This window comes from Xyrauchen texanus, chromosome 7, assembly GCF_025860055.1.
Source record: "Xyrauchen texanus isolate HMW12.3.18 chromosome 7, RBS_HiC_50CHRs, whole genome shotgun sequence".
Taxonomy (NCBI): domain Eukaryota; kingdom Metazoa; phylum Chordata; class Actinopteri; order Cypriniformes; family Catostomidae; genus Xyrauchen; species Xyrauchen texanus.
Window position 1 is genome coordinate 46,525,550 of NC_068282.1, and position 144,179 is coordinate 46,669,728.

At 39.2% G+C, this 144,179-nt stretch overlaps 4 protein-coding genes across 9 annotated transcripts in view; 2 read left to right on the forward strand and 2 right to left on the reverse strand.

The window, feature by feature from the left end:
* Positions 1 to 537, reverse strand: part of stradb (STE20 related adaptor beta) — a 16,419-nt gene extending 15,882 nt beyond the window's left edge. For all 4 annotated transcript variants that reach the window (XM_052131127.1, XM_052131123.1, XM_052131124.1 and 1 more), the window contains exon 1: positions 342 to 537. The gene's annotated coding sequence lies outside the window, so the exon portion shown is untranslated. The remainder of the gene's footprint in view (positions 1 to 341) is intronic.
* Positions 538 to 3,414: 2,877 nt separating this feature from the next.
* LOC127646535 (trafficking kinesin-binding protein 2-like) lies at positions 3,415 to 28,936 on the forward strand. 3 transcript variants are annotated; one of them, XM_052130286.1, is made up of 17 exons: positions 3,415 to 3,520; positions 7,234 to 7,427; positions 8,452 to 8,610; positions 14,387 to 14,428; positions 15,949 to 16,025; positions 16,110 to 16,226; positions 16,667 to 16,876; positions 18,120 to 18,198; positions 19,689 to 19,819; positions 20,260 to 20,334; positions 20,798 to 20,935; positions 22,209 to 22,288; positions 22,416 to 22,595; positions 23,567 to 23,862; positions 23,986 to 24,456; positions 24,536 to 24,635; positions 25,340 to 28,936. In XM_052130286.1, exons 2-17 carry the CDS (start codon positions 7,373 to 7,375, stop codon positions 26,145 to 26,147), a joined length of 3,018 nt encoding a protein of 1,005 aa, XP_051986246.1. In that variant the 5' UTR covers positions 3,415 to 3,520; positions 7,234 to 7,372; the 3' UTR covers positions 26,148 to 28,936. The 3 variants fall into 3 exon arrangements, with proteins under 3 accessions (XP_051986246.1, XP_051986247.1, XP_051986248.1); XM_052130287.1 differs by lacking the exon at positions 14,387 to 14,428; XM_052130288.1 differs by lacking the exons at positions 3,415 to 3,520; positions 7,234 to 7,427; positions 8,452 to 8,610 and adding an exon at positions 10,755 to 10,857.
* Positions 28,937 to 40,021: 11,085 nt separating this feature from the next.
* sema5bb (sema domain, seven thrombospondin repeats (type 1 and type 1-like), transmembrane domain (TM) and short cytoplasmic domain, (semaphorin) 5Bb) lies at positions 40,022 to 121,257 on the reverse strand. The gene is made up of 21 exons (XM_052130368.1): positions 121,216 to 121,257; positions 75,778 to 76,006; positions 75,228 to 75,327; positions 72,715 to 72,760; positions 66,502 to 66,564; positions 65,976 to 66,288; positions 64,176 to 64,461; positions 63,728 to 63,863; positions 61,278 to 61,485; positions 60,768 to 60,975; positions 56,115 to 56,232; positions 55,115 to 55,299; positions 51,986 to 52,129; positions 50,948 to 51,095; positions 50,625 to 50,853; positions 47,178 to 47,396; positions 46,833 to 47,003; positions 46,525 to 46,656; positions 44,799 to 44,834; positions 44,399 to 44,607; positions 40,022 to 42,030 (listed from the first exon to the last, which is right to left on the reverse strand). The coding sequence occupies exons 2-21, from the start codon at positions 75,959 to 75,961 to the stop codon at positions 41,869 to 41,871; spliced, it is 3,297 nt and encodes a 1,098-aa protein (XP_051986328.1). The 5' UTR covers positions 75,962 to 76,006; positions 121,216 to 121,257; the 3' UTR covers positions 40,022 to 41,868.
* A 21,521-nt stretch (positions 121,258 to 142,778) lies between these two features.
* unc50 (unc-50 homolog (C. elegans)) overlaps positions 142,779 to 144,179 on the forward strand; it is a 4,546-nt gene continuing 3,145 nt past the window's right edge. Inside the window, exons 1-2 of the mRNA XM_052130809.1 lie at positions 142,779 to 142,907; positions 143,665 to 143,939. Coding sequence (XP_051986769.1) covers positions 143,666 to 143,939 — 274 coding nt within the window. The 5' untranslated portion in view covers positions 142,779 to 142,907; position 143,665. The remainder of the gene's footprint in view (positions 142,908 to 143,664; positions 143,940 to 144,179) is intronic.

The window sequence follows — 144,179 nt, forward strand, 5'->3', positions numbered from 1 at the left end:
TATCTGGAAACACGTGCCCTTTCTAGTCCTTGACAGAGATTTAATGTAGGTTAATAGGGTAACGAAAAAGAAGATCTGCTACAAAGAGCCACTGAGCTCTAAAAAGGCTATAATAAGCAGCTATACACTCGCATTTATTTTTAAATCCACACTGTTCCATATGTATGTATTTAACGTTGCATTTAAGCATTTGAGGACTGCTTGTAAAACAGAATTTGACATTCGCTTGCACGATTTACATTATTTGCACAAGCTAAATACCTGGATCATATATTAATATTATTCGTGCCCAACATTTATGCTTGATGTAAATCTCTAAAGAAGAAATAGCAATAACTTACCATTGTTATGCATGTGGATGGGTGTTCATCTGTCAATGGATTTCGTACTATCGGTATTGACGGTGAGCGTCAGTTCCGGACATTTACAGTCACGTTGGTCATGTCACAGTTTCTTTACATGATACAAATCAAGCAGCGCCTCTCACATTTAATAACATTTTAAGTTGACTTGCCAAAGCTTTTCTTCACAGTACCAGCTGATCACACGTCATGAATGACGTATAGGATGTATTTACATGATAAAAGTCTCTCCTGCCTAGGATGGCTTACTAGAAATGTTTACATAATAAAAGTCCGACATCCATCGTTTGAACCTGCTTCTCCCTCATTTAAGGATAGTTCAATTTGAATACGACTAAATTCTTCATTCTAGGCTGGAAAGGAGACGACAGTCTGACGAAATTATTAAATTATTCCCGCTCCTGAAATAGACGCTCGTTGACGCCACAAAGCATGATTTGCCGCTCCCACTCAAGTGACAGGTCGTCTCTGATAGGCTGTGGCTCACGCCACTCAAACGTCGAAGGGGTTTACGACGCTCTGATTGGCCATGTAGAATAACTTCAGCCTTTTTGTGTCTGTTTCCAGTCAGTCGTTAATTGCTAGGCTGGAAATAAACTATTGGAGATATGCGATATGTTCAAACTTTACAAGCAAACAAATGTTCAATATACAACCTTGCTTTTTCATTCATAAGACAACAGCGTTTACATCAGGTATCAAAATACATGCAAAGACCCTGAAGTCGACTGGTTGGTGACTACACTTGACTACACGAAACATGATTAGTCACGCCCCCTCAAGTGATGGCTTGTCTCTGATAGGCTGGGGACTATGCCACTCATAAATCTAACATGCTTACTACGCTTTGATCGGCCACTCAAATAGTTAGATCTTCGGGCATTTCGCCTTATTTTTCAGGCATTTATTAAAGGTGCACTCAATAATTTTTTCCTCATTAAAAAAGTTTAACTTCTTAGACATTAATTGTTACTTTGTAATATATGTAGGAAATCATGAGCACTCACATTAAAATGAAGACTCCAGTTATATCAGTAACCTTATAAAAGCTGTTTTATTCTACATGGAGAGGGTCCACACATGGGGACTGCCATGTTAGAATCACATGGCCAGCCGAATACTACTCGCTTAATCTCAGTAACCATCCTGTTATTGGACTCTTTCACTCATTGATTGTGTAATCATGGCTGATTGTGAATAATATATTTCTACAATGAAATCTGAAGTCCAAAATGACACAAAGACAAAAATACATTTTTATAATTTTGTATTATTATATTTAACAGGGGAATACATAGCCATATAGCAAGAACAATTAAACGATCATGTTTACAAGATCTTATTCATCTAACATATTCCAACATAAATACAAACGCCATCTTCCTTAAAAAATATGTTTTTTCAAAAAAGAGATGTCTTATTAGCTTTGGTATAATTCTTTAGGGAAGCTAATGAATCATAAAATAGTCTAGTCAATGGAAAATAGTCTAATGTTTGGAATATTTTACATACATTTTTCTTTATGTATATGATATTTTCCAAACAAGGCTGGAATTTTAGTGTCAATTGCATTTGAACTGGTATCACAATCCAAAAACAAGAGCATAGCATCACTTGTTTTAATTATTGTTTTGAGATGTGAACTATCCCTTGAACTATCCCTATCCTTTTAACAAAATAAATGTGAAAAATGTCAACAAATATATTTTTAACTACTTTAATATCACTTATCATCTACACATTCATATATACAGGGTTGGGAGGGTTACTTTTGAAATGTATTCCACTACAGGTTACAGAATACATGTGTTAATGTAATTTGTAACGTATTTCTTTAGATTACTCAAGGTCAGTAACATATTCTAAATACTTTGGATTACTTCTTCAGCACTGGTAGATTTTTTTCACTTGTTTTGACTATAAAAACTCTGTCAGTACAGTAAGACAATATACACATGTTAAAAATACATTCTCTGAAAAACCTAAATATCTTATGCAGTGTTGTTTCTAAAACAAGATCAATCAAATAGATCTTGTTTTAAGGATTTTTAGATATTTTTACAGGAAAACAATACAAAAATTATTATCAGGAACATGATTTTTGCCCTAATATAAAATATTTTACTAGAAGATAATGAATTATGATCCAACGTGAATTTTCTTGATAAAAAAATATGATCATGTCTGGTAACATGTACATGTAAAATGGCTAGAATTAGCATTTTAGCTTAGCGTAAAGCTGACAATTTACACAAGGTTTATTTCTATTTCTTCTGCTCCAAACTTACTTCAATCTTACTTCTCTGTCTGCTCGTATGAATGTAACACATCATAAGAAAGTGTTTCACCGCTGTTCAAATGCACTTTGGATCGCATCATTTATATGTATGTTTTCCATCTGAAAGGACTAAATATTAAATTAAACAAAATGACAATAAAATGCAAAGTATTCTCTTCAGTAATCAAATACTTTTTGAATGTAGCTGTATTCTAATAACCAATTATTTAAATTGTAACTGCAGTGGAATACATTTACTTATATTTTGTATTTTAAATATGTAATCCCGTTACATGTATTACACTACTTAACACAAATATATATATATATATACACAGTATATACAAATTATTTGTGAAATATTATGGGGATTAACTGGAAGAAATTGAATCCCAAGACCTGTGATTTGTAGTAGGCCTACACAATAAAAGTCCCCATCTTCATCCCGTCCATTTTTCCATCTTTCCTGAATTTCAAACTTATAATTCAAGATTTATTTTTTTACTTTAAATTGATCATATAATGTGAGGGAATCGTACACTGGTACACTGTACACTGTATACATCCTAATGAACTTCAAGGCTTTTCACGTTTCCTCAAATATATAATTTTTATATTTATACAATTTAAAATGACTTTAATTTAGCTGCACAATATCTCATCATTTTAAATAGTGGCGTGAGATCCACTCATTGAGACTTTTATTAGTTTAAATGACGTCATTCAGGAACTCTGAAGCCACTGGCGCCCCAAACTCTGCCCCAAATACTCCTCCCTCCTCGCGCGCTTGAACGTTCCTCTTTATTGTCTCCAACGCTCGAAGTGACAGCAGACACATGCGCCAGTAGCGCTCAGAAAAACGGATTGAAGTGAAATGAAGGTAAAAAAGAGAGTGACTTCCACCTGTATGAGAACTCATGCTTTACCAGAGTGTGTTTGTGTGTGTATGTGAGTTTTGGGTGAATCTGACGGGTCAAAATCAAGGATGTGCGCGTGATTGTATGGCGATTAGCTCTTTTGCATGCTTCTGAAGGGAGGTGTAGGTGTGTTTATGATTCTATCTCATCGTTTAAAGAGCTGGGTGATCTGACATGACATTTCTGCTGCAGGGATTATGAAATCTGTTGTAATCAGACATCAAACGTGTTATTTCTTATCAGTGCATCGTACAGACCATCTCTGTGTTGCGTTTGGTTATGTATTTTTGTTCAGATGTCGATAGGAATGATTTATTTTCATCATATTCGTCTTTAACAGTGAGCAGCATTTGTGATAAAGCACAAATATCTTAATAAAGAAATTAATCTGCTCATCAGCATCAATGACATTAGACTGATTTATATATTTCGTCCGTTTTATGAACGGCACTGGTTGACTTTTCAATTTAGACCAGAAGTATTATTTACTGTCCTAATATTTGGTGTGGTTTTGAAAAAAAAATCCTAATACTGTTTATATCAGTTGATGCCAGTTGTAGTATATTGTACATATGTAATGTATATTGACATTGAAGTAATGGAGGTATATTGACAGTTCTACACCTCCCAACAGAAAGTGAGAGACTTTATGAATATAAAGAATATATGGGACAAGTATAACAATTTATATCAGTTGTTAGATAGAGCACATTGGGTTTGCTGGAGAATCACTTTGGTTTAATCTCAGTGCCAGCTGTCATGATTTCTGCATTAATGTCTGGAACAGAGATGATCTAGAATAAATGCTGCTTCAACTGTTTGGATTCATGCCATTTCAGAGGTAGAGAAACATTTGATCAACACAGCCACACCCTGACAATTATCAGTGTACTTTTAGGAAGTGTCTATTTTTTTGCTGTGCTTTAATTATGGAAATGCCATTGGTCTGGTCCTCTTACTGTCCTTTGTTGGTACTTGCGACTTCTGCACACAGGGTTTTGTATCATAGGCTGGTCAGAGTTTCTGGGCATACGTCCTGATATTACAAGAACAGAGATTGTCGTTACAAGCTTTGAACTTCCCAAAAATAATGAGAACTTCCTTAAGAAAGACAAAAAGAGGATGATTGTACATAACTGTGTATTGGTTGTCCATGGCAGATGGTCGTGTATTATGTGACAAATATGATGTAACCCTCCTGTGCTTCTGCATATCATTTGACAAGAACAATAATATAAGCATAAACTGTGTGCGAGTTGTGTCAATGTTTAATAACTAAAATAATAGTAATATGTCATGCTTGGATTGAAAATCCCTCAATGGAGTAATGGCTTCCCCAAAACTTGTGTAATTAAGTTCACTTGGTGTTCATATAGAATGAACTTTACTATTTAAGTTAATGTATCTAGATCCAAGTAGACTTAACTCATTACGAAACAACTATTTGCACCAAAATAACATAAATAATACTACAAAAGAGCTAAAGCCTCTATGACTTCTTAATAACAACTATTTAAATAATTTATTTTATCCTTATGTTTCAAAATTACTATTCATTTATTTAGTAGTAAAACGTATTTAATGAGTAAAAAATGACTTGAGTGCACCTTTAAGGCAACTTGATTATTCCAGTAATGGCAACATTAGGGTTTACAGTGTACCTTGATAAACATCACTTATCATAATGTATCGTCAATAATAAAACAGGTTTTTCAGCTTTGATGTTTAAACATATGAGTTGCAGTCCAAGGTTAAATTGTCCTTCTGAGTAACATTAAACACAAGCTAATGCAGGCTAATTTCACTTTCACTTTTGTTAGAGGTATTCAGAATGTTTCACAAGCATTTGCAAGGAATGATAAAACACCTTCATTGTGTTTCATAAGTGCAGTCAGTTTGCAAAATTGTTATAACCACAGTTTCCACCACAATACCACAGTTACAGTATCTGTGTAATTAATATAAAACTGTGGTAAGTTGGTATTAGCCACCACTTTCATCGCTAAAATATATTAAAATCAGGGCCTGGATACCTGAGCGACCACTGATGCTGACTACCACCCCTGGAGTCGCAAGTTGGAATCAAGGGCGTGATGAGTGACTCCAGCCAGGTCTCGTAAGCAACCACATTGGCCTGGTTGCTAGGGAGGGTACAGTCACATATGGTAACCTCCTCGTGGTCACGATTAGTGGTTCTCGCTCTCAATGGGGCGTGTGGTAAGTTGTGGGTGGATCACGGAGGGTAGCATGAGCCGCCACATGCTGTGAGTCTTCACTGTGTAATGCACGATGAGTCACATGATAAGATGCACGAATAGGATGCACGAATTGACAGTGCATTTTATCACGAAGTGGAGGCAAAAGAGACTTGTCCTCCGCCACCCGGACTGAGGTAACCGCACCACCACGAGGACCTACTAAGTAGTGGGAATTGGGCATGCCAAATTGGGAGATAAGGCGATACAAAATTCTATATACAGTATATTTAAATAAGAGAAAAATTCTGAAAGCTTTTTAAAGGAATATTCCGGGTTCAATACAATACAGCATTTGTGGCATAACGTTTATTACCACAAAAAACATTTTTTTGACTGATTTTTCTTTAAAAAAAAACAAAAGTTGAGGTTACAGTGAGGCACTTATAATGGAAGTGAATGGGGCCAATATTTGAGGGTTTAAAGGCAGAAATGTGAAGCTTATAATTTTATAAAAGTACTTGCATTAAGTCTTCTGTTAAACCTCACGTATTAGGTGAGCTGTTAAGTTATTTAATTTGATGTTTTTGCGGAAGGACAGGGTTTTAAATTGTAAAATTAGATATAATTTTTTAATGGATTATATGGATTTTCTCACTAAAAACATGTTAACACGTACATTGTTTACGTCTTGTGGTATACTTTGAAAATAATGAGGAATTAAATGTTTACAGATTGGCCCTTTTAACTTCCATTGTAAATTCTTCACTGTAACCCAGATTTTTGAATTTTTTTTAAAAAACATTTTTAAGTCAATGAATATGATATTTGCTGTTGTTTGCTGAAGTTACTGGAATACTTTGTTGTATCAAGGTACATTTTTGTAAGGGGCATTTCTGCACTCCGTTTTCATTCCATATTCAAGCCATTCCAAGATTCCCATCGTGTACAGTACTGTGGGATTTCCCCCCTGAAGACCTCAATAACAGGAAGTTCTATTCTGCTCATTTAAATCACACGAGAACCTTCAGTACAACAGGAAGTGCCCCTCATTCCCCACTCTCAAGACAACTGTTACATGGCCTGTCTAGAGGAAAATACACTTTAGCTTTACATACAGTGGCCCCAAGCATTTGGATGGTAAAGTCGCATGACACTGCATGATGTAATAAAATATCAAACATATGCAAACAAATGATATAGCACCTTATCAGAACTAATATCACAAATATCACCACACAGGATTAAAATGTTGTCCTTCACTCAAATACACACACACTTGCTTAAGCATACTCAAATGTTCAGTGGAGGATTAATCTGCCAAACAACTGGAGGAAAAACTGTCTGGCAGAGCTGGAACGTTAGAGAGAGAGAGGGATTGTAGGGGGAGGGATTATATACAGATGCATCATTTAAAAAATGGTCTTGGATGACACTCTCATAACTTTCTGTCAATATCACAGTGTATTTTGTGTCTTTAGATAGAAGCTGGAGTCTGTGCATCTCCGTGGTGTTTTGATGCAAAACAGGATGTGACATCAGCTGTTTTAAATCTTCTGCTCGTGCGGTTTGGGCATGAGTGAGGAGTCCCGCCCTCATTCGCCCAACTGACCAATCAGAATGTTCGAGGTGAAGCCCATGAGCGTGGAGAAGAAGGAAACAGCTGCGGGAACAGGTGTGTGTGTGTGTGTGTGTGCGTGCGAGAGATTCTCAGACAGTCAATTCATAGTTAGTTTATGACTGTAACCAGAAATAATAATAATTTTTTCACCTAAATAGAAAATATGTTACAGAGCAATCTGAGACAGAGTTATAATAGTTTTAAAGTTTTACAGTTTCATTCTCTCATCATTTACACACCCTCATGTCATCCTAGATGTGTATGAGTTTCTTTCATCTGCAGAACACAAATTAAGATTTTTAGAAGAATATCTCAACTCTGTAGGTCCATACAATGCAAGTAAATGGGGGTCAAAAACTTTGAAGCTATAAAAAGCACATTAATGCAGCATATAAGTAATCCAAACGACTAGTGGTTTAATCCATGTCTTCAGAAGCGATCTAATCGGTTTTGGGGGAGAACAGACCAAAATTCAAATCCTTGACATCAGCAGTCTCCTTGACGATCATGATTTTAAGCTTGATTACACTTCTGAGCTCCACCTAGAGCTCTGCGCATGCCTCAAGCACTAGGAAGTGTAATCGTTCATGTCTAGGGACTGCAACAGCAAGATGTACAGTGAAAAGGAGTAACATTTTTGTCTTTTCTTACCCAAAACCAAATAGATCGCATCTGAAGACCTGGATTAAACCACTGGAGTCTAATGTATTACTTTTATGCTGCCTTTTATGTGCTTTTTGGGGCTTTAAAGTTCTGGCCACCTTTCAATTGCATTTTGTGGACCTACAGAGCTGAGATATTCATCTAAAAATATAAATATTTGTTCTGTAGAAGAAAGAAAGTCATACACATCTGGGATGGCATGATAAGTAAATTATGAGAAATTTTCATTTTTGGGTGAACTATTGCTTTAAATGGACAGCAGATGGTGTTGCATGGCTGCATAATTGCAACGTGCAACCACAAATTGCCAGCATGTGGTTGTTACACAAAATGTTTTTTTTCCTGGCCTTTTCTGACCCACATTCAATGAAGTAAAATGTTCACCTTCTGGCTGAAATGTTTGTCTCTCCTGTAGATGAGGGCAGTAATGTGTGTGACAAGGCCATCAATGTGTGTGGAGGGGATTCGTTGTATCTGTACGAAGGTCAGGACTGGGTCATCTCACCCTCCTGCTCTCCAGAGGAACCCGGCGCCATCTCACCCGTGCTGGCAGAGGAAACTTTCCGCTATATGAGTAAGTTACCCTGTGTGCGTGTGTGTGTGTGTGTGTGTGTGTGTGTGTGTGTGTGTGTGTGTGTCTAGCAAAACATATGTGCATAACTGTAATGTTGCTATTTCTATCAAGATAACATGGTGTCAAGTATACAAACTGCACTATATTTCAAGTTTGTGTGTGCAAACACACATCCACATAAGTGCTCATCTAAAGGGATGCTCCTGAACTCTTAATATTTCTGTAATTTGTAGTCTAATCCATTCATTTCCAATGGCTGGTCATTTTTGACCGGGAACACAACAGATGTAACAAATTGAAATAAAACCAAAAACATTTTAAAGAAAATGTTCAAAAACATTCTGGTTTTCAGATACTATATGTGAACAAAGTCAAGGAATTTTATTCAAATTGGATTAAGTAGTTGGTTACATTTGAAGTCACTTATGATAATGATTTTAAGTTGATTTTAAACTCAACATGGCAAAAGCTGGTCCCTGACATGTAATCTGTCAGCCACTATTCCCGCTTTGTCTTAATATTTAAATTATTAGATTGTCCCTGTAATAGTTGCACTGTAAGTCGCTTTGGATAAAAGCGTCTGCCAAATGCATAAATGTAAATGTAAATTTCTTGCCTCTGTCGTTTGCTGATAAGCCGGTCTTACTGCCTCGCACTATGAGAGTTTTCTCATTGAAATCCTCCTCCTCCTCCTCAGCACCACCTGTTTAAACCTGCGTCAGCAGGATCTTATGTATATCTTTGGGGTTGTACACATCAAATGTGTTTTTATGTTCATCTGCGCTGTTTTTAAATTTTTTTAATTTTTTTTTTTTACATGTGCTCGATGGATGTCTTTGCACCGTGTCTCACAGATTTTTCAGTCTCTGTTTAGACGCCGTCAGGAACTTGCTCTGCAGCAGCAGCGTAAGAATATCTAGTATGCCAAAACTGAATCTACTAACTAGGGATGTTCCGATACCATTTTTTTGAGAGGAAGATCGAGTACCAATATTTTCTTTCAGTACTCGGCAATACAATACCTATTTTTATGTTTTATTTTTTCTGAATTACACATCAATAGTTTTTTTTTCCAAAACAGTTTCATTATCAAAATGGTGTCTAAATAAATGAATTCATTCAAATCGAACAATTAATTTTCAACATAATAGTCTAATATTTGTATCAAATGAAGTGCATTTATACAGAACCACACAGCACATCCAATATATAACATTAGAGTTATTTTTGTCAAATAAAATACTGCATAACAGAGCAGCACAGATTTGAGATGTATATAAATATAATACAGTTACTATTTATTATTATTATTATTAGTAGTAGTAGTTGTAGTACAGTGGCTATTACATATCTTTACAGTAGTGATGTATTTCTGTCATACTTTTTCCATTTTAAAGTGAGCTTTGATTTTGGCGTAAAGTTTTATTTTGAAGCCCTTTCCGTTTCTCTGTGTGTATGATTGTAGCTTCTAACTTCTGGAAAAGCAGGTCACTTCATGACCCATTGTGGTTATTAAACTGCAAAAGGCTGTTAAATTTAATTTAATAAATGTGTAGTCTGTATGTGCCTCACACTACAAATTGAATTGGCGCTCTGCTCGCTGTTATTTGATATAAACGAAGCTCGCGATGCTCATGATGGTGTTTCTGTGTATGAGACAAGGAGCTCTTAAAGGTATGAGCACTTTGTGTTTTTATGTTAGCACAACACCTGCTCCACACATTCACAAGCACTCACATTTGAAGCATGCAGCACATGCAAACTATATATGTATCTCATTTAAATGCAGCATTTGCGGTTTAACAACACTAGGACATAACTTGATTAATTTGTGCACTGATAGTTTACGTATTGGCATTTGTACGCCAGATGGTATTGTTTTTTGGTATCAGAGGATTTTTTACAAGCATGAGTACAAGTACATGAGCATGCTATCAGGACATCCCAATTACTTAACATTTTCAGAAAGTTGTCTGCCATTAGGTTAAGTTAGTAGCATCGCTACTTTTAGTAAGTTAATTCCCCAACACTGACTTGCATATACTGTGTGTGCCTGCCCCTGGCAAGGGCACAGGAATTCTCTGGTCAGGTCTCTTAAGTGCATTGGACAGCACAGTCGAGCGGGTATCGCGGGGGGTAGGGACAGATGGATGAATAGAGAAAGGAGAGGAGAGGAGAAGATAACAACAATCATGCCGGTGTTTAACATACACAATGAGGAGCTATATGATCAGTTTGCTGTAGAAGGTGAGACGATAGCAAGATTCGTGAATGCAGTGAGGATAGAGACATTTGAAGCATTGGAGGTTTATTTTTGTTTGTGTTGCTACAGAGCGTACATGACTTCTGGCAATGCAAGGTCATCTACAACAGACATAGCATGCTGGGTGAACTCATGTGCACTGAGATTTGTGTGTGTGCACATTTTTGTGTGCTTATGAACATGTATTAGTGGCAAAATGGCATTTCCTTTAACTTGTTGTGCCAGTGTTGGTTTGGGCGTGTGCTTTTCTCAGCAGTGTGTACAGGAAGTGAGGGCGTGAGTTTCTCTGCGTCTGAGATCGGACACTGATGTCGTCTGTGACTGCTCATGTTGTGCTGATGTCAGTGCATGACATAATGACATGTTCAACACAGTGTTTCCTACAGAATATTACAACTGGGACTGTCGATTTAAGGCGTTAACTTAGTGTGATTGATTATATAAAAAAGTATGTGTTAAAAAGTATCAGAATTAATCATTGCACATAACCTGTACGTTAATTCCGTAATACAAATATGCATTTTCTTCAGAGCAGTTCAAGTCCCTGCGTCAGCAGGGGCAGTCAGCACACCCTGAGCAAAACTCATCTTTGGGCACTCTGCTGTGCCTGATCCATTAGCAGAGGGGAATCTGGGGCCAGCAGTAGTCTGTTGGCAGGGGTCGTAGTGGACACAGGACACTAAAGGGCGAATAATCAGTTAGGAGGGGTTGGGGGTATGTAGGGTTGATCTGAAAAGAGGGGAGCATGGCCAGAGTCATGCAGAGACTATTTTCCCTAGTTTCACAGAGTTGGGAGGTGAGCCTGATACTAAAAATAAACAGAGAGATAGAGAGGGCAGATGGAGGCTATTTTTAATTTATAATTGAAAAGCTGAACATAAGAGGGCATGAATGAGAGTGGAATGCCATTATAGAGGGAGAGAAAAGACTGATATCAAAGAATACAACAGAAGTGCAGGGCTTATTTAAATAATCAAGATTACAATTAAAGCTGCCACAATTAACTAAACATGAAATGTGTCGATTACAGCATTCTATTCCAAGTCCAGTCCCATTGCGTTCAGTTCTGAAGTGGACCTTTTTTTAGGTGTTTTGATTCACTAAAACAGCAATAAAGTAATTCAGGACACAGTTTTAAGATTGTTTTGGATGAAGAGCATAAAGATGCACAATATGGCTACATATGCCCATACAAAATAAGTATGTTAATTCTATTAATCGAAATACAGTATGTCACAGTTACAATATCAAGGAAAATAATTTACAACTTGATTTTTGTCTTAAAGAGATCGTTCACCCAAAAAATGAAAATTCTATCATCATTTACTCATCCTCATGATGTGTATAACCTTCTTTCATCTGCTGAACACAAACGAGGATTTTTAGAAGAATATCTCAGCTCTGCAGGTCCATACAATGCAAGTGAATGGTGGCTAGAACTTTGAAGCTCAAAAATCACATAAAGGCAGCATAAAAGTAATCCATACGACCGTAGTTGTTACGTTTATATCTTCATAAGCGATAAGATAGGTGTGGGTGTGAAACAGATCAATATTGAAGCCCTTTTTTACTATAAATTCTCTTCCCTGCCCAGTAGGTGGTGATATGCATAAAGAATGTAGCTCACCAAAAACAAAGAGAAGAGTGCTTAGGAGGGCTGTTTGAAAGTGGAGATTTATAGTAGAAAAGGACTTAAAATTTATAATTAATAGTAATTGAATTAAAAACTGTTAAAATATAAAAATTATTCAAATAAAAAAATATTTAAAGCTTATTGCAAATATTGATATATATATATGTGTGTGTGTGTGTGTGTGTGTGTGTGTGTGTGTGTGTGTGTGTGTGTGTGTGTATATACACACACACACATACTACGAGAGTTTTCTCATTGAAATCCTCCTCCTCCTTAGCACCACCTGTTTAAAACTTCGTCAGCAGGATTAAACTGACTGTATCATGTGTGGTCGCTACAGAGTTCTTATTGCTGTGATCAGAAGCAGATACCATTGATTAACAACTTTTGAGCTCACGATAGGTTTGTCTTTAAAGATTTATAAGATTTATCGTCGTTAATAATCAATTCCCTTATGGAAAACAATTATGAGATTTTTTACTTAAGGAACCAGACTGTTCAATCAACAATTCACCAAAATACCACAGCTACTGCAGTTAGTGTTACTATAGTATCTGTACAAATACAGTAACAAGTTTGACTTAAATAAATAGTTTTTGCAAGGGCAGCTGTTTTGAACTGACTGTCACCATCTGATGTTTTACTACAGGGCAAAGGTCTCCGCATGTCTGTGATGACTAATGCGTTACGTATTGCTGAGGTTTGCCAGATCTCTCGGTGACACCATTAGTTTAGATGATATGGACATCTAGATCAGATCAAGAGCAGATCCAAGCAGCTGTAACGGAACTGCAGCGTGTCATGAGTATTTGCGGATCTGTGGTTCTCAGTGTCGCTGTGTGTGTGTTTGTGTCGAGGAAGTTAAAGTTGTGATTGATTGCCAGGATGTTTCCGTTTTGTGATGATCTCCCAGCCCACTTCATGACTTCAGGTATGGACTGTGTTCATTTGTCAAAAGAATGCAAGGGAGTAGGTATTGATCTTTCAAATGTGTTTTTGTGAGGAATTTTGATGGATGCATTGGAACATTTTGAATGCTAAGGCAAGATGTGAAATACTGTTTTTATTTTAGTTTTTTATCTAAGAATATTAGGCTGCTGTAACATGCATTAAGACCAAAGTATACTTTGTTAATTTAATCGCATAAAATAATATTAGCTGAGAAAGGCCCTCAAACAAAGATAATTTAATAATCATTTACATTTTTAAATTAATTAATTACATGGCATGCCGATTAATTTATTGCATTAATTGCAATTAATTCCATAAATTAATATTGCTGAGAAAGGTCCCCAAATAAAGATAATCGAATATAAATAATACATAATAGTTCAAATAATTATAATAATTATTAGGGATGCCATAAAATAAAGATATATCGATTATTGATCAGCACATTATTTTTATTAATAAATTTTTGAGGCAGCGATATATTAACATCATTAGCTCGATTACACTTCCTAGCGCTCTGCACAAGCGTCAAGCATTGGTACACAAGCTTGAAATCATGATCATGCCTAGAGACTGCAATGGCATGTTTCGTGTGGGTTTCTTTTAGGCTGCCTTTATGTGTTTTTTGGAGCTTCAAATATCTGACCACCATTCATTTGCATTGTATGGACCTACAGAGCTGAGATAGTCTTCTAAAAATCTTACTTTGTGTTCAGCTGAATAAAGAAAGTCATACACATCTGGGATGGCATGAGGGTGAGTAAATGATATGAGAATCTTAATTTTTGGGGGAACTATTGCTTTTAGAGTTCTATAACTTTTGTATGGCAGTGTACCAACACTTCCTCAGCATCTAATATCTCTCTGCCTTCTCGTCTTTTTCTGTCCTCTCTCTCTCTCCCTCTATCCTTCTTTTGTTCATTCTGCAGCTTTTCTAGCTGTGGGTCCCTCCTCTTACACCTCCTCTAAAGGTAACACACTCTCTCTAGTTTCCACTTTTTTCCTGTACTCTCTCTAACACTCTATAGTCCTTTCTAGTGCTTGCCTCTATTTTTTTAGCAAGTAGCTAGCTGCATGTCCTCTGCATGTATGGTTTGATGACTGTTTACTAGGTTGTAGCAAAGCAAAAGTCTATAATACTCATATTAAAGTGATCAATAAAAACATTATAATAAATAGCTTTTCTTACTCCTCTGATAGAGAAGTACTGTCTAGAAACAAATGCTGTTAAAGTTGCATTCTGTCACTTGGACTTAAACTGACAACCAGCGACATGGATTCAGCATAATTTAAAATCACTAGTTTTCAATTTCAGATGCCATAGTAGAACTTTAGTATTCACAGTTGTATACATAGGGCCTACATATACTGATGCCTCTGGACACATCTTCAGTTATGTGCCGGAATCATCGTGTGTTTCGGGACTTTCAATATCATACACCCTCCTCCAGGTGACCCAACCAGGCATGATCAGATCCCAGCTTGTGTCCAGATGGCTAGCTACTTATGACTCCATGGGTCACCTCTTTTGAGCAACAGCCATCTTGAGGCCCTCTCTGCCACTTCGGTGGTACTGCGGATGGCTCTCCTCTTCCTCTCTCCTTCAATGCCCAACTTGCTGAAGGTTCTGGCTCTCGTTATCCATCCAGCCTGCTGACAGTTGCTGACCAACCCTACATACTTGGAGAGCTTCCTTTCAAAGGCCTCATCCAAGCGATCTTCCCAAGGGAATGCCTGTTCCAGCGGCACAGCTTGCTTAGTGGACTCAGACACAAGGACAATGTCCGGTCACAGGGTAGTGGCTGCAATATGGCTAGGGAACTTCAGCTGCCGTTCGAGGTCCACCAGAAGCTGCCAGTCCCTTCCAGAGGTCAGGATGCCTGTAGATGTTCCTTTTTTGTTTATTGGCTGCTCCCCAGCTCGGAGGGTCGGACCCTCTTTGCCCACTCAACTCCTGTGCTGATAGCTTCAGCGCTGGTTTTCAGGACCTGGTCATGCCTCCATCGGTACCGTCCTTCTCCAAGTGTCTTTGTACAGCAGCTGAGGATGTGCTCCATGGTTGCTCACTTGGTGCACAGTGGGCAGACTGGTGACTTTCCCCCATAAGTGCAGATTTGATGGGCTTGTAAGCACTTGGATAAACTGTCTGCCATGATTACATAATCAATGAGTGAATGTGTCAAATAACAGGATGGTTACTGAGATTAAGCGAGTAGTATTCAGCTGGTCATGTGATTCTAACATGGCCGAGTAGTATTCAGCTGGTCATATGATTCTAACATGGCCGCCCCCATGATTGCACTGCTTGTATGTGTGTGCATGTGTAGAGCATTTAATATGTTGTGTGGGTGGTATATCACTTCCTGTTTTGGTTTGTTTTGCCAAAAAGAAACCAACTTTTAATATTTGTGGGACTGTTTATATTTTCTATGCATGCATGCTTGCGTTTCTGTTTATTTATCCGTCCCGTTACTTGTCTTTCTTGCTGTAGTTCTGAGTGCTGATCGGGTGGAGCAGATGACAAAGACCTACAATGACATTGATGTGGTCACACACCTACTGGCTGAAGTGAGTCATGTGATTCGTCAGCTAACTGTGAGGAAAAAGTGAAAGTGATTTGAAATGGTCCCTGATTGTGCTTTGATTTCACAGAGGGATCGGGATCTGGAATTGGCTGCTCGGATTGGACAGTCGCTTCTGCAGAGGAATCATGTACTTCAAGAAAGGAATGAATCGTTGGAAGAGCAGCTAGCGCAGGCCTTAGACCAGGTACAACACACACAAATATTTAAAGGCACATGCAGGACATGTAAACCGGTTGTGATTAAACATGTAAGCTGCATACCCACCAATAAAGGACAGTGAGTAACTGCAAGTACCAATGCTACTAACTTGATACTTTTTTTCAGTAGCATAACAGTTGCTTTCTGTTTTAAAAATTGCATAATTTCTAAACATATTTTTTGCAACCATCGGTGCAATTTTTTTGAATTATGTTTCTAGTTAAACATGCACTAGACAGCTGTCTTTGACCGTTGCTGATTTGTCTTGCTGGCTTTTCAGCATATCGCACATGAGCACCGCACGTTTAAGACGCGTGTCTGTTTAAAAGAACTTCAGATTTTGAGTAGGTTGTCATTTGGCAAGTTACTTTTGTATTATACTAGATTAACACCGATACACTGACAATCTCTCTCTCTTTCTCTCAGGTTCATCAACTTCAGCATGAATTGGGAAAGAAGGATGAACTCCTGCGCATGGTCGCGAGTGCCAGCGAGGAGAGTGAGACTGACTCCAGCTGCTCCACGCCGCTACGCCACCCGGCGCCTGCAGGTGCTGCTCTCGCCCTTAGCCAGCTGGAGGTACTACAGACCAAATTACAAGAGCTGGAGGAAGAGAATTTCTCACTGAGATCAGAGGTATATGTGCGTTTTTACCCTTTAAGCTCAGATGGGCCCACTAGAAAAAAGAAAAAAAAAAACATAAAAATATTAATAAATACAGTCTTGACAAACACAAAATAGGTAAAGTTTGAAAGCTTAGAAGCTCTACTTTACAATGCATGCAGGCTTTATGACCAACAATGTACAATGCTTTGAAATTTGCAGACAAATCAGAAGTGTTCCAGTTTTGAAACTTTATAAAAAATAAATTGCAATGTACATCAAAATTACAATCTCATCAAATAGCCATGTGTCATATGTTGTTGGAAAGCTCACAAAGGATGGAATACAACCAGCCTATTTGTTTTTCTCACAGACAAAAATATAGCTAACTAGATGGCTTTGACAATTATGTTGTTGTTGCCTCTGTTTTATTTAGCTTATAACTTCACAAAATGTAACATAAAATATATTATACCATTATATGATTATCTTTCAAACGAGCCCACACACAAGGTAATCTGATGCATAGATCATTAGATAATCCACATGAAGCACAAAGTTACAGATGGCCACCAGGATATGGCGCCAAGTAAATAACACAAACTCAATGATGACTCAAATGACACAGAATGAAACTCATTGAGTCAAAAGGCTTTCATTCTGTGAAATCTAATGACTAAAGTCATTAGATGCTATGGACAAGTCTCCATGCTATGTATACCTTTAGTCATTGTTGTGTTTGCATGTGTAAATGGCTCTTATGTACAATTATTATGTTTTATTTGTTTGGAGAGGCTTTTGGACAGATGGAGACGTTTTTGGACACTATGATAAATAAGTTTTGTAATGCTATAATTTTGTATTGCTTTGTTGAATCAACACAAAATCTTACTCAGTTACAGTTGACATGATTGGGAACAAAACAAAAGCAGTTTTTCGGAGCCACCTTGTTTACACCCAGAGGTATATAATGTCAAATAAGAAATGTATGAAAAAAAAAAAAAGTAAATGTTTTGCAAAATTTTTTCTTTTTGTTTTTTTTTTTTAGATTTTTCAGCTGTTGACCCACCTTGTTTTGTTTTTTGTCGAGTTATAAGTCTTTTAATTTTGCGTAAACCACTGAAACCGTAAATCTTTAAAAAAAACCTTCAGAGCTTAAAGTGTAAATGTGTTTCAACTCAGGGCAGGTACTAAGTTGCAATCAGCTGTTATTTTAAGAGTGTAAGAGCGTTTTTATGAAAGAATGGATGTGACCATGAGCTCTGGTGATCTACAGGCCTGTCATCTGAAGAGAGAGACATTCACATACGAAGAAAAAGAACAACAGTTGGTGAACGACTGCGTTAAAGAGCTACGTGAGTATCTGAACATTTAGACATTCTGGTTCTGTTCCAAACCTAGTGAACTGCCTTACTGTCTAGATTGGCAGCCATCTTCCAAGGGGCCATTAACAAGGCTTTGTTGCCCCCGTCTGTGCGGTTTTGTTATGTAAGCATGCACTTGACAGATGTCTTTGACCGTTGCAACAGCATCTCACACTTGAGAGCCATGTTTTTATGACTCCGTGTCAATTTAAAAGAACTTCGACTTTTAAAAACGTATCTTGTGCTACCTGCATTCTGTTCCATTCGTTGCATTGAACGTTTATTTAACGCAAGAATGCATGTTTCGTGAGGCAGCAGCTTAACTGAAATGATACCTCACAAGTGACTGATTTAAAAAGCTCTACAACTCCCTCCATCAACTAACGATCACTCACGTATCCAACACAAACAGCGCTACTAATGTGAAGTACATGATAGAGACTTGAATAACTGTGGCAGGTGACCGGATTGGCCTTTGAAAAGAAATGCTGTTGTTTAAAATGTAACATAAATTAAGCGTAATCTACAGCATTTGTGGCATAATGTTGATTACCACAAATTGTTTTCCGACTTCTTTAAAAAGAAGAGCAAAAATCAAGTTTACGGTGAGGCACTTACAATGGAAGGGAATGGGACACATTTTTGAGGGTTTAAAGACAGAAATATGAAGCTTTTAATTTTATAAAAGCTCTTACATTAATTATTCTGTTAAAACTTGTGTATTATTTGAGCTGTAAAGTTGTTTAAATTGTTTTAGGGTAGTTTTAGGGTTTATGACATTACATCGTCATGGCAACGAAGTTGTAAAATTGGATATAACTTTGCAAAAAAAGGTTAGTAAGTGATTTTAACACCTTAGCAAATTATGTTAACATGCTTATTGTTTATGTCTTTATGACTTGTGTCTATACTTTTGAAACAGTGAGTATTTCAAAGTTTCTGTATTGGCCCCATTGACTTCCATTGTAAGTGCTTCACTGGAACCCAGATTTAGCTTTTTTTTAAGAAAAGGAAGGAGTCGTCCAAATACATTTTTGTGGTAATCAGTATTATTCCACAAATGCTGTCGATTGAGCTTAGATTGTTGTGGCGGGGTGGAGGGCGGAGCCAGGTGGTGATTCTACACACCCGGTCCCTTATCAGGCTAATTAAGCCTCCGAGAGGGATAAAGGCTGATGGCAGATGGTGGTGCGACGAGAGAGAGATAGTTTACGGACATATCCGTCATGTGTGTGTTTGTCTTTTGGTTTAAGTTATTAATTAAAATATTATTTATATTGCCAAGCCGGTTCTCGCCTCCTCCTTTACAATTGTATTGAACCCGGAATATTCCTTTAAGCTTTTGACGAACAGTGGAAAGACTAAGGCGTGAGTCCGATCCTCAGAGCAAAATGTTGTCTTGTACACGAGTGCTAACCAGGTGTGATTTGCTTAACATGTACATTAAGAACACATTTTACGTGTATGTGTGTTTGTTTCAGGTGAGTCAAACAGTCAGATGGAGAGTCTTTCAGATGAACTTTCTCAGAAGAGCGAAAATTTACTGAGACATCAGGAGGAGATTGCTCAACTCCTCTCACAGATCGTAGAGGTTCAACACAGAGTCAAAGAGGTCAGAAGACGCAAGATATAATGCACTATTCAACAGTTATTATTTCTTGTCTACAACTATAGTCACAGTTAGGGCTGAAAATAATAATTTGAAAAATTAACAACAGGGCCAAACCTATGCAGTTTACTTGCATATATTTAACAGATATTATAATCAACTCAACCAAAACTGAAGTTAACATTAAAGTAAATAAGTTAACCGTTAAATCAATTTTGGGTGTTTAAGAATCGTTATCGGGATTTTTGAAATGACGATTGCGATTAAATGGAAAATCGCAATTTCTTTACCCAGCCTAGACAAAGTAAATAGTGTTTACACAGTGGTAAGTATTGCATGATTGGTGTTCTCTTTCATACATTATCACTTTATAGTTGTGTGATGTGTAAACATATGTATACGTTTATGTATTTGAGTATATCTGTGTGTTTACGGTTTGTCAGTTAGCGCTTGAGAAAGAGGAGTTGAGAATTCACCTTCAAGCCTCAAAGGAAGCCCAACGACAACTCACTGCTGAGGTAAACATCTACACACACGTTTTGCCTCATTAACACACAGTAAGCTCCAACAGTTCTGGGTTAAGAATGCTAATTTTGCCTTTTTTAAATGCAATTTTAAAAGCCTTCTTTGGATTTATCCGCTTGAATTAAGGTTTTAAACCCTTTAAACTGATGTTTACAAGTATTAAGACAAAGCAGCTTAGTCACTGTGACTAAGGAGAAAACACAAAGTCATGTAACTTAATTAGGTGGTAGTGGTGTGGTTTTCTTATCTGCTATTGACTCTATATAATCGTTGCACTTACGCAGAATTTATGAAATATCACAATAAAGGCTGGATAGTTATAGCAGGTGCTGAGGTCACGAGACAAAGTGTTCGTTAATAATCAATGCTGTGACCAGTTCACTGCAAAATAACATCTTTAATCACAAACTGCAGCACCCTGCACAATATAAACATGTCGGTATGCGTGTGTGTTAGCTGAAAGAGCTGGCGGACAGGAATGCTGAGTGCATGGGAATGTTACATGAATCTCAGGAGGAAATTAAGGAACTGCGCAGTAAGAACACCCCGGCTGCAGGCCTGCGCAGACACCTGTCTTATGGACTGTACCCAATGGTGAGAAATACAGTTAATATCCTCCAGAACCTTTTAAATGATTTCTCCTTCATGCACACACTTTCATTAGCATATGCTTCCATTAGAGGTCGACCGATTGTGGATTTTGCCAATAACTGGTTGGTGGACAAAGCCGATAATGGGCGATAGTTTTTAAAATCGTTTTTTTTTTTACTATGACAGGCACAGAACCAAGAGTCTAAAATGAAAAATATTCCAAATGCAGTTTATTATTTAACCAAAATCCCAATTATAACCAGAATTGTTTTTTAGATTTGTTGCATAACGTGGGAATTTTAACTATATAAAAGCCTGAAACACACTGGTGACTCTTATTTTGAAATGACGGAGACTTGTCTAGTTACAAGGCTCTATAAATAAGTCGTTATTTACCAAATTAAGCTTTTTAGTGTCTATATATGAAGGTTTTTGTATATACATCACTAGATAAGGTTTATTATTATTCACAAGATATGATGTTGGAGACATGATGTACGTGCTGACGAGGCACGTTTCTATATAGTCACATTTTTCGTTGCATGCTCTCGATTAAATTTAGAACATTTAATTATCTATTTAAAATAACCAAACTTGTGCTGGCCACCGAGGAACACAAAGGAATAAAAAAAAAACTAGTGGTAACTTTTGATTTTTGCCGATAACCTATAGTTTAAAAAATTAACTATCGGAATCGATTAATCAGTAAAACCGATATATCGTTCTATCTCTAGTTTCCATTCCCATATATAGTTCTTAATACAAGTGAATTTGGGAACACTTCACTTGAAATCTGTATACAATCCATTATAAAGGTATTGATAAAGCAACTATCGGCACAGATTATTTGGTAAAACCGATATATCGGTCTATCTCTATTTTCCGTTCATATCTACGGTTCTTAATACAAGCAAATTTGGTAACACTGTATTTGAAAGCTATACAAATAATGCTTTATAAAGTATTCATAAGGCAACGATCAGCACTGATTATTCAGTAAAACCGATTTATCGGTCTGTCTCTAGTTTCCACTCACATCTACATTTCTTAATATATGTGAATTTGGTAATACGTTACTATATTTCTGATGTTTTGTTTACTAAGATAGCTCAAATCAAGAAGGAGGAAAAATATTGTAAATTTATTGGCTATTCGTCCAGGGATATTTTCAACGATTTCATCCTCACAAGTACATGCAAAACTTCAAACAAATCTCTGCATGTTGCTTTGGGTTTACTAAACTACAAATATCAAAGTCCTTTTTTATGTGCATCAGGATTCTCTGGCAGCGGAGATTGAGGGGACAATGAGGAGAGAACTAAGTGTAGATGATGAAATCGTATTTCAGGACCAGCGGTGAGACTTGCCATACACACACACACACACACACACACACACGCACACACACATGCACACACACACTGTCATGCATCAGTCCTTGACCTTAAATGACCTTTGACCCCTGTCTGCTTTTGGATTGAAGGTCGGCCCATAAGCGTGTGTTCCAGACGGTGCGGTCTGTGAATGAGTCTGTTATGAGAGCGGCAGCCTCAGCGCCTCCGATCCCTGGCTCCGCCCGCAGTGGCATCATCATGACAGCAGTACCCTATCAATCACACACACCAAACACAGAGGAGGGAGATGCAGATCTAAACACCACCAAGTGAGTTTTGACTGGAGATTTCGTCTTTCTGAATAATTGCGATCCCAATATCAATTCTTAAAATCCTTATTGCGACTAAATAATTTGCATATGTGACCACATTTCTGTAATTAGTTAATGGCTGGTCAATTTTCAGATTTCACTCACCGTTGATTAATTAGTAAAGTGGTGGCGTAGTGACTCTCAGTTGCCTCTGCGTCTGAGACCATCATACCATCTTATCATGTGGCTTGTTGAGTGTGTTACCTAGCAACCTAGCGAGTGTGAAGGCTTCACACTATTCTCTGCGGCATCCGCGCATGACTCCACGACCACGTACCCCACCGAGAGCAAGAACCACATTATAGCGACCATGAGGAGGTTACATCCCTATCTGCCTTTATCCCTCTCGGAGTCCTGATTAGCCTGATAAGGGACCGGGTGTGTAGAATCACGACCCGGCCCCGCCCTCCGCCCTACCACATGACCATCTGCATTTTACGTTTACATTTATATATTTGGCAGACGCTTTTATCCAAAGGGACTTACAGTGCACCTATTACAGGGACAATCCCCCTGAAGCAACCTGGAGTTAAGTGCCTGTCTCAAGGACACAATGGTGGTGGCTGTGGGGATCGAACCAGCAACCTTCTGATTACTAGTTCTGGGCTTTAGCCCACTACACCACCACCACTCCTTGTTTGACCAGAAACAACAAAAAAGAAATAATTAATTCTAATCACACATAGCATGGATGCAGTAAAGAAGCTGTGCGACTCCACTTTTGTTAATGCACTCACTGAACTGCTGCTATTCTTAAAGAGGCAGTACTGTTTTGGCACTTGTTCTACATACCACTGTAAATACTTGTAAATTGTACAAATTATGCGCCGAGTCTTTCAGACTCAAAACTCCAACAGTAAAGAACATAATCATTCATAATTCCAACCCACATTGTGCTTCATTTAAAAACACGAGTCTGTTTGTTACAGAGAGAACACTCGCCTGGGTCAGCCAGGCACTCCGGGTGGAAATGACCTAACGTCTGCCATACATCGCCTTTCTCTGCGGAGGCAGAACTTCCTGTGTGAGCGACAGTTCTTCCAGGCTGAGAGAGATCGGAAGCTTCAGGGAATTGCGGCAACAGAGTTAGGAGGCGGGAGCGGCTGCAGTTCACCAATGGGAAGCACTGTCTCTTCTTTCACCAACCTATCAGAATTCTCTATCTCCTCAAGCTGTTTCAAGACCTTTCTGCCTGAAAAACTGCAGATTGTTAAACCTATGGAAGGTGAGTAGAGAAGAAAACTAAAACCACAAACACTGTTAATTGTGCTAAACTTGTATTAAACTAGGAACTTTCTTTTTTAAGATAATTCATGAAATCTCAATCACCTTTTGCCCTAACCTGCAGGTTCTTTGACGCTTCATCACTGGCAGCAGCTTGCTAAACCCCACCTGGCCACTATTCTTGACCCCCACCCAGGCATAGTGACCAAAGGCTTCTGCCCTCTTCCTCAGGACGATGTTTACCACCTGACAGACCTTGAAGAAGATGAAGACCAGCAGAGGCCACGATGGGAACTGAAGAGAAAGGGAGAGGAGGCACAGGACGCAAAGCAAAAAGAGGAAGATGAGGATGAAGAAGGAATCACCTTTCATGTGCAGTCATCGTCCACTCCCAAGGAGAGGAAGGAAAGGTGTGTCCTAACCTCAACTAATGCCCTACCCATTCCTGCATCCCTCAGGAGCTCCCCTGTGCCCATAACAGCAGCTGTTTCCTTAGCAACAGCTGGTAATCAGACAGTCAGCTCAGCACCTGTAGTATCAGGCTCAGCAGCTCCCCATTTTGACCTGAATCTTGGTTCTAAAGCGCCCTCTACAGGTAAACCGCTGTCACTGCACCCACCCCTGTTATTAAAGACATTTAGTAATCAGTCTAATGTGTTTTTCTTTGTGTTTAGCTGTAAATCCTGGAAAGTATCAAAGCTCCACCTTTTCCACGTACACTTTTACTACCTGTCGGATCCTGCATCCTAGTGACAGCACACAGGTTACACCCAGGTAAGACATGTATTACTCGTAATCAAATGGTTTTGTTATCATTTCTGTATTTAATTTTTTTATATACTTTTTTATTATTAATATAATATTTATATAATTTTTTAATATATAGAAAATATATAATTTATTATATTAATAATAAAAATCTAATAATAATTAAAAAAAAAAATATATATATATATATATATATATATATATATATATATATATATATATATATATATATATATATATATATATATATATATATATATATATATATATATTATATAGAGTGAATATAATATGTAAAAAATATATTTTCTTTGTGTATTACTTTTTTTTTTGTGGTGAAATGCGACAATAGATTATTGTAGAGAAATATATATATATATATATATATATATATATATATATATATATATATATATATATTATATATATATATATATATATATATATATATATATATATATATATATATATATATATATGTATTATATTTTATTTATTATATAAAGACAATGTAACTTAAAAAAAAAATATTTTCTTTTGCTAAAAAAGATTTTGTGGGGAAATGTGACCATTATAACCATTATATAAAAAGCATCGAGACACTCAAGCTTGTGCTAAATTGCCTGTAGATTGCTAAATTCTAGTACATCCAATTCTTGGAACAAGACATGTTTCATTTTATTCATGCAGTTTGTCTCTCTGTCTCTCAGCACTGCCTGTAGTCCGTCTGTGATTGACAACACCCCGAGTTCTCTCCGGACCGGTTCCAGTACACCCGTCACACCCTGCAGGCTGAGTCTGGGTGACTCCTTCCCCATACGCTGCCCTGCAGCACCCCCTCGTGGCCTTGCCAAACTCCTGCTGGAGAAAGGCATTTCTGCTCAAGGTCCCACGCTTGTGGCACCACCTAAAAAGCCTCTTCCTTTGCATCCTCTCCCCAGCACCCCGCCTAACTCTCCCTCCCACTCCCCATGCCCCTCTCCTGTGCCCATCGATTCACGATCCACCTCGTCTGACAACTTTCTGGCGTCCCGTCCTGCCGAGCTCTTTCTGCAAGATGTTTACGGGCATAAACTCGGCCGTGCCCCAAGACCAGATCTCTTAAGCCCGGAACACACCCCTCAAGAGCAGTCAGTCAAATCCGACCGCTATGGCATCAACCTCGTGGAGCATCTACGCAAGCTAGGTTTGGATAAAAAAGTGCACCAATTGATGGATGCAGATGGTGCCCATACATCTGCCACGTTCCTCGCAACAGGAGGAGGCAGTTTATTGGACGGAATTCGCCGTAATCAAAGTCTACCTGCGATGGTTGGTCACCGCAGTGCGTCTGTCTCCAGTCCTTCCTTTCCAGTCCAGCCTCCTCACCCTATTTCCCTGGCCCTTCCCACTCCACCATGGGGGAACCTAAAGGAACCACACCCCACACGTAGACATGCCTCCCTTTCTCATGCCCCACCCTCTCTGCATAATTCATCAACATATGGGAGTGGCCTCAAACAAACCGGAAAACGATGAATCGATGCCATTTTTGGGTGACTCTGACTTCATATCCTTATTAACGGTCTATTTCCCCTCCCGTTTCCCATAAACCGAGAGAGAGAAAGAGGCTCAAAGACATTTAAAGAAGGAACTGCGTTGTTTTGAAAAGCACAATAATGAAGTAAATGTGTCTTGTTGCCATGTTAATGTTCAAAGATTTTGAAGGCCTTATCATTGCATTTGAGAGGAAGTCTACTAATCTCAAATTTTCCCCTAAACACCACCTTTTCATCTTTTTGACACATGCATTTTCTCTCTCTTTCTTTTATTGTCCTGCCTTTCAGATCCTTTATTTTGTCTGATTGACACGTCTGTTAACTCATGGGGCTGTGGAGCTGTGCTGTTTAATATGCTTTAGGAAGGAACAAGGATGTGGGCTTGATTGAAGATAGGAAGGAAATAAAAGCATGATGAAAAGAAGGAAAGAATACCAGACGAAGAAAGGAAGCAGTAAGGAAGGAAGGAAGGAAGGAAGGAAGGTAAGGAAGCAGGAAATAAGAAAAGAAAGGAAGGACTGCAGGAAGGAAAGAATGAAAGAAGGAAGGTAGGAAAGGAAGCAGGAAGGAAGGAAAAGGAGAAAGCAGGAAGTAATAGAAGAAAGCATGAAGGAAGGAAGGAAGGAAGGAAAGAAAAGCTGGAAGGAAAGATAGAAAGCATGAAGTAAATAAGGAAAGAAACCAGGAAGGAACAGAAGAAAGCAGAAAGGAAAGAAAGAATGCGGGAAGCAGGAAAAGGAAAGTGCAAGAAGGGAAAAAAGAAAGTAGGAAGGAAGGAAAGAGGATGACAGAAGGAAAGAAATCAGGAAGGAAAGAAATCAAGCAGGAAATGAGAAAGAAGGAAAGATATCAGGAAGGAAAGGAAGCATAAGGAAAGGAAACAAACAAACAGGAAATGAGAAAGGAAGTAAAGCAGGAACAAAGGAAAGAAAGCAGGAAGGAATAAAGGAAAGAAGGAAAGAAAGCCAGATATTATAAGTCTGGAAATGTGAAGGTTTCTGTAAGTTTATTCTTAATTTAGTGTCACTTTGACTCACTCTCGTGGAGGTTTGCATGTAGAACAAGTGGAAATAGAAAGTTGCATCTCCGCAGCCTCATTTTAGTGGTCTTGATTCATTCAGAGGTTCCTTTTAGGGATAGAAGGCTGATTCCTCTCAGGTGTTTAGTAGAACTGTTAATTACAGCTTAGCTATTGTATTATTCATTTTTGCAAGCTATTAAATATTCATGTCCTATATACTGATAGCATGCTAGTGTACCTGAACTAAAGCTCCTCCTCCTCACTTGTCCAAATCATTTATTTATTCATTTGCACAGAATTTATTGGTTGTTTGGGAAAGTTGGTCTTGGAAAAAAAAAAACGATCTGGAATGCTCAGGATTTTATTTACTTTTTGTTCATTCTGTCCTTCTAAACTACTTGTCACCTTGTTCTAAATGTTTTTATTTTATTTTATTTTGACATATTCAGGGACAGTACTTAAGGGAAAGGAGTGACTGGTTCATACGTACACTAGATGTGTCAAAAGGTTCAAAGTGATGCACACAGATTTTACACGTTTTTTGCTTAACACAGTTTTATAACTGAACCTGAAGGGAATTGTTCTTTTGATTTTCTTATTTTTGTGAATATTTATTTCCACTTTTTTTTTTTTTTTTTGCTTCTTTACTAGAGTATGATGCATGTCAGTTTTTGTTCATTCTATATTCCCACGACATCCCTCAATGATCCAAAGGAATTTAGTGACGAGAATACAGAAAATCGTTCTCTTTCTTACCCATCCGACAGCCCAAGATAAACACTGTATTACAGTATGTGTTCTTGACTGTGACCTTTGACCCCTGAGTTAATTGTTCAGTGACCTCATATGTGCTTCCTTTTTATTTTCACTTCTACTTTCCTCTGTTCTCATTTTATGCACTTTTGGGTTTTTTTAACTAGAAATGTGTTATTTTTATTAAACAGACATTACCTGTGTTATCTAACAATACAATAAAACTAGACTATTAGATGATGCGTAACTTGAGTTAATGATATTATTTACTAACCTATTTCATTTAGGAATGAGATTTTAATATATTTCATGTTTTTGTTTTTTTGGGGGGTTTGAGAAGGGACTCGAATCTCTAAGACATTGTATATAGGTTTAAACCAAAATTATTTGTTCATTATGCCTGAATTATCATTTTATAAGCTAAAATGTTGTGTTTATGTGGTAAACTGATCTTTTTGTGTTTTGTTGAAAACATAACCTCAGCACAGGGGAAATAAATCCGTCTGATCAAACTGCTGTTGCAGGTGAGACATTAGTGAGCTTTTGTTAGATGCTGATGAACAAAAACACCAACTAAGCTAAATGTGACTTAAACTACTCTGTGTATATCATAATTTGGGGCTATTCGTCACTATTTCGGATCAAATCATACACATTTTCAGAATTATACCAGCATGGCTGCTGCTACATTGGTGGCTTTATCTGAGCTGAATTGTATGGTGTTTAATGCATGATTTGAGTTTTAAGTTTCAAAGTGTCCTTATTTCCATCCTGCTGTTCACGTTATCAAGCTCTCTGCTGCAGTTCAGGTCAAAGATTAATGCTTGAAGGTGATGTCACAAGAAATTCCTTTTGTGCTAATGACATGGTTAATAGACCTAGTTAGATGACATACAGGTACAGTAGAAACCATGACCCATTGCGTTTTCTTATGTGTTTAACTCTTATTAGAATCCTGTGTCCAGTGTCATTGTTTTTCTAATAAAACAAACAAAAATCAACCAGTGTGTCCTATCCATTCTGTACTCCTCAAACAACAATTGAAGTCGAAGGCTTTTATTAAAGTTTTTTCATGTTTGAAACAATCTTACAGTACATTGCAGTCTTTCCCGTAATTAAATTATGCAAAAATTTTATCATATTGAATTTTTAAACATATCATTACCATAACTGTTGCGTAAATATTTTCCATAGTATGTTTATATACATATTACATTTGTGTCATTGTTTTCATGATAATTAAGCACATTTTCACCCCCAGTTATCATTACCATTATGTGTAAAAAAAAAAAACCTCTATTTTCAATTGTAAAATATACATTTATATTGGCGTTGTTATATTTATGATAATTAAGCACATTTTCACCCCTAATTATCATTACCGTAATTTATGAAAAACCTCAATATCATTACTGTATACTAATATATATATATATATATATATATATTTCTTATTGTAAAGTGTAATATATATATATATATATATATATATATATATATATATACATATACATATACACACACATGTGTCATTATTCACCCCTAATTATCATTACCGTAATTTATGAAAAACCTCAATATCATTACTGTAATGCAAAAAAAATATATATATATATATATATATATATATATATAAACACGTGTCATTATTTTCATGATAATTAAGCACATTTTCTCCCCTAATTATCATTACCGTAAATAAATGTTTGTTGCAGGGCGGAGGGCGGGGCTGGGACATGATTCCACACACCCAACCCCTAATCAGGCTAATCAAGCCTCATAGACGGATAAAGGCCGACTGGAGACTGCAGTGGGATAGAGAGAGAGATTTTCGGACAGCTGTCTGACACATTTGTGTGTTTGTGTTTTTGTTAAATTCATAATTTAAATATTATTTATATTCTCAAGATGGTTCTCACCTCCACCTTTCTATTAATCCCTTTACACTAGTGCCAAAATCCAGGACGGAGGAGGGATGTGCCATAGTGGAGTTCTCGCCGCTACCATCCACCCAAAAGGAGCAGCCTCGGCCATCTGCCAGATTTTTGGGCAGATTTGTTCCCAGAAGCTAAATCTGAAAAAACCTCCCTTTGGGGACATCTAAATGTTAATGTTTTAAAATGTTTTGTTTATTTGATTTTTTTCTACAAATACAATAAAATCTTTGGGTTGAGTTAGACAGGGTTGGGAGGGTTACTTTTGAAAAGTATTCCACTACAGATTACAGAATACATGCTGTAAAATTTAATTAGTAAAATATTTCGTTAGATTACTCAAGGTCAGTAACATAATCTAAATACTTTGTATTACTTCTTCAGCACTGGTAGATTTTTTCACTTGTTTTGACTATAAGACCTAAATATCTTGTTTCTAAAACAAAATAAATCAAATTGATCTTGTTTTAAGGATTTTTTGATATTTTTACAGGAAAACAATACAAAATTATTATCAAGAATACGATTTTTGCCCTAATTTCAAAGGTCATACTAGTCACTACGCCACCACGAGGACTTAGAGCGCATTGGGAATTGGGCATTCCAAAAAATAAATGCCCTATTCTGCCTTCCTGCATTTGGGTGAGCTTGTGTGGCTGAATAATCCAATGTTATATCTTAGATGTCCGGAACAAAAAACAGAAAAATATGTTTTTGACTATTGATAAAATGTTATATACCTTTGCAAAGGGGAGGATATTAGCTTTCTAATGACACCTAGATTGAACTTCTAGTCCACTCTGAAGCTAAAATAGTAATTAAATAATGAGGGTGTTGCTTAAACTGAACATTAGACTGAATGTCTATGGACGAGCACATCTGTGATGGCTAAAATGTGTTAGAGCACCACCTACATTTCAGAGTTGTATATTGTGATAGAATGTGATAGAATTTTTTTGGTGCTTACTGCCATCTAGTGGAATAAATTGAGATTTTTCTAAGTGAGGAAGAGAGAACAGATCCAGAATTACATGCTTACTAAGTTAGGACAAAAAAAAAGCATTCTGTTTATCATAAGATTGTAAACACATACAATATTATTTATGAATAATTGGTCTTTAATAGTTTTTTTTTTATTATTTGGTGAGTTCTCTGAAACATGAGACAAAAATGCACCTGAGTATAAGGGGTTAGTGACACAAATGTTCATTAAAATGTTATATTTTGAAATAAAATCATTACAAATCATCCTTCCGCTAGAAAATAAAGTTCCTGACAGTAAACAGTAATTGAACGGTCAGGGACTGGGTTGCAGATTGATACAAACACTAGTTTGGTGAAGAAGTCAAAGCTGTTGGTTCTAACATGTCCAGATAAACAAGCAATCAGACTCTCACCTGTTTCTCATTGCACTTTGCCAGATGGAAACACTCTTGTGGCCCTTGTGCTGGTTACTGGTGCACAACCAGCACACATACATCTGACACGGGCGGCAGTAAAACTCCTACAGGTACTTGTGTTCAGGGCAGATCTTCTGACTGAGGTCACGGTGGGCACGATTTGCTCATGTTTCTGCAGCATTGCCTGGGTATTAAGAGGCTTCAAATGTGCTTCGCAGAACGACGCCATGTACACCAGGCACGTCTTCACGGCTGCTTTGGGCTCCAAGCAGCTGTCGCAGGGCACGAAAAATCCCGGCAGCTGTTTCGGGGCCCCGCTGCTCTGGGTGCATGCCCGATCAGAGGCAGATGATGCTGCCCGCTGGGCGCTCTTGATGGATTCATATGGTGCTGAGATTCCACCTCCTGGCGAAGATGCTCAACAGCTTCGGCCAGCATGGTGTTCCAGTGTTGTGTCAAACTCTGTTTCCCTGTCGGGATCTGTTTCCCCCAGCAGATCTGTATGGGGGGGAAAGTATCTGATGGTAAAATGTTTCGCTGTCAGAATGTGTTCCCCATGCACAAATCTAAGCCCAACCCTTCCCTAACCTACCCAAACCCTAACCCTAACCTACACTGACCTACCTACCCAAACCAAAACCAGAACCCCATACCCTATCAGGACTAGGGGGAAACTGACAGGGAACACAAATTGATACAACGCTTGCAAAGTGTCGGTCAAGGGTTGAATGTCTCTTCCGGCCCTTGTCATCTCAGTAATCTGCGATACATTTCATGCAATATCTGTGCCCACATGGTATGGTCACCGGGTCAGTAGGCAAATCCAAACACACAGGGCAGTTAAACTGTTCCTCTGTCCACAAACAACCACTCATTCTCTAAGAAATTGTGTATTTAATTAAAATGAATGCAGCAAAGTTTAATATGTTGATGCCCTTGGATGTTTGATGAAGTCACACACCTGCAATTAAATAAAGAATCCAGACGCAGTGTGAAAGGTCCAGGTATGAGTGTGTCTACAGGTGTGTATCTGAGTGTGTCTACAGGTGTGTATCTGTCTGTGTGAGAGACACACTCAATGAGCAAGTTTGAGGAGACAATCAGGCCTATATGTGAATTCCTTTACATCTACACCATCTGTATTTATCCAGGAAGTAAATGAAAGTTTAAAGTTAAATAAAATATCATGAAATGTATTGTACAAGCATGTTACATGTTAATAACTGTGTAATAATGGTTTAATAAATATTTAATTCCTAATTTGGTGCCTTTTTGGCTTTGAAACATTTGAAAAACATACTTTTATAAGGATATGTATGTTTTATTGTTAAAGGGACATGTCACGTTCACACCACATTAAAAGTCACAGTATCATGATATAACAGTATAAAACGTGGACAACAAAACAAGGAACACACACACACACACACAAAAGTGAAAATTACACATTTATCACAAATAATTACATGAATGTGTGCTAATGTAGATTTATTTAGCACAAATTTTTTTTGTCAAAGATGTTGGATGTGAGGACATGAAGAAATGACAATAATGCAATTAAAATTATTTTAATAATTTAAAATAGGACTTTTGGGCTCTCAGCTGTGTGTAGCATTATATTTTAATAATTTATTTGTTCAAGCAAGTCTATTAAAATTGTAATCGGTTGAAATTCAACACTTTAAAGGGGTCATATAATGGTACATGCACTTTTTCAAGTTGACTGTACTGAAATGTGTGTTGGCTGTGCCTGTACACAACCATCCTATTATGATAAAAATCCATCCAGTGTTTGTTTTAATCTCCTTATATATTTTCCCCTGCCTCAAATCGAGCCGTTCGACCGAGGATTGTTGATTGACAGCAGTGTTTCAACACAGACCCGCCCTTGATCGTGAGCGAGCTGTCAATCATAGTCCGTCATCATTACTGGAGCAGAATGGCGCCTAAGCGACTGTGGTGTTCTGTTCTTCGGTGTAATAACGAACACCGCAGTCATTTTGATGTTCCTAAATCTGAACCGCTGAAGACTCAGTGGCTGAGTTTTGTTTACGATGGGAATATTCCCCACGAGCAACGTCAATGCGTTCATGTTTGCGCGAATCATTTTTCACCAGACTGCTTTATAAACGAGCGTCAGTCAGTATAAAGCTGGTTTTGCTAAGAAGGGGCGGGGTGACCAAAGCTCATTATCATTTAAAGTCATATGCACTGAAACGGCGTGCTGAAAACAGAGTTGTTTTTGAGCAGGTAAAATTAGTGTTTTCTTAAAATACTAATGAGAATTTTTAATAAAAGTATATTACAAAGTTTCCATTTAGACCCTAAAGATTCATATTAACTTGTACAAAAATGGCATTATATGACCCCTTTAAATACCATAACTTGCACTGGAGACTTGAAAGGTAACAGGTAATGCTTGACATTATTACAGCAGAGAGCAGTGTTGAGCTTGAAACCCGAATTGGAGGTCGTCCATTCAAGGTTGGTCTGGTTTTCCTGTAATCATGAATATTTTGATACAATTACAACATATCGTGAATATATATATATATCTATCTGTTAAACGTGACTCATCCTTCCAAATTTCAGTAAAACAAAAAACAACACAAATGTAATATTATCTGAGAAAAATAATCGCGAGAAAACACCTAAATGGCTGAAAACATTCCTGAGGCGAGCGTGAGCTTTTTACTTTGTGTGTGTGAGAGAAACAAAAAGCGCGGCAAAAAGTGCTTAGCATAATTATAAACGACCCACACCAGCCAACTATTTACCCAGATAGCAAGAAGATCTGGACAAATTCTGGATTACTTCTGGCACTTCTATTTGGATCTGGCAGTGAAATTTTAACACATTTGTGTGAAATAGCATTTGGTTAAAATCTGGTGTGAGTCTGGTCAACCAAAAGAAAAAAATACAGACATTAGTTTGGCTGAACGTTAGCTTGAGTCTGGTCAACCAATATTTGCTGATTTATTTATGAATTAATTTGTGTAATTAACTACACAAGTAACCCATTAATCACAGATTTATTTACAGGTGTGCAAATCCGGACATCTCACACAGTAATAATGAGATACGACAACTAGCGTAAATGCTGTTGCTCATTTGAGCTGTAAACAAGAACTCCAGTATTGTCAAATGTCACATCACTATAACAATATGACTTTTATTTTAAAATATATTACTAATAACATTAATCTGAACTTTGTAGGTCCATACAATGCAAGTGAATGGTGGCCAGAACATTGAAGCTCCAAAAATCACATAAACACAGCATAATAGTAATCCATACTCCATGGTTTAATCCATGTCTTCAGAAGTAATAGGTGCTGGTGAGAAACAGATCAATATTTAAGTCATATTCTACTATAGATTATCCTCCCTGTACTGCAAATACTAATAGTTATCTTAAATTAAAATAATAATAATAATAGTAATTAAAAAACAAATTATGGGCTCTTTACTATTGTTACTAGCTTAAATTAATAAATACCCTAAAGTTGAAATTATTATAAACAATCAAGTGGTCCTAATTAAACAGTAATTTAAATTTTGGAATCATAACTCACATATATAAATACATTCTTTTTGACTGAGTACTACTAACCACTGATCTATATATATATATATATATATATATATATATATATATATATATATATATATATATATATATAGATCACTGATCTATATTATATATATATATATATATATAATATAGATCAGTGCTACTAACACAAAATTGTGACACATAAGCCCTTGTGCTTGAATAAATTATCCATGTTTGGTCAAGACAAGGGAATTTTTTGAGAAATATAATAATTGTTATTGAAAAATGTATATTGTTTTCATTCTTATGACTATTGTTGTTGTTTTGTTGTAGCTGGTTGATAATTGTGATTTTTGTGAAGTCATCTTGAGGGTGATTAGTGTTTCCTCTGGTGAACTTGGAGCCTGTTATGTTTAAGCCATTCTTCTTTACTCAATTGTACCTTACAAATGTGCAGATTTATGTGCACTAAGAAGTACTGAGGAGAATCCAATGTGCCACATGGCTAACAGTCATAATTTCCCTTATAATGTCTAAGACGTGCTATAAACCAATTTAAATAATTACATAAAAACAATACTTTAATCACACATGGGTACTTGTAACTGATAAACTGTACTTAAATCATTAAGTTTACTTTACTTGAGCCAAATAACTATAATAAGTATATAAGTAAGTTCAGCTAATTTGATTTTACAGTGTGTCCAGTAGGTGGCGATATGCACGAAGAATGTGAAACACCAACAACAAAAGATGGTGAACTCTTAGGAGAGAAGAGCACTGGGCTGTTTGAAATGGGAGATTTATAGTTAAAAAGAAAAGGACTTCAATTTTGCTCTGTTTCTCACCCACACCTATCATATAACTTCTGAAGACATTAATTAAACCACTATGCTGCCTTTATGTGATTTTTTTTTTAGCTTCAAAGGTCTGTTCACCATTCACTTGCATTGTATGGACCTACAGAGCTGAGATATTCTTCTAAACATCAAAGTCAACAACAAGAAAGACATACAAATCCTTTTTGGGTGAACTATCCCTTTAACCCTAAACATAACAGTACAGAGACCAAAAGAGCTTCTTAAACATCTTTGTAAATGTAGTATCAGGGATGTGACATCCAATGCACATTTCGGGTGATTGTTCAGAGCATGAACATTTGCCTCATGGTGGCGCTTGTCTGGAATTCATGACATCGGGTCCGAATTTAGGCACCGGAGACATAGTTACCAATAATCTCTGTATAAAGTTCACTGCAGTACTTTTTGTTTGAATGCATTTAATTTATAACATGTGTTTGGGGTGCCGTGTGCAGATTTGACTCTGTTTCTTGCCATCTGCTCTCTGGTTCTGATGATATTACACCACACAAGTCATTGAGGGATAGTCATTAATTTGATCAAATCTAGCCTCTTCACTCTTCTACACTGAGATCAGTGGTTATTTGAGCCTTGCGTGCCTCGATTACACAATAAATAAAAAATCAAGACAAAATATTCTGGCAATGTTTTTTGGTGTTTCTTAGAAACCATGTAATGTTTTTGAGAAGTGTATATTTACAAGCATGCTGTCCATCTTGTTCATGTCAAATTGATGTTTGTGAGTTCCAAAACATCTCAGCTGTATTCTATCATTAAACACAATCATCTGTGTGGCCTGCAGTGACCCTGCCATGTGAAAGCTGATTCAAAATAACCTGCTCATCCATGCTGCCCCAAAAATCCAACATAGACCCCTCAAATATCAAGACTTACAGGCTAGTATCCTATCTCTGTTTCATTTCCAAGAATGACAAGTAAAAAAAAAAAAAAAAAAAGCTGATTTATACATTTTAAAAGAATAATTCTGCACAAGTGTTTTGATTATATTTACTCATGTCTTATGATCAAACGCAACACTTAATGTTTTAATGTAAGCAAGCACCAATGAAATTTGCAGCCCTGTTACTCTTAATGGAATTATTTTTTTTTCTTAAAATTGTTGGTTCATATTCAAAGCTTATTTGCTAAAAAATATTGCAAAAAAAATTTATAAATATCAATCAAGGTCAGGATTTTAAACAAAAAATTTAGCGTTACAAATGGCAAAACTTCATAAAAAAATTAATAGAAAATAAAACATCTCATATGCTATTGACATTTCCCTCCTGGAGTTGATGATTCATATTTTATGCACCTCCTTTCACTCACATTTTAATGAAAAAGAAAAACAATTAACTGACAATCACAGTTTCAGGCATTATTTGTTACCATATTTGTGAAAAAGACCATGTGCTCTTTATATTTCTGCAGCCATTTAATACTTTCAATAGTTTGATCATAAAACTATAATGAGCTAAATCACACTTCCAATAAAATATAAACATCATAAATTTAACAGATCCGAGTGTAAACTGATCTACTGTATTTCAGTATATGACTGTCTGAAAGTCTGACCTCTGTCGGAAATTATAGTTTGCCTAAGGAAAGCAAAAGCCTATTATTTAGGACAATTACGATTTTTCCCCCCATTGGCACATCATTTTCTACCCTCAGTTTAAATATTATAATCCCCCACCAAAAAACTAAATTCTTATTCTCATTATTGTAATGTAAAAAATATAATATAATTTATTTGACTTTTAAAGTGAATAAACTTTTTATTATTTAAAATGAATTATATATCATTGTAGTATTTGTTGTACTACCCTCAAGGGAATTTATTGATTTTGATTTCAATAAAAATTATTTGATTATAATATTGTTTTTTTATTAGTATTAGAATCTAATTAGGATCACTTTTCAGACTAAACAGAATTACACAAATATATATACTTATATATAAAATATAGCAGTGTTTGTTGTGGAGATGTAACTCAGAGCAGGTTTCATTAGTGAAGTGTATCTGGAGGCCATAACATGTTTCAGTTTAAACACACCATCTGCTCTTATAACTTCCCAGCTCCAAGGAAATGGTTAGTTTCCTCCCATTAGTAAGGAAAACCTCCAAACAGCAAACAGATCATTAAAAGCCATATCACTTGCTGACCGTTAGAACCGCAAACAACATTTATCACAGGACTCGCTGTCCACACTGTTCACTTGACTCGTGAAGACTCACAAATACTGTTCTGCACGATTGGCCCTGTAGGACAACCTCAGAGAACACCGCTGCTTTTTCACTGAAATCATCTCTGCAGTACTTCCATGACACTTCATTAGTAACCTTTAACCAGACAGAACAATGATACTGAAAACACAAATCTGTTAAGAATGTCAATATTAATATATACTGTCAATATTAATATATACTGTATAATGTAGTCACTGGATACATCCTGCTCTTTATAATAATGTTTTGACTGTTGCAATGACATGCACATTAATATAAAGACCAACAGACAAACTAGACATATAGAATTAAAGACAGACAGAAAATTAGAGAGACAGACAGACGGACAGACAGACAAATAGATGGACAGACAGATAAAAACATAGAAAGATAGACATACAGACGATAGACCGACAAATAGATAGACAGACAGCAATATAGACATACAGAAAGACAGACAGACAAATACAATGAGAGGCAGACAGAGATGACAGACAGACACACAGATAGACAGAGACAATTAGGCAGACAGACAACAGACAGACAAATAGACAGACAGACAGACAAATACAATGAGAGACAAGCAGACAGGAAGACAGATAAGAGAGATGACAGACAGACACACAGATAGACAGACAGACAACAGACAGACAAATAGATAGACAGACAGAGAGACAGACAGTCGGACAAATAGTCAGACAGACATACACCCGACAGACAGAGAGACAGACAAATAGATAGACAGACCGATAGAGAGACAGACAGTCGGACAGACAGAAAGATAGACAGACAGAGAGACAGAAAGACAGACACAAAACAGACAGACAGAATGATAGATAAACAGACAGACATACAGACAGAAAGACAGACAGAGACAAAAAGACAGACAGTCAGACAGACTGACAAACTCAACAATTCTTCACATTGTTAAGTGTGTTTCAAAAGCGGTTTCATGACATCTTCAAAGATGAACAGAGCAAGTACAAAAAAATAAATGTCAGAAAGAAGAAAGTAAATTGGGTTTTCACACCCAGCTGGATATTTATTTTTACAATATACAACATATGAAAACATAACAAATATTTCAGTGTATAAAGGAAGTGATCGTGTGTTGTGAATTAATTTTTCTTTTTTTATTGCATAGAGAACCGTCTGCATTTCAGATAATGCATGCAACACCAGTGTAAAAATGCAAAATCAACATCCAGTCCTGACAAACAATGAGACATCATCCGATTCCACCGACCAATCAGGGCCATCACATAATCAAAAGAACAAAAACAAGCTGAATCTTCAGGTACATTTCAAATTAATCGATGCTCATAGAAAATTAACAAAATATTTCATAAACTAATATTTGTACAAAACACGTACACAATATGCCCACACCTAGAAATCATACAGCAAAAAAATAAAAAATATAACAAAACTGTCATACAGTGGATGGTGTAAGTTTGAGTAATAAGATAAAAGATAACATGTATTATCTTGTACCTGCTGATTCCATAAAAAAACAAAAACAAAAAAAAAAAACACTTTCCTTATAAATATACAATGCCAGCTACAAATATACAAACACTCACACAGTGCTATTCACACATCATGCTCCAGTAATAATTCATTTAAAGAAACAGTCCACCAAAAATGAAAGTTTTGTTATTTACTCACTTTTAAGTAATTCCAAATCTGCATGTCTTTCTTTCCTTTCCAAACACAAAAAGAGATATTTAGCAGAATTATCAAGCTGTTCTTTTCCATATAATGAAAACAGACAGTGACCAGGATCTGTCCAGCTCCAAAATGGAGATAAACACTATAAAGCAACATTTGGTTACCAGACCCATGCCAGACCCAATGACTTTTTGGTGATTCAAACAAAATGTCCTATTTTACTCCAAAATGAAAAGAAACACTAGAAATTATATTTTGCATCTGGAAAATGAAGCATATTTTTAGGGCTATTAAGAGTTTTTACACTGTGAAATAATGTTCATGAAATTTCCACACATTTTACCTTTAAATTGTATATATTATTTAAATCGTGATTGTTTTACAGTAATGGGAACTACGCCCCCCCCCCCCCCCAATGGAATGGATCAATGGAAATAAATCTACGCCCTTGTACACAGAAGAAAGTCATACAAGTTTGGAACGACATGGTGAGTAAATTATGACAACATCTTTATTTTTGGGTCAACCCTCCTATGGTATTCGGTAATAATACATTTTCCTCATTTAATAAAAAGGGTTTTCTTTATCTGAGCAGTTCAAGACTTGGTGACTTTTCCTCCATTTGCCATTTGAACATACAAAAAAAAAAATAAAACCTTGATTAAATAAGTCAAAATGGTTGTAAAAAAAAATCGACACCTTCGGTATTCGTGACCAAAACTGACCGACCATTGAAAATGAATGGCATAGACCAAAAAAACAGACAGAAATTACAGGGTGAGACTTTAAAACATCATCAGTGCGAAACATACACACATACACAAACACACTTACACACACACAAAAATGAACTGGTGAGACTATAACACAGAGCATTATTTTTCTACATTTGTCAAAATCATACAAAATCAGTCACAATGCTAAACACACACTCAGAAATGAAGGGGTGAGATGATCACAACGCAGAACAAACACGCACGCGCACACACAGACAGAGAGAGAGAGAGAGAACCAGGGCATCAATAAGTGAAGCTCTACAGCCATCTTTTGGTCATTGTCGGCATTACAAGTGATCTGTTGTTTTCTAGTTGATGACAGCAATCTGACACACACACACACACACACACACACACACACTCACTCACGTTTGCTAAATAAATTTTTACTATATAAACTCTGATTCTTCTGTTTTATACTGTACTGGAATCAGATTTTTGCAGTTAATTTCTGTTTCTTGATGTTCATTTCTTGACATTATTATGCATTTATGAGTTATTAACTTTTTATGTTTTATATAAATTATTTGTGGAAAAATGCATAATCTGTGTCTTGTAACACCATGGTCAGGTTTGATTGCAACCATAATGACATTAACTGAAAAACTGACATTTCATAAAAAAAAAGAAAAAAAGAGCAAAGCCATATATATATATATATCATGTGAAAAAGCTCCTAGAATAAAGTATATTATTAAACAACCTGTTTTATGAATCCATCAGCCCCTGTTCATTTTCATACTTTCACAGGCTCACCTGCATAACGTTAACCAGTATGACGAGTATTAACCAGTAATACTGAAATTTCTTGAGCTCTTGAGCAGAAAAAGGACATAAACCAGTACAAAAACAAGGTGAAACAGATGTTCACGCATATCGTGTGATGTCACAGATGTCTGGAATCCTTCATCCTTCACAGACTCTTTTGAGTTCTAAATTGAGTTCTGTGTTTCATTGGTTCCCTCACACAAACCAAGCTAGAAAAAACAACAAATTTCACCGGAAGACTCCTTTGCATCCAGTAATCTGTACTGTTTGAATTTGACTCTTGTCCCATTTTGCTTGTTCCTGTAGCTCAACTGGTAGAGCATCAAACTAGGAAGGCCATGGTCATGGGTTCGAATCCCAGAGAGTGTGCAAAATGCACATATTATCCAATTCACTTTGGAAAAAAGCGTATATCAAATGCATAAATGTAAAACTTGAACAAGTGTGCCGCATGCTCAGTGAGTGTTAGGCTGCAATTATTGCAACGCATGTGATCAATTGAACATTGACTTCCACTTTAAAAGGAAATGCAACTAGAAAACTACATTGGGTCCCTTGTATCTGCACGCCACTCAGTTTCTGCATCTTTTTGTTTGAGATGCTGATTGCACATGCGACCTGTATGTCCATTCGTTTTCCGATGCATCTATGTGGACAGATGTGGGTGTGTAACCATTGTCACACATACACAAACAAACAAGCATAAAATGTGTGTTAGTGTGTGTGTGCGGATCAACTGTGCATGTAGCTGCAAGGTGAATCCAAAGATGGAAAGTCATATTTGCCAAGAGGAGAGGGGTAGTATGTGGTGGCATAGACGTTGGTCTGTGGCAAAGGCGTAGGAAAGAAGTTGCAGCTTTCATCTGGCGGAAGCAGGTTATTCTTATTCAGAGTCTGAAGGGAAGAAAAGAGGCACACAAAAGTGAGTTCACATGGATTTTTCAAAACTCTTTTTGACATTTCAAAGGGCACAGTGTGATTTAAATCATACTGCGGCAGTCTTGTGATGTTGACTATTGAAGGATACACATTGGGTACTGGAAAATGAAGACTGATAGATGAGAGGGAATTATGGAATTAGAGACATTTCCTAAAAGACAAATTGCATTGAGTAGGGCTCGTCGACTAGCGGCCCATAGGCTGAATTCGGCCAATCAATCATTTTATGAGTCTCTTCGGTTGAAATCGCTGCGATGTTTGATGCATACGAGTGGTCCGTGGTTTCATATTTAGTCTGGAGCATGCGCTTAAGCTTTTAAGCTTTTAACCGGCACAGCTAAGTCTCGCACATTTGATTGCGTGTGATCCAATCAAATTTATGCGAATAACTCTCATGCTAAATATCTTCTGGATTCTCAACAAGTGCACATGCACATACATTTATTCTTACCCAAGTAAGTGGTTTTAGTTGGCTCCAAATGTAATGACGTGAACATATTGATGAATCAGATTAAACCATTGCCGGTTTTATGCAAAAACGTGTGTACAAGTGGTTAGTGAATGAGACCATCCTATGTTTGGTTCTACATACATTACAGCTGTCAACACTAAACCCTGTTCATCAAATACAGTTAAATATTACACTTTAAAGTGAAACTTTCTCCTCATTTTAAACTGAGGTAGAACAGTTGCCCGGAAATTAAAAAAATACTTAACGGTATTAATGTTAATGAAGAGGGGGGTCTAATCAAATTCATAAAACTTTATATAAAATGAAAATAGAACAAGACAATATTCTTAAATCTGATTAAATTAATCTGAGCGGTACAAGGCTTGATGACTTTTCCTAAAGTTGCAACCTGAACACACACACAAAACAAATGTTCAGATGAGTCTAGGTGGTTTTATCAAACAGTCACCTGTTCATACTTTTCATGTCAAATTGTAATTGCCATAGGAAATGAATGGGTGAGACTATAACACAGAGCATTTTTTTAATCATTTGTCAAATTATAAAACAATAAATCAGACACAATGCAGAACACACATACATACACACACACACACACACACACATATACACACACACTCACGCACACAGATATACACACACACACACATATATACACACGCATATTACACACACACGTATACACACACTCACACACACACAAGCATACACACACACATACACACATAAATACAGTACAAACACATACACCTTTACACACACATATTACACACACGTGCGCGCACATATACGCACACACTCACATATACACATATGCACAGACACACACTTACACACACACACACACACATATATATATATATTTATATATACACACACACACACACACAGAAATTAATTATATAACACTATAACAGAGTAATTGTTTTTTAATTTTCCAAATAAAAATAAAAACAGCCACAAGACACACAGAAACACACTTCAAAGTCTCAAAGTCTTAGTCTCAACACACTGTGAGAAAGTTTATGCTTTGGGATCTGCACACCATGGTCAGTTTGACTGTAATCATATTTCAAAAATATAATCGCAAAATCTCACCCTTCAACACACACAAATAAAGCTAAAATATGACAAATAATTGACTTTTATAATGTCTAAATATACATCCAAATATACATCAAATCTAGTTTGTTACAACATTGACTTATTGAGATCAGCAAATGCATGGAGCACTGAAGCCATCTACAATCCATAGTTGTCATTTTTTATATATTGGTTATTTTTATTCCAGCAGATTTCACCAGAGACAAAGGGTTTTATTGAAGTGAAGATACCATACTGTACAATGTGCTTATTTTATATGAACATAAATGGAGTAATTGAGTAATTTAGAGGTAAATAAGGTCAAAAATACCATAAACTACCAAAAGTATTTTGTTTATTTCTACTTTAGTGTTTTTACTTTAGTGAAGAGGGTTATTGCATTTCTTTAAAAAAAATTGTGGGGTTTCCACATTTGATGTCTTGTGTCAAATGCGACCCATACAGTGCTTCTATTCAATCTTTAACGATTTATCGAAAACAAAACATTGGATTTTTTTTATATAATGTTGCACAACTGAGTATGACGGTATAAACATTGATGAAAATGTATAGTCAGTACAACAGCACTCTTGTTTGTTAGATATTACTTAAATACTATTATATGATTATTTTTCTTATTATTATTATTAATACTGTACATTACCCCATTTTCAATTTGAAAGTTTGGCCCTCAAAAGTAAGTACATCACTGATGTAAAGCAATACAGAAAAGGTGCCTTGAAAGAGCACTAAGTTATGATGGGATACCTTGAACTCCATGGGTGTGTACAGGTCGTTCTTGGCCGCACAGCTGTTTTCTTTATAGTGCAGGTGATTGGGGGTGCTGGGATGAATCACTGCAGATTCTTGGGGAGGTTTATGGAGTCTTTGACAGTACACATACACCAGAAGAGACAGGAGAACGGCTCCCAGAAAACAACAAACTCCAGTCAGCACCAAGTGAAACAGAGAGAACCCTACAAGGGACAAAATCAATTTCAGACATTTCCTCAAAGTTTTCTCACTCCTTGAGAAAATACATGCAAATCAGCTTCTAGCATTTCGAGAACAGGCCCTGACCACTAAATATAAAAAATGCTGTTAAATTAATGTCAAATTGTGCTAAAGTGCCTACTGATGTATGTTGGTTAATGTAGGTTAGATTTACCTCCACAGTTAGTGCTCTTCTGTCCTGTCGTGAACACTGAAATTGAGAAATAGATGAAGTTTATGTTAAACATTCACAACTGTAGTCTGCAGTTTAATTTTGTAAAGATTACAAAAGTATGGCAACATTTTTGCTAAATGAAATTTTGCAGCTCCTCACACGTAGCGCGGCAGTTCTGAGGTGAAATGTCCACTGTGGTGCTAAAAGATAATTACATTTTAAACAGATGAGGTTTTTGAAGTATTAAACCAACAAAACCGACCTCCAAAACCCCAAAACTTAAACCTAAACCTAACCGATAGTGCCAACAAAAGAAGAAGTGGGTAAAAATATTAATTTTCTGATGAATCCGGATCTTCATTTGAACGATATCGATTCTTAAATCCCAAAATCGATCTTTTACTCTATGCGGAACACTACTACAATGAGAGGAAATCACTCTTATATAAACCAAATTTCACGTTATGCAACTAAAATGTATATATTTGGCAACTGGCTGGTAAATGTTTAGATATTGCTCACCAGTGTTTGTGTAGTAAAGTGGTGAACAGCAGGGAGATTCACTGCATGTTGAGAATAAAAGCTGTTCTGTGTAATGTATGTCCAAAGACAAGATCCACGCAACCCATTTGCCATTGAATAAAGTCTCTTTTAATCCCCTTTCTCTTCTCTACATTCAATTATGGATCAAAAACAACAAAAATATAAACATTTAATTCTAATCATGCATAGTACAGATGAGATAAAGCCATTTGATTCCTATTTTGTTAATATGTGCTCAATTACAAATACTTTTTACAGAAATGCAGCATTTCTTAAAGAGACAGTACCGTTTTAGCACATTTTCAACAAATTAATGTAAATACCTGTAAATAGTACAAATTATGCCGTTATGAAATTTTGCGGCTCCTCACATGTAGCACAGTAGTTATGAGGTGAAATATCCACTGTGTGGTGCTAAAAGAGAGTTACATTTTAAACAGATGAGGTTTTTGAAGTTTTAAACCAACAAATCCGACATCCTAAACCCTAAACCTAACCGATAGTGCCATAAAAAGTAGGGGTGGGTAAAAATATGGATTTTCTGATGCATCTCGATCTTCATTTGAATGATCTCAATATAGATTCTTAAATCCCAGGAATAATCTTTTATTCTATGCGCAACACTCTTCATTACAAATTCCACGTTATGTGAATGTATATGTTTGGCAACTGGCTGGTAAATGTTTATATTTTCCTCACCAGTGATTGTTTAGAAATGTGGTGAACAGCAGTGGAATTCATGGCGTGTTGAGAATAAAAGTTGTTCCGTGTAATGTATATCCAAAGACGAGATCCACGCAACCCATTTGTCATTGAATAAATTCTCTTTTAAGTTCTCTACACTCAGTTGTTGATCAAAAACAACAAAAAGACTCACACTCCGGTCCTTTGCATCACAAGTGCAATGCTTTATCTGTTAAGCTACTGTACAAAAGCAAGTAAATGTTGTTGGTTATGTAATGCAAACGTTAAAAAGTAATGTGCCATAATAAAAGTGTTTAGCTGTCATAAGATAGCATTGTGTGATGAACAGGGCACAAAAAAGTGTTTATGAACTGATAATCTGCCGTTTTACTTGTGTTTTGTGTGAAAGTGAATACAAGTTGTTGTTGTAGCGCCTCTAGTGTTTTTTCAACCAGGAATCTGCAGCGATATGGTAATCTGAGATGTGGAAGTAACTGACCTGAGCTCTCATTGGGCTGACACACTCTCTGGTCTGTGATATTTCCTTGACAAGAGGCGGGGTTTATTTCACATGCACGACTACGAAGCTGAAGCCCCTCCTCGTTACACTCTGACCACACCCCCCATCCACCTGACACACAGAGGCATTTCCAATTTAAAACATTTTCATAAAAGATTAGGCAAACATTTAATTTACTTTAAAATGTAACATGCATTAAGAAAGTAAACAGTCGAAAAACTTTTAACACCCCCAAAATAAATCACAAACTTCAACTTGACATTGTTAAGTGTTTTTTGTCATCTCACCTTCACACTCACGTGTATTGCAAAGAGCTTCCTCCATGTGTAAGCCAATGCATATATCCCCCGAATGAGCAGGGGTGGGGTTAGAGCAGGTACGAGAGCGCTGGTAGTGCCCACCCCCACAGGAAGTCGAACATTGAGACCAGGATGACCAGCAAGACCATGCCCCCTTCACTGAAAAACAGCACCAGTTATTACACGATTTCCCGTAGCAAGTCTTTTAGTGAGGCGTGATTGAGAATTTTGATGGCAAACATGCATCTCTCAGTGTAATGTGTTATATAAGCACTGAATGTAGTGTTTTATAAGATCATAGTTAACATAGTCATACTTAACAAAGTATCATACCTGGGCATGGCTGAATGTTGCAGTCTTGATACTCGACTGGCATCCCGCTGCAGGCAAACGGAGTGCTCTTCCTATCTGGCGTGCCACAGGAGCGCTTGCGTGTTCGGAAGCCCTTGGAACACTCCTTAGAACATGTAGACCATGTTTCCCACGAAGACCAGGCAGCTCCTTTCACTCGTGTAACAGGTCGACCCATTCTCAACAAGTCCTCAACCAGACCTACAGACAGAGAGGAGTGCATATATGATCATCTGACTCTCATTAGAGTTGTTGAAATCCGTCAGAGAAACATTTTACAGCAAAATTTGCAAAAAAGCGAAACTTTAAATGAAAAGTAACAATTTAACACAATTACTTCCTTGGGTGTTCTGCAAAAATGTAAAGCCTAATTAGTACTAAATTTTTTAATTAGTTTGCTGAGGGTGACTGGCTTTTCTGGCTTCAAAGTTATACATTTTTAATGTAAAAAAATTAAGTAAGTAAATTTGTGCACTGGTGGAGGTGTGGCAGACAATAACGCCCGGCAGGTTATTACAGCTACCTATGCATCTGTTTAGTTTTTTCTGGGAAACCAGAGACTAAAGTGAAAAGGGCAGCTGGAGTCCAGGGAAGACTGGAGGATGGTCAGGAAAGACTGGCTGACAGCAGGAAATTCTCCACAGGGGTGGATAGGCTAGTTACCTTACCCACAGATCCGTACAAATGGAACACCCTTTCCAACTATGAGCACAATTATAGGAAAAGAGCCCAGTGGTCCTCTGAGAGGCTGGATGGAAGATGGATCAGTTAGGACAGACAATATGGACATAACTGGAACAGCCATGGATAATGAGCAAAGGATCCTTAAAAGATGCAATTGCGGGTGGATGAGGGTAACAACTTACTAAGGCTGCTGATTCATCAAGGATGGATGAAGTGTGCCAGGAGCAGCCAGACACAGCATTGCACTGCAGCAGCAGGTCAGACAAGAAGGAAAGCACTGTGGTGCCCAGCCGAGCACCACAGTGCTAATGAATCCACTGTTGTGGAGGGGCACCAAGAAGACCAGTACTGCCAGCAGGACAGGTGAAGTCTTGCAATGTGAGAGAATGACCTTACTGGAAGGGTGGAGGCCTTACTGGATGGGTGGATATTGTGTATGAAGAATGTATAGATAGATTTGGTGAAACGGTAGTAAGGAAGAGTGGTCCCGGGGTGATGGGTCGTAAAGTGAAGGAGATACTTCAGCTTGTGAAATACCAGAGGCAGCTTTGTAAGGCTTGGAGGAAGGCAGAGGAGCAGGAGAAGGAGGGCTTGAAGGTATTGTGGGATGGCATAAGGGCTAGATTAGCAGTCTTGAGGAGAGCAGAGAGAATCCAACAGTGGAGAAGAAAGGAGCATGAAAGGGCAACATTTATCAAGGATCATTTTAAGTTAGCCAGAAACCCGCTGGAAAAAAAGAGGAGTGGGAAGCTGGTGTTGGCAAAAGAGGAAATAGAAGACCACATGGAACAGCAACTTGGTAACCCTTCAAAAACAACATGCTTGGCTCCCCTGGATACATCCCAAGGCCAGTAGAGCCAGTAGTGAAATTTGACAAAGATCCACCTAAGCTGAGTAGGTGAGGCAGGTGGTGGAAAAAGCCAGGGCAACTTCAGACCCAGGCCCGAATGGGATACCATACAAGCTGTATAAGATGTGCCCCATGGTTCTTAAAATGTTTTTGGAGACTGTTGAGGATTGCCTGGAAGAAGCAGTGCATACCCGTGGGATGGCAAAAGGCAGTAGGCATCTTCATACCCAAAGAGCAGAAATCCACCAACATTAGTCAGTTTAGGAGCATTGCTCTATTGAACGAGGAGGGAAAGCTTCTTGGTAGGATGAAGGATGTATGACTACCTCCTGTAGAATGGATACATAGACACAAGCTGCAAGAAGGCAGGTGTACCAGGTTTTCCTGCATCAGTAATATGGGAGCAGAGCCAGTCTGTCAAGAGAGATAAGACATCCACGTAGTCTGGCTGGACTTGGCAAATGCCTATGGATCAGTTCCACACCAGCTTGTTAGCTATGCACTAGAGTTTTTCAGTGTACCAGAGTGCATAAGGAGCTTGGCAGACAGATACTATGGGAACCTGAAGATATGTCATGCAATACAGGACTTCACAACGCAATGACAGCAACTGAAAAAAGGAGTAGTGATGGGATATTCAATCTCTTCCATCCTGTTCACAGCTGCATTCGAGATCATCCTAATTGGTGCAAGACAAATGGTCAGAGGAATCTGTGCACAATCTTGCACTTTGCCAGCTTTGTGCAGTTAAAAGGATGATGTCACAAGCATCCTCCAGACTGCTGCATATACAAACCGGCTCTAGAAAAGGCTGGAAGAGCTACTGGCATGGGCCAGAATGAAGATTAATCCAACAAAATCATGTAGTCTTTCTATTAGAAAGGGGTTGAGGGATGATCGGATTTCATTTGAGGTGGGGGGTTAAGAATCCTGGTTGTGGCAGAGCAGCCTATTCGAAGTTTAGGGAGAGAATCCACAGCAGATCTTTCAGACAAACACATGGCAGAGTTGGTCCTGAAGCAACTGAAAGAGGGCCTGGATAAGATAGACAATTGTCATCTCCCAGGCAAATTCAAGGTTTGGCGTTACCAATTTACACTCTACCGTCGCCTGATGTGGCCACTAAAAATGTGTGAGAATTCTCCAGTGGCACTGGCAAGGATGGACACCAAAGCCAACAGTTATATGAGTAATAATACAAATTATTACATTTAAAACTATGATAAATGAAAAGTGAAAAAAATATAAACTATTTAAATATGATTTAAACAATTTATAAAGAATGACAAATGTCCCACAGATGTCATTTTTTTACAACACACCAAACTATTTTGCCCCTAATAATTGTTTTTCAAACATTAGTGTACTTGTTAACCAATTCAACAAAGGTTTCAGTGAAGTGCATGCTTGAAATGAAATATGAAGTATGTTTGAAGAAAACAAAGAAAAATCGAGTGAAATATATATTTGTTATCGGGTGTCCAATTTCCAATCAAGCTATATTTTTGCCAAATTACACAAAAAGTGTGAAAGTATTATTTAATTGTGTATTTAGGATTCATAAAATGTTAGATATGAAATTAGTCTCAACAACGTTACAAACTTTAAAAATGTAATTTCCATCAGCATCACTTCCACCACAAATTCTCCTAAACACAATACAGGATATGAGATGCTGGAAATTACACTGTGGTGGGAATTTTCATGACTTTAAGCAAAAATGACTTAAATCTCCTGTGATGCATGTAAATGCACTGTTGGACACTTAAAAAAATTGTGAGAGTGTGAAAATGTTTTAACAAGAATACTTTCTAGAAGTCCACATTGCTAAAAGTGACAGAAGTTGAAGATACACCCAGATATGCATCGATGTACATGTGATTGTGTATTTGTACCGTCAGTCTCACAAACAGTAGCTCCATCAGTGGTGGGGCAGAGTCGCGTCTCCAGCTTGCGTTTGCCGAGCTGTAGGTCGTGAGGGTCGGCAAGGAGAGCCCGACAGGTATACCTCAACCTCTGCTCCTGTCTCGCCCCTGTTTGGGTCACATTAACAGGGTACCAGGGCGTCCAAGGCGTGGTTCGCCTCACCTCTGCACATTCGTCCAAATTACATGCCTTATACTCCTGGATGCAGTCACACACAAAAGATCTTAGCACTGTCTAGTGGTATATGAACTTTCGGTGATATTAGGATATATATTAATATTACAAGCCTTACCAGCGGGCAACCAGGACACGTGTTGCCGTTCTCGCAGGTTCGAATGCGAGACTGGACTCCACCACCACATGCAACGCTACACTTGGACCAAGAGCTCCATGAGACCCACGATACCGGAACCGGACATGGATTTTTTTCGTTACACAATCTGAATCACACATATTTAATCGACATAATTATCCTCTCCTCTAACAAACACTTAAACAGTGCTGGGTGGATTACTTGTGAATCGGGTACAGATTACAAATTACATGACAAAAATGCAATCAGAAATGTAATCTCATAGATAAAATGTTTTGTGTAATCTAATTATATTACTTTTAGAATACTTTCAACCTATTTCTATTTTATTTTATGTCACATGCCTTTGAGTAGGATAATCATTTTAACATAAAATGACAAAGAGGAAAACATGCTCAAAATGTTCATCTGTGAGCACTTCGGGGTAAGAATATGATGATAATGATATGAAAATTATCAATAAATTACAAACAATTTTGCCGTTGCCATGTTAATATGTAATCTCTAAAAGTAACTGTAGTCAGATTAAGAGTATTTTAAAATGTAATTTGATCCAATTACAAGTACTTCAGTTTTGTAGTCTGATTACATATTCCATATGACATGTATTCCATTACTACCCAGCACTGTACACACAGTGTTTTGGAAGCATTTGGAAGGCTGCGTGCTAGGTAGGACGTGTCATTTGAAGGCTGCAGTATACCGAGTGTCCTCCTTTAAACAAGTCTTGTTTAAACGAGACGGCCTTCATAGGACAAATGGAAACGGAACGTATCATGGTTGCTATGACAGCACATCGATCAGGGGTGGAATGGCCATTGGGAGAACCAAGTGGGCCGGTGGGTTGGCCACCGAACACCCCCCAACCCACGCAACAACTTTTGAGTCACCAACACCCCCTACACGCTTTTCTGAAACGAGACAGCCTCGATGACGTATGCGGCCAACAAATGCGACCTCCAGAGGACACATCCTTCCAAACGAGACAGAGCCACTGTATAAGCTTTCTTGTCTCACCTCTCCTCTCGTGCCTGACCCACACACATTCGTCCTCCATGTCGGGGTGCTGGATTGTTACAGGAACGCTGACGGACCTCAAATCCGATGCCACAGCTTGTGCTGCACTCGGCCCAAGAGGACCAGGGGGTCCAGCCTCCATTCCTGGACAAATCGAATAGCAGAAATGCCACATAATAACTCTTTTTGCTTATTTTCTTTCCTCCACAGCCATTAAAGGGACCATATTCTCCCTCATTGTAGCATGTTATTTTTTCTTAATTTTTCTCTATTTTACTTAGGGTTAGGGGTTTGTTCAAATCCCTGAGCAATAAAAATAGTGATGCTTGTCTATGCAACAAAAAAAAACATAAACATAAATGCTCTGTGTGGAACATGGGCTTTTTGTTGTGAAAGTTAGAATCCATTTAGTTGATCAAACCCCTTTATTTCAGAAGAGCAAGAAAATTGCTGTTATGTCCTCTTTTATAAGCCCAAAGTACTTCGGTTTTGACAGTCGAATGTTCAGTGAAACGCTAGCCTTCTGACCAAGGTCAAGTGTCTCTCTCAAAGAACCCAATAATGAACTTGCAGGACTGTAATAAGAAAATATTTTTAGTTTCAAGAAAATGAAGACTATTTTTTTCATTTTGACTTTATTTCATGAAAATTAATCAAAGTTTCCCCCTCAAATTCTCATTAGTGTAACGCAAACAATGTCATTATCAGTATTTTAATGTGAAAAAACATTTTATTTGAATTGTTTAAAAGCAACATAAAGGTAACATTTGTTGTACTGGCTTTACGTAAAAGCCTTTATGCTGATTTAAATACAGTTGAAGTCAAAAGTTTAAATACACATTAGAAACAAATTGTGAAAAACATCAGTTTTTCACAATTCCTGACATTTAATTGTAGAAAACATTCCGTCTTAGGTCAGTTAGGATTACTACTTTATTTTAAGAATGTGAAATGTCAGAATAATAGTAGAGAGAATTATTTATTTCAGCTTTTATTTCTTTCATTACATTCCCAGTAGGTCAGAATTTTACATACACTTAGTTAATATTTGGTAGCATTGCCTTTAAATTGTTTAACTTGGGTCAAACCTTTTGGGTAGCCTTCCACAAGCTTCTCACAATAGGTTGCTGGAACTTTGGCCCATTCCTCCAGACAGAACTGGCGTAACTGAGTCAGGTTTGTAGGCTTCCTTGCTCGAAGATACTTTTTCAGTTCATCAGATTGAGGTCAGGGCTGTCAGGGCTTTGTGATGGCCACTCCAATAATTTGACTTTATTGTCCTTAATCCATTTTGCCACAACTCTGGAGGTATGCTTGGGGTTATTGTCCATTTGGAAGACCCATTTATGACCGAGCTTTAACTTCTTAGCTGATGTCTTGAGATGTTGCTTCAATATATCCACATAATTTTCCTTCTTCATGATGCCATCTATTTTGTGAAGTGCATCAGTCCCTCCTGCAGCAAAGCACCCACACATCATGATGCTGCCACCCCAATGCTTCACGGCATGGTTTGGGATGGTTCTCTTCGGCTTGCAAGCCTCACCCTTTTTTCCTTCAAACATAACGATGGTCATTATGGCCAAAAAGTTCCTTTTTTCCACCAGACCAGAGGAAATGTATCCAAAGCGTAAGATCTTTGTCCCCATGTGCACTTGCAAACTGTAGTCTGGCTTTTTATGGCAGTTCTGGAACAGTGGCTTCTTCCTTGCTGAGCAGCCTTTCAAGTTAATGACAATATACGACTTGTTTTACTGTGGATATAGATACTTGTATAACTGTTTCCACCAGCATGTTCCAAGGTCCTTTGCTGTTGTTCTGGGACTGATTTGCACTTTTCAGACCAAACTTTTCTAGGACACAGAATGTGTCTCTTTCCTGAGTGGTATGTTGGCTGCGTGGTCCCATGGCGTTTATATTTGCATACTATTGTTTGTACAGATGAACGTGGCACCTTCAGGCATTTGGAAATTGTTCCCAAGGGTGAACCAGACTTGTGGAGGTCTTGGCTGATTTCTTTTGATTTTCCCATGATGTCAAGCAAAGAGGCACTAAGTTTGAAGGTAGGCCTTCAGTTCAGTACATCTATCAAAAGCAAATTAGCTATTTGTCTAAAGGCTTGACATAATTTTCTGGAATATTCCAAGCTGCTTAAAGGCACAGTTAACTTAGTGTATTGTAAACGTATGACCCACTGGAATTGTGATAATAGTCAATTAAAAGTGACACAATCTGTCTGTAAACAATTGTTGGAAAAATTATACGTATCATGCACAAAGTAGATGTCCTAAATGATTTGCCAAAACTATAGTTTGATAATATTAAATCTGTGGAGTGATTAAAAAATTAGTTTTAATGACTCCAACCTAAGGGTAAACTTCTGACTTCAACTGTAAATACAAATAAAAATATTTCAGTAGTTTTTATAATGAAAATTGAATGAGAACTGCAAAAATATTTTTTTGCCTAAAATAGGCTTCTAAATAAAATTTCTTCTTTTTTCTTTTGTTTATGGTGTGAAAAGTAACCAGGACATATTTCCATGAGCAGCTTATCATTGAACCTGCTTATTATTAGCAAAAGATCTACCACAGCTGAAAGCCCCCACTATGGCTGTTTCTCTTAAAATTAAATATTATATCCAGACAGTTTATTGCACCGACACCCAGTGATGTGTGTGTTAATAAAACAGAACATGAGATATAATTATAACATTCACTCAGAGCCACAAAGTGACTGCAAGATAATGGGACAAGCAAAACACAAGTCGTTTCTCAAGAAGTCCCACATGAGCCGGTTTGTTTTAACAAACAACACTGTGATTACACAGCACATCTGTAACAGCGTTTATGATTGATGGACTGTAGGGCTATGTTAAAGTACTGTATTATACAATACTGTACTTCCATTGCATTTTGTTCCCCATACAAATGGGTTTGGAACAACATGAAGGGTGAGTAAATGATGATGGAATTTTCATTTTTGGGTGAATTATCCCTTTAATTGCCATTGAATGTAATTAAAATTGAATTAATTATAACTGTGAGTCACTGCAGGGTCACAAATTCATCAGATGTGTACATGTGTATATTAAAGCAAGTATAGTTCATCTTAGTATAGTAAGAGTACCTGGAGCAGTTAGCCACCTCTATGTTGGCCCCGGCACACTTCATTCCTCCACACCGGGGTTGTGGGTTATCACAGGACCGTGATCGACACTGACAAGTACTGGAGCCTTCACCGCCATTGTCATGATTACAAGGCTGCCATGGTGACCAATTACCAAAGCCACCATCTAGTGTGAGGTTCCGTTCCTACAAAATGAAAAGGTAAAGTTCTTAATAGGACAATTTTTAAGCACTTTTTAAACTTTCTTCCTTTTTTTTCAGCACAATTTTCTATAATAAATTCAACCCAGATCGCTTAACATACACCCAAACAGTTTTTTCAGTCTTCGACGTGCTACCCGTTTCTGGTTGTTATAAACTCCATTGTTTTTTAAAGCTTATGTGTGAAATTGCTTCATGCTAAAATGTTACCAATACATTTTATACCAGTTAAATGTACATAGTCAACCATTTGTAGGTTGATTTCACTGCTAGTTTCTAATGCTTACTTACATTAGAATGTGACAAAAGGATCTGTGGTATCAAAATGTAATTTTTTGACATGGTAATATGTCCTACAAAGGGTGTACTGTTTGAAAAGTCAAAGCTTCTGCAGAGTTCGAAAATACTGTAAGGTTTGTTTATATTATGGTTCCTGTGGGGATATTAACCATCAGAGTTAATGGGAAATTTGTGATGTCTAATTATGAAGTTAATGAAGTGTCAAGAGAGAACAGGAGTGACACTGGACAGCAGTCATGCAGAACAGCAGTTTTTAATTGACATTGTCATATAAAGAGTCCAGATCAGATGGATCAGCCATCAGTCTCCATTTCACGGCTGTTTATCAGATATGTGTTTCTCATAGCAGGAGATATAAAGGTCTCCGTTTGCTCTCCATTTAATCTCATTGATATCTAGGAGAAACCACTGAGATATCCAAGACATCTCATTTATGATTTTTCTGTCCTTTGAGATGAGATATTGGCTGAAAGTGAAAGATTAATGAGTCTGTCATTTACTGGACACTTTGTGATGTTTTGGCTCCACTGGCTCATGTTGGAACTGTCCTCGATGGTCGTACAGCGTTTCTGTTTCCTGTCCCAGCCGCAGTATGGGTCCCTGGCACCCAGGCAGTCCCTACACAAACACACACACACAAACACACACACACAAATAAAAACACTAGATCATACATCATTGACATTGTCTTCATAAACACCACAACTATGAAGATTATGAAACGGAAAGGGAAAATGAAAAAGACAGGATAGGAGGGGAAAGGAAAGAACAGGACAGGAAAGGAAAAACTAAATTAAAAAGGAAAAATAAAAAAGCAAAAGCACAGGAAATGAAAGGAAAGATATAAAGGAAAAGGACAGGAAAGGAGAAATAAAAAGGGAAAAGCACAGGAATTGAAAGGAAAAATAAAAATAAAAGGACATGAAAAAGGGAAGGAAGAAAATAAAAGGGAAAGAGGAAAGGAAAAAAAAGGAAAAATAATAAATAAAGGAGAGGGACAGAAAAGGAAAGGAAAAATAAAAAGTAAAAGGACAGAAAATAAAGGGAAACATAAAAAGGAAAGGAAACATAAAAAATAAATAAGGACAAGACAAAGGAAAGGCAACAAAAAAGAAAAAATAATAAATAAAGAAAATGGACAGAAAATGAAAGGAAAGGGAAAAAAGAGGAAAAGAAAGGGTAAATAAAAAGGAAAGAATTTCTGTCTATAATCTAAACATCACTTCATCAAGGGCCCATTTCATCTGGAATTATTGATTAGTCTGGCAGTGTATAAGTCACCCAAGAATCTGATCAAACACATGTTTGATAAAGACTGAATAGTAAGCAACTACAAAGAAGGCACATCAATTATCATATTCTGCTCTGGGAGAAAAACAAAGAATTTGACACATCTCCAGTGATTTATTAGTGCCAACAGGCTTATCAAATTCTCCTTGTGTCCTTCAGATTAAATGAAGGGAAATTAAGCAATTAATTCACCAGCATCTTTCATTTTTAGGGATGTGACATTCTTTAAAAGGACTTCGTAATATTGGAAGTATAAAAAAGTAAACTGTGTAAGTTATCAGTAAAACCAAAAACTCCTTAAATGAATAGAACCCCCCACCACCCCCAGCAATTAACACGATTACATGCATTACTTACGGCTTAATCAGACACAAAAGAAGATAACCTTTAAAAGTTTTTCGACCATTTTGCCACCTGTGTGTAGGTACGCATGGGAGTGAATTTGTAATTAAATTTCTTCTTTCCATTGCATTTGTATGCCAAACACTGAGCAGCTTTCACAAACACAGTTCCATCAAAAAGACAGTTCCAATAACGGCCTCTTACATCACCAGACTCCAACATGTCATTCTTGTGTACCTGTGTGTGTTTGTGCAACATCAGTTGTGTCAAGAAGATAGTCCAAGGGATCGTGTTTCACATAAAAGTACTTTCTTCTATCTTTCTAGTAATTATAGCCAGCCTTGTACCATCAGCACACAAATACAAATCACTTGTGCTATAAACTAAACTTGACAGATGATATAGATAACCTCTCCTGACATGTGACATGCTAGCTGAAGGAAAAAAAATATTAAATACAAACAGAATGGCTCTGTTCAAAGTTGCTGTCTACTGTATAGCCTGCATAGACAAGATTCCAGCGACAAGCAATTTGTCTGTCCACACTGAACGTTAAACTGTTGAGTGATGCGCACAATCAGAGCCAATATGAATATATTTGATGCTTATTGTACAGTTATAAGGAGCGGATTTATGTCCAATGCAACGCAGATGAAAAAGTAACTAAGCAATCAACAGTATGTCCTTCCAACCCTAGGTGGCACTACAATACACACTTTTACGAATTCGCTATTATCTTTGAAACCATAAGAGAGTTAGAATCAAAAAATCTTCACTTAAAAACAAATCCTCTGATTCCCCCAATCAAGCGAAACAAAACGTATATATCTGATTTCTTTTGGCAAATTTTTTTTTTATATCACCTATTCTCCCAATTTGGAATACCCAATTGCCGCAACTTACTAGGTCCTCGTGGTCATGCGGTTACTCAGCTCAATCCGGGTGGCGGGGGACGAGTCCCAGTTGCCTGCACTTCTGACAGTCAATCTGCGCATCTTATCAGGTGACTCATTGTGCATTGCACTGCAGAGACTCACTGCATGTGGAGGCTCATGTTACTCTCCGCAATCAACATACAATTAACCACGCGCCCCATTGAGAGCAAGAACCACTAATCACGACCACATGGAGGTTACCCCATGTGACTCTACCCTCCCTAGCATCCGGGCCAATTTGGTTGCTTACGAGACCTGGCTGGACCTCGCTGGACTAACCCAGGGGTAGTAGTCAGCATCAATGCTCGCTGAACTACCCAGGCCCCCGACCCTTTGGATCAATTTTGAGTTTTCAGAAAAACCTGTGTTTTCTAACTCCTCCTAGACTGTTTGTCTGATTCACATTAAAATTGTACATGTTTCCTCTATAGACCCTCATTACACATTAGATGATATAAGCCGAATTCTGTGCTTATCGGTCAAGGAGGATTAAAAAAAGTAGATAAAAAAATAAAAAATAAATAAAAATGGGGGCTTAATACTTACAAAGTAACTAAAGTACTTAGTAATTAAATTACCCCTGACAGATCTGTTCTTTCCAATTTGCCAATTTTGGTCATTTTCTCCACTTTTCCAAACTTCTTGGACCTCGATATTTGCAGCATGTGGCTATAATTAACAGTTGAAGTTCTTTTTAACCTTACACAGCTCAGTCATTGTACAATAGGAAAACTATGATGACAATGAAAACAATGCAAAAATGCGCTTGGTGTGAACAGCCCTTATGGCAGCATACTAACTGACTGGAACGCTCTACAGTCAACAACTTCACACATCATACAAATAGCACTCGTCGCGCAAAACGCTTTCGACTCACAGTTGTTTTCAAAACAGTTTGATGTTAGCATGTTGCTAATCTAACGGTGTGATACTCTAGTAAGCATAAAAATACATACACACACAAATATTGGTTAAAATAGTCATTTCATTATTTTTACTGATTCTTTTTGGTATTAAATGAATTAAATATAAAATATTTATAATCGATGCCTTGGGTGGATTTTTTTTTTACTTAGCTCGCAATCCATTATAGGATTCTATTCTACACAAAAGAAGGTTGCAGCGTAACCACCTTCTGGAACAGACGTCATGTCGTGAAAGGAACAATGATGCCTTAAAATGCTGCCTATGTAGGCAGCTCACTAGGTTTTGGAACAGAACCAATGACACAAAAGGCTTTCTCTATGGTAGCATTCAGAAACAATTTAGTGAAAGTATCAATCTAAGCTTGGAGGTGTTCAGAATTTTTTTTAGGTTTTAGCTGTTCTTGATTTTTCAATTCAGTCTATCACTTCTTAGAGAGAGAAATTGCACCAAGCCTGCACAGATCTAGTTCAAATTCATCGAATTGGCTAATGGGAAGGTCTGTTAAGCTATTACTTTATGGATCTGATATCTAATTGTAAATGTGGTAATTTGAGTGAAGCATGCATTCTATATTTTTAATAACGTTTGACAATTTATAAGTGTTCTAATTATATCTGTGGAGGAGAATTTGATGAAGTGATTTTTTAAATGACCTAGTTCATCATTCGTCGGCCTCTCTGCAGTAGCAAGGAATTTATGAGGAAATAATATCTCTGACCGCTCATAAATACTGCCATTCACTTTCTCTCCTTCAGCTGCATGTGCTATCTGACTCCAAGGGTATTAGCAACTCATGAGGACATGTCAAATGTGTTCCAACAAATTTCAAGTGTACAGGTGCTGTCACATAATAAGACTTTTTCATCAGTTTAATAGCATTTTTCCGTTTAGAGGTCAAAGCAAACGGCCTAGAGAGTTATTACAGACACTAACAGTTTGAGCATGTAAGAGGTTAGGATGCTCTGACGTAAAAAGTCTGCTTTTAAAAAGTTTGAGCCAATAAAGTTGCGAAGGATGAAATAAGGCCCAAAACTCTACAAGTATGTGACTGCAACACTTCCATCTACTCAAGTTCGATTTCATACGTCAAAACAGTGTTGGGAAAGTTACTTAAAATTAGTAATCCCCTACAAATGAATGATTATTTCTCTAAAAATTGTAACCAGATAACTTTACTAATTACTTCATTGGGAACTTTTAAATTTTAAGTTACTTTCTAAAACACTTTTCAGGTCAAAAAATTCTAAATAATGTCTGTTACACAGTCATGCACTGAACACCTCACATTTGACTTGTTACAGGGCCATAATTCCTGTATTCTACATAATCCTATAATGTACTTTAAAGTAATTAAATTAACTGAAAGTCAGTAAATGTAATCTGATAACAAGAATTTAAAATGTAATGCATTACACTACTTTTGGACTAAAAAGTAATTTGATTAAAATAACTAATTACTTTGCAATTGGATTTCACCCAACATGTGTCAAAACTATTGCCATTTCCTTGTCTGCCTGTTTAATGGCATTATGGATGAGGTGTCAATGGAAGCAGTTAAAAAAAACAAAGTCACAGCTTGTGTAGCATAAAGTGGATCCGTCAATTTTATGGCAATTTAATATTGCGTGTATGTGTATTTCTGGGCATGCATTGACGCACTCTTCAGTGTTGTAGTTGGAGCATCTCTCCAGTGGTATTTTCAGCACTCTGCTCTGGAGCCCCACGAAAAGTGACCTATCACTGTGCAGGATCTGAAGGTTCAGGATTGGCTCCTGCAAATTGTCTGGGAGAATGTTAATCTCCTCTAGGTAACATCCACGCAGACTCTTATTGGCCGTGGACAAGGCCTTAATGATGGTGCCGTACTCTGTTTGGTGAATAAAAAAACATAATTAGAACCACTGGTCTTCTATATGGGCCAACAACTGGTTCCCCAGCATGGCTAAGCAGGTTAGGCTAGTCTAGTTTATTGGTTTAAGGGGTTTTGGTTACTGGGAGACCAGCTAGAGTCTAGCTAAATCAGCTTAAACCAGACAAGAAACCAACTTTTGGCTGATTTAAACCATTTTTGACATCTCTCTCTCTCTCTCTCTCTCTCTCTCTCTCTCTATCTATCTATCTCTCTCACTCTCTCATTGCTAGCAGAAAACAGAAGTTCCTCTCCCTAACCTGTGCCAATGTACATGACGTAGTAGAGCGAGTCTCTCCCCTGGACGATGTCCACAGCCAGTCTGGAGAAGCGGATGTTGTCCTGCATGACCAGAGGATCTGGTGATATGGGCTGGACCACGTCACTCATGAGGAAGAGCCGCTGTGCATCCTGCAGACTGCGTTCTGTTAGATTACCACCCGGACCTGAATCATTTACTGTCCCACACTGACAGAGAGAAGGATGAGGTTAGAGACGCAAAAATGTGTCATTTAAAAATTGTGACCACAACCGTGAGCTCATTCCCATGACCAGCCACACCTTCATTCAGTATTCAGCAATTTGGTCACCCTGATCAATGACAGCTAATCATAACAGAGGTAATTTACAAATATAAGCCTACATATAGGAGCCGTTTACACCAAAAGTGTTTTTGCATCCGTTTTTTTCAATGTAAACATACATGGTGCTACAGGTACATCTTTGACCGTTGCGTCACAATTTGCTGTTTTTTCAGCTTCTCGCTTATGAGCAGCATACCGGGTCAAGGTATAAAGACCTTTAACTGTTAAAAACACATCTAAGTGTCCCTAAAGGGCCGTTCATAGTGAACATGTCATTGCGCTCAGAGAGAAGATAATTTTTTTCTTCTAAATTTCAAAGTTTTTTAGTGGAGGAAACCTTGACAAACAGTAAGCTTGTTTACATGGACAGCAGAAAGACGTTTACTGTGAGAAATCCGCTGAAGGCTGGTGTGGAGCGGAGGGGGGCGGGGCCGGGTCGGAATATCCCTTTACAGGGATAAAGGCTGGTGATGATGGTTTGAGAGAGAGAGAATTACGGGCATGTTCGTCGTGTGTGTGTTTGTTTATGTTTGTGCTTTTGGTTTAAGTTTGCATTAAGTTATGATTTATGTTGACAAGCCGGTTCTCGCCTCCTCCTTGCCCATCCTTAACCGCGTTACATTGGTGCCGAAAGCCCGGGAAGGAGGAGGGATGCCCGTTGCAGAGTCCTCGACACTGCCGGGGAGCGCCGCTGCCATCTGCCGGGGGCGGAGGCGTGCCCTGCCGTCCCCAGAGACGTGGAGGGGTCGAGGGAGACCGCCGTCTGCGAGGGGAGGAGGGAAGAAACTCCCCGACCGCCCGGAGCAGTAGGTCCGCTGCCAGGGGCAGAGGAGTGTCCCCATTTGCTGCCAGAAAAGCGGAGGGGCATTCTGCCCGCTGGGGGTCGGAGGTTTGACTCCGGTTCACCTGGGGTTGGAGTGGCTGTCGTCCGCCTGAGTGTGGATAAGTGTTCGAGGACCACGCGACGGTACATCAGAGAACCGGTGAGTGAGCTTTTTCTCTCTCCTCTCTCTCTCTCTCTCGCACCGTGTTGGCCTTTTCCCTCGCCTATTTTGTTTTCTTTGTTGTTGTTGTCTTCCCCTCCTGTCTCCTCCCAGGGCGAGGAAGGCAGGGATGACCACACGGGACGCAAGATACACCCCTCCCCAGGGATGGGGGGGGATGTACGTCATGCCGGTGGCACCCCGGCCTGAGATAACGCCGGGAGGAGTGTGGAGCAGAGGGGGGCGGGGCCGGGTCGGAATATCGCGCGCCCGGTCCCCAATCGGCCGCGAGGGATAAAGGCGGCCGGTGACGATGGTTTGTGAGAGAGAGAATTACGGGCATGTCCGTCGTGTGTGTGTTTGTTTATGTTTGTGCTTTTGGTTTAAGTTTGCATTAAATTATGATTTATGTTGACAAGCCGGTTCTCGCCTCCTCCTTGCTCATCCTTAACCGTGTTACAGCTGGAAAGCAGCATTCCCGTTTACATGCACTTTGTGCGCAGCTTTCTCTTTACTCTTTACATTACAGCAATGCAATTTACTCACAACGCTTGTATAAATAACAAACATGGGATCCGAGGAAGACTTCACTCTATTATTGTCTGTTGCTTTGCTTTATTTCCAGAAATTCAAGAGTTTTTGCTCTGTTGGTTTCCTTAACTTTCCATCATTAACTTCCAACTACAGCGTTATAGTGCTGCAATAGTGGGGTATACCTCTTACCTCAAACTCTGGGATTCCCCCAGTGTGCTTAAGTGCATATATGTAGACATCAGGGACAGTAGTCGATATTTTAAATTGGTGTGTATAAATGGTTATATTTTATGGTGTACGTGTTTTACTTATTCCCACTGTACTCCCAGAAATGTTGAATTCTTTCTGCTGTGTTGACTTGTTGATATAATGCATAGCTTTGTGTCCTATGATGTAAGTTTTCTGGACTGTTTCATGCATATGCACTCTTATAACACCAGTTAGAACATCGCTAATGCATTTACATGACCATGTTCTCTCTTAAAAGTTTTTTAAAAGTGGCATTTTAGAATGCCACTTTCTGAAGTGCATGTAATCGTGCTGACTATAAGTGGAAGAATACATTTAGAACATGGTCCATTTTAGGTAAGCTGCAGCATTATTTCCAACCTGAAAGTTTGGGATGGGGTTTGGAGTTGATAACCAGCTGGTTCGAGGGTTCTCCTGATAACGGAAGGGTCCGTTAAAGGCCCGTGTGATGGCACTGAGGTTAAATGCACACACCGCTGAAGCAGCAATACTGTTCCTGTGGAGAGAAACTACCGAATTAAAGGATGATGCTCTGACATCTTAAAAATATTAAAGACCAAAATAGTGACTGTATATTTCAATATTTCAAGCCGACCTTCTAAATATAATTGCCAAACAATAAATACATTTAAAAGGACAAAATCTAAATAATAAAAACTATTTTATCATAGTGCTGTTTTAGATATAAAATAATAATTATAATAAAATAATCAACTCTCAATAAACAAACACCATAGACATGATGATGATAAATGATTACAAGAAAAATAAATCAGAAAGAAAATTCATACATCAAGAATCCACTCACACATTGGTGGTGAAGACCCCATAAATGAGATCCTGTTCGGGCAGGTAGAAGGTGCTCTGCAGCTCATGGTAGTAGAATGGAACATCTCCAGAGCGAGAGCAGTTCAGTCGAGCCTTCGTGAAGGTGGTCCAGGTGTCTTCCAGCAAGAAACGACCTCCAACGTCATTCTGACACACACGAGCAACGCGAGAGAACACCGTCTTCCCACAATCCTGTTCCACTGCGTTCTCTCTCAAGAAGAAGTAGGAGAAGCGACCCACCTCATACGACGAGACAAAATGAGGCTCTGACGAGAGAGAAAGGAGGAGGTTGGTATCTCACATTCTGTGACAATGGTGTGGTTTGACCTGACAAAATCAATACGTTTGTTGACAGTGCAGTCATGCCAGCTGTCAATTACATTTTTCAAGCAATTGACTTGAATTTTTAACAATGTATCACATTCCTATTTTAAGACCATTAAGTGATTTTGCATTGTGACTTTATTTTCATGACAATAAAGTAAAATGTTCACCCAATTCTCATTATTGTGAGGGGCCGTTCACACAAGGGTTTTGTTTCTATGTAAAAATGTGGTAGACAGATGTCTTTGACCACTGTGCCGCATCTTATTGTTTTCTAGGATCTCACACAAGAGTGGCACATTTTTTAAGACACTGTCAAATTAAAAGAACTTTAACTTTTAAAAAAGAATCATGAAACTTGCATTCTGTTTCAATTATTTAGCTGCATTTAGCTTTTTTAGTGCAAGAACGTGTTGTATGACAACAATGTTTCATAATTACCTACATTAATGTAAAAAATCTGATAAAAAACTTCAAAAGTAGCACAAAAGTAATACCTTCAGTACTTACAAAAGTACTAATAAATAAAAAACACATAATACACTCATATGTAACAATACTACTTACAGTATATGTAAATATTGTACCAATATTATTATTTTGATTATTATTTTGCATTACAGTAATATGAATTTGTGTGGGTGTTGAAAGGAATAGTTCACCCAAAAATGAAAATTCTCTCATTATTTACTCACCTTCATGCCAGATGTGTATGACTTTTCAATGGAATTTTTTTTAGAAGAATATCTCAACTCTGTAGGTCCATACAATGCAAGTGAATGCTGTCAGAACTTTGAAGATCCAACAAGCACATAAAGGCAGCATAAAAGTAATCTCCAGTGGTTAAATCCATATCTACAGAAGCAATATGATAAGTGTGGGTGAGAAACAGATCGATGTTTGAGTTCTTTTTTGTTCTATGTCCACTTTCAGTTTTACTTCCGCATTCTTCTTCTTTTGTTTTTGGCAATTAGCACTCTTCATGCATATTGCCACCTACTGGGCAGGGAGGAGACTTTATAGTAAAAAGGACTTAAACATTGATCTGTTTCTCACCCACACCTATCTTATCTTTTCCGAAGACATGGATTTAACCACTGGAGTCATATGGATTACTTTTATGCTGCATTTATATGCTTTTTGGATATTCAAAGTTCTGGCAACCATTCACTTGCATTTTATGGACGTTTGTGTTCTGCTGAAGAAAGAAAGTCATACACATCTAGGATGGCACGAGGGTGAATAAATGATGAGAGAATTTTCTTTTTTGGATGAACTATCCCTTTAATTGTCATGAAAATAAAGTCACAAAGCAAAAAATGATAATAGTCCTAAAATCATAGACTTAACTTTTAACTAAATATAATTTCTCATATTTTTCTTTTGATTTTGAAGTGAAATATACATATTCTTGACCAATTTTATGAGATTGACACATAAGTTGCTATCACTGTACCATTGAGCCATTTTGAGTTGTACTGGGCGGTGCGCAGTGGTGGCATGTTCCCCAGACTGCGGTAGACGATGGGGTCCCGGCTGGAGAAATCGGTCACTGTGGCTGCATAAACTTCTCCGCTCTCAGTTATCATAGCTGTAGAGTTGTGCCGTGGGTCGTATGGACAGCGGGCCACTCCGCTGACAGAATCCAGAATGCTTGTGATGTCAGTGATGGGACGCGTCGTACAAATGGGCATGAAAGCGTTAGTGCCGCAGGTGAACAAACGGCTGTCATTCAACAGAAGGACACGGATGTAGTTTTGACACTCATCCTGAAAAGAGGGGAGGAAGGAAAGAGTAATGTAATTAAACTGCAGCATGATAAACTGCAACAGTGACTGGCAATTTTGGAGTCACCTTGGTTCTGGAAGTACAGTTTCTCTATGAAGATTTAAAACACATTCATCAACAGAGCTCTAAGTAAAAAAATCTATTAACTTTCACCCGAGCATCCCACCTCTCCAGCCCTCCCTCACCCTTCTCACCTCAGTCTTTCCTTTGCTCTGGCAGGATCTCCTGGTGGTCTCGTCGACACCCCATTCCGCTGCCTGCAATTGAACAGACGACTGACATTATGGTTGTAAATTAAGCAAATGAGAGATCCTGTATCCAGTCCAGCACTGTCTCTAATTCACATGCATACTTTAACTATGGAGCCAGAATGATCTCAAAAAGAATATATTTACAAAATGCACAGCACAATTCACATTCGCAAAATCCAATTCATAAATATACAAATGAGGTCACAAATATTTTCCCAATTACCCACACAAATACAGTTACTCATTCATTACTTTGAGAACAATGGGGAGAAATATCCGATAGATTTGGCTCTTTTAATTTGTCAATCAGGTGGAGATTTATTATGAGGGCTTGTTTAAGGACCCGTCAATGTACACCTGCGTCAGACATGCTTGTGTAGCGTCTCGGGTGCGCTGCGTCATAAACATAAAATTTTTAGGTCAAGTTAAATATAGTTTAATACTTAGAACACATCTTGAGATTCCTTATAGTTCGAATTTGCGCTCCATTAAGTGTTTTGAACGCAAGAACGCAAGTAGCGCATGTTTGTGTTGTGCTGTCTGCTGAAGGGTTGTTTTGATCACTGTATAAACTGTGTGTTGCTCATACAGCTGAAGCTTCACTTACTGCCCTCTGGAGTAAACAGGTGGTACTACAAGTTTGCATTTCTCAGGAATCTTCCTTATTATGGTCCGGTGGCATGTGATTAATTGCGTACCTTTTTTTAACGCGTTATTTTTAATACAATTAATCGCAATGAATTAACGCGTTAAATCGACAGCCCTAGTTATAATATTTAAAAACATGCAGCTGTGTCAAACGAAAACCCCTCAAATTTGTTTATTCGTTCATTTTAAAAGTTCTTCCTCTCTTTTGTTCCTTGTCCCTCCTCCTCCTTTCTTAGGCTGCTTTGTCATGTTTATCTGTTGTCATTGCCTCAAAAATAGCGAGCTAGACAGACTCACACACTATTGAAACTAAGAATAAAGGATGATCTCGTTTTGGGTGCGACCCTTATTGAAGGCATCAACTGAAGAATAGTGCAGATCCCACCAGACACTCAATAGAGCGACAGGAGTGAAAAGGTTACAGATAAAACAGCAACACTGGCAACACTGCAGCTTGATTGGAAATTACGCCCAATAAAATATGAATTAAGTGATATTTACACTGATTTTTATTTGTTTCTTCAAACATCACTTGTCTCATATTTCTCAAGCATGCGATTGACTGATGCTTTTGTCCACTTAGTAAACAAGTACACTAACTTATGAAAAAAAACTTTTTTAGGGGCAAAATTATTTGATGTGGTGGAAATGACACCACTCATTTCAGACAAATTTTTGTAATGCTTTATGTTTATTTTACTCTTTGTTTACCACATCAATATCATTTAAATTACCATAGTTTTAAACTTTTAATAATCTGTATCTTTATAATGGATTTTAATAGTTTATTATTGAAAGTCTAAATCTAGGACAAAGCTAAAACCGTTAACTCTATACATCAAAAAGGCATATGAAAAGTACCAAATCTAAATGATGAAGCACTGGTAAAAAAATATCAAGTTTAATTTGACCTTCATATAACACAGATAAAATCACTGAAACATGATTTTAATAAAAATCAGTTAACAAAACACGCAGCTTTTTTTCCTTTTTAATCAACATTAAGATTTTAGGTATAAATGTATATGTAAGGAAAAGTGTATATTTTAGGTACTGTGACTAGTCACAATTTCTTTGTTTTTCATCATTTTAAATTACTTTTATGCTTTATGCTTTCACTAGTTAATTTGTAATGGTTCTGCATAGAAACTCATGAATTAAAAATATTCCATTTAGTCCAAATACTGCATAATATTTACATAATTGGCATATTGGCAAACTGTTCTCAAAAGTATTTCATGTCTCATTTAAACAACATACCAATTACCCCTGCTTACCATGTGCAAAAGTGATTAAACTAATTCTTACAAAATACAACCGTTCATTTCTCTTCTAAAAATTCAACTGCATACTTGTTGCTCTGGAAAAACCAAGCGAGACAAATATACAGCATGAGTTCAGAAAGCGATCATCAATCTAGCCCTGTCTCTGCAGTCACTCACTAAACAACATGTGAAAGACGATTTCATTTGAGGAGCAGAATTCACCCTGAAAAGGTCTTAAGGGGTCAGAGTTGAGTCACCTCTGGATGCTCAGAAGTTTGGGTTTTCTCTCTAAAACACTCAAGATCTCTCATCCTTGTCTTCTCTCGCAGGCGCAATCATTTCACTTCAACTAAAACACTCTTATCGCCTCTCTCTCTCTTTTTGGCTGCTCTGACCTGAAGTCTGTATCTCAAAACCCCTAATACCAAATACCATTTTATGCTGACTTCGGAAAATCTGTGTCGTTTAGGACGGAACACAACAATGGACAGAAAGAGGTCAATAATTGTTGCATTTACATTCTCTGACATCATGTTTTATAATGCACCTTATACTGTATAAGGTAATTCTGAATACTTTTTCAGAACATAAATGTAAATGACTTTGATTGGCTATTGGTGGCCATTTTTGTTCATTTGTCTGATTGATATTTTGAGGAAATTGAAGGATGTAAGCACTTGAACCAAAGAAGATTCATGCCAAATTTCAACTTGTTTCATCAAATGGCTGTTGATTTTTGACAGTTAGAGTTGTTGCTATAGCATCCAGGATGGGCAGAATTTGGTCAAATTTGGTGAGCATCCTCAAAATATCTGGATGTCAAGTATACTAAGTTTAGTTAAGTTTGGATTTTGTGTTCTAAAGATTTAGGGCTTTTAGCAGGTGTGTGCCACGCCCAAACAATTGTTGGCTTATATCCTCTAAATCAGTGGTTCCCAACCCTGTTCCTGGAGGCCCCTCAACACTGCACATTTTCTATGTCTCCCTTATCGTACACACCCAATTCAGGTCATGGAGTCTTTACTAATGAACTGATGAGTTGAATCAGGTGTGTTTGATAAGGGAGATATCCAAAATGTTTAGTGTTGGGGGGCCTCCAGGAACAGGGTTGGGAACCACTGCTCAAAATTATTTTACAAATCTGTATTTGTTGATTACAAATCAATATATATTTTAGATTTTTATCATGAGGGTCTCTAGATGATGCACTCCAAATGGCCTAGAAAAAGTTTGAAAAAGTAGGCTTTTCAGAACATTCAAATGGATAAAAACTTTTAGAGATGGAAATGGAAAATGTGGCATGTGGTCATTAGATTCAGGAGATCTAACATTGAACTTTGTGTTCTGAAGATATAGATCAAATAACCAATATGGGCCACACCCAAAAATATTCCATGGTTTATATATTCAAAATGATTTGATGAATCAATATTCTTTAGATTTGTTGTCAGGAGGATCTCTTGATGATACCTGCCAACTTTTTTGAAAATCAAACATATGGCCATAGATGAGTCCAAAAAAGTAGGTTCAGAAAATTCAAAATAGTGGAAAACATTTAAACATGGAAATTTTACACCATTTGACCAGTAGATTCAGGAGAACTCAAGGAATTAGTGGGCCCAAAACCAAAAAACATGGATATTTTTGGTATACAATGTCCCTAAAATGCACAGGAAATGTGGTCAATGTTGAATGAAATCTAATTAAATATCCTATAAAAACAAAACATGCCACTACACAGATAAAATATGTTTCAAATAACGCTTTATGTTGATGCAGATGTGCATCGAGGATGGTGTGCATCCTCAATTTTTGGATGTCTAGTGTACCGAGTTTCATTAAAGTTGAAGTAAGTCATTTTTGTGCCACTAGCGCCACCAAACGAAATTTAAAAAAAGAAACATTGTTTTCAAAACAGCTTTCTAGATACGTCCCCTTCTGTCATTGCTCAAAACATACAGAAAGTCATGTCCCCAATTCATTAATTGAGTACATATTATTGTCCCTCTTGAGATGGGTCACTCAAAATAAAGGAATTTTCATATTCCTAAAATGCACAGGAAATGTGTAAATGTTGAATGAAATTTAAGGGGAAAATATGTAAAGGAATCCAGTGTAAAGGACTTGGCATATGTGTGTGTTTGCTCAAGGGGGTGACTGTGGATCACTCCTGTGGACACAGGGTCATCAGGTCACCCTACATCACTGGATTCTGACAGACTCTTGTGAGATCTGCCTCTGAGAGCTTCACCCACTCTCAGGGAGCTCTACAGTAAGATCTTCTAACTCCAATGAAGTCACTCTTAAATATCACACAATACCAGAAAGCTTTCAAAAGGCATGTCACACAAGCAAAACAATCTAAGGATTACCACAACAAACTATGGATATTAGAGGGACATTCTTATTCTAGAGAGCATTTTATGGGACAAGAATTTTTACGCCCCTGCATATGTAAGATGATGTCGTCAATTTTCTGGAAGAGAAAGACTGTAAATTTGAAATACGTATATCTGCTAAAAGATATTTTTGTCCACTTTTATAACTATACTGGTATATTGGTTGTGGCATTTATAATGATTTCAGAACAAGCAGGTTTTGTAGCTTTGTAACCCGCACACACACACACACACACAAGACGAGACAGTCACAATGTCGATGGGAAACTACTTTTATTCCAACAAGTGAGGCAGGCAAAAGTACAAACAAGGGCAAAACCAAATGAGAGTGTCGAGGGAAGCGTAGGGTCAAAAGCCGGGGAATCAAAGTAGAGCAAAGGGGCAAATCCGGGAGAGAGTGGCCAACGAGGATCAGAATAACGAGCTATACTAAACACGGGAGCTAGGGGAATACTGGAGCTGGCAAGCTAAGGGGTAACAATCACAAGGGAGTTCGGAACTAGACGGGACTAGCGGGGGCAAAGACACGGGAAACTAAATACAATAACCAACAGGCGTGAGACGAAAGGGTTGTGATATATATAGGGGCGAGTGCAGGTGTAAACAATGATGGGTGGTCAGACGAGTACAGGTGAAACTAATGTGGTGACTGAGAGCGGGCTTGCGAGCCCGAGGAGGGAGACCTGCTAACGAGCATGAGAGCTTGAGGGAGCAAAACGAGCGTGCGAGCTCGAGGGAGTTAAACGAGCGTGCAAGCTCGAGGGAGCAAAACGAGCGTGGAAGTTCGAGGGAGCAAAACGAGCGTGCAAGCTCGAGGGAGCAAAACGAGCGTGCGAGCTCGAGGGGGCGGAACGAGCGTGGAAGCTCGAGGGGGCAAAACGAGCGTGGAAGTTCGAGGGAGCAAAACGAGCGTGCGAGCTCGAGGGAGCAAAACGAGCGTGCCAGCTCAAGGGGGCAGAACGAGCGTGAAAGCTCGAGGGGGCGGAGCGAGGGAGCGGGGTTCGTGACAAGCTTGGTTTCAATAAATGGACTCGAGCGGACATTGTTTGTCTCGGTGTCCAAATATGCATACTTCCCTACAATATAGTATGCCGAAAGCAGTATGTAGTATGTCTGAATCCTCAATAGTCATAAAATAGTAGGCAAGAAATCCCCTGATTACCATCTGCATTCGCCAATATTCTAAAGTGTGTATCCACTGGACACTTTACCATCCCATAATGTGACAGGAGCTGAGAGGAAGTCACATTCAAAATGCTGAATTTAATAATACGCCGGAGAATCGCAACTTTGGCTCTTTTCAACTGTAAGTGCTATATATTTACCAAGAAAGTTGTTTATTTAACAAAACCAGAGTACATTTTTGTATTGTATTTCAAAAGGGCAAGCGAAAAATCAAGTATTCCATGACACAACCCCTGTAGAATCAATACCGATCACTAAATCTTGGCTGCTGGTCTTTCTTTTGAAGAGAATTAGATGAGAGGTAGAGGTTAAATTAGGACTAACACAGATATAGCCAATGCTTAGCAAGCATCTAAACAATTGCAAATGTGTGTGTGTGTGTGTGTGTGTGTGTTGTGTGTGTGTGTGTGTGTGTGTGTGCGTGCGCGCATTTGAGATTGAACAGTGTGTGAGTGCAAGTCAGCACTTTTGAACGTGGGCAATCATAATATAAGATTGTGTGTGTGTGTGTGTGTGTGTGTGTGTGTGTGTGTGTGTGTGTGTGTGTGTGTGTGCGTGTGTTGGATTAAATGGACGTGCTGGCTTTGCATTCACAGAGCTGTCAGGGTGATTGTATGGACAGATGGGGAAGGGAAAAAGAAGAGAGAGAGAGATCTTACCTGCAGAAGAGAGACGTTGCTCAGACTCAGCCTGAAGAGATGGTTTCTACACACAGAAAGATGCCTTAGGTTTGGCACACATTGTAGATTTTGTTTGTGTGTGTTTACTTAGATATACTTTATGGACAAAACTGAACCTCTTCTGTCGACCAAGTTTTACTAGCAAATTATGCATGTTATGCATACATCAAAAACAGCTAACAGGCCAGTCGTGACTTTTAAATAAACGCTTGATCGCGATTATTTGATCTAACCATAGTTATTTGAGATAACCGCGATTACTGTGGTCAAAAGATTACACTTCGAAAGGCAATGCAGACGACTGGGTGCGAATCGATCCGGAATGCAGAAAAACTACATATAACCATGCCTTTAGTTTTTCTGCATCCTGGATCGACCCTGTTACCTTTTAAAGTATACTTTATTTGACCGTGAGAAAATATGAACACGTTTGCGCATACACACTATGACTACTTTGTAATACACAGATGAGGACTGTGCACATGTCAAGAAAATCTGGGCCGCGTGCGGACAGTCCGTGCAGACTATGCTGATGACGAAATTTGTGTCATGCATACTGTGTGCGTAGCAATAAGTAATGTGGCCAACCTAAGAATGCTTTGGGCTTGAAGCGCTCTGATGCGCGCCGTTTGTGGAACTTTGCACCAAAAACTCTCTCGATAATATAAACAGATTTTGATTGTGAACGCAAACGCTCCAGTTTCACATTTAACGGTTGTATAATGTCAAATGCTCACGTTTACTCTATTTCTGTACAGCTGATAGAATGAAGAAACAAAGAATCACAAAAGTGTTACGGAATAAGGACTTGTGGGTATAATCGGAGAGTCTTTATATAACATGTGAAAGTAAAGAATTTAGGACAGATTTATTTTACTACTGCATTGCTTAACCGAACTAAACTAAACTAGAAACATACATTAACCAACATTAACCTAGCATAGCATACACCGATCAGCCACAGCATTAAAACAGCCTACTTAATATTGTGTAGGTCCCCTCCTGCCGCCTATTCAGCACCTGCATCTCAGAATAACATTCTCAGATGATATTCTTCTCACCACAATTGTACAGAGCAGTTATTTGAGTTACAGTAGACTTCGTCAGTTCGAACCAGTCTGGCCATTCTCTGTTGACCTCTCTCATCAACAAGACATTTCCGTCCACAGAACTGCTCCTCACTGGATGTTTTTGTTTTCCCAGGAAAAAATCCCAGAAGATCAGCAGTTACAGAAATACTCAAAACAGTCCGTCTGGCACCAACAATCATGCCACGGTCAAAATCAACGTGATCAAATTTTTTCCCCATTCTGATGGTTGATGTGAACATTAACTGAAGCTCCTGACCGTATCTGAATGATTTTATGCAATGCACTTCTGCCACATGATTGGCTGATCAGATAATCACATGGATGATTGTTGGTGCCAGATGGGCTGGTTTGAGTATTTCTGTAACTGCTGATCTCCTGGGATTTTCACACACAACAGTCTCTAGAATTTACTCCGAATGGTGCCAAAAATACTAAAAACATCCAGTGAGGGGCAGTTCTGCAGACGGAAATGCCTCGTTGATGAGAGAGGTCAACAGAGAATGGCCTGACTGGTAACTCATATAACCCCTCTGTTCAATTGTGGTGAGAAGAATGTAACCTCAGAAAGTTATTCTGAGATGCGGGTTGGCGCAGTTTTGGCAGTACAAGGGGGCCTACACAATATTTGGCAGTGCAGCATAGCATAGCATAATAGATATTCAGTTTGGCTGGGTTCCAAAAACAAGTGTAAATGTAAAATAGACCAAGACTAAACTTGTAAATATTTTAAGTATTTACACATTTTTAGATTATTTTTCATGTCATAAGTTTGAATGCCTTAAAGGAAATCTTAAATCCCTATTTCATTATATGATTCTCAGTAAAATATTAATAAATATAAATATGTGTGTGAAGCACACATACACCTTAATAAGTATGACAATTAATTGTAAAAGCCCTTGCCCTAAACCTAACCCTAACCCTACTGCTAACTCTTACCTGCACCTCAACCTCAGTAACAGCAAATGTGAATCTTTTGCAGAACATCATTTTGTTACACAATAAGTACATTGAATGTATTTTAATGTTAGTACATAGTAGGTAAAGTGAACAAATATAAAGTGGGACATAACAATACATACATAAAATGTATATATATAGGTTTAATTCTAAAAATGCAATCTAAATGTTTTCCTTCAGGGTTAAAATTAGGAGTGATTAGGGTTAGTCTCTAGTATATACAGAATACGTTATGTCCCCACTTACTGTAGATGTACTTTGCAAATTTTGTCTACAGTATTTTTGACAAAAACCTCCCTTTTTTGTGGTCATTCAGTGATTTCCAAAATGTTTTTTAAACAGTTTGTTTGATTAAAAAAACATAAGTATATGGTGTGCCCCGATTTGGGCAATTAAGTGTGTGTGTGTGTGTGTGTGTGTGTGTGTGTGTGTGTTTGTTACCTGGCTCCCACTATCAGCTGGTTTCTGGTGAGGTCGAGAGTCAGGGGTGTGTAATCATTCACTCCAGGCAGAGAGAAAGACGACAGCCACGGACTCAAAGCTACAGCACAAAAGCAAGAGCACAGGTGACATTTACAGTAGACAGATAGCTGTGAGCCAGCATGTTTGATCTGTTGTTTAGCTGTTGTTTTCTACCGTTTACACAGATGTGCTTGAAACCATTGCAGCTCTTTACAGTTATTTACAGAAGTGACAACCCAATACATTTTCTGTTGAAAACGACTGATTTTGCCATGTTTACACCTCTCATCAACACTGGAACTGCATTTACTTTACTTAAAACGCTTTCTAGTATCACATACTTAGGAAAACTATGATGTTAGGAAACAGAAAATAGAGTTTCAACCAAAATGATTAATCTGCTAAAATACAAGACAAACACGCAGTTTTCAGTAGCTTGATCCCTTGCTCTAAAATGTACATTCAAAAGCTCTGACTATTGTTTTAACCTTTGGCATCAAATGCAGCATGAGAGGTATTTTACACCCACCTGTGTAGGAGGTAACAGGGTGCATTTTTCTCTGACACTCTTCAGGCAGATTGGGCACAGACTCCGGGTCAAAGGTCGCTGAGAATGATGGGGTCTGTGATGTGACAAGAGGCAGAGAAAGTAGGAGGAAGATGGCAAGTCCAGCAAAGGACAGCCGATTGGTGCGTAGCAGTGACGCTGTCATGGTTACCGCAACAACCACTCCCGTAATTAGGTATAGGGAGAGTTCCTAAAAATAGGAGATGTTTTAAAGAAATTAGGAAATATGAGAGAAACACAGCACATTGTGCATCATGAGAACAAAAATATGACGTACTGTTCCATTTTTATACTGTGTACTTTGTTATATAAGATACAGGGATTCAAAACTACATTTAAAATACAATTGAAACAAAACAATTACTTGAATAAACCTCTACTATAAAGAACATGCTTTAAATTTCTAAATTCAAAGCCATATTAAAAAAAACACATTTACAGTACGTGTCCACTGGTGCATTTTGAGCGGAGCTGAGCGGGCGTTTTCAATCAATTCCTATGAGAGGTGAAAACCACACTCATGAGAGGGATTGTAGGATTGACAGTAGGGTCTGGAAAAAGTTGAGAAATGCTCGACATTTTGCAAATGAAAAGGGGAAAACACAATCACTGTGATTTGTAACCATTTCCAGCTTTATGCAAAACAACAATTCTTGATCGCAGGTCTTCTGAGATCTCATCAGCAGATGCTTCAAACTCAAAATGAGTGTTTTCAAAAATTCAAAGTAGCTCTAACCCACACCTCCAATCCGTTTCATTAACTGGATGCCAGGTTTTCCAACTCATTAGCCTAGGGGTTCACTTCCATCTTTCCATCCTATACTGTTAATGTTTGAATGATGTATTCAATAAGTACAAGAACAATACAATAATTTGTGTCTTATTATTAAAACAGATCATGTTTTTTCATTACAGTAACTTAGAAAAGTTCCAACCAGATTTTAAGCCAAATTTATACTGTACACAAATGCAGGTCATTCCAAAGGGTTCACATACTTATTCTTGCCACTGTATATAAGATGATATTATTGCTCATGTACTGAAAACAATGATAGACGAAATACACTCACTTTACATATTACAAATACGCCCTAAAGCGGCAACCCTCTAGCACTGGATGTCGTTGAGCGGATTTCTTCCGCACCCATGCATACGCATTGTTACATTTGCACAGCGAAATTCCACGGCCGAAGGAGGAGTGAGTGAACGTTGAGCGAGAGTGAAACAAGCAAAAAACGAATTGCCAAGCAGCATCTTTTTAATGCTGCACATTATATTCTGTAAGAGTAAAGTTTTAAAAGAAACTTGCCTCTAAAATGGTATTCTTGTCCATTCAGTGTAGATGTGTACGAAGCATCGCCCACTCAAAGGTCACTGACAAACCAAGCAACTTATTATAAGTCAACATGGCGAATTCGCCTGCTAAAGTTCACCAAACTTGAACTACACACAATTTTTCGCCACTGGAAGTACATTGCATGAAATTCACTATTGCGCAGATTCCTATTGAGATGACTGTATTTCGCCCACAGAACTTTGGTGTGTGAAGGTAAACATGACACACCGAAACTGTCCGGAGGGGGGGGCACATTTAAGACAATTTTTTTGGCATAAGTAGTTTGGAATAATCTTTTCTTATTATTATTTCTTTAAAAACAAATAAAGCAGTGAAATTTTGTATTAAAATATGATTAAACTTGAACTAAAAAACAAATCAAATCAATGTCAGGTGGTGTCACCAACATTTAGGTAGCCATTCCATTGTCATGTGACAAGAAAAAACAGAGAGCACCTCTTTAGACTAGAGGTAGACCGATATATTGGCTGCGTTTTGGAACTATCGGTTATCGGAAAAAATATGCAGATATTTGCCAATAGTTTTTAATTTTTTATCCATGCTCTGTGGCCTTTAGAGGTGATATAAAAACAATCACTGACAGACAATATTCATCCATATTTATATTTAATCAATTAAGTTAATCAAGTTAATCAAGTGTTCTAAATTGAAGCAAAAGAAAAGAATGTATGGCAACTAATCGCAACCACGAGGAGGTTACCACATGTGACGCTACCCTCCCTAGCAACCGGGCCAATTTGGTTGCTTAGGAGACCTGGCTGGAGTCACTCAGCATGCCCTGGATTCAAACTCGTGACTCCAGGGGTGGTAGTCAGCGTCAATACTCGCTGAGCTACCCAGGCCTAGTGCAGTAAATGTTTATTAAAAACGTATGAAACCACCATGGACACAAAGATTCAATTTCTCGTTTTTTAGATTTCTTATTTTATCACCTTATTTGTCAAGACACAGTTAAGACCTACATTTATAAAATATATTTCCCTTTTAAATAGCTTTGATGTAGTTATGTAATTATGAGTAGCTAATAGTTTGGCAAGCTACAGTTTCAAAATAGCTTCACCTGCAACTTACTATAAATAAAGAAAATGAACAAAAAAATGTGAAGAACTGAGAGGAAACAGATGGACATCCTAGCAAAAAGACTAAGTAAGACAAACAGGCTGCCAGCCATGTAGACAGACATACAGACAGAAGCCAAGAGATGGCTTTTTTCTCCTGACAGGTTAGATCCTGTTATTATTGCTATTTTTTTTTTTTATATATATATATATATATAATTAACCTTCATTTCTCTCATTAGAGTAAATGGCAGGACATCTTCCAAGACCTGTGGCTGTTTTAACATAATCAATATTCTTCTAAAACATACCATTGATTTAGCTGTAATCATCATCTGAGGAGGGATTTTAAAGTGTATGTGAATGTTGAGTCGAAAGATAATTAAAAGTTTATTTAATTATAAGTTGCGGAAGGCGTTCTGATATATTTTCAGCCTTTTGCAGTAATCAATAAGTCTCTTTGGCGATGTCCATAAGGCTTACAAACGGTTCACCCATCAATCTTTCCATTAGCTGTTTGACAGCACTGGCGGCACAGGTAAACTCAATATGTAAACAAACCTCTGAGATACATTACATAAGCTCAGAGTATGTGCATATTTCACAAACACATATACAGTGTTTCACTCTGACACAAATTTCCCTGTTAGTTCTCAAGTAAACACATATACACAAACATGCGCTTAATCATACTTAAATGGATACTTCCTGACAGCTCACCGAGGGTCCATTGCAGCATCTGTCTTGGCTTTACTCAAAAACACACCAAACATCAGCCACTCTGAAGTGAGTTGGCCAGATGTCCTATAATTGTTGCTACAGACCCATAAATAATCCGTGCACTGAATTTTTTTTGCATTGATTTCCTTATATTAGGTATATACACCGATCAGCCACAACATTTTTTTTAATTATTTTTTTTATCCCCTTTTCTCCTAATTAGGAATGCCCAATTCCCACTACTTAGTAGGTCCTCGTTGTGGCGCGGTTACGCCCCTCATTCCGAGCTCATGCTACTCTCCGCGATCAAAGCACAACTTACCACAAGCCCTATTGAGTGCGACCATGAGGAGGTTACCCCATGTGACTCTACCCTCCCTAGCAACCGGGCCAATTTGATTGCTTAGGAGACCTGGCTGGAGTCATTCAGCACGCCCTGGATTCGAACTCTCGTCTCCAGGGGTGGTAGTTAGCATCAATACTCGCTGTACTACCCAGGCCCCCCACGATCAGCCACAACATTAAAACAACCTGCCTAATACCTAGTAGGTCCCCCTTGTGCCGCCAAAACAACTCTAATCCGTCGAGGCATGGGCTCCACAAGAACCCTGAAGGTGTAATGTGGTATCTGGCACCAAGACGTTAGCAGCAAGCCTTTATGTCCTGTAAGTTGCGAGGTGGGGCCTCAATGGATCAGACTTGTTGGTCTAGCACATCCCATAGATGCTCAATCGGATTGAGTTTGGAGGCAAAGTCAACACCTTGAACTCTTTCATGTTCCTCAAACCATTCCAGAATTTTTTTTGCAGTGTGGCAGGGTGCATTATACTCCTGAAAGAGGCCACAGCCATCAGAGAATACCATTGCCATGAAGGGGTGTACGTGGTCTGCAATAATCTTTAGGTAGGTGGTTCATGTCAAAGTAACATCTACATGAATGCCAGGACCCAAGGTTTCCCAGCAGAACATTGCCCAGAGCATCACACTGCCTAAGCCGGTCTACCTTATTCCCATGTTGCATTATGCAGCCATCTTTTCCCCAGGTAAACAACGCACACGCACCCAGCTGTCCACATGATCTAAAAGAAAATGTGATTCATCAGACCAGGCCACCTTCTTCCATGGCTCCATTGTCCAGTTCTAACACTCACGTGCCCATTGTAGGCGGTGGCCAGTGGTCAGCATGGGCACTCTGACCGGTTTGCGGCTACGCAGCCCCTCACACAGCAAGCTGTGATGCACTGTGTTTTCTGACACCTTTCTATTGTGGTCAGCATAAAGTTTTTAAGCAATTTAAACTACAGTAGTTCTTCTGTGGGATTGGACCAAACAGGCTTGCCTTCACTCCTCATGCGCATCAATGAGACTTGGGCACCCATGACCCTGTCGCCGGTGCACCGGTTGTCCTTCCTTGGACCACTTTTGATAGGTACTAAGCACTGCATACCAGGAACACGCCACAAGACCTTTACAAATGCTCTGACCCAATCGTCTAGCCACCACAAAATGTCCCTCCCCTACCACCACAATGTTAACATTAAACTAGCAGCAATGGTTTACTGGCAAATTCCATTGTGACAACTTTCCCCATACAGTGCAACAATATCCCCCGCTACTGGGGAACGTTGTCACCAATCGCTCAAAAACTGAAGTAAAAAGTGTCAAAACTATCCGTGGTATATACTATATTAATACACATATATACTGTATATATATATTGTTTATACACTGATGAGCCAAAACATAATGACCACTCACAGATGAAGCGAATAACGCTGACAATCTCCTAACAAGGCCAGATTTCAAGTCCTGGGTAGATTAGATGGTAAGTGAATACTCAGTTCTCATAGTCAACATGATGAATTCAGGAGAAATGGGCAGGAGTAAAGACCTGAGCGACTCTAACAAGGGCCAAATTGTTATGGCCAGATGACTGGATAACAGCATCTCTGAAACGGCAAAACTTGTGGGGTACTCCAGGTCAGCAGTGGTGAGTATCTACCGACAGTGGTCTGAGGAGGGACAAACCACAAACTGGCGACAGGGTGTTGGGCGCCCAAGGCTCATCGATGCATGACGGCAACAAAGGCTATTCCGTCTCGTTCGAACCAACAGAAGGTCTACTGTGGCAGAAGTCACAGAACATTTTATGGACCTGGACCTTGGAGCAGTGGAAGAAGGTCACCTGGTCCGATGAGTCCCATTTATTTTACATCATGTGGACAGCAGAGTACGTGCTGAGAAACCCTGGGTCTGGCCATTCATGGGGACATCAATTTGACACATGCCACATATTAAACGTGTTGCAGACCAGGTACACCCCTACATGGCAATGGTATTCCCTGATGGAAGTGGACCCTTTCAGCAGGATAATGCACCCTGCCACACTGCACACATTGTTCGGGAATGGTTTGAGGAACACAGTGGCGGCTGGTACATTTTAAGTCTTGTCCTTCAGTGCGATTCATGCCATTAAGAAAACACTGTTTCACAATTAATAAGACACCCTATGCCTATTAGCATCATACATTACATCACAGCCAAATAATAATACCAATTGACATTTTTAAAACAGGTCCATGCAAAAGAAACAGAAACAAGAAGGTCTAATACCAGGAAAAAGCTCTATAATAATATTTGCGATCGAAATGTTGCTTGCAATAATTTGTTTCGTCAGGGTACATGGTTACTTTACAAAACTTACTTTGAATGCTCCAGCCAGCCTAATTTCCCGGTCAGCTAGAAGGCCTGGACTGGGACATATCCTAAAGACCCCACCCACCAAGAACAAATAAATCAATCTGATTGGCTGATGAATCTGACAATCTGACTTTAGATGCTCATTCATTTGCACTGTTGAGGGATTCTGAAGAAATTCTGAAGGCTGATCTCAATCCGATTATGCATCAGTGAGATGTGCTGGAAAAATGAGTCCGATCCACAATGGCTCCACCTCGCAACTTACAGGAATTGAAGGATCTACTGCTAATACAGTATATTGGTGCCAGATACCACAGGACACCTTCAGAGGTCTTGTGGAGTCTGTGCATTGGCAGGCCGGCGCTGTTTTGGGGGCACACAGTGGACCAACAGCATATTAGGCATATTAGGCTCATCGGTGTGTATATATACAGTATATATTATGTTGCAATAATGTTACATCACCACCAATCCCATGGTGTCATGATGGCACATGTGCAAAAACATGGTATTACCATGGTAACTTTTGAGCACTTTTTTAATAGGTGGGCAAAAATCTGCACAAGGAATAAAAAAACTCAAAGAATCATAGTATGCCGGTGTAATTTGTGTTAATGACAGTGAGGCAGGGCGAAGGGCGGGGCTGGGTCGTGATTCTACACACCCGGTCCCTTATCAGGCTCATCAAGCCTCCGAGAGGGATAAAGGCCTCTAAAGACCTCTCTCTCCCACACAACCCTCCGCAGTCAGCATTTATCCCTCTCTGTGCATTATGTGAACACTCCAAATGAACGGAGGCCATCCCTAACCTACACTGCGGAGTCAGACCATTTAAACCAGCTCCTGAAGAGTGCGTGAAGATTAAATAACAGCTGTGCTAGCTGTGTGTACATGCACCATATAAAAGATATAGATAGTGAACGCAAAATATCCCAGTCTCCCTTTAACATTTGTGTAATAGCAAATGTTCTTGGACATTGTGGGTTTATACATACAGGCTTAATGACACTAGAAGGAAATGCTTACTATACTGTGGAGATAAATGATGGCTCTGCAGTTGGATGTGTGAATATAGGCTGTTCAAATTCTTCACAAATCTGCAGAATTCTGCCGACTGTGACCGTGAGGACTTACTGTTGCTCTATTTCTTGGCACTGAATGTGGCAGGCAGTTTAGCACCAACCATGTCTAATGCAGCTCAATAGCCCAAGACCCTCAAATCCCCCAAATCCCTCCTTATACCCCCAGCACTCCCACATTCACACTATTCATGCCCACCTTCTTAGACTCATCAGGGGCAATGGGGATGGAGAGATGACAGAGAGAGAAAGAGGACCATGAAAGCCAAAGATGGCAATGACAAATGCACCGGAGGGGCGTCCAGGGTCAGATAATGGACAGACTAGGTGGGCCACTGATGAACTGTCTGGAGTGATTCCTTGTGGGTTAATAGACAAGATATGAAAGAAAGGGGGGAATAAATTAGGTCAAAGATGGTTGACAACCCACTGCGCATTGTCCAGGTCACTCCTCTTGTGATTTTGATTCAGGTTTGTAATTTGTGAAACCGGTATGGCCATGGGTTTGATTGATTCATGGTAAAAAACGGGCTATCACTATCACCAAATAACCTATTCAGATGTATAATTTTAATAGTGTGCTTTAACTAGCTTTGACTATGTCTGAACTATTCAAACAAGTATATTTCTCAGAAAATAATATGTTGTTATGAGATTAGAAGGATTAAACAGTATGCGTTCATGCAGAAAGAGTCATTAAAAAGGAAATCGTAAACGTGATTTCACACCTACTCAGGTTTATTGAAATATGTCAAAGTGATGTACATAGTCAAAATATTTGAGTCTGTCTATATAGCTCATTTAAGGCTCAAATAAAGCTTAGATAAATAAACAATACATTGCTTGTTTACATTTGATTTTAAAAGTGTTAGGAGATTATGATATTATGTTCCATTCACACAAAATAACAGTTTATGAAAATGTCACATTCTATAATGTTATATTTCAGTTATATAATTATCAATTAGTATCAATTTAAGTAAAAAATATTTTGGATCCCAAAAAGATCTTAGATCCCAAATCCCTTAACCTTAATCAGCTCAATGACTTTTTAAACCAGTGAACTTGTAAAATGAATCAAGAAAATCCATTTGTAAATGTATTTTAAATGTTGCATTTTAAAATGATTATTTATTGTTTTATTGTTACTGTATATGTAACTACATTTTAAACATATACTTAACATTGACGTTAACCTTTACATTTAAAATCAACAACAAAAAAGCTAATAAAAAATATGTTAATGTATTGGACAATTTTTTAGGGGATTTATTCATTTAAAGGGGACCTATTATGCAAAATTCACTTTTACATGGTGTTTGAACATATATGTGTGTTGGCAGTGTGTGTACACAACCACCCTATAATGATAAAAATCCACCCAGTCCTTTTTTTTAATCCCCATGAATCATTAGCACTGTCTCAGAACAAGCCGTTCACAGATTCTGTACAAAGTGACATCACTTTGTACAGGCCTTGCCCACGACTGTTGATGGACACTGCCGACAGACATGTTTGTTTGTGTGTGTTGTTTCGTTATAGCGCATAGCGAACGTTGTAATGGTATTTGTGTGTGTGTGTGTGTGTGTGTGTTGCTAATCCATTGTTGCAAAACTGCTGAAAAAACTCTACAACAAATAAATACATTTATCAAATAACCATTCAGAAACGTCCTGGTTCATTCTCAAAGTTGTTACTTCTGATGGAGTCTCTCCCTCATTAGTGTCTGACTCCGGTTCAAACATATAGAGCTGAACGCCACTATTTTTGCCGTCAGTCATATTGCTTATGATATCTAGTTTTCCGAAGCAGAGATGTCAAAACTCCGCTCTATTCTGGATACGGGGCGGGCAGCACCAGCTCATTTGCATTTAAAGACAAAAACATAAAAAAAAAAATAATGTTTTTATTCCAACCCAAATATTGGCATTTTCAACATGATATAATAAATTATCTGTAGAGTATTTTGAGCTGAAACTTCAGAAACATTCTGCGGACACCAAAGATTTAAATGACATCTTGTGAAAAGAGGCATAAAAGGTGCCCTTTAAATAATTTGTATTAATTAATTTGTAACGGAGGCACTCCTAGTCCATGTACTATAGCTAAAAGATCGAAAGATAAAAAATTCAGCATTAATATAACTCTGAATTCTATGTTGTTTCACCTAACATGTTACTAATAGTGTTGTTAGTCGATTAAAATATTAAAAAATATTTAATCGCGATTAAGTGCTTAAATTCGACTCCATATACTGTATATTTCTTTTCCAGTCATATATATCTGTTCCTTCTTTTGCTTTTAGCGCTGGCACAGCATATGTAAATGATACTTTATCCAAACTGTCCAGTAAGACTGATGCACAACACGACGCTGGGGAAATGCTGATGTTTCACTCCAGTGTGTCATGTGAATGCAACTTTTCATAGGTCCCATCTGGGTTTGTTTGTACAAAAGAATAGGGTAAAGAGGACTTTTCTCCATCACTTGATCATTGATACAGAATCACTGTTGTGTGTGTTTGTGATGTGTGCTTCAGTATAATGATCCCGGGCGGACATTCGGAAAGGTTCCGCCCTATTCCAACCAGTGTTCAGAACTCAAATCGGTAAATGCATTTATCGGGATTAAAAGCAATTAACGCATTAAGCATTTCAAACTAATTGCATGCATTAACACATTAATTTTGACAGCTGTAGTTACTAAACACTGGCTGATTCTCAATGTCCATTCTTTTTGTGTTCTTATGTTCCTGTGGGCTTGTTTGACACAAAAAAGTCCACTATTAAAAATAGTAAAGATGTTGTTGAATCTACATATCGCAAGCACATCTCAAAACTCGCATGGATGCGTTTTACATCCTCAAGTCTTCAGAGTACGCTCTTTGAAGGTAATTGGACAAGACTGATCATCACAAGAACACTAGAACGCATTCTTAGCATTGAGAATCACCAGTTGTGTTTTCTAAATCCATGCACGGCGTAATTTTAAAAAGCCTCTTTAAAGTCAAAACAAAACCAAACATAAATTCTAATTGGCTGGCTTAACACAACTTCTTGTAGTCATGGTGCAGAGGTGTTTACTAGTTGCTTATACTGGTCAATCTCTTCCTGTCTAAGTGTGTGGTTCTTGGCCAGAATAAGCTGCAAAGTGGACCAGACTTTATGCCATTAGTCAAAAGTCTAGCTCTGTGAAAGTACCAAACTCCATTTTCTTCTACTCATCCCTATAGCTTTACATCACATTCTGCCTAATTACATTTACATTTCAGTTCCTGTCCTTGCAGATGCTTTCCACCTCCATTACTACTTTCCTTTCACTTCTGTTCTCCCAAATAAAATGTAGGTTTTGCACCTTCAAAGCATCTCTCGAGTAACTAATGCAAAACCCCAAAAGACTTAACTACTTTCCAAGCTTCAGCTAAGCACAATATTAACTCCTGCACCCTGCCTGTAGAAGTGCTGTGGCCCTCAGGGCAGGTGATGATTGTCGTCATGAAGCTCTGTGCAGTAATGAGCCGTCGTCTTGGCAGCCCAGTCTAATCCAGACTGAGAGATTTAGAGGCCTCTGTGTGGAATTACGAACTGCAATGACAGCTCCTGCTCTGGACGCCCACAGTTCCCACACTTCCGTGAAAGCACTTCCACAAGACAGCGTTCAAAGTTCACAATGTGAGCTTAACATGACTGTTGTGGTGTTTGGGAATTTACGCGATTATGCGCATGTGTGTCCTAAATGGGATTTGTATGTGAGAAAGCCATTTATATTTAAAGATATGATCCGCTAATTTCAAAACAAGTTACGGTAAGATAGATTGTCAGCACCCGTGGCCTAGTGACAATTTTGAATCGCTGCTCAATATATTTACAATGGAAGTAGCGATACTAAACTTAATTACAATCTTTTTGTTTGTGCAGCCTGACACAACGTATTTGGGTAAACAAATGGCGTACGTTTGGGACGGGCTATATCTTTTCCAACCAATGGCAGACATAGGGGTTAGGCTGAAAATTGTTTAAAAGGAATGTGAAATACAACACTGTTAAAACAGTAGTTCCACCAATAAATGGGTGATTTAGACAACTTTACATCTACACCAATGAGCCAAAGCATAATGACTGCCTGCCTAATATGCTGTTGTTCCTCCGATTGTCACAAAACAGTGCCGATCCGCCGGGGCATGGACTCTACAAGACTCCTGAAGGTGTTCTGTGGTATCTGGCACCAAGACATTAGCAGCAGATCCTTCAAGTCCTGTAAGTTGCGAGGTGGAGCCTCTGTGGATCGGACTTGTTGATCCAACACATCCCACAGATACTCAATCAGACTGTCGATTCCCAAATAATGTGTGCAGTGTGGCAGGGTGCATTATCCTGCTGGAAGAGGCTACCGCCATCAGGGAATACCACTGCCATGAAGGGGTAAAAGGTCTGGAACAATGTTTAGGTAGGTGGCACATGTCAAATTGAGGCCACATGAATGGCCGGACCCAGGGTTTCCCAGCAGAACATTGTCCAGAGCATCACACTCCCTCCACTGGCTTGTTATCTTCCTACAGTGCATCCTGGTGCCATCACTTCCCCAGGTAAACGGCACACATGTACACGGCTGTCCAAGTGAAAAACAGGACTCATTGGACTAGGCGACATTCTCCCATTGCTCCGAGGTCCAGTTCAGACGCCCACATGTCCATTGTAGGCGCTTTCGACAATGGACAGGGGTCATCATGGGCACTCTGACGGTCTGTGGCTACGCAGCCCCATAAGCAGCAGGGTGCGATGCACTGTGTGTTGTGACACATTCCTCCCGTAACCATCATTTAAAAATGTTGTGACTTGTGCCCTAGTAGACCCTCTATCGGTTCAGACCAGACGTGATTGACATCGTTGCCCTTACATACCCATGCTTTGAGTGGTTATAATGTTTTGGGTTTTGAACGAAAGAATTAGTAAGAGCTTTAGCTAAAACACAAGCTTTGCATTTCTATTTTTTAAACCCTCCAGAACGTCTTGCCCCATAGACTTCTACTGTAAGTGCATTGTTGTAAACACAATTTGTTTGTTTTTACAATCTGAGCGATAAGTTGCAATTATTGTTTGTAATAATCAACAGTAGACCAAAGATGTTGTTGATAGATCTTAAGTTGTATTTAACCCGGAACATTCCTTTAATGCTTTTAGATTATGCAATGTATAAACAACTGAATTCCTTAGATCTTACGTTGTATGCATGTAACAGGGATGATGAGTGAGAGAGAACATATGCAGGGTGTAGCACTAAAAATACACCAGAAGTCAAATCATGATCTCTGATGCTTTTGCTTGAGTACATTAAGAAAGGCAACTAATCCATGATAACACAAAGTGAAGGCTAATCTGAAATAGATGGTCACAGTAAACACTTACTGCTTTATAAGCTTTACAGCATCAAGATATGGACACAAAGACTTTACAGAGCCTATTGTCCTCTGACAGGGAAAGAAAGATTAGCAGCGAGGGAATATAAAAAGATGGCAAAGAAAGTGAAAACGACCAGATGGACTTGCAGGAAGCATTTCAAGTTGAACTCATGAAAGCCAGGCAGCTGGAGCCTTCAATTTAGTCCAGATGTTACCAAGTAAAGTTGACCAAGTTGACGAAGGGAGTCTAGCAGCCTAGAAGTCAAAATTAAATAAAAATGTACTCTATTTAATTTCTTATTCCACAATCTTGGTCTTATTGTAAACGGTTCATCTGTGTTATTCCAAATAAAAAAAACGTTTGTCTTCAAAATGGGAAATTGGGAAATTGCATCTCATTCAAAAACAGCTGGACACTACACGAAGGTCAAAGACTTCCATATAGCGTGTTAACATATAACAAAATGGGAAAAAAAACTGTTCGGCATGAACAGCCCCTTGTGTTATGTGATGCTAACAAGAGATCATGACGCAACAACAAAAGACCTCCAATAAGTCATCTAAAATTTTAATGTGCATTTATTTTAAATTCTATGAATCTTTGAATTTTTTTAATTTGACAGTTTTACCATGAACCATTACATCTCACGCAAGGTCAAGCGCTCTGGTCTTTCAAAGTACATTTACATTTATTCATTTGGCTGACGCTTTTATCCAAAGCGACTTACAAAAGAGGAAGAACATCAGCGAATCATCTTAGGGAGACAGTGGTACAAAAAGTTTTTTTTTTTTTTTTTTTTGTGACCGGTTCAGTGCTTTTGGAAAAGATGTGTTTTTAGCCGTTTTTTGAAGCTAGAGAGTGAGTTAGCCTCCCGGATTGAGTTGGGAAGGTCATTCCACCACCGTGGTATGATGAAACTGAAAGTCCGGGAAAGTGTTTTGGTGCCTCTTTGTTTTGGTACAACAAGGCAACGTTCCTTAGCCGACCGCAGGCTTCTGGTGGGAACGTAGCTCTGCATAAATGTTTTTAGGTATGCTGGAGCAGACCCAGTGACTGTTTTATATGCCAGCATCAGGGCCTTGAATTTAATACGTGCATGAACCGGCAGCCAGTGGAGAGAGACAAAGAGTGGTGTAACGTGCTCTCTTAGGTTCATTAAAGACCAGACGTGCTGCTGCATTCTGGATCACTGAATTATTATAAAGTATACTAATTATATAAAGTATAATCTTTTGACAGCAAGCCCCTACAGACATGTGGAATGAATGCCCAATGTCTAAAAATTGAATGTGCAATTTTATTTTAAATACAAAGAATATTACAAATTTGACTTCTTGAGCAAAGTCCCAGACAGAGAGAGCAACAGAGATTGAGAGAGATCCAAGCAATAAATTAATTGTTACATTTAACCACTAGTTCCACTGATTTTTGTTATTTATATGCAAGTGTTTCCTTTTCAGACATGTCACTGTTTTCTTTTTCCAAAACCTTAAACTCCCTCCTTCACTCTCTCTGAGTGAAAGCGTTCTCTGTGTGACTGACCAACTTTCTGCCAAAGCGGCAGCTCTTTAGCACGTGAATAAAGTCCGTTGAGCTTTACAGAAGCTCTGAGTGAGCACGTGGTCATCCGCTCTATCTGAGCACTCTCACTCAGGCCTGGCCACGGACCCGGACACAGGACAGAATTTTAAACAGTACAGCAACAAGACCGGCCCTTTATTGCACCCATCCTCACGCCATCCACGTTTCACACATTCTCTCATTCTTCTCTCTTGTCTCTGTCCATCTCTTGCTCTCTCTGTGGACAACATCAGGTTTCTGGCAGGAGCATCTGCCCCAACTGTGTTTTGATCATTTTAATAATTCAGTGAATTAATGGCATAAGCAGAGATAAGGGAGATAAAGAAGTTTTAAATTAACTTTGAATGCTCCGAAAAATGGACAACCCACACTCAAGACTCAAATTTGCAAATCCTTGAATCTTAATTATAACCGTTATAGCATATGGAAACAAATATTTTGGCCACATAGTTATAATTATAGCATTTTTCTACATTTCAAAACCATTTTTGACAACATTGAGTGGACCAGCCAACAATCCCCATGAGGAAAAGGACTTAATAAACATTCTAAAGCACATCTTGAAAAAAATGAAAGGAGGTTTTTGTTAGGGTTAGGTTTAAGGGTAGGATTGACAATAGAACTGAAGTGAAATTAAGTGAATTAAGAGAAGAATCATAGAAAGGGGGGACAGATACAGACCAAAATAAACTGGCATGACAACCAAAACTGATCAAACTAAATAAATTGAAATGAAATGGAATTAAATCAAAATGAAACTGAACTGAATTCAATCAAAATAAAATTAAGCTCAATTAAAATCAAATTGAACTGTTATAAATTCAGAGTAAAAAAACAGAATGCAGGTAGACAGAAATGAATAACAAAATGAACTAGCTTGATAACAAAAACAGATACAATTAAGTAATTAAATGAAAATGAATGAAATCAAAATAAAATTGAATTGATCTGAGAGAGAATAAATTTAATGGGCGAAACAGACTAAAATGAACTACAAAAAGAACTGTCATGTCAACCAAAACAGATCAAGCTAATTCAATTGAAATGAAATGGAATTAAATCCAAATTAAACTGAACTTAAGTCAAATCAAAATAAAATAGAGTTGAATTAAAATCAAACTGAACTGTTATAAATTCAGAGTAAGAAACATAGAATGCAGTTAGACAGAAATGAATAACAAAATAAACTGGCTTGATAACACATAAAAAATTAATGAAATTAAAATGAAATTTAATTTATTTAACTCTTTTCCCGCCAGCGTTTTTAAAAAAAGTTGCCAGCCACCGCCAGGGTTTTTGACGATTTTCGCTAAACTTTAATGGCCCGCAGAATATTTTCTTCCATGAATATATGAAGATGCTATATATCAAAATAAAGATCTGAGCCTCTGCTTTTAGGCAAAAAATAAAACATTTTATTTTATCTTCATTTGTTCTTTTTGTATTGCCACTTGAACAGAGGTAGGTTTTGTCAAAAACAACATTTCGGACAAAAAGCTGAGAAAAAGGCATTTTTATCAAACAAGTGCTTTAGTATTAGTATGGTGTTCCACTTCACGTTTGAGACGATCGCAGTCTGCTTCTTTGATCAAAGAGTTGCATACTCTTTCAAAACATGTGCGCGGGTCTTCCTTACCGTATACCACCTAAAATAAGGATACCCGGAATATTCCGTGTTTGGCGGGGAAGCGTTTTTTCATAAAACCCGGAAAATTCCGTGTTTGGCGGGGAAAGAGTTAATGGAAAGAAAAATAGATTTGAGAAACAGACTAAAATGAACAACAAAATGAACTGAAACAACAACCAAAATTGTTCAAGCTAATTAAATTCAAAATGAAATGGAATTAAATTCGATATGAAACTGAACTGAATTAAATCAAAATAAAATTGAGCTAAAGTAAAATCAAACTGAACTGTTATAAATTCAGAGTAAGAAATATAAAACTGCAGATAGACAAAAATGAATAAGAAAATGATCTGGCATGACAACAAATAAACAGATACAATTAATTAAATCAAAATGAATGAAATCAAAATGAAATTGAATTGAATTTATTTAAATGACAGAAAAACAGATCTGGGACACATACTAAAATTAACTACAAATAAACTGTCATGACAACATAAAGACATAACTTGAATTGAATTAGATCAGAACTGAACTGAACCAAACTGAATTGAGTGAACATAGAGCACGGAGTAAACATATAGACAGACAGACGCATAAAAAGAATCAAAACGATGTTACACCATGAACAATATTGTGAAAGTCTTGCATAGTAGAACCTTCTATTCAGACAGACACACTTGAGATGGTCAGTCTCACACACACACCCACACTTACTTCGAGGGCAGCGCCACAGGCGGAGAGAACAAAGAGAATTGGACACACAAAGGGGGAGGTCTGGAGATGACAGTCAAACTGTTTATCAGAATACCTCAACAAAAGAGACAGACAGAGAGAGGTGGGGGCTAAGGAAGACGGGATGGAGCGTGGAGAGAGGACGGAATTGGATAAGATACGGGGGGACACGAGGAAAGAGAATGCATGTGGAAAAAAACTGAAAAGAATTAGGGAAATAATAGTGCAAATGGACAAAACCGTTCACAGGAAGCAGATCGTTTTGTCCATGTAAGGACAGATGAGAAAAAAAAGAGTGTACTTACCAGGAGTGAGGTGTTACCAGGGACTCATTCCAAAAGACAGCATAAGACAGACTTCACCTCTGTTTTAAGGTGTCCTTACAGACAGAAAAAAATATTTTAGTGAGCCTCTCACGGACAGACTGTATCAAGAGTAAGGGAAGGGGGGATGAAGGGGCTTCAGTAATGTGTGCGGTGAGCCATTCAGTCCTGTGAAAAACAAACTGTTAACTTTCTCAATGGAGGGAGGCTGCTGGGGGCACGACGTCTGTGCGTGGGGGACACGTGTGTGTGTGTGTGTGTGTGTGTGTGTGTGTGTGTGTGTGTGTGTGTGTGTGTGTGTGTGGATGAAGGGGTGCATGGTTAGAGTATCAGAAACAAATAGGACATAGGGACTGCAAGGGTTAAAATTCAAAGAATGCAACTGGTGCACCTCAAATGTCATTGTGTGGGTTTAATTATAATTATTAATCCCCAGCTAAATTCAATAAAACCTCCTTAAACCTCACTAAGGTAAAAGTGATTCAGAAATAAAGTATTTTTTCAATTCATTCTAAAAAGCCCAAAAGGTTTTTATTAGATGAAGGATTAGGGTTTGGGTTATGGTAAATCTATAGTAGTGATTTACAACCTTTGAAAGACCCAGGCACCCCAACATAAAATAGCTAGATTTTCTAATAACACTTCTAAATTCACAAAGCATCTTAAAAATGCAACTTTTTGGCATGAGATGCTGAATTCGGTTAGATGTGCCGCAATCAAAGCGAGATGCTTCCAAAAACCAAATGTTAAAAAATAGTGCAGATAGAATATAAGAACTCATTCTGCTTGAACGGCCCCTCAGACAGATTGAATAATTAAATTGCAAAATGGATTGTTGTGGACTGGCCAATGAGAAAATAAAACCAACAGTACATTGACTTCGAAAGCCAATTTTTGTAATGTATATTCAATGCTTTACACGTCTGTCACAATCAGATAGTAAGACTGTGTATTGATACAGATTTTCCGATTTGATTCGATTCCGATTTACAAGCTCTCGATTCAATTCCACTCATAAGTATATTTCTGTTATAATGTCATTTTTAATTATAACTTTAATTATATTTTATTAGTTTTGGTCCCATTATAGCTTCTTAAAAATCCATGAATTAAATCAATAAATATGATATTAAACTGCATGTATAATTTTTGGTTACATTTATTTTTTTTAATTGCTTAATCTGATAAATACGTGCTAAAATCTACTGTACTGTCTCTTTGAGAAAACTGGCATTTCTGTAAAAGGCGTCAGAAAAATGTGCACATGTTAATGAGAGTTGACTCAAATTACTTTATTTCATTCCCGCTATGCATGATTAGAATTAAGTGTTTATTTTTTGATGTTTTTGAACAACTGATTGTAAAGAACAGAAAGGGTATTAAAAGAGACAAATGGTTCGTGTGGATCTCGTCTTTGGACACACGCTACACGGAGCAACTTTTAATCTCAACACGCAGTGAAAGGATCTCGCTGATAAAAATTCCACCGTTATACTACAGAATCACTGCTGAGTGAAATCTAAACATTTACCAGCCAGTTGCCAAATATATAAATTGCAGTCACATGGTGCAAGTGATTTCCTCCCAAAGTGCAGAGGGTTGCGCATAGAGTAAAAGATCAATCTTGGGGTTTAAGAATCGATATTGAGATTGTTCAAATGAAGATCGCGATCATCAGAAAATAAATATTTGTACCCACTCCTAGCTGATAGTGTATTTAAATTACCTTTATATGGGGGCTTTTTTCAGAAAACATTCATACATGCGATTAAATTACAATTCATTAAATTACTTAATCGGCATATTTAATTTTATTACCTTCCCTGAGGTCCACTGATAATGTTATGAAAGAATTTATTGCACCAAAACAGTAACAATTTAGTAATATATGATAATTTTCCACCTTGTTTCTGGCCCTCTGTCTGAAATGCTCAGTTTTGGCCTAAGCGCCTCCTTAAGACTAACTGTTCTGATTGGCTAACATCATGCAGCCCCTCAAATGCAGCAAACTCAATCTGAAGAACATTATAAAACAAGATTGCAGGGTTTGCACATAGTGCACATCCAACACATTGCATCTGAATATATTAATCTGTTCATCTCAAGCACAAACTAACACTCACCACCACAAACTATCAAACAGTCATGACATTTGAAATATTCATGAATGAAATGTTATTGAAGTGTTTTTAACTGCCCCATCCTTCATTAACAGTTCATTTGCCAAGCTTAAATCGTATTATGACTGTTCACAAGCAATAACTGCTGACATGAGCCAAAAAAAGTGAACACATCATTGTCCAAAGAACGGTGAAATGATGCTCACACATACTGAAGGCACACTGAGTCGAAAGAATGCGTCCATGACGTGTTTGTGCTTAAAACAACACAGGCAGCAGCTGAATGAAAGAGAATTGCTTCTCCCTAACAGAGTTGTAATTTGAAACAGCGTCTTTTAAAAGCAGCACAAGATATGTATCAAGCAGTCAAACAGTCTGTTTAGTGCAAGAATATATATAAAAAAATAGTGCAGATGGGTCCCCTTTAGTGTTCAGGAATAGTTATCCACACAAGGCAGCTCTCTCAAACTGCATGGGGCCCATGGGTGCAATGACGCATGTTGTGGGATGTGTAAATACAAATGGGCAATGTGTCATGACGTCATGGACAGAGATTTAAAAAGAGACGTTTCAGCAGGGTGGCAACTATAAATGCTTTTTTTAGAATGGGGAGGACGTTTTGAGTTGACACATCACACTTGAACACTGTGTAAATGTGTGCGCGAGAGGGTACACTGCAAAAAAAGATTTCTTGCCCAGTATTTTTGTCTTGGTTTCCAGTAAAAATGACATCATGTCCTCAAAACAAGATACATTTACTTGAGGAGCAAAATGACATGATAATGAAGGAATCTTCTGGGTTTCATACAATTTAAGCTCAATCGCAGCATTTCTGGAACAACACTGATTATCACAACAATTTATTTGAACTCTTCCCCACTTTTTCTTTAAATAAAATTAAAAAAAGCAAAACTCTGGGTTACAGTGAGGCACTTACAATGGACGTGAATGGGGCCAATCTGTAAACGTTAAAATAATCACCGTTTCAAAATTTTAGCAACAAGACATAAACAATACGAGTGTTAACATCATTTAAGTGTGTTAAAATCGCTTACTAACCTTTTCTGTGTAAAGTTCAATCCAATTTTACAACTTCATTGCCATGATGACGTAATGCCATAAACCCTAAAATGACAGTAGAAAATTTTTTTTTTTTTTTTTTTAAAGAGTTTTAACAGAAGAATTAATGTAAGTGCTTTTATAAAATTATAAGCTTCACATTTCTACCTTTGCCCCATTCACTTCCATTGTAAGTGCCTCAACGTAAACTCAATTTTTGCTTCTTTTTTTAAAGAAAAGGAGGGACGAGTTGAAATGATCTTTTGCGGTAATCAACCACATATGCAGACGATTGAACATGAATATTCTTGTTTTCAAAGAATTCGAACAAAATATAGTGAGGCTAATCCAAAGCTAAAATTATATTTATTTTTCTAAAAACAAGAAAGAAAAGTTTTGCCATTTGTTAAATGTTAATTTCTTTCAAAATGAGACATAATATATTCTCAAGTGAATGTATCATGTTTTAAGGATGTTTCGACATTTTTGCAGAAAAATAACACAAAAATACTAGATTATTTGCTGTCTATATTCTTAATGAGACATGTGTCTGATCATTAGCTAAGAAGAACAGCACTTCAGGAATCAGTCTGTTTCTTTGGCAACAATACATCCCCCCTCCACGATATCCCAGAAGCTGCAATTTTCTTTTCAATCAAATTCGAAACTGACATTTCACAGTTGGACTGAAAAAGAGATCAAGAAACACCTTCAATCCACTCCGTCGTCATTACCCTGTTTCCCTCCATTTCCAGGCCCCCTTGCACACACACACCACACAAAAAAACAATATACAACGGGGCGGCTGATCTCGAGTTCAACTTTTGTATGTCTCTTAAGATCAGTCTATTCACTCACTCATTCATCCATCCATCCAGCTATTCATCCTTTCATTGGTCTCTCCATTCAGTTGGGTCACTTAATTCAGCAAACTAAAATTAGTTTGTCATGTATTTATTCACAGAGTTGAACGAGGAAACTGATGATATTTTATGCAGGACTTGTGTTGGATTCATGGCATAATGAGGTTTTATGAGAGTCAAAGGATCTCTCGTCTACAAAGGGGAAAATTCACAACAGAATTCAAGACAAGGTAAATGTGCTGGTGAACATCATGACACTGCTCTACCAGCCGTAACAAGTACCAGACCAAGATTATCCAAGAAAAAAAGCAAACTAGCCTTAAATCAGACCAGCACCAAACCAGCAGTAACCAGCCTTAACTAAAACCAGACCAGAACTAAATAGCACCAAACTTATTTGAACCAGCACTAACTAGCATAAACCAGCCTGGACCAGCACCAGACTAATATTGACCAGCAAAAAACAGCATCAAAACATCAATAACTACACTTTAATCAGCCAGAATCAAAACTAGACCAGCATTAAACAGCTTCAAACTTGCCTGAACCAGCATCAGAACAGCACTAACCAACTAAAGCCAGGTATTTAAATGTCTAAAACAGCAAGATCCCATTAGTTGACCAGCTTAACTACCGGTAGTAATACTGTGCTGCTTCATTAGTTTAACTTGCAAGACCATCTAAGCCAATCATCTTTAAAGCAAACACCATGTTGGTTGATCAGCTTCACCAGCTGAGTTTTGGCTGTGCTGGTCCACCAACTTGACAAGCATAAACTAGTGCTAAACCAGCACCAGACCATCATTAACCAACAAAATCGAGCCCCAAACAAGCCCATACCAGCACCAGACCAGTGCTAACCATCAGCAAAGTGGCCTAAACTAGAACAAGAACAACACTAACCAGTAGGGCTGCACAATTAATTGAAAAAATAATAGCGATTACGATTATGGCTGCCGCAATTATGTAATCGTGAAAACTGACGATTACAGCGTTCAATTTAAGTCTGCTCCTGTTGCGTCAATGGTTTATATTTACAACATGTTTTTGCAGCGGTTAAGTATTTTAACCAATCACTAACATGTCGTAGAGCAATGAAATGGAAATGGCCAATCAGAGCCGCTTAGATTAGTCCTCCGTCCAATCTGTAATGACAACTGATCCTAATGCACAAGTTTTAAACCATCTGAATGCACAGATGCTTTATGTTCTTGCTCTGTTTGCGCAGCACACGAAAATGAATACTGAAGAAACATCACCTGCCACTTGAAAAGAAGCTGTAGAACAGTAGACCAGTAAAAATCACCACCAAACCAGTCTGAACCAACACCAACAAGCCAAAGCTAGTACCAAACCAGTATCAAGTAGCCCCAAACCAGCCTGATCCAGCACCAGATCAGCACTAAGCAACCAAAACTAGCATCAAACCAGCAAAAATCATAATTAACTAGCCACAAACCAGTTTGAAACCGCAGCTGATCAGTACTAACCCACAAAAACTAGCATCAAACCAGCAAAAACCATCACTAACAAGCCCCAAACCAGTTTGAAACAGCAATCAATCAGCACTAACCAACCGAAACTAGCATCAAACCAGCAAAAATCATAATTAACTAGCCACAAACCAGTTTGAAACTGCAGCTGATCAGTACTAACCCACAAAAACTAGCATCAAACCAGCAAAAACATCCCTAACAAGTCCCAAATTAGTTTGAAACAGCAACAGATCAGCACTTATACACAAAAACTAGCATCAAACCAGCAAAAAACATCACTAACAAGCCCCAGACTGGCTTGAAACAGCACCACAGCAGCAACAACCAGTTTGAACCAGCATAGAAGTTTGTGCTGGTATAATTTGTTTTTGCAGCGGAGTGCAAAAATACACACCAAATCAATTTTAGTAATTTCTCATTCAGTCTGAATTTACTCACAAAGAGTAATCACAAAGTAAAACAGCTAAAACAAAGGGCCGTTCCCTCAAATCAGTGACTTTGACAATGTCTGAGATCGGAATGGCATATTACCCATTTAACTTCTGTCATATCTACAGAATATACGGCAGAAATAGTAAGTGCAGTATGGTAGTAGTATGCAGTATGGTAGTAGTATGATATGTGTATGTTAGCACTCATTGCAGAGGTCGTCTGGTGTTAATTAGTCTTGGCTCCGCCCCCAGCGGGTGTGTTCCTCTCAAGGGGGTTTACTATGAACATGTCATAACTGAATAGATGCCAGCACTTTAAGTCTTGTTACAGCACAGAATGAAGAAAAACAGAGCCTATTTAGCCAACATGATCTCACTGTGAAATACATGACTTGTGCTGTAATCACCTCAATTCTGCACAGATTTCTTTATGCTGTCCAGTCACGCTTTTTCCAAAGATAAAAATCATTCTTTATAAACACATATGGTAGGTGTTTACCATGTTTTTCTCTTTTGTATTGTTCTGCAATGAACATGTATGAGAGACAACATGATTACATGGGAATTCGGCATGTTGTTTCATTATGCCAACTATCCCATCAGTTGCAATTTTCCCTTTAACATAAGATTTTTACTCCGCTGATGGTTAGATTTAGGTTTGGGGTTACAGAATAAAATATGCATTCCTCTTCACTTGAATACATCCAGTACAACTGAAAACAACTTGCTTTTGGCACCCCTCTGAGGACATTCCACACGGAAAATGGAGCTCACACGAGCCCATACGTCCATCTTAGGCATGTAACGATAGACAAATTTCACAATACGATACAGAAGCTTCACGATACAATCCAATTATTAAAAGAATATAATAAACTTATTTAAGGATTCGACATAAATCTATTTTAAATCTTATGTGACACAACAGTATCTGACATTGGCAACAACATAAAGCAGAGCTCTATAATAAAGTCTCTTAAAACAACAGCACGGGGGTAAAGACGCTGACTACCAACCCTGGAGTCAGGAGTTTGAATCCAGAGCGTCCTGAGTGACTCCAGCCAGGTCTCCTAAGCAACCAAATTGACCCGGTTGCTAGGGAGGGTAGAGTCACATAGGGTAACCTCCTCGTGGTTGCAATAATGTGGTTCTCACTCTCGGTGGGGCACGTGGTGAGTTGTGCGTGGATGCTGCGGAGAACAGCGTGAAGCCTCCACAGGTGCTATGTCTCCACGGTAACGCGCTCAACAAGCCACGTGATAATAGGCGTGGATTGACGGTCTCAGACGTGGAGGCAACTGAGATTCGTCCTCCGCCACCCGGATTGAGGCGAGTCACTACGCCACCACGAGGACTTAGAGGGTATTGGTAATTGGGTATTCTAAACTGGGGAGCAATAACCGATTGGCACAACAAATTTTTTGGTGGTTTTACTTTGCATGTGAATTTGTAGTGCACTAATAGAGGGGTCCGTGCCCCTTACCACTTTTGGGACAACTATTTTAAAAGAACAGTTTATGCAAAAATGAAAATTCTGTCATGTTGTTGTGGAGCACAAAAGGAGAAAGGCTGATGAATGTACTGGCCACTTTGAAACTGAAACTGAGTGGGGACTTGGGTGACAAAAAAATGAAAAAAATGACAAAAAAGCCCCATAAATGTACTGCATATGAGTTGTCCTCTATTTTCCAAGCCATGCGATACCTTTGTATGAGGAACAGACTAAAATTTCCAGACTGTTCACACTATTAATTCAGAAACTGTATATTCAAATTTCTTATACTGAAATCAGACTGTGCTCACTGAAATTAAAAATCACTGTCCCCAGTGGCCAAAGCTGGAAGTGTTGTTGAATCTATGGGCACGTGTGAGCTCCAATTTCCGGATGAAATGTCCACTAAGTTCACCCGGTTTCACTTTGCATGTAAACTTTAACAGTCTTACCGGCTTATCCAAGTCATTCGACCAAAAGCAGAGAATTTAAGTCTCATGTAATAATGTTTTTTACATTGTCGCTTTTTTGCATAAGCTGGTTTTTGATAGTTATGAGCGTCATGCTGTGCGTGTGATCACGCTCAGTGTTGGCTGGGAAAGGCTGGCTGTAAACGCAACTTGCTGCTGCTGTTTTGCCTCATAAACTCACAGAGTTCCGCGTTGATGTCGGCGTAAATAAAACAAAATGTTTGATGTACTGTAGCACCAGGTCATTTCACCATTGTTCGGCAAATTCAACAATCTGAAATGCTACCATCTACTTGGTCTTTGCCATCGGTCTTCGAGATCTCAACTTGCTTATGTAGATTAGTTGCTCTGTTTTCCTGTGATCACTCAACACCACCTCTCCAGGGAGGAGACTATTTCCCAACTCTCAATGTTGCATTGCTTGGTTTAAATACCATTTATGTATTTATTTATGTATGGGTGTAAATCGATTTTATTTAGATTAATTGTTCAACCCTACCACTGAGCAATAATGGCTTCCACAGAGGAGTGACCCAAATGAAAACAGGAGGTGAGAGTGAATGATGGTGCGATTTAGAGAAACGTACAACCCTCAGGTGGGCTCTGCTCAGGTCTGAGCTCTTTGACAGAGCGAAAGATCTCTCCTGAGACACACAGAGATGTTCATGCAGCAACATCAAAATCTATGATACCTCAGAGACAGAGAGAGAGGAAGAGGAGGGAAAGAAAAAAAGAGAAAATAATAACATCAGACAAACAACAGAGAGTGTGGAAAGCAGTTGATCTCTCAAGACAGTTGCAGAAATAACAGTGGCATACAATGAATAATTGCAACTTAAATATACCACTTCACATAAGATCTAAACTGATTCCATTTATTTCAGGCAGCCAAACATACTTTACAAAAAACCCTGCAAAACACCTCCCCGTTTCGCACAAGCCGAAGGCCTTTTCTAATGGCACAAAATGTAGATCACAATCCGCGTGCCCATTAATCTGCCTCGCCACCTTGTTCTTGCATGACTTAAACCAACTAAGTGACAGAGTGAAATGTCAGTCCTGAAACCAGATGGCTGATGGGAGAAAAGAGCAAAAGAGCCAGAATGACCTGTTCGACACAACAAACATGACAGCAATTACCCACATGCATTCGTCATATATCCTGATCTCAGAAGGAAGTCAATAGCCCCTTCAAGGACCCGACAGAGAGCAGGAGACTAATTGCTCTGCTGTTCTGACATTTTCTTAACCTTTAAAGTCATCAGCGAGAGCGCCATTCGTCTTTTTTTACAACGCTCCACAAACAGACAAAACAGTAGGACGCCCACCCCAAAGAGTTATGTTAAAGTAATTTCAGTAACAAGGGTTGAAATAGGGTAGGTGAATGTGTGGTGTGTACAACATTGCAAAGAAACCATGAGGACAGAAGGTCTACAGATACTTTTCATTCAAAATAAAGACTGAAACAAAAATGAAAATTCTGTCATAATTTCTCATGTTGTTCCAAAACGTTTGATCTTTTTTTTTATCTTTAGTGCAGCACAAAATGAGAAAGGTTGAAGAATGTTCTAGCCACTATAATGAAACAGACTAGGGCTTCCAATCTCCAAAAAGACAAAAAAGACAAATAAATATACTCCACATGTGTTGTCTGCTATATTTCAAGCCAAACGATAGCTTTGTATGAGAAACAGACTGAAATTTCCCAACTGATCACACTGTGAATTCGGCAACAGTAGGTCGAAATTTCTGTAGCTGAAATTGGTCTGTGCATACTGAAATGTGAAACACTGCCCCCAGTGGCTGAAGCTGGATGTGTTGTTCAATGTATGGCACGAGTGAGCTCCAATTTCCAGGTGGAATGTCCACAGAGTGGCTCCAAATGTGAGTTGTAAGTTTAGTTGTAAATTATGTTATATAGACAACAGGAATACATTTTTATTAACTTTACCCCCAAACCCCAACCCTAAACCTAACCGTCAGCGGAGTAAAAATTAAGGATGTCAATTTACACGTTGCAATGCAATTATTTATATAAAAAAAGAATGCAAAAAAATACTGTAATAAAAGTACAAATTTTCCAACCATACGAGCAATTCAAGCTTGAATTACATCTGTTTTTACGAGCCGCGCCAATAGGTGGCAGCACACCTCAACATACTTAACAGCACAACTACAGAAAGACAACCGCTCTAGGAGCACAACATAAGGAAGCTTGAGAAGTGATTTTCAAAGTTTTCCACTACGTCAGTCTGAGGCATAGATAGAGCGATGATAAAAAATAGCGAAGACGGAACAAAGGAAACGTACTGTAATGTCGAACAATATATTGAGTTCTTAAGCCACTTTTTGTTTTGTCTAATTAATACTTTAATCATCTGCCACAATAATGCAATTTACTTGAAACTGAATTTCAATCCATATTATATATTTATTATAAGCCCTACATATATTTAGAAATATTTGAATTATTATAAATTAACTATATGAATTATCGTTATTTGAGGGCCTATCTCTGCAAATAATATGATGGTCGATATGACGATATTGTGGCAGGGCGGAGGGCGGGGCCGGGTTCCTACACACCCGGTCCCGTATTAGGCTAATTATGCCTCCGTGAGGTTTAAAGGTCGACTGCAGAGGGCTGTACGGGAGAGAGAGATCGTTAGCGGACATGTCCGTCATGTGTGTTTGTGTTGTCTTTTAAGTTTTCCATTAAACTATGATTTATATCGTCAAGCCGGTTCTCGCCTCCTCCTTTCCCATCCTTTAACTGTTTTACATTGGTGCTGAAACCCGGGAAGGAGGAGGGATACGCCGTAGTAGAGTTCTCGCCACTACCATCCACCCCAACGGAGCAGCCGCGGCCATCTGCCGGGGGACGAGGAGCCCAGCCACCTGAGCGAGGACGATGGTCGCCGACCGCGAGGGGAGGAGGGGCTCCTAGCCGACCGCCTGGAGCGAGAGAACGGCTGCCAGGGGCGGAGGAGTCGCCTACCGGCCGCTGAAACGCGGCGGGGTTTAAGACCGCCGACCGCGAGCGGGGAGGGGCTCACTGCCGACCGCCTGGAGCGAGAGAACCGCTGCCAGGGGCGGGGGAGACCCCTTCTAGTCCCCGAGAACGCGGCGGGGTGTTCCGTCCACCAGGGGCTGGAGGACTGCCTCGGATCCGCCCGGAGTGGCGTGGCTGTCGTCCGACAAAGGGTGGAGGAGTGGCCGAGGAACAAGCTGCGGCGTATCTGAGAACTGGCGAGTAAGTTTTTTTTTTTTTGCATCTCTCTCTCCTCTCTCTCTCTCACTGTCGCTCTGCGTTGGCCTTTAAACCTCACGGAGGCATAATTAGCCTAATACGGGACCGGGTGTGTAGGAACCCGGCCCCGCCCTCCGCCCTGCCACAGATATATATCGTGCCAATGATATTAAATAACAGTCGATAGAGATTTTTGATAAATCGTGTATATCGCGATATGTAAATATCCATGTGTGTAGCTTGGGCTTAACTATCAGTGGGCAGGGCTTCACGTGAGAGAATTGAAGAGACATGAACAGGTATTTTCCAGCATTGAACATTTTTCTGCGGCCGCCCAAGCAAATTTAATGACCTTAGTCGTGCATTTGGCACGTTAAATATTTTTGAAGCACAAAATATTTTTCTCATCTGACACGCAAATGTTTCACGTGACTGTGGCGTGCGCTGTCTCTGGAACTCCGCATTGCATGCAAATCCAGCAAGCTTTCCAATATTTGTGCTCCAGAGATAGGAGTGCTCCGAGTGGGATCACTCAATCATTTTGACCCAGAAAAATCCCTAATGGAGAAAGAAATCTCCACAGAACTGGACGACTCTCAAACAGGTCAAGAAAATGAAGAGGTGCGTGTAATTAAAAACAGGTGCGAAATGGTGTACAGAAAAATGTCGATGAAAAAGATGAACTCTGGATTATTTCGACCTCCACATGCGGAGTCTCTGCGGTGTCATGCACAACGAGCCACTTGATAAGATGCGCGGATTGACTGTCTCAGAAGCAGAGGCAACTGAGGCTTGTCTTCCACCACCCGGATTGAGATGAGTAAACGCGCCACCACAAGGAACTACTAAGTCGTGGGAATTGGGCATTCCAAATTTGGAGAAACGGGGATAAAAATATATATATATTTTTTTTTTTTTATTTTGCAGCAAAACTTTAACCTACGTGAATTTCATTCACCATTGTATATGTAAACAGGATTACTTCTGGTTCCAAACTAACCCCAACTCTACCCCCTAACCCAAACCCCAACCCTAAACCTAACCGTCAGTGGAGTAAACATTTTATTTAAGAGCAAAAATGCAACCTCCGAATTGCGTTCACCATTGGTTATGTAAATAGTATTACTTCCTGGTTCCCAACTAACCCTATCTCTACACCCTAACCCAAACCTCAAACCTAAACCTAACCATCAGTGGAGTAAAAATGTGATTTTACAGCATAAATGCAACCTCCAAATCGTGCTCACCATTGTTTATGTGAACGCAATTACTTCCAGAGCCGGTGTCTTGAATGTTGGTCACTCAACATACTATCAGTAGTGATAGAGGGAAATATGTTCACACTTTAATTTTTACAAAAGCTTCTGATGGGGTATGGCGCTTGTCAGTAATTTGGCAGAATAGGGTTGATATCAGGGTACATGAAAGTTCTGAAGCAACGTTTCGATTACCCGTGTGATCGTGTTATATATGGAAAAGAAAGGCCAATTGCCTACATTTTGCATATGTCATAAGGATTAGTCATATAGATTTAGAATGACACGAGGGTGAATAAACAACAACAGAATTTTCACTTTTGGGTGAACTATACCTTTTAGTGCCTCAATCAATGCATTACTGAACATTAATAAACATTAATGATTGACCTGGGATTGAAATTATGACTTTGGGGACTGACTATTTTAATGTAATGAATTCTGAGATGATTTTCCTCCCCTGTGAAAACAGATGGAGAGTTTTCATGGCCTCACTCATGAGATCATTCACTCACACCAAATGCACTTTTCAAGCTGCATTAGGAAATTTTATGTCACATTTGTGAGAAGAAAAAAAACAATGGCATCCTGACAACTTTTGACAAGTCACTGGAAGTGTAATTCAAGTAACATTATAAAACGAATAGTTTAAACTTAAAATTCTGATTGGATGAATCACCTGTAAAGTTAACAAATAGCCAATAAAATAGCTTAAAGGAATGTTCTAGGTTCAATACAAGTCTACAGCATTTGCCACAACAACATTTTTATCACACTAAAATCACATTAACATTTATAATGTTTACGTCTTGTGGCTATATATATATGTATAATTTAATGTTTCAGGACTGGCCCCATTCACTTCCATTGTAACTGCCTTACTGTAACAAATGTTTATTTTTTTAATAAACGAGTATTTCAAATATTTATTCTGTGGTAATCAACATAATGCCACAAATGCTTTTGATTGAGCATAACTTGTATTGACCCTGGAATAATTATTGGATCAATTTAAACTTTCAAACCACAATGTTATGCAAATCAAATGCAAATTTACATGTTCACACGAGAACAACAAATGTTGTTTTTAGTGATAAACAATGCAAGTTCTTGGAAGAATGTGCAAGCTACTGTGAATGAGCTCTAATATTGCTCATGAACGGGAAACTGACAACGTTTTTTATTTTCTGTTGATTCGCATGCTTTGAGCAAATTTGGCATATGACCCATGAGTCACACGGACTACTTTTATGATATATTTGGGTCGCTTTCATCTGCCACTGTATCGAAAAGATGGGACATCACTTTTTGTGTTTTGCATAAGAAAACAGCATGAGGGCGAGTACATTTTGACAGAATTTTCATTTCTGAGTAATCTATTCCTGTGATCGCCAACATGTAATACCAATGTTTAGGGGTTTGTTCAAATCCCTAACTCGAAGTGTGATACGCAGACAGATATTTTAGCCACTTCAAGGGCGCAAATTATTTTTGAAAACCTTAAACTTTCCTTAAACAGCAGGCTGATAGGCGGATAGATATAGAGAGAGAAGTGAGAGAAAATGAGGATTTAGATATTATCGTGCCTTAAGAAAACACTTTGCCCTTAAAAAAAGACCTGATTGTTTAACTAACCCAACCTCGAGGTGCACAGACCCTCAAGGGGTGAGACCCCCTTAAAACACAACACACCCCACCTCAGCAGGAGTCATCAATAAGCCTCTTGTGCCTGACAGAGCACGTCACTGTGTTACTCTGGGCCTTTGGAACAGAAATATTTGCTTTAATATTTAAAACATTTAGCTTGACCTATTTCACACAAGCTCGGCAGTGTTGTCGCCAGCCCCTCGAGTCTCGCTGCAGAGCTCCTGTGGTTTACTGGGGTGAGTGCTTCATCAAAATCAGCTTCCACAAACTCGCTCTTTACGACCTCTAATACAACACCACCACTCCAGTCCATCAAATCATGCATTTGCAATCTCAACATGAGGCAATAGATATTGAAAATCCACAGTTCCTCATTACAGGTGCAGGTCTCTACCTAGTTTTTCCTCATCCATCATTCCGTCTTTCCATCTTTTCTCGTTCTCAACCTCTTTCTCCTCTCCTGACCGCAAGTGATGTAAGCTGAATTGGAGAACAGTGGTGATCGTATATAGTGATTTGTTTTCGGTATAAGCTGTGGTTTAGAGCTCAGCCAGTGGTCTAGTTTACAGTAAAAGGACACAGTGGTTAACACTAAGGTTACCAGAGAGTCATGTGATGCGGTGCAAGGTTCGAACGTGTGAACGGCGAGCTCTGCGCACTTTTTATGTCATAAACCTGTGAGATTTGATACATCCTGATCCTTAACTGTTCTAGGAAGACATTATGTCAAAGAATTCAAAATCCTTGGGCTCTGGAGATATTAAAAGACACTTACGTGCTCAAGCTGACACCCCTGAGCAACAGCCCGAAGCCCGGGAGCCGATTTGGCCGGAGAAGTGAAAGAAATTCGGCGAGAATTGTTGAATGTGTCGGCAATGCTGACAATGGTCATTGCTGACTTGGAGGATCTTGCTGTAATACGTCGATCAATCACTGCCATGGAGATGAAATTCACTGAGGTGGTTACAAAAGTGGGGGATGTCGAGAAACGGATCGATTAGCTGGAGTCATCGGAGAGGGAATTAGCTGCTAATCCGCTTGCGACCAAGGGGAATTTGGAGTGCATCTGGGAGAAGCTGGAGGACTTGGAAAATCGGAATCACCAGAATAACGTCCGAATTGTTGGAATTCCTGAGGATGAAGAAGGTCAGGATATGGTGAAATTCCTGGACGGGAATCAACATAATAGGCCATAAGCTGGAGACAGGCCATGATCAATTCTGGCCAAATTTCTGAGATCATCCGATAAAGATATCATGTTAAGTGAGGCGAGGAGTAAAGGAAGGCTTTCTTGGAAGAACCACAGCATTTTCTTGTTCTCAGACTTTGCGAATTCGACAAGAGAGAAACGTGATCGATTCAAGGAATGCAAGAAACTCTTACATCAACGGAAGGTTGCTTTTGAACTGACGTTCCCGGCCAATTGAGAAAAGATAGGATGGCCGCAAACATGTCCCCAGCAAGCGATGACCTTCATTAAGTCAACGGAGTAAGTTATTTTGTGGTACTCACGTTGCAGCCAAGAGGTCCGACTCACTGAACATTCACTTGACCGTCCAAGGAAACTGGGAGCCTTTTTTGTTTATTTTTGTGTTGTTCCGCCTAGCTGCTGGAGTTTGTTTTGTGTAGTAGCACTCCTTCGGGACACTGTTGTGGATGAATCTGCACGTTTATTGTGCTTATGCCTCCTATTGGTTGGAGTTTATTTTGTGGAGTATTTCTTGCAAGTCATTGGAGTGATTGGGTCATTTGTTGCACTCATGTAGCAGTCGAATGGGCCAGCTCACTGAACATTCGTTTGACTGCCCAAGGAAACTGAGTGGCTTTTTTTTATATTATTATTATTTCTTGTGCTGGAGTTTGTTTTGTAGAGGAACACACCTTTGGGGCAGTTATGTGAATGAATCTACATGTTCTTATTATTTATTCTGCCTATTGGTCAGTTTGTTTTATAGATTATCTTCTGTTGTGTAATTCTGTCTCACAAATTTGTAAAGAAACACCGGACTTGAGCAATCCAACGGCAAAGTTGTAGCGGGGGCTCTCGTAGGCATACATGGACTGTTTGAGCTTAAAGGGATGAACGCCAGTTGGCGCTTTCGTGCGTGGGGTTATTGCGCACATTTTTCTTTTTCCTGTTTGTTTGGGTCGGGGGGAAGTTTGGGTTTGATTGTTGCACTAATGTTGGAATGTGGTCTTAATAATTTTATTTTTGACACACAATCTATTTTTTCGTAAGAAATATGATATAGTGTTTCTTCAAGAAACACATATTTCCCTGCAGGAAGCTGAAAAATATATGGGGTGGACATGTTTTCTTTAGTGCTGGCTCAAGTAAGTGCAGAGGAGTCATTACATGTCTCAAACAGATTAAAGATAAATTAGGAAGAGTTGTTTTGTCAAAGTCTGATTTTGGCTAATATTTACATACCTAACACTGATGATCAGGGCTTTTTATCGATCTTGATTCGCTGGCACCCCTCATGATATAATATTGGGAGGAGACTTTAATCTATTGATGGACTCAGTCTTTGATCATAGTTAAGCAAAAGTGTGTAAGCCCCCTAGAGCAACATTGACACTTCACAGGATGTGTAAAAATATTGGTCTTACAGATATTTGGAGACTTTTGTACCCATCTGGTAGGGACTATACATTTTTTTCATCAGTCCACAAAATTTATTCTAGAATATTTATATATATCTAAGTCCCTCATTTCATCTGTCGTTGATTGCCCAATTGGAAACATCTCAGATCACACCCTGGTGAGTTTAGACGTGTTGCCACATACAGAGAAAAATAAATCATATAGTTGGTGCTTTAATGTATCCCTTTTGCAAAATCCTGAATTCCAAATAATTTTAAAGGCTGAAATCAATGTTTATATGGAAACTCTAAAAGGAATTAATGGAAAGGAGGAGGCGAGAACCACCTTGATAATAAAATGTATATTTAATGAAGAAATTAACCAAAAAGACACACACACACACACACACACAGGTGTCGGGCAGCTGCCTGTAAATCTCACTCTCTGTTGCACCGCAATCTCCGGTCGGCCTTTATCCCTCTAGGTGGCTTGATTAGGGGCCAGGCACTTAAGGCGGTTCTTAGGGTTTGGAAATTTTGAGTCAGGGGAAAAAGCAGGGAAGCTTATGTCTAGATATATAAAGCGTCTTTTTCTACCATTTAGCTCGGCCATTGATAGTAATAATGTTTAAAGAATTCTATCTTGATCTCTATAGTTCCATGTCACTTTGTGAACCATTAGATCTTCCTAAACTGATGAATGAGCAAAGAAATTCTCTTAAATCTGAAATAACCTTGGAGGAGCTTGGTGAGGTAATTAAGGCCTACAGGCAAGGCTCCGGGGCAGAATGTTTTAGATATTATGCTACAGAACTTGCTCCACTTTTGTTAGAAGTTTATACGGATTCATTAAAGAATGGAAACCTTCTGCCAACCACGACGCAAGCCCAGATCAGTCTGATTCTTAAAAAGGACAAAGATACAAGTGAGTGTAAGAGTTACCTTCCAATTTCCCTGATACAGCTAGATGTAAAAATATTGTCAAGAATTCTGGCTAATCAATTAAGTTAAGTTATGACATCTCTTATACATATAGATCAGGTGAGGGTTATTCAGGGCCGCAGCACTTCTGAGAACATCAGGCATTTCATCTATATCATGTGGTCAGTGGTGAATAATCAGACTCCGGTCGCTGCCATCTCACTTGATGCCGAAAATGCGTTTGATATGGTAGAATGGGATTATCTTTATAAGATTCTGAAAATATATGTGTAAGGATGTATGATGACAAGGAGGGAACGAAGACGTAGAATTCTTCACAAGTAAGCTTTTAATGGCCACAGCACTGCTCACAACACATATTTTCCTCCACAAGCAAATCTTCACAATTAACATAACACTTTTCTTATGCACTGTACACGGCAACACTGGACTGACGCGTGTCACACTCTCCCGTCTGGAGGTTCTGAGGCCATTTTATATGCCGCTCTCCCCATGCTCACTGAAATCAGAGACAGGTGTTAGACATAATTTGGCTCAGGTGCAAGCGCCCTTACCACTTTCTCCCCCGGACGGGCGCTTGACCACATCCCCGCTGCCACAATATGGGTTTGGGAATACTTTTATTGAATAGATTAAGTTACTTTATAGACACCCAGTAGTGGTGGTACAAACAAATTGATTTTAGATGAATTTACTCTTTTACATTAATTTACTCTGCATAGAGGCACCCGGCAGGGTTGCCCTCTTTCCCCATTATTGTTCTGTCTTGCCCTGGAACCATTAGCAGCCGCGATATGAAAGGAAGATGATTGTCCAGGGGTGGTGGTGGAAGGTATGGCGCATAAGCTTTTTAAAATATTTTGTTTTATTATTATGCATTTGGTCTCAGACATTTGGCCCATTGGTCACTTCCAGCTGAGAGAGCCCCTCCCTGGTTTTGTATTGAACAGGTAGATCTTGCCCCTATTTCACCATTGCAAAGCCTATCAAACTTATCGGAGAAGTTAAGTTACACACCGTTCTCTCACATTTGCAATCGGTATGGACAAAAGTGTCTAGAGTGTTTAATTTGGACATATTTAAATGTTGCATCGAGCATATGGCTGAACCCATAATTATGTATAAATAAGTCCCCTTTCTGCTGGTTAGAGTGGATTGTGAGGGAGGTTAATACACTCAGTGACCTATATGAGAGCGGGTGTTGAGATCCTTTGAAAATTTGGGAGTGGTGCGCGGAGATGGGGAGGGTGGCAGCTTTCAAGGAGGTGTCGTGTAGAAATGGGGCAGTTATTTGGTGTTTTGGGGGGACTCTCGTGGAGGTGCTGTGGAGAGAGGTGTAGTTTTAGATGTGCATGATTTTTTTTGTGTGTGTGTACTTATGTGTGATCACGGGGATGTTTGTTGGGGGTCGGGGTGGGTTTGGTGATTGGGGAGAGGTAGTAGTGGGAGTTAAATGTCGATTCAGTCTATATATGTTTTGTTTTTCTTTGTCATCTATATGAATCAATAAAAAATGTTAATCGGAAAAACACTGAGGTTACCGGCAGGTTTACGTCACCAGCCACTGTATGCTTGTCTTTTCAGTAAAGTATGTGTGCACTTGTGAAATAAGCTCTGACATCTTACAGACGATTTTTACCCACATTTTTAAACTGGTTTTAAAAATAAGCTGTAAAGTAAGAAGAGTGAGAAAAAACATTTGATTTTAGATTTTTTTGACAGCTGATTAACTGCTTTGCCACGTCCACACTAATAAGTTTTCGTTGGAAACACATCCATTTTGCAAAGACTATGCCTCTCATCCACACAGGAACAGCATTTTTCTCCACCTAGAACTTTCGGAAACACTCTCCATAACCACATATGTTGGAAAACGATTATGTTAGGTAACTGTGTTTTCAAATGAAAACAGATTAGTGTGGACATGGCCTTAATGTTGTATTACACTACACGATTTTAACACAGATTTTACTCCCACTCTTGCTTCAGTTTGCAGACTTTGGGACAGTTGGAGTTGACAGAATTCACAGTATACTACAATCTCTATTCACAACAAATTCCTGATGAATTAGCGAGATGAAATATGGATGAAAGGTCTATGAATAATGAATAATTAATCAAATTAAAAACAATTTCACCACTGTAAAGTAGGTGGCACATTTATTCTGGTGCATGGATCCAAAAATTTTATTCTTTCATGATCGATTCACCTTTAAGCCATCCCAGATGTGTGTCTTTCCTTCAGCAAAGCTGAAATGAAGATTTTTATAAGCACATCTCAGCTCTATGTCCATACAGTGCAAAGTGAATGGGTGCCATCAGGATGTTTGATGACCCAAAAGGTATATTTAGGCAGCATAAAAGTAATCCACATTTCTCCAGTCGATCAATAAATGTCTTCTGAAGCAAATTGATAATTAAAAGGTTTGTTTAAGAGGCAAATCGATAAATAAAATGTTTTAAATATAAACCGTTACTTCCTGCCAGAGCTGGGAAGTGTTTGAAATGACATAACTCTCGAGTGGTGTTTGTTCCTCTGTTGTAATCAAAGAACGTGCTTACGACTTCTCGCATGAATGCGGCACCACGCTTATGTCACACGACAGCTCTGTGATGGGTTGACTGGAAGTAGGGCTGAAACGTTTAATCAACGTTATTTACAATGTCGGCAATAAAGAATTGTCAACAATACTATTCGACAACGAAAAATTATTTGATCTCAATTCATGTAACATGAGATCACATTAAACTCTAATGATGACGCGAGACAGCAGCACTGCAGTTCGGAGCGGAGCAGGAGCTCTTTAAAGGAAATTCCCTGGATTTACATCCCTACTGCAGATATATTTAATGCATTATAGCTTTATTAAAGTTCAAATAATAAGGAAACAGATCATGTAAATAACTACAAACTCCGAAACTGTAATTTCTCAGTGCGGTCAGTGTCTCTTATGAATTGTCCTGATCTAAGGGGACAGATTGAAACTGCACCCGGCTGAGGCACACTCTGTCACATGGACGTGCTCATCAATCGAGCTGACACCCTTAATGCACCTAGATTATAACGTGATGCTCGTGACTGAATCATAATATATGTCACTGTGTATTTCTTATCGTGAATAAAATTGCCAACATGCAGCTTTATTAAGAAAATAGTTAGTTTTTTTAGTGAGTTAAAGATGGATTGAAGTGAACAAAGGTGAGAAAGTTACTCTTCACCCCATTATACACTATGCAGCCCTAACTGGTAGCAGAAAGCATTTTTTAAGAGTTTAAAAAGTTCTAATTATCTTTGGATCTGTGGATTATTTTTATGCTGCCTAAATATGCCTTTTGGACCATCAAACAGCCAGCAGCCTGATGGCACCCATTTACTTGCATTGTATGGACATACAGATCTGAAATGTGCTTATAAAAATCTTAATTTCAGTTCTGCTGAAGAAGGAAAGACATACACATCTGGGATGGCTTAAAGGTGAGTCAATCATGAGAGAATTTTCATTTTTGGGTAAACTGAACCTTTAAGAATCCAGCTGTCAGCTACTCAGTGCTGTTAAGGCATTTATTTGCCTAATTTGGCATAACTGTTTCATTATGTTTTTTTTCCATGTTATTGAGAGGAATACAGAATCTGTGTTTTTTGTGCAAGCGAGAGGAGTAAAGAGCGCTGTTACATGTCACGTGTCTTCTGTCTTCATATTGATGCATGTATTTTGTAACAAGTACATTCCAAACAAACTCTTGAATCCAGGTTTTCTTTTTTTAATGCCTGGATAATATAACACAAGGTACAGTGATATACATACACATGAAATAATGTGCATTAAGTAAAACAGCTATAGTATAAAATAAGATGCATAACATTTAAAAACAATATAAAAAGAAGACAAAGCCTCGTGGTCTTTTCTTTATTTAATTATTGCATATTTGTATTGAATTCAGGGTTTCTTGTGCGGGTTGAGAAAAGGAGTACCGTTACAGGAATTCTTTGTGTTAGTTTATCCATGCAATAAAAAAAGAGCAGTGAGTTTGGGCAATTATTTGGTCTACACTCAGTAAAGTATTGCATGTAAAGGGTCTTTTTATGCAATATTTTGTGCTTAGTCAGAATGAATTGCAGAAACTCGCTGCAATAATTAATGCCTGGATAATATATCAGGCACAGTAATATACATATTAAATAATGTACATTAAGACAAAACAACAAGTATATTATATTAAATAATATGAGGTATTAGCACATTAAATAAATATTGTTATAAAGAAAGAATGTGTTTACTGCTTCTTTATCATTTATTTACTGCATATTTGTATTGTATTCAGAGACGAGTAAAAGAGCACCTGTTTTTGCCGGTTGAGTAGCGCCATCAACACGCTGGATTGTGCAGCAATAGCGATTCTAGAAAATTACAAAAAGTTCTTATCTCATCTTATTTCAGACAGTTTTCATCGCAGACAGAGGGGAAAAAAATCTGAATGCTTTCCACAAAAAAACTTCAGATTGTTGCCGGACAATATGTCGGACCCAGTTTGAAAAACGGAATGGGAATCCATTGTTCCTATTCAAAAGCTTGTTCGGAATAAACATTTGCACCGTAAATTCAGTCTTGGTAGGAATAGGCCTTTAGACTGTGATTCAATCTAGTCCAAGGATAACAATAATGTTTTATATTTTAGAGCCGACTATTGAGGAAATCTGTATGATGCTTCATGATTCATATCTGAAGTCATATGGTGAGCAGCAAATTAAAATACAGTGCACGGGCCACAAAGTTCAAGAAATGGTGACGGGAAATAAATACTCAAAGTTAAGCTTAACGCCTCCAAACTGCATAGCAATCTCATCTTTCTACCCAAGACCGCACCTAAGTGTGTTTGGCCCATTTTTGCTGATAGTGTATGCAACATAAATAACTTTAATTAATTTATTAATTTGCATTCCCTTATTGCATAATCCTAAAGGCTGCACTGAAGAATGATAAATTAGAGAAAACATTGGGAAAATAGCAGAAATTGTCTACAATTCCTGACTCTGCGATAAGAATTTTTGTACAAAAGCAATAACTATCAATAATTTCACAGAGATAACTCAGAAAACAAAGTGTTTTGCTTGTAGAAATCTAGTTTACATGCTACTAATTGCCTCAAAACAAACTTCATATCTTTTAAAGATTGTTACCAACCTGGCAAACTTTGGCAAATCCATTGATTATTTAATCCTCAGAATTGCTCATTGTATCAACTCAGTACCTTGCAAACATGACTGTGCTTCCAGGTTGACTCATAAACAAAACCTACAGAAGATTGAGAAAGTACTTTCAAGGTTTATTTGCTATATGCTTTGGAACAAGGATGGGAAGGTAAGGACACAACATTTAATTGACATCTTTTAATTGGCTGTATCACTCCACTCTCTCCTCTCCACCAATAGCTGGTGTGTGGTGGGCGTTCTGGTGCACTATGGCTGCCATCGCATCATTCAGGTGTATGCTGCATACTGGTGGTGTTTGAGTCCCATGTTACTGTGTAAAGCGCTTTGAGTGTAGTGTCAGAAAAAGCACTATATGAATGTAACATTCATTCAGCGTTACTGAGAGAAGGCAGACTATACATGCCTATTTCTAGCTGAACAGCTTAATAATAATAATACCTTCTAATTGCCCTGATAAAATCTTTTATCCTATTTTAGGACCATGCATAGCCCTTCCTTACAAAGTTGCAAATTAATATTCACCAGGATACTCATACATAATGTTGCATATATGTAGGAGACTGTGGAGCGGAGGGGGGCGGGGCCAGGTCGGAATATCGCGCGCCCGGTCCCCAATCGGCCTGATGAGGCGCGCGAGGGATAAAGGAGGCCGGTGACGATGGTTAGTGAGAGAGAGAATTACGGGCATGTCCGTCATGTGTGTTTATGTTTGTGCTTTTGATTTAAGTTTTCATTAAATATTATTTATGTTGACAAGCCGGTTCTCGCCTCCTCCTTGCCCATCCTTAACTGTGTTACATTGGTGCCGAAACCCAGGCATTAAAAAGTTCCAAGCATGGAGAAAGACGGCAATTAAAGCCTTACCTTTTTCCTGTCCTCCTTCCCGTGAGGGGTGTTACATTGGTGCCGAAGCCTGGGAAGGAGGAGGGATGCCCGTTGCAGAGTCCTCGACACTCTGCGACGGGCATCCCCGCCCGGATGTGGGGAACGGCCGTCGGCGGAGCAAGTGGGGACTGGATAACCCGAACACCTGGAGCGAGGGAGCCGCTGCCGGGGGCAGAGGAGTGCCCTGCCATCCCCAGAGACGCGGAGGGGTCGAGGGAGACCGCCGTCCACGAGGGGAGGAAGGAAGAAACTCTCCGATCGCCCGGAGCGGTAGAGCCGCTGCCAGGGGCGGAGGAGTGTCCCCATTTGCTGCCAGAAAATCGGAGGCACGTTCTGCCCGCTGGGGGTCGGAGGTTTCATTCCTATTCGCCCGGGATTGGAGCGGCTGTCGTCCGCCTGAGTGTGGAGGAGTGTTCGAGGACCACGCGACGGTACATCAGAGAACCGGTGAGTGAGCTTTTTCTCGCTCTCCTCTCTCTCTCTCGCACCGTGTTGGCCTTTTCCCTCGCCTATTTTTTTGTTGTTGTTGTTTTCTTCCCCTCCTGTCTCCTCCCAGGGCGAGGAAGGTGGGGATGACCACGCGGGACGCAAGATACACTCCGCCCCGGTGAAACGCCAGCCTGAGATAACGCCGGGAGGAGTGTGGAGCGGAGGGGGGCGGGGCCAGGTCGGAATATCTCGCGCCCGGTCCCCAATCGGCCTGATGAGGCGCGCGAGGGATAAAGATGGCCGGTGACGATGGTTCGAGAGAGAGCGAATCAAGGGCATGTCCGTCGTGTGTGTTTGTTTATGTTTGTGCTTTTGGTTTAAGTTTTCATTAAATATTATTTATGTTGACAAGCCGGTTCTCGCCTCCTCCTTGCCCATGCTTAACTGTGTTACAGAGACATATAGAGGTTTTCAGTGTATTGCAAAATAATGACCTAGAAAATGTGTTGGATGCCCCTATGCATCAACTACTGATCATCTGTTCATATACTAAACAAGCAAGAGGAAAAAACAAAACAATACATGTACCTATTCTGATAAAATAGCTTCCCCAGACATACCCTCAGGAGAGCTTTTTGACACTTGAGTCTTTAAGAAATTTTTCTTTCATGCCTGGGGAGCTTTACAGATTAATGTATGGATGTAGGATCCATGAAAGATAATAAAAGAACACTACAGAAAAAAGACTGTGTCTCTCCGGAATTACAAAAAAATTATGATTCTTTTGATTCAATAGCGCAAAACACAGCATTTTGAATGTAGTCTGATTCCCAAATGAATGACTCCTATGAGCGGTTTCTTATGATTCTATATAGCGAAACACAACACCATCAATGTAGTCTGATTTCTGAACGAATGACACCTATGAGCTGATTCTTTCGATTCTAAACCATGAAATACAGCACTATCAATGTAGTCCGATTCCCAAATAGATGACTCCTATGAGCTGATTATTTTGATTCTATAGCACAAAGCACAGTGTGACCAGTGTAGTCCAATTCCTAACAAATGACTCCTATGAGCCGATTCTTTTGATCCAACAGCGCAAAATACAGCACAACCAGTATAGTCCAATTTCCGAACAAATGACTCCTATGAGACGATACTTTTGTTTCAATAGTGCAAAACACAGCATTTTGAAAGTAGTCTGATTCCCAAACAAATGACTCCTATGAGCCGTTTCTTATGATTCTATAGCGCAAAACACAACACTATCAGTGTAGTCTGATTTCCGAACGAATGACCCTATAAGCTGATTATTTTGATTCTAAAGCACGAAACACAGTGTGACCAGTGTAGTCCAATTCCCTTACAATTGACTCCTATGAGCCGATTCTTTTGATTCTATTGCGTGAAACACAACATGAGCAATGTAGTTCGAGTCTCAAATTAATGACTACAATGAGCTGATTCTTTTGCTCCTATAGCGTGAAACGCAGTGATATCAACATAGTCTGATTCCCGACCAAATAACTCCTATGAAGTGGTTCTTTTGATTCTATAGTGCAAAAAACAGCAATATCAATATAGTATCATTCATTTGGGAATCACATTTATGAGCCGATTCTTTTGATTCTATAATGTGAAACACATTGTGACCAGCTTAGACCAATTCCCAAAAGAATGACTCTTAAGAGCAGGTTGTTTTCAGTGAATCCAAAACATACATCACTACCAGAGTAGTGCATTTCCTGAACTTCTCAGTTCTTCTAGCCAGTTATTTTGATTCTACAGCGCAGAACACATTGCGACCAGTACAGACAGACTCCAGAACAAATTACTCTTATGAGCCGGATCTTTTGAGTCTATAGCCTATAAACGGCCTAGTTGCCGTTTAGGTGGTCTCACAGCCTGGTCAAGTTGATGTTCAGCCGATTGGTCAGCCGGTCTCCAAACCATTAGTAAATCAAGTCTGAAATAACTACCTGAAATAACCTTGTGGTTGCACACACTTCCAGAGAGCATGTCAAGTTTTCCACAATGTACTTGTCCAACTCTGCAAAGTTTGTGTTTCTCAAATTGCATAATGTCTCTCTAGTGACTAACTGATGTTAAATACAAGAGAAACAGGGGGGAGAGAGAGAGAGAGACACAGACAGACAGAATGGGGTTGAAGGGTCATGTCTAGGAGACTAATTGTGCTGACAAGAGTGAAGTCACTACTTTGGTATCACATTTCAAATGGGGCCACTTACTAACAGTACTAATTCGTTTTAAATATTTAAGGAAAGTTATATAACAAAAAGTTAACCGATTAATTTATTATGGAATCAAACTTTAATAACCACACAGTTTCATGACTTGTTTCGTTTAGACCAAATTGATGGCTATTCTTGCATTTCATACATATGATAAATTTAGCAGATGCAACTGTCATGTCAAATACTTTCAACCGACATTTAAAGGGAGTGAATTGAGGTTTGTTTTTGCGGCATGATTTCGTGACTATTGGGTCAACTTTAATTGTTTTGTTCTGGTCACAGCAATAATTCATGTAACACACTTTTAAAACGCACCTTTAAATGTTTGATAACGCCAGAAACGGTGATAGTAGCCACTAGGGGAATAAAAAACAAACAAAATCTAGTTGCAGCAAGCGTGCGCCAGTGATGAGCGTCTCCGCGCGAGACAAGTGTATCACCTAGGAGAAGTTTGAAACTCTCTTGACGTTGTCGATAATGTCGACTAATCGTTTCAGCCCTAACTGTACGCAAAACAAACCATCATAAATAACATTTGCTTATAAGCTAGAGTGTTCATTTTTAAATGTTTGAATTGAGTACAAATGATGAATTGACTTAATATTTTCAAGTTCAAGCTTAAACTAGCTTATTCACTGTAGAAAGTACTTCATCTTTCCTGTTATGTTTACTTCACCACAAAATCTCATTTTTCCAGTGAAGTCTCCTGCTTCTCAGATGTTTCTCCTGAGAAAAATATCACATGTGTCTTCTCTAGAGATCTCAACAATGTCTCAAACTGTGCTCCGATTTGCTAAGTTACAAAGTCTCCCAACAAGTCTGAAATTTCAATATAAACTCAAATATTTCTCATCAGATTCTTCTAATCTGAGCTATGCTATCTCCTTTTTTTTTTCATCAGACCAGAGGACATTTCCACAAAAAAGTATGATCTTTGTCGCTATGTGCACCTCCAAACTGTAGTCTGGCTTTTTTATGCTGGTTTTGGAGCAGTGGCTTCTTCCTTGCTGAGCAGCCTTTCAGGTTATGTCGCTAAAGGACTTGTTTTACTGTGGATATAGATACTTGTCTACCTGTTTCCTCCAGCATCTTCACAAGGTCCTTTGCTGTTTTTCTGGGATTGATTTGCACTTTTCATACCAAACAATGTTCATCTCTAGGAGACAGAATCCATCACCTTCTTGAGCAGTATGATGGCTGCGTGGTCCCATGGTGTTTAAACTTGTGTACTATTGCTTCTACATATGAACGTGGTACCTTCGGGCATTTGGAAATTGCTCCCAATGATGAACCGGGCTTGTGGAGGTCCACAATGTTTTTTTCTGAGGTCTTGCTGATTTATTTTGATTTCCCCATGATGTCAAGCAAAAAGGCACTGAGTTTGAAGGTAGGCCTTAAAATCCTTTCATCAGTACACCTCCTATCAAAAGCTAATTGGCTAATTGTCTAAAGGCTTGACATCATTTCCTGGAATTTTCCAAGCTGCTTAAAGGCACAGTTATTAGTGTCTGTAAACTTCTGACACACTGGAATTGTGATATATTCAATAAAAAGTGAAAAAATCTGTCTGTAAGCAATTGTTGGAAAATTGACTTGTGTCATGCACTAAGTAGATGTCCTAAACAACTTGCCAAAACTATAGTTTGCTAATATTTAATCTGTGTAGTGGTTAAAAATTTAGTTTTAATGTCTTCAACGTACGTGTGTGTGTTCAACTTGTATACCCTTCTCAACAATTCACTCATTTGTAATGATTTTTATTTCTCCTTAAGACTGAGAAACATCCAAAACAAACAAAAATGCTTTGAGATGGAGAATTCATATAAAGAAGGTCCAATGTTCACCAAGGATAAACTACAAACTTAATATTCAAAAACTTTCATCATTGTTCTAGCTACATAGTAAACAAAGTTTGTAAATCAGGTGATAAATCAAATATGAAGTCAAAACCAGAATTATAATAATTAATAATATCGCCCTCTAGTGGTCCACATTTATAATAAAGTAATATGCCACAACAATTAGATTTACTGTTCAGTTATTTGGAGTTATTCATTTTCAAGTGAATAAAACAAACAGATTTTAAGTAGACAAGGCCATACTGACAGAAAAACATGATTGCACGGTATAAAACATAGGCACTTAAATTAAACCCAACCCCAAGTGAAAAAAAAAAATCAATATTTGTTTATTCTCCAAGGCGCAGGGCACCATTAATCATGCTTTAAGTGCAAATAATTTTTCATTATCACGATAATAAGGATAAATTCAGTCAGTTCAAGACTGAAAACATCGAGAATCTCCTAACTTTTCTGCAACTAAACACAGAACACAGGCACGGAGGTGTACGCACAATTTTGCGTGCAGAGTTAATCTCATTGTGCTCACTGACCGAAAGGAAAACGCCATACATGCTCTTACCTCTCCAATCAGGTCGATCCAGAAGTAATTGGGTGTATCAGATGTTCAGAATAGCCCGTCCAGCTCTGTGAAGACATCTGCGCTTTCGCCTGCAGTTCTGCCTCTCACCCCGGGACGCCAGTTTACCGATCTACTACAGCCACTGCATAGCTCATGAATATTAATTACGTCGGAAGGTTTTCTTGTGAAAATTAAACAGAGAACGCTGACGTTGATTCTTAACTGTCCAATGGCTATGGTTTGGCTCATGAATAAATAAGTAAAGTTTATTATTTATTAGTACTCATAAATAAATTAATTCGCTTCTGGGACAGAGACAGTAATCCAAGACAGATATTTGCCAAATTAATCTCAATAACTGACAACTGACTGTCTGAAATGCAAAATATGACAAAATATGTCAAATAAGAACCCCCCCCCCCCCTTATTTTCTTTGTTTATCTGGAAGGATACAAATAGAAGTCGCCTGTGAAAATGTTTAGTACTTAATAAAAAAGAAAGCTATGAAATTCACATTGTAATTGATCAATTATTTTTATGTAAATCTATATACCATATTTTAATATTATGATTGTACTGGGGCAGTTGACATGAGATGTCATGCAAAGACAGCAGAGTGACATGCTTTTCTAAAACTCTTCTAAACAGCACTTTGACAATTATTTTATAATTATTATGCAATTTTTATGACGTATGATATAAATTGAGAGAATAAATGGAATATTTGTACTTGTACTCCAGGACCTATTTAAGGGATTGTTCAGCCAAAAATGAAAATTCATAATTTACTCACCCTCATGCCATCCCAAAATGTGTTTGAATTTCTTCTGCAGAGCACAAAAAAGATTTTAAGAAGAATATCTCAGCTCTGTAGGTCCTTAAATGCAAATGAATGGTGACCAAAACGTTCAAGCTCCAAAAAAAACACATAAAGTCAGCATAAATGTAATCCATGTGACTCCAGTGGTTAAATCCATGTCTTCAGAAGAGATATTATCAGTTTGGGTGAGAAGCAGATACATTTTTAAGTCCTTTTTCCTATAATATATATATATATATATATATATATATATATATATATATATATATATATATATATATTCATCCAAGTGAAAGTGAAATTAGAGAATTATAGTAAAAATTATTGAAATCTTTATCTGTTTCTCACCCAAAGTTATTGCATACCTTCAGAAGACATTTATTAAACCACTGGAGTTGTATGGATTATTTTATGTGACCTTTATGTTATTTTGGAGCTATAATGATCAGGTCACCATTTACTTGCATTATTTGGACCTACAGAGCTGAGATATTCTTCTAAAAATCTTTTTTGTGTTCAGAAGAAGAAAGAAAGTCATACACATGGCACAAAAGTGTCTTCATTTTTTCATTTTTGGGAGAACCATCACTTTGAGTGACCTTGCAAAAGGTTAAAAGATTTAAAAGAAAACTTGAAATAGTGATGCATTACAGAATATGACATATAACATTTTCTTTGTAAATATAGGCCTGTATGCATTTAAGCTTAACATTTTTGCATTAAAATAGTTCATGTCCATGTTGGTTTTTTTATTATTATTATTATTCACTCAGAAATGGAAAAAAATGGGCTGGTTCAAAGACAGAGGGATCATGTGAAGTTGGATAATGTAGTATTTGGCAAAGGAACTGACACAGGTACAGGGGTTCAAACACAACCGGGGGGAATTTGCCAACTGGAAAGTCATCAAGGCCTTTTTCCCGTCTAATCAGATGCTTTTAAAGGATTACTTGAACAAAAATTCTGTGTGATGGAAATACTGCCTTTGTTCGCAAATGGAATAGCATTTTGACTTACTACTGTGCAGTAAACTGTACACTGACTTGAAAAAAATTACAAATGGTATGTGAAACAGAATACATTATGCAATACTATAGCATGGCCCCCACAGACCCCTTACTGAACATCGAGTCTTGGATTACACAAAAAGCAAACAAACAGAAGAACTGTGGCAAATTCTCCAAGAAGCTTGGGACATCATATCTGCCAACAACCAAGAAAAACTGTTTCCAGAAGTATCTAGGAGAATTGGTGCTGTTTCGAAGGAAAAGGTGGTCATATCAAATACTGATCTAGATTTTTTATGTTTACTGGACTTTGTATGTTATAAATTGATAAATGAAAACTATTTATGTCATTATTTTTGAAGATATCCTTACTATGCAACATTTTTCACCATTGCGAAAACATTTTTACAGTATTGTATAGATATATATAAAATACTGTATGTGTGTGTGTGTGTACACACACACACACGTGCGTTTTGTGGCCGGTCCACTGTGAAAAGTTTAGTTTATAGTTTATATTCCTCACAAAAAATTAATTATGGATTTATTGATGTAACTATCATATTTTTGGCAGAAACCAGGGTTTTACACATGGGCGGCACTAGGGGTGGGCTACTGGGGCTGAAGCCCCGAATATCTTTATCATCTTGTAGATGTCAAAAGAACCAGTGCTTCAGTATCAAAGTTGATACTAAACATAAAGTAATTATTTTATATTAAGTCATTTCTATATATGAACGAAACCAGTTTCTCTATACAGCAATTTTATTACTATTATTATTTCAGTATTTCTTTGTTGCACATAGAGATATATCTCTCGTTCACACATATTCTGCAATAACGGAAGTTGCATAGGCTGAAAAATGATGATGAAGTATTATAGGGCATCCGTCTTTGTAACCATACACAGCACTTATGTAATTCTATTTTCCGAGTCGCAGTGATTAGCCTCTTCAATCAGAGTTGACTGTGAGAGCCAATGAGAAATGTCAAAATGGCAGGCACATTAGAATACTGCATGGATAGTTTGAAGCGTGTATGTTTATGAGTGACAGAGGCATGTAGGAGTGCGTGTGAGGATCATTTACAGTCGCTTGTTCGCTGCCAGGAGAAGACAAAAAATAATAAATTATTAGAGTCAGTGTGAAAATCATGACCTCACCACGTCTTACACACACACACACACACACACACACACACACGCATATACACACAAGGCAACTCTCTGTTGCTAAAGAGAAGTTATGTAATTCCTCTTTCTGCCTCCTTCTTCATTATTTTTGGTATTCCAGCTCTCTCAGATGTGACTGTAATTGGCATACAATTAATCTACAAGACTGAATGTGCTGAGTTTAGATGTGTGTGTGTGTGTGTGTGTGTGTGTGTGTGTGTGTGTGTGTGTGTGTGTGTGTGTGTGTGTGTGTGTGTGTGTGTTATTGGCTCTGACGGTTTTCAGAATAGGGTGGGGAGTGTCTAGGGGTCTGTAACGTATTCAATGGAAAGGAGGAGGTGAGAACCGGCTTGATAATATAAATGATGGTTTAATGGTAAACTTAAAACAAAGACACAAACACATATGACGGACATGTCCGCTAACTATCTCTCTCTCCCGCACGACACCCTGCAGTCGACCTTTATACCTCGGAGGCTTGATTAGCCTAATACAGGACCTGGTGCGTAGGATCACGACCCGGCCCCGCCCTCCGCCCTGCCACAGGGTCATTAAAAGGTCAGGACACTTTCTCTTTTCACTATCCAAGGGTGAACTTGGAAATCCATTTGTATACAAAGTTTACTTTTGCACTTCCATTTAGTGACGGTAGTGTTGCAGAAATTATTATAATATAATATAACTTTAAGAGATGCTAATACATTAGATTATATCATTAGAAAAATTTAATGTCACAGTTTACTGTTGTTCTCCAGTATATGTACAATATATGGAGATTTATGAAAGTTAACAATTCATTATTTAAATTAAGAATTAACTTTCATAAATAAAAGAAAAATATTATTACATCATGTATAGCTGCAAAAACACCTACCACTTTAGCCACTGGGGGCAGTGTTTTGAATTTCGGTAAACACGGAACAATTTTAGCTAAAGAAAAGTCAACCTACTGTTTCCGATTTCACTGCGAGATCAGTCTGGTTTGGTTACGACAAAAGCGAGAACCAATGCTGTTTGGCATTATTGACTTCAAACCTGGCACAGCGCATCAACGTACCATTTTTTTATCTGAACGCGAGTGCAAATGAGATTTCAGAGGTTTAGCAGAGAGGAAAAATCAACTTATATTTCATCCTGTTCCTCACACTAAGCTATCGGATGACTTTAGAAGACTTGGAATATAGCAACACAAGTCATAAAGCTGTGTTCAAAGACAAATATGTATATAGTCTTCACTGCAATTTCAGGCTCTTGTTGACTGTACAACACTGACATCTGTAATTAATAATTTTAGCAATGTTGAGTCTTCTCTCAGTGTTTACAAATTGATCATTCTTAGATTTTTTTGGTCAGCCAAATAGTGTTCGCTCATAATCCATCAACATTTCTGTCTGGTAATGTGGGTGGAGAAATGATTAGTTATTTCGACTGAATGTTTTGCTGTTCATTTTGAAAACTAATGTCAATGTTTTTGAGTCCCTGTTAGCAGTTAAAGCTTTGTGATGTTGGATGGAGTGTAGACTGAAAATATAGACTGTCTCTAGTGTAAGAGGAGCAAATAACATTTTTATTTACTCAAGTGAAACTGTGGTAGATATGTACTGATGTTGTGTCTAATCCTTTAGACGAATAGGGCTATAAAGCTGTAACTGATAAGTCAAAAGAGAGCTGTTTTTGTATAATGTAAATCTAGTCATTCTTGGTTAAAAAAACACATTAGAACGAGAGCAAAATAGGTTAAGCTTCACCTCTCCTTCCTTTAGTCACTAATACTATGAAAGGCGCCCATTCAAAATGGATTTGTGTGATCAAACTGCCCCTTGATGTGTGTTGACATTAATATCACTTGAAGTACAAAAACTGTCTCAACTTCAAATTTCAGGACCAGACAAATTCATTTCGACCTGCTTTCCAGGGTAATTCTGTTTCTTGAGAACATACTTTTTTGCTGTACTAATTGGATTCTTATTGCCTTATTTGTTTTGGGGTTTACTAAACTGTAAATTGTGAAAGCTTTGAATTTAGACTACATATTCACACCCAAATATACATAGCTCAAGGTAGATCGCCGTTTTGTTGACACTGATGTGTACTTGCATCTTTGTGACAACTAAGTAATTCTTCACTGCCTTACAACCTTTCAACTTTCAACTTTCATTCACTTTATAAGACATACTGTATTTGAAAAAGTTTAACAACTGTGTGATAAATCACTAGTTCTCATTATGAAGGAGAAAGCGGGAGCCGGGTAAACAATTGAATGTGAATTTATTTTTCCTGACACTTTTCAGTGTCAGAGCGGGAAGAGAGCACCAGGGACGAGCAAAAGACACAAACAACACAACCAGCCCTTTTGGAGTTGACTATAAGCCGTGACATTGAGAACAAAATAAAGAGACTGACCTTAACAGTTTGCTGACTCCTGACTCCTCCATTGCCCATGAACAAACCCGGCTTTGGAGGAGTACGACGTTATGTCCTCACCGCTGGGCGAAGTCTTCAAAACCCTCACCAGCATCCAGCAGACTCAACACCAGGACCTCATGGAGTTTCCAAGTCCTGGTCCAGACACAAGTGGTGGACCGGCAGGTGCTCCGGAGCCTGATCGCCAGAGAGGTGGCTGGCGATGCAACCCCTCCGGAACCCACCCCACCGGCGGGCCTAATGAAGATGGGGATGGACGACGACCCGGAGGCCTTCCTGGACTTCTTTGAAAAGACAGCAGATGTCTGAAAGTGGCCTCCCAACCAGTGAACGGGCCATCTATGGCCCTTACTCTCCAGGGAGGCACAGCTGGTTGCACAACAACTTGAAGGAGGGCATCCAAGTGGCAGAGGACTTCACGGCAGCGCTTCCAGGAGGCAGCGATCCAGTTTTTTTTTTTTTCCCTCTTCTCTCTCTGTTCTCTCTCCAACCCCTATGTTTCATGTTCCTTCCAACTCCCCGCCCGCCCAGTACCGGCTCCCCAGAAGTGGGGAGGAGCCCCGCCCAAACCCCCTCCCCTATCCCCCCCAGGTTGGCAAGACCGCCCTCACGAGTGCGGAGGTGGTGGACACTGGTCCGGATCCCTGACGCTCCACACCCCGCCCCCGATCAGGCAGGGGCGTATCAGATACCGGTAATAGTAAAAGGGGATACACATAAATCTTTGGTGGATTCAAGTTGTTCTCAAAACTATATCCATCAATGCTTGGTTGGGAATTGGATAGGAATAAACAGGTGAGGTGTGTGCATAGTGACATTCATAAGTATCCAGTGGTTACCATTGAGATACGATTCAGGGGAAAAGGCATAGAGTCGAGGCCATGGTTAATTCCCGCCTCACCCTTCCACTAATTCTTCGAACCAATTGGCCTGGTTTTAAAATGTATTGAGGGTAATGTGTGTGGATGGGTCCCGCAAAATAGTGTCGCAGTGTGTGATGTGCGATGCTATGGTGGGTGAGGAGGTGCCAGGGCTGTCAACATCTGCTCCGCGTCATGATGATGCAGATGGGGGAATTCCCATACTCAGGGGCTTCACTGAGGGGGATTTCCCTCTGGAGCAGTTGGGTGAGGAGACCCTTAAGCACACCTTTGACCAAGTAAAAGTAATTGATGGTCAACAGCTCCAGCCTAATGTTGCACTCACATACCTGTACTTTTCTATTATTAAAGAGCGGTTGTATGGAGTGATGCAGGACACTCAATGCAGCTATTAGTACCAAAGAGCCGCTAGGAAACACTTTTCCAGGTGGCTAATTATAACTGAATGGCTTGCCACTTAGCTCACGAAAAGACTTTGAACCGCATAATGGCCAGATTCCTACACCTATACCCCTAAACATAATGATACTAGGGAGTCAAATTCATCACTACACCAGAAGCAACATAAGTGGCTGCACAGCGTGGGCGCCTGCAGGATTTCATCTGAGGGTACGCACCTTATATCTGAGGGGTCTGGGGGCATGCTCCCCCATAAGATTGTTTTGGTAAAATCAACACCAAAGCATTATATTCTGGTGACTTTGAGAGAAGCTTTTTTTTTTAAGTATGAGTAGTGATCATGTAACTATTGGATAAAGCATTTCTTCCAGTAACCATTCAGAACAGACGGGTTCTTGTGCTAAAAAAGCAAAAGGCACCACAACGAAAAGGGCAGAATGCAGACTCGAGAAGCGTTTTTTCAGTTAAATAAGTTATTTTTAACTTAAAACGGCTTTTAAAAATGCAGTGCTCCCATGAGAGATCCCAAAAACACAATGAAACATGATGCAGTTATCAAAAGACATCCATCTAGCGAATACTTACATGAAAAACTATTGCAAAACAGTGTAAGTGGATGCAAAAAAACGTTCAGTTTCAACAGCCCCTTGTTCAGCACTAGCTGAAGTTACCTCTCAAAAAGACAGCCTTTTGTCTCAGTTGATTGTATGTAAATTTCCTCTGTATTCTGCGCTGTTTGTTCTCTGTATGCATAAATATCCCGATGCTGTTTTACTGTGTGAGAAACCGCTCCAAACGATTCCATGAGAGATTGGTCTGAACGAATTGCACTGAATCAAGAATCGATTCAGACAGCTTTGTAAGCCTGTTTGGCCAATTCACTGAAAATATCTATTAATTTGCAAAGTGGTCATCGCTAGTTCTTTTAAAAAGCCACGGGACACACTTCATGACTGGTTCGCACAGTGTGCATGGCCATACAGCTGCAGGTGCCATTATAACAGAATATATATATTAAAGAAATATGAGCCAAAATCTCAAACTGTGCTTTTAAACGACTAAAAAACAGGAACTGGAATGAACTGAACAGAAGCCCCTGTGATGTAAACATCTCTCAGGTGAGCTCTGATCCACTTACATGGAACCAATATGGAAGTAAATAATAAAAACAATTCTGTGCTTACTAAAATGTTACTGTAACTGAGACATAAAATACAAAGCTGTACATTCCATTTGTTAAGTAAACACACTGCTTACTAAAAATTTTATTAGCTTTAATGTAAGTCAATGGTGGTTAACTAATATGCTCAACCAAAGTCTTTTTAGCATGTCAGTTCACTGGTGGCCATCTTTGGATTGCTCTTGGGCAACTATCTTTCTATGTAAGCAAGCGGTTGTCAAGATAATGAACAAAGAACATATTTCAGAAGTAACATCTGACAACACTGGTATATAAAGTGTGCTTCTTTTCCTCAGATTACGCAAGAAAAAAATAGCGTTCTCTCGAGTTGATTGACAGGCGGTCTCTGTATCTAAAAGGTGATTGGCTCTTTTACCTGTAAGGAAGAACTTCCTTTCTACATCCATTTAAAGAGTGGCGCATATATTTTAATAGAAGTGGCTCGTCTCTGCTAAATAATCTATGGTATAATTCGCAATATGTATTCACAATATTTTGTGAATAAGATTGAATAAATTAAGAAGTAGATGAAGATTTAGAAAGAAAGAAAGAAATTCTGACTTATACATTAGCGACATCTGCTGTTTCTGAACATTGTACCAGGAATACTAGGCTAAACAATAACATTTTTATTATTTAAAATTGATCAAAACTTGTTTTCCATTATAAAAATCATGGAATTTATCATTAATATGGTAATTAGTGCAGCTTTAGAAACAAAACAATTTAATTTATTTTTTTTTTCTCATGCAACATACGTAAAACTACAAACTCGCCACAACAGCGCAAGGCGATAAATCTACACCCCGAGTCGAAGTGTGACGTCGGGAGTTACAAACAACCCATTGGCCAATAGCAGAGCTTCTAACAATAGCCGATATTGCAAGCGGTGACAGTTGGTGCTAACGTATCGGTTACCTAACGTAACCTCGGTTCTCTCTAGATGAGGGAACGAGTATTGCGTAAGCTAGCTTACGCTAAGGGAAAGATTCATCTTTTCTGAGATATTGAAACCAAAAAATTATCCTTAATTTTTGTATCCATTGTCAACGCAGTGCGGCAGCTGCAGACCTTGAGCGGGCTAGCTAGCGAGCTCATAGGTTGCTCTGTGGCAACTGCTGCAGCCTATAGACGAGCTTGGGCGAACTCGCATCCAATGAGAGGCGTCCGCGCGCTCACTGCAACAAAGCCCGCCAAAATGGGCGTGACTAGAGTGCATATAAGCGTAGTTCGTAGGCTGGAACCCTGGTTTTCATTGACTGAAGCGAAAAGTCGCTGCGTGGCGCTGAGCACGGCCGGCTACGCAATACTCGTTCCCTCATCTAGAGAGAACCGAGGTTACGTTAGGTAACCGATACGTTCTCTTACGAGAGGTTCTCTCGTATTGCGTAAGCTAGCTTACGCTACGGGAACCCATTGTCAACGCCGTGCGCGCCAAGCATCCACTGTATGAGCCCCAGGGAATTAAGGGGGACCCGGGAGCCCTTATGAGTGGGGAAATAATATTTAGCCGGCAAGAATGCGGGTCATTGATTGTGTAATACATAAGCACATAGTGGGAAGGGAACGACAGAGCGGCGGTGCCGGTCTGTGTGGAATGTGTCCCATCAGTGCAGCTCACCAGGGGAGCTGTAGCGTATTAAACCGCTAGTAGTTTTGCCTGCAGAGCGGGCACTTCCATATTGTAAAATCTGACAAAGGTGGAGGGGAAGTCCATCCCGCTGCCACACATATGTCGTGAATGGAAATCCCACTGGACCATGCCCACGAGGATGCCATGCCTCTAGTGGAGTGAGCCCTAATGCCCAACGGGCATGGCAGGTCTTTTGACGCGTATGCAGCAGCAATAGCGTCCACTATCCATCTAGATAGTGTCTGTTTCGAGGCGGCGAGACCTTTGGTGCGCCCTCCGAACGAAACGAAAAGCTGCTCAGAGCGTCTGAAAGCGGCGGAGCGTGCAGTATACAATCTCAGTGCTCTGACCGGGCAAAGGAGATTGGCGTCGCGTTCGCTATCGGGTGCTGGCAGCGCCGATAGGGAAATGACCTGTGCTCTGAAAGGAGTACCGATCACCTTGGGAACATAGCCGTGTCTAGGCTTTAAAATGACCTTGGAGTCACTTGGTCCAAACTCAAGACACGCAGCGCTGACAGACAGCGCGTGAAGGTCTCCCACACGTTTGACTGATGACAGGGCAGTCAGAAAAACGGTTTTGAGTGAAAGGTATTTCAAATCCACGGATTGAAGTGGTTCGAAAGGGGGCTTTCATAGTTTCGAGAACTATAGAAAGATCCCAGATAGGAACCGATGGGGGCGCGGGGGTTCATCCTTCTAGCTCCCCTGAGGAAGCGGATGACCAGCTCGTTTTTACCCCATGACTGGCCGTGCAGGGGTTCAGCGAACGCCGCAACGGCCGCCACATACACTTTGAGCGTGGATGGGGATCTGCCCTTATCCAGCAGCTCTTGTAGAAATACGAGCAGTGACGACACCCCACATGTCCGCGGGTCCAGGTCTCGGTCGGTGCACCATTTTGAGAACACAGACCATTTTGACGCATAGAGTCTTCTCGTGGAAGGGGCTCTAGCGTGTATGATGGTGTTTATTACTCCTGGCAGAGCGACGGGTAGTCGTTGATCACCCACGCATGCAGCGCCCAGCGCTCTGGGTGGGGATGCCAGATTGTGCCGCGAGCTTGAGAGAGGAAATCTGCTCTCACTGGGATGGGCCACGGCGCTGTCAGTGACAGCTGCGTAAGCTCCGGGAACCATGTCTGATTCTCCCAGCGCGGGGCTATGAGGAGCACCGAGTGACGCGTTTCCCTGATCCTCTGCATTACCTGTGGCAATAGCGAGACGGGAGGGAAGGCGTAAAGCGGGCGTCTGGGCCAGTCCTGGGCCAGCGCGTCCTCGCTTTTCGAGAAAAATATTGGGCAGTGAGAGTTCTCTTTGGACACAAAGAGGTCTATCTCCGCTCTGCCGAATAGGTGCCATAACGTCTGGACTGTTTGAGCGTGCAGGGACCATTCCCCTGGGGGAATATTGTCTCTGGACAGTCTGTCCGGGCCGTCGTTCAGGTGGCCTGGCACGTGCGTCGCCCTCAGCGAGCGCAGGTGGCACTGGGACCAACTCAATATGCTTTTTGTCAGATGGAAGAGGTTCCTGGATCTGACACCGCCCTGACGGTTTAGGTAGGATACCACAGATCTGTTGTCCGAACGGACCAGGACGTGGTGACCCTGAATGACCGGGAGAAAGCGCACGAGCGCGTACTCGACCGCTATCATTTCCAGACAATTTATGTGAAGGAGCTTTTCCTGAACTGACCATAGGCCGAAAACCGGAGAGCCCTCGCAGACCGCGCCCCAACCCGTGTTTGACGCGTCTGTCGAGATGACTTTTCAGCGAGATACAGCTCCCATTGTCACTCCCGCTGATACCATTCGGCCACTGTCCAGGGCTGCAGAGCTGAAATACAGGTCTGAGTCACCTTGATGGGCTGGCGGCCTGTGGCCCAAGCCCGGCGAGACGCGCGGTGTTTAGCCAATGCTGAAGCGGGCGCATGTGCAGTAAACCCAGCTGAAGTACTGCTGCGGCTGAGGCCATGTAGCCTAGCACTCTCTGAAATTTCTTCAGAGGTGTGAGGCTGTTCATCTGAAATGACGCGGCTAGTCGCTGCACACGGCGCGCGCTGTGTAGATAAGCGAGCCGTCATTGCCACTGAGTCTAGTTCTATTCCAAGGAAGGAAATTGCCTGACTGGGCTGTAGTGAGCTCTTGGTCCAATTGACTACAAGGCCCAAACTGTTCAGATGACTGAGGAGAACTGTCCTGTGAGACAGAAGCTCCGTATGTGATTATGCCAAAATCAGCCAATCGTCCAAATAGTTCAGAATTCGCAAACCCTGACTCCGCAGGGGTGCGAGCGCCAGCGTCCATGCACTTCGTGAAAGTACGAGGTGCTAAGGACAGGCCGAACGGAAGGACGGTGTATTGATAAACCTGGCCGTCGAAGGCGAATCTCAAGAATGGCCTGTGACGGGATTTATCTGAATCTGAAAGTATGCATTTTTCATATCGAGAGAAATAAACCAGTCCCCTGGCGCACATGCGCGAGGAGTTTGCTGGTTGTAAGCATTTTGAACGGTCTTTTTGCAAGCGCTTTGTTCAAAACCCTGAGATCTAATATTGGTCTGAGGCCGCCGTCTTTCTTGGGGACAAGAAAATAACGGCTGTAAAACCCCGACTCAGCTCAGGGAGGCGGCACTCTCTCTATGGCCCTTTTGCACAGAAGGTTTGCTATTTCTGAACGAAGCATGCACGCTGCTTCCGTGTTCACAGTAGTTTCGAGCACGCTCTGAAGCAAGGAGGACGGCGATCGAACTGTAGCAAATAGCCCTGTTTTATTGTGCTTAACACCCATTCGGATATCCCTGGAATATCTTCCCATGCTTTGAAGCGTAATGTTAGAGGGTGAATGGCCAAATCGCTCTGATTGCCGCACACAGCGCGCTGAACAGAATGTGTGAGCGCGCTCACTGTGCTTATGCTGGACTGCTCGCAGACAGCATGGACAGGCTGTTCTGTGAGTGACTTCCCGATTGAGGTGAATGGGGAAAGAGTCACGTCTGTTAAGTGATGCTTAAGCATAGCCACGGGCACGGGACTTACATACAGAGAAGTGTTTGCTGGCCGTGTGACAGAGCGGGCAGAGAATGGGCGCGCGCACGTATTCGTGAGCGCATTTATTGACTCTAACACTCGAGTGGTTCGTAACCGCTTTTGAGTGTGCTCTGAAGGGGACACGGAACGTGTAATGCTTGTATGTAGAGGTGAACACTAGATTGTGGGCACATTTTCTACACATAAGGCTGGTCGTGTGACAGAGCGGCCAGAGAATGGGCGCGCGCACGGATTCGTGGGTGCGTTTATTAACCCTAACACTCGAGCGGGTCGTAACCGCTTTATGTGAGTGTGCTCTGATAGGGACACGGGACGTGTAATGCTTGTGTGTAGGGGTGAACACTGAATTGTGGGCACATTTTCTACACATAAGGCTTTATTTTGGGTCGCCGTGGAAACGGTGTTTGAGTGCAGGCAAGCGGGTAATATCACCGGCTTGTTGGCTGCTGAATCCACCACTGCAGTAGCCTGAGAGAAGGGGACTGACAGGGGCGTACGGGACTTACATACAGCTGGCCGTGTGACAGAGCGGGCAGAGGAGGGGCGGCGCACGGGCTCGTGGGCGCGTTTATTAACTCTAACACTCGAGCGGGTCGTAACCGCTTATGTGAGTGTGCTCTGATAGGGACACGGGATGTGTAATGCTTGTGTGTAGGGGTGAGCACTGGATTGTGGGCACATTTTCTACACATAAGGCATGTTTACTCTTTACAAGATTTCTTTGGGTCGCCGTGAAAACGGCGTTTGAGTGCAGGCAAACGGGTAGTATCACCGGCTTGTTGGCTGCTGAATCCACCACTGCAGTAACCTGAGAGAAGGGGACTGACAGGGGCGAAGCTTTGACGGTGGTCCGGCCGTGGCGGGACTGAGCCGTCGTTTTCTCAACAACGCTCGGAGGACTTCGGTTGCTCAGGTTTCAGTACAATCTTAGGCCGAGGCCCGCAGGGGGCGGCGGTCTCGCGGCGGCTGTCTGAGCGCGATCGAGGGCGGCCGCCCTGTCGACGCTGAGAAGTCTGGCTTGTTGAGCTGGGCGCTGTGAAGAGGCTCGTGCAGGAGGCTGGTCACGTGGGCGGCCTGCAGAGGAGCTAGCGCGACGAGGCAGAAAGAGATTCATGGCTTGGGCTTCGAGAAACGGTCAACAATGCCACTCACCGCGGAACCGAAGAGACCGGACAAAGAGAGCGGCGCGTAGTGCGTTCAGCTTCTCCCAAGTCGGCTAGTCAGATCTGAAACAGCCTCTGTCTGTAAGACGGCCATGGAATGCAGAGCAGATGCGGCTTAGCCGGCGGCGGTATAGGCGCGGCCAACACAGGCGGAAGTAGTTCTGCAGGCCTTAGACGGGAGCACCAGCTTAGACCGCCATCTCGCGGAGGGCGGGCAAAGGTGCGGCGTGGAGTCTGTTGGGAGCCTGCTCAGGGGTCGGTGACCACTCGAGCCCGAGGCGGTCGACGGCCTGTGTGAGGAGGCGCGTTAGTTCCCCTTCGACTCCGGCGCGGGTCCTGCTGGATTCCTGGGCCGAGGAGGAGGCGTGTGAGCCTGACCACTCCTCGCTGTCCGAAGCCATGATGGAACAGCCCTTATCCTCCGCTTCTTCGTCCGAGATGGCAGCAGAGCAGCCGCTCGGCGGCAACTGCGCGTCCCGGGTGGGCGGGGAGGGTGAAGGCGATGCTCGAGGGAGGGGCTCCGGCGAGGCATTCGCTTCTACCGCTGGTTCCGGCAGCCTTTGAGAGCGGCGCTTTTTACTGCGCGCCTGAATGGAAGGCGGCGCGGCGGCTTCGGTCCTGAGCGCTTCGAGTCGAGCCCGCAGGGTCGACATCGGAAGCTCCTCGCAGAGAACGCATCCGCCTTCAGTGAGGGCGAGCTCTGCATGCCCCAGTCCCAGGCAGAGAGCGCAGATGACGTGGCGGTCTCCAGTGCTGAGAGGGGCGCGGCATGAGGCGCAAGTGGAGCGAGGCATCTTTAAAAAGACGCTCGTACTCTTTTGTGAAGTTCATAAGAACTAGCTTGCTTTAAAAAGGATACGTCGCCGGATGGCGTAGTTCGCATGACGGCTGAAGATGGCGAAGACGGCCGGCTTCTTCGAGCGCTGTCCACGCTTGCTTGATGCCCCTCGAACGGCGACGCGGCTTCCAGTTCAGAGATGCGAAGAGCTTCGCTGAAGAGATGAAAATCAGGGTTCCAGCCTACGAACTACGCTTATATGCACTCTAGTCATGCCCATTTTGGCGGGCTTTGTTGCAGTGAGCGCGCGGACGCCTCTCATTGGATGCGAGTTCGCCCAAGCTCGTCTATAGGCTGCAGCAGTTGCCGCAGAGCAACCTATGAGCTCGCTAGCTAGCCCGCTCAAGGTCTGCAGCTGCCGCACTGCGTTGACAATGGATACAAAAATTAAGGATAATTGTTTGGCTTCAATATCTCAGAAAAGATTAATCTTTCCCGTAGCGTACGCTAGCTTACGCAATACGAGAGAACCTCTCGTAAGAGAACGACGGTACACGCGTGTTGCAGCAGAGAGCGTTGAAGCAGCGGGGAAGGAACGTCAGGACAAATTAATAGATTCTAAAAGGACAAATTAGGGATGGTTCTTAAGTTGAAGTAGGTGGACATAATGGACGATTCTTCGGATGATGGTAATCAAGATATGGAGTTCCAAGAAGTGCGATATAATAAAAGAAAAAAAGGAATTAACATGGGTGATGAGTCTGAATATGAGAAACTATGTACAAGTAAAACCAGGGATTCAGGGCAAAGGATGATGAGAAACAGTGAGGAAAAGGAAATAAAAGTTATGGTCACATTTGTCAAACAAGCAGAGCAATACATGCATCCTGTTAAACTATCAAAAGCGATAGAAAAAGAAGTGGGATCAGTGAAAGGGGCAACATGTCTGAGCAATGGAAGAGTCTTGATTAAGTGTAAGGATGAAAATCAGAAAGCAAAGATTCTAAAACTGAAAACACTAGCTGGTGGTAAAATAAGTTGTGCTGGAATAGATGTGAAGAAACGTGGCGTTATTTCTGCAGTACCCTTAAATGTAACTATGGAAGAAGTAAAAGGAAACTTGATTGGAGGCAAAGTTGCTTTGGCTAGAAGATTGATGACATGGAAAGATAATGAAAAGTGTGATAGTCTTTCTGTGCTGTTACACTTTGAAGACAGCAATCTACCAGTCAAGGTGAAACTAGGTTTCATCAGTTATGTGGTACAGGAGTATGTACCCCCTCCTTTGCGTTGTTATAAGTGTCAGCGCATAGGTCATACTGCTGCTGTTTGCAAAGGCAAAATGCGTTGTGCAAAAATGGGAGAACTCACTGGGAGTGGTGTTGGTGTAGTGGCTAAAGCACAGGGCTGTTAATCAGAAGGTCACAGGTTCTAACCCCATGGCCACCACCATTGTGACCTTGAGCAAGGCACTTAACTCTGGGTTGTTCCGGGGGGATTGTCCCTGTAGTAATTGCACTGTAAGTCGCTTTGGATAAAAGCGTCTGCCAAATGCATAAATATAAATATAATATAAATATAACACAGCGCTGCATATGCAGGTTGTCCAGTACAGCAACAGGCTCGTGAAATCCAAAAGGTAAAATTTACACAGAATGTAACATATGCAGAAGCAGCTCGTAGAGTGAAACATGTAGATGATACAAGAATACATATTGGACCGGAACAAACCTCTCAGATTGACAAGTCAACGGAACAGCTGAACTTGTTAAAGAATGACTCAAATGACAACATTAACATGAGCAAAACTGATTTTGTGGCATTTATCTGTGCAGTGGTGAATGGCACTGGGCAGGTAGAAAGAAGATCTGATAAAATAAAAATTGTGGTAGATTGTGCAAACAAGTTCTTGAACTGCATCGGAATATCAGCAGAACAAATTCACAAGATTCTACAGTCTAAAGAAGGGAGAACAGAAGGTGGTATAACAATAAATTATGATGCATCTCAATGTAATGATGTATAACATTATCATGTCTTTCCTGTTGCTTCATTGGAATGCCAGAAGCTTAATCACTAATGGACAGGAGTTTAAAAAGTATATTGAAGATGTGAGTAAATCTCCTGATATCATTTGTATATAAGAAACATGGTTATGCAAGTCATTAGATTTTAGGATGAACGGCTATGAGGTAATAAGGAAGGATAGGATTAATGGTAGAGGTGGAGGATGTGCAACACTCATAAAAGAAAATGTGATATATAGACAAATAAATAATGAAGGTAATGCAGAGAGCATATGTATAGAATTAATGGGTACACAGGGGGTAATCAGAGTATTAAATTTCTATAATCCATGTGCAGAATTAACAATAGATATCCTGAAAAGTGTCATGGGAGAAAAGGCAAACAAAATGATTATATGTGGTGATTTTAATGCTTACAATTGTATTTGGGGTAGCAGGAGTACAGATAAAAATGGAGAAATAATAGAAGAGTTCATGGAAGATAACTCGTTAGTATGTTTAAATGATGGCAATCCAACAAGAGACATAGCAATGCCATGTCTGGATATCACAATAGTTTCAGCATCATTAGCTGGTAAATGTATATGGTCAGTATCTAAGGATAATATAGGAAGTGATCATTTTCCAGTGACATGTGAAATTCAAAATAAGATTCAACTACAAAAATGTAAATATGGTGTAAGATGGATATATAAGAAAGCAGATTGGGGAAAACTTCAAATGTTATGTGAAGAACAATTCAAAAATCTGTCAGTAGAGGGTAGTGTTGATGACAGATATAATAAAGTAGTGAGTGGCATTTATTTTGCAGCCTCTCAGTCTATCCCAAAATCAAGTGGTATAAATACAAGAAAGAATGTGCCATGGTGGTCAGAGGAGTGCTCGGCAGCAATCAGAGAGAGGAATAAAGCATTTCAGTTTTTAAAAAGAACACTCACTCCAGAAGCAGTCATAGATTATCAAAGAAAAAGGGCTTATGTTAAAAAGATTATTAAAAGTACAAAAAGGACAGCATGGCAGAACTTTTGCGATACAATAGGGAGGGAAACCAAAATAAATGCAGTCTGGCGTATGATTAAAAAGATGAATGGAATTAACAGCTTTAAAAAAATACCTGTAATGTAGGAAAATGGGAAGGTAGCTATCACAGATAAAGATAAGGCTACTATGTTGGCTCAAACATTTGCTAAAGCTCATAGCATTGAAAATTTAGATGATACATTTTTAACAAGATGTCAGCAAAGTAAGAATATCTATGGAGATGTTTGCAAGAAAAAACAAGATTTTAATAATATTTTGGATGATGAGTTTAGTTATTTTGAATTAAAAACAGCAATTAATAACTCAAAGAGTACCACACCAGGAAAAGATATGATAAGTTATAGAATTTTAAAGAAATTATCACCAAAAGCATTAGAAATATTACTGGATTTATATAATTATATATGGAATGAGGGTATCCTTCCTAAACAATGGAAAACGGCAATTGTGCTCCCTCTAGCAAAGCCTGGGAAAGATATAACAAAATCTAGTAATTATAGACCCATTGCTCTTACCTCTACATTATGTAAATTAATGGAAAAAATGATTGTGAGGCGAATGAATTACATTTTAGAGAAATGAGAATTGTTATCAACATTTCAAAGTGGTTTTAGGAAAAGTAGGTCTACGGCAGATGCTTTAGTATTGTTTGAAAATGAAGTTAAAAAAGCATTTGTAATGAAAGAGTACATGATTGCAGTCTTCTTTGACATAGAAAAGGCTTATGACACTTTGTGGATAAAATTGGAATAGGTGGCAAATTTTATAATTGGGTTTTAGATTTCCTATTTGAACGCACTTTTCAGGTGAAAATTGGGGAAGAATTATCAGCTCCTTATAACATTCTAAATGGAACTCCACAGGGTAGTGCAATTAGCCCATTATTGTTTAATTTAATGATCAATGATGTTTTTGATAAAGTTAATAGACCAGGAATAGGATTGGCTCTTTATGCAGATGACGGAGCATTATGGAAGAGAGGCCATAATATTAAAAATGTGGTTAAAGGTATTATTATTATTATTATTATTTTGGCTCCTGCAATGGGTATGGGGGCGTCCCATCCCTGTGCGTTGAGCCGACCAGATGAACCAGTTGTTTCCATTGCTGACGGTCTTGTGCCATCTGCTCTGCATCCTCCACAGCAACTCCATGTTGTTGGAGGTCGCCCGCAAGGACGTCAAGCCATCGGGTGCGGGGTCTACCTCGTGGTCGTCTCCAGCCTGCGACTCTCGGATCAAACTGGAGAATGGCTCTTGTCGGGTGGTCAGGAGGCAAACGGAGGACATGGCCAAGCCAGCGGGTGCGACGTTGCGCAGCCAGGCAAGATGCTCTGGGCTGGCACGTGCGGGCTCTAAGCACTTGATTGGAAATCCGCTGGGGCCACCTGATCTTCTCAATGGTCCTGAGGGCCCTGCTATCAAAGCCGTCTAATCTTGCAATCAGTGTCTTATTTAAGGGCCAAGTCTCCGAGCCATAAAGCAGGATGGAGAGTACTGCTGAGTTGTAAATCCGGAGCTTCATCTTGCGTGAGATGGACTGGTGCCTCCAAAGTGGTTTCCAGAGAGACTGCAGAGCTGACGCAGCCAGGGCTCTTCTGCGGGTAATCTCTGGTTTTAGGTCCCTGTTGTCTGTCACTAAGGATCCCAGATACACAAAGTTGTTGACAGGCTCTACAATATCATTGCTAAACTGCAGGGAGGTTGGATGCGGTCCATCACCGACATACATAAACTTGGTTTTTGTCCAGTTCACCTGAAGGCCAAGCTTCTCAGCCTCTTCGCTGTATATGCCCAGAGCGTCTCTCAACTGGCTGTAGGACGTGCTGAGCAGGATGGTGTCATCAGCGTACTCCAGGTCAGTCAGGTGGTAACTGCCGAAGGACACTCCGGGGACCCGCTCACAAACCCTAGACATCAGATGGTCAATGATGCAGTTGAAGAGGTCAGGAGCAGCCACGCAGCCCTGGCGAACGCCACTGGAGATGGGAAACCAGTCTGAGTCTCTGCCGTTAATACGGACACAGCTCTGAGCGTTGCTATAAAGGTATACAGGAGTCAATTAAAGAAGTGGAAGAATTGTCATTGGATTGGGGTCTAAACTTTTCAGTCTCAAAAACACAATATATGCTATTCACAAAGAACAGGAGGAATGAACATTTAGATCTGAAGTTGTATGATCAAACATTGGAAAGAGTACCTGTTTTTAAATATCTTGGATTATGGTTTGATGGAAAATTAACATGGAATTGTCATATCAGTAAAATTGAGTCAAAGTGTAAAAAAATCTTAAATTGCATGCGTACGGTTGCTGGTCACAACTGGGGAGCTAGCCGTAGTGCATTGTTGTGCATGTATCAAGCATTGATTCGTTCTTGCTTTGATTATGGATGTATTGTGTATGGTTCGGCATCCAAGTCTTTACTGAAGAAATTACATATAATTCAATCCAAAGCATTAAAAATATGTTGTGGAGCAGTTAAAACATCCCCTGTGGATGCAGTTGGAGTAGAAATGGGAGAGATGCCTCTAGATATTAGAAGGGAAAAACTGGCAATCACATACTGGGTAAATCTTCAACAATCAGCAAATAATCACCTTACTCGCAAAGTATTGGAGGAGTGCTGGGAATACTCATATGATGGAGGACACAGTTTTGGATGGAAGAGCAGAGTATGGGCCAAGGAATGTTGCATGGACAATAGGATCTTCTGTCCCAATATACCACTTACTGATACTCCACCATGGAAAGTCCCTGAACCGCTTGTAGATTTGAGTTTACTAAACAAGTCCAAAGAGGAGTATATTGGAAATGAGATTAATGCTTTTTTAAATAACACATTTTATTCAAAGGAACCTATCAGTCAAAAGGTTGGATTAGGAGTATATATTCCACATTTTAAAAAACATATTAGTTTGAGGTTGACTGATGAGATGTCCGTGTACACTGCAGAGTTAACAGCTATAATAATAGGACTACAGTGGGTTGAACAAGTCAGACCAAATAAAGTAGTAATATGTTCAGATTCTTCTTCAGTTTTAAGTAGTATAGTACATGCAAGATCAGACAGAGAAGATTTATTAATGGAAGTATATGTATCATTATACAGACTGAAAGAGGTTGGAGTAGTGGTGTATTTTTGTTGGGTACCAGCACATGTTGGGGTATCTGGTAATGAAGTTGCTGATAAACTAGCAAAAAAAGCACTAGACAAGAGGGAGGTGGATGTTAGAGTACCTATGGGGAAAAAGGAGGCAAAATCGATTTTAAAGAGAAAGTTAATGAATAAGTGGCAAATTAGATGGGATAGTAGTAGCAAAGGGAGATGGTGTTATAGTATCACACAGACAGTAGGGAGGATAAACTGTCAGGGAGGAAATAGGAAAGAAGAGGTATTGCTGTCTAGGTTAAGACTGGGACATACAGGGTTAAACACAACACTGGCAATTATGGGGTTACATGAGAATGGATTATGTGATGTGTGTGATGTATCTGAAAATGTATGTCATGTTTTATTTATTTGTAGTAAGTATAATATTTTTCGGGGTGTATTATTCAGTCATTTGGAAAATGGAGAGGATAGAATGAAGAATGAGGATATTCTAGGAAAAGGTTTATTGAACAGACAGATATATAGAGCACTAATTGCGTTTATATATGATTCAGGTTTGGGTTTTAGAATATAATATGTCTGTAAAGTTGAACCCGCCATGGGGGCTGAGTGTGGACGGAGGAGCTGAACACGCAGCGCCGGATGAAACTCAATGAAGCTTCTATTGCAGGTACTATAAATACTGGTGATGTGTGTGGGATGATATAGATATTTAGTCAATGGTCCATTGGTAGGAAGGAAGAGGAAACAGTTTTAAACTTCAGACTTATCACCCAAGGTTCAGTTGCTATCCAGTACAGTAGGTGGCGATAATGCTCCTTAGGAGTTAATCGCCATTAAACAAGAAGAAGAAGAATTGTGACGTCATCGTGTCGGATACGGAAATGCTGTCCTACGTGTTCAGTTGAGGCAGGAAGTTGACATGTCACGGCTGCTGCATTGTTTTTTGACTCACTTGAATAAACACACATTGGCTTCGTGAATTCACTAATACTGCTGGAAAAGCAGGTGAGTGTTATATATACATATAGAGCGGAAAATACTGTAAATAACTTGGTTTACCAGCTTATTATCAAGGAACAATGCCCATAGAGCAACAGAAATACCCACTGTCCTGTTTTGCGCCTCGCATTATATTGTTTATTCTTAATAAAGCATGATTACTCGTAGTTACACGAAGACTAGCTGAAAGTTTTGTATTTAAACAGTGATTTAATTTCGATGTTATATTAGAGCGGCTTCTCCCGGGCCTGACTGAGTGTATAAAGCCATTAAGAATGAAAGAACTGATATAGAATCAGCATTACCTGTTTACATTATAGATCTTAACAGGCAAGTACCTGTCAGGGCTGTTAATTTGACTATAAATCCTGGTTCTTGAGTTCTTAGATTTTAGCTCAGATCTTTCGCACCTACTGTAATACATAACTATCTAAGTATAAAATATAATGATAGTTTATGAGCCTGTTGTGCTTCTTGGGTTTACCGTAGTTGATAATGACCCAGTTAGCCAAAATGTCTTAAACAGATTTTTGTCACCGCATCTATAAGAAGATTAATTCTGTAAAGAGTAATATCAATAATAAACATAAACATTGGAGTCCAAAAAAATGTATAATTTTTATACTAAATGTTAAAGAAAAAAAAAACTAACATTTTAATAATGTTTTCATTAACAAGTTTTACAAGCATATGACATTGAATAAAAAAATGGTTGTAATAACGTCATTCTGGTCCAATTCTTTTCTTTCTGGTCCAACTACAGTATGTTGCCGACGAGCTTCCCGGCGATCCATCGCAATGGCAGTTTGAGTGAGCGGGATGCAGCACGCCACACTGCCGGCGCCAAGCGCTACAAGTACCTGCGGCGACTCCTGCACTTCAGACATATGGATTTTGAGTTTGCCATATGGCAGATGCTCTATCTGTTCACATCACCGCAGAAAGTGTACCGCAACTTCCACTATCGTAAACAGACTAAAGACCAGTGGGCCCGAGATGACCCTGCTTTCCTGGTGCTGCTCAGCATCTGGCTGTGTGGTCAGTACTTTGAGTTGCTAAGGGAAACAAAGGAAGGGAATTGAAACAGTAGCTGACTAATATGGCAGATGCTGATACTGGTAACTAGAGAATGGGTTGGCTGATAATATGCAGTTACATATGTAGGAGAACAGAATTTAAGTCTAGCAATTCAGATGTACACATACGCTAAAATTGAAAGGAATATTCCGGGTTCGATACAAGTTAGTTGTGTGCAAAAAACGGATATCATAAGTGAAC

Excerpts from the sequence above, each read along its gene's own strand:
- LOC127646535 (XM_052130286.1), top strand. The coding sequence starts at position 7,373 with ATGTTCGAGGTGAAGCCCATGAGCGTGGAGAAGAAGGAAACAGCTGCG. Across the intron at positions 16,877-18,119 it reads ATTTCTCACTGAGATCAGAG|GCCTGTCATCTGAAGAGAGA; the intron begins GTATATGTGCGT and ends GGTGATCTACAG. Across the intron at positions 20,335-20,797 it reads AACGACAACTCACTGCTGAG|CTGAAAGAGCTGGCGGACAG; the intron begins GTAAACATCTAC and ends CGTGTGTGTTAG.
- sema5bb (XM_052130368.1), bottom strand. The coding sequence starts at position 75,961 with ATGACAGCGTCACTGCTACGCACCAATCGGCTGTCCTTTGCTGGACTT. Across the intron at positions 50,854-50,947 it reads CGTGTCCTGGTTGCCCGCTG|GAGTATAAGGCATGTAATTT; the intron begins GTAAGGCTTGTA and ends GACTGCATCCAG. Across the intron at positions 42,031-44,398 it reads ACACACCCATGGAGTTCAAG|ACTCTGAATAAGAATAACCT; the intron begins GTATCCCATCAT and ends TCTTCCCTTCAG.